At 42.3% G+C, this 110,373-nt stretch overlaps 2 protein-coding genes across 2 annotated transcripts; both read left to right on the top strand.

Annotated features, from left to right (window-relative positions):
* The first annotated feature begins 12,968 nt into the window (after positions 1 to 12,968).
* PKD2L1 (polycystin 2 like 1, transient receptor potential cation channel) lies at positions 12,969 to 95,781 on the top strand. The gene is made up of 15 exons (XM_060172264.1): positions 12,969 to 13,203; positions 13,728 to 13,841; positions 80,876 to 81,003; positions 82,683 to 82,936; positions 83,857 to 84,081; positions 84,242 to 84,470; positions 86,436 to 86,606; positions 86,785 to 86,966; positions 87,278 to 87,398; positions 89,898 to 89,996; positions 90,163 to 90,284; positions 93,985 to 94,111; positions 94,976 to 95,094; positions 95,330 to 95,453; positions 95,623 to 95,781. Exons 1-15 carry the CDS (start codon positions 12,969 to 12,971, stop codon positions 95,779 to 95,781), a joined length of 2,409 nt encoding a protein of 802 aa, XP_060028247.1.
* A 3,224-nt stretch (positions 95,782 to 99,005) lies between these two features.
* BLOC1S2 (biogenesis of lysosomal organelles complex 1 subunit 2) lies at positions 99,006 to 106,800 on the top strand. The gene is made up of 5 exons (XM_007530268.3): positions 99,006 to 99,142; positions 99,478 to 99,594; positions 102,878 to 102,997; positions 103,638 to 103,742; positions 105,505 to 106,800. The coding sequence occupies exons 1-5, from the start codon at positions 99,088 to 99,090 to the stop codon at positions 105,534 to 105,536; spliced, it is 429 nt and encodes a 142-aa protein (XP_007530330.1). The 5' UTR covers positions 99,006 to 99,087; the 3' UTR covers positions 105,537 to 106,800.
* Positions 106,801 to 110,373: the final 3,573 nt, after the last annotated feature.

Consider the following 110,373-nt stretch of genomic DNA (forward strand, 5'->3'; position numbering starts at 1 on the left):
GGAAGTCAGAGGCTTGAACTGGGATCCTTACTCCAATTTTTGTGCTTTGCACCACGTGTGCTCAACCTGCTGTGCTACCGCCGGACTCACAACTATTTTTTCATAAAGTGCAACTTTGATTTCATAACTCTGTTCAGAGGCTTTGTCTTCCTATTCTTTTTTTTTATTATTTATTTTCCCTTTTGTTGCCCTTGTTGTTTTTCATTGTTATTGTAGTTATTATTGTTGTTGATGTTGTCATTGTTAGATAGGACAGAGAGAACTGGAGAGAGGAGGGGAAGACAGAGAGGGGGAGAGAAAGATAGACACCTGCAGACCTGCTTCACCGCCTGTGAAGCAACTCCCCTGCAGGTAGGGAGCCGGGGGCTGGAACCGGGATCCTTATGGCGGTCCTTGCGCTTTGTGCCATGTGCAATTAACCCGCTGCGCTACCACCGGACTCCCTGTCTTCCTATTCTTAATGACCTTTAAGGCTTCCCACATCTATTCTCATCCCTCTTTGCAGCCAATGCTCTTTCCAAAGAATATAGATTGTTCGCACCTGCTTAACTTGGCATGTGCTGGTGCCCAGCACAGATGGAAGTCATTATTGCTGTAACCACAGGACAGAATCAGAAGGCCAAGTCCACCACAAGTTGTCTCTCTGATCCTCAATTTTTGCACTTTTAATTCTGCCAGATTGTACAAGAATTAACTGAGATAATATACTATAAAGTGTCTGACAAGGGGCCAGGTGATGGCGCACCTCACTAATTGCACACACTACAGTGCACAAAGACATGGGTTCAAGTCCCTAGTCTCCACCTGAAGGGAGAAAGCTTCACAAGTGGTGAAGCAGTGCTGCAGGTGTCTCTCTGTCTCTCTCCCTCTTTATCTCCCCAACCCCTCTCAGTTTCTTTCTGTTTCTATCCAAATTAAAAAAAAAAAGTCTGATGTGTAGGTGGCTAATAAATGGTAGTTGATACTTTATTTCTGTCTTTTAAAAATATTATATATTAGGGAGTGGGTGGGGGTGGTGCACCCAGTTGATCTGTCTCTGAGATCTTTATAACATTTGGGAAGATCTAAGTGGCACTGAAGAAGCTGGCTGGGAGGGTATGTTGTGCAAAGAGTGTGCTGGTGTCAGAAATGGGGCAATCCTCTTCCAAACATTTGCGCTAGAATAGCTTGCAACCAGAAAACTTTATCCCTGTGGGACCTATTCATCAAATGGGCTAAGAGGCACCATGATGAAAAACTGCTTTGGGCCATGTGTGAGCCACAGGGCTGGTCATGTGATTATCAAATTCTAAGAGGTGCTTTCATGCAAAGACTACTTTTGTAGTACTCTCCAACTGACATGCCTTCATTCTATCTATTGGTGTCCACTGAAATGAAATGTGCATTGACACAGTTTTGGAACCTGTGTCCCTCAGAGAGAGTGTCTCTCTCCTTCTCCGGCAGGGTATCCTCCAGGGTAAAGGTAACGGGCTGGTTCTTTCTCGCTCACAGGGGTGACACGAAGTAAAAGACACCAGGGGACTCTTAGCGTGAATCTAGAATCTGAGTCCTTGAGTCCCAGAATCCTAGAGTCCGTTTATTAGCAAAATTGACATGAGTTAAATAGAAAAGCAATGGAGGTAATTATTGTTGAAATATGACAGAAATTACAGGTTTCTTAACAGTCAGCATGCCCCTAAGGTAGGGGGCTGGTATGACGGGAATTGATGAGATACAAGACAGTTATTCTCCATAACACAAGCAACTTAATTATCCAAAGGTATTTGAGAGAAGCATAGGGGTTAAACCAGTAGGGTGAGACAGAGAGAAGATGGATATCAAAGAGCCATATAGTTGGGAATTTCTCTTGTCTGGGGTCTGAGGTATGTGATGAAGTGTGTGATAAGGTGTGTTCTTCTGTGATCAGAAGGTGACTTTGAATAAGTGAATCTGCAGCCATGTGGCCTGTGGTTAATGGAGGGAAGTACTGTGGTATCTGTGGGCCTGAGAGTCAAGAAGGAAAGAACCAAGTCTGAGTTTCCCCCCTTATGCTCACCTCGGTTGAGAGAGACTTACCAAGAGGTTATCTTCTCAGACCTCCATCCAAAGATGGGGGTGGTTCTCCCTAAGCTCTATCAGGCTTACACATGTTCCCAACATCATTCTAGCTAAAGATGTCTACTTTAGCCTTGAATCATGAGGAAAAGACACTTAAATTTATTTATTTATTTTTATCAGAGCATTGATCAGCTCTGGCTTATGGTGTAGGAAATTAAACCTTGTAATTTGGAGCCTCAGGCATGAGAGCTTTTTTAAAAAAATTTTTTAAACAATTATTTTACTTTAATTTTTTATTATCTTTATTTATTTTTTGGATAGAGAGACCCAGAAGTCAAGAGGGAGGGGGAGACAAAGAGGGAAAGAGACAGAGAGACACCTTCAGCACTGCTTTACCACTTGGAAAGCTTTCCTTCTGCAGATGGGGGACCAGGGGCTCAAACCCAGGTCCTTAAGCATTGTGTAACATGTGTGCTCAACCAAGTGCACCACCACCCGGCCCCAGCATGAGAGCTTTTTGCATAATCATTTTGCTGTCTACCCCTACCCCAATTAAATGTATTTTAAAAATTTATTTAAGAAAGGAGACATTAATAAAACTGTAGGATAGGAGGGGTACAACTCCACACAATTCCCACCACCCGATCTCCATATCCCCTGATAACTTTCCCATTCTCTATACCTCTGGGAGTATGGACCCAGGGTCATTGTGGGTTGCAGAAGGTGGAAGGTCTGGCTTCTGTAATTGCTTCCCTGCTGAACATGGGCGTTGATTGGTCAATCCATACTCCCAGTCTGCCTCTCTCTGGGTCTCTGGGGAAGCAGAGCTCCAGGACATATTGGTGGGGTTGTGAGTCTAGGGAAGTCTAGTCAGCATCATGCTGGCATCTGGAACCTGGTGGCTGAAAAGAGAGTTAACATACAAAGCCAAACAAATTGTTGAACAATGATGGACCTAAAGGCTGGAATAGTGCAGATGAAGTGTTGGGGGGTACTCTCTGCAGACTCTTGTGTAGTTCTGTTCTGGGGAATTATGCAGATGCAGTCTTTGCCCTCAGGGTTGGGTGAGAGCACAGTGGTTTGGGCCGGCCACGTGGAGCCAATGGCCGTCCCCCACTATGCACACTACCCTTTCATCACCGAGGTAAAAAAACAGGCAAGGGGGGGGGTGGAAGTAGGAGGGCTTTTTATAGGGCAACCGCCAGGAGTGATGTGTTGGGACAGGGTTGGTTGGGAAAGGCACTTGAGAATACCGTATTAAGTCTCATGGGAAGTGGCAGAGCCTGAGGGCAAAGACTGCATCTGCATAATTCCCCAGCGCTTCTGCTTTTAGGTATATATTTTCCCCTGGTTTATGGACACATGTGAACATATGCTCTGTCTCAGGGGACCTGGTCTATATCTAGGTTTGGGGACTTTATTGGGGAGTGAACCACCTGGAATGGAATTAGGGAATACTATGAAAGGAAAGGTCTCACCTGAGTGATGAAACTGAAGGGTTGTCATTCCACACCTGAAGTCTCTGGACACAGTCTGAAGTGAAGCATGCTGGGGCGGCACTCATTGCGTTGATTAGGTTGTGATCGGCGGATGCAATATTATTTGATATGGATTGAGAGAAGCTTGCAAGGAAGTGGGCCCCACCCTAAGTTTCCAGGACTGGGGGAAATATAGGCTCTGTTGTGGAGTTGTGAGGTTCCTGCTGTCTTAGTGTTCAAGAAGACAATAGGTAATTATTGTTATCATCACATTATTTGGTAATTGGGTTAACTTTGAAAAGTCCCTTTGTGGGGAGTCGGGCAGTAGCGCAGTGGGTTAAGCGCAGGTGGTGCAAAGCACAAGGACCGATGTAAGGATCCCCGTTCAAACCCCCGGCTCCCCACCTGCAGGGGAGTCGCTTCACAGGCAGTGAAGCAGGTTTGCAGGTGTCTGTCTTTCTCTCCCCCTCTCTGTCTTCCCCTCCTCTCTCCAGTTCTCTCTGTTCTATCCAACAACAATGACATCAACAACAACAATCACAAATACAACAATAAAAAGCAACAAGGGCAACAAAAGGGAATAAATAAATAATTTTTTTTTTTAAAAGTCCCTTTGTTAGGGTTTGCTGTATAATACCTAGCATCTTGTATATAGCTGTGCTACCAGTTGCTTCTGTTCTACCTGGTCTAGACTTTTGAGAGTCAACATATCAAAGACTCAGCCTATGTATTAAAAAGCCTCAGTCTGTGTTTTAAAAAGTTCGAGATATATCATCAATTTTTCCCCTCTCATATTAATTAAATAGTGGTTTATATGACTAAACTTTAATAGGAGTGTACACAAACACCATTCCCACCACCAAAAGACTGTGTCCCATTCCAACCAACCCCCTACCCACTGCCCCAGGAAGCTGAATGTCCACCCTCCCCCTCACCACAGGGTTTTTACTTTGGTGCCCTACTCTCAATTTAATCAGATCCTGCTTTTTAGTTTCCCTTTCTGTTCTTCTTTCTCAACTTCTGTTAATGAGTGGGATCATCCCATACTTATCTTTGTCTTTCTGACTTAGCTCACTTAACATAATTCCTTCTAGCTCTGTCCAAGATGGGTCAGATAAGATGGGTTCATTGTTCTTAATAGTCGCATAATATTCCATTGTGTATATATATCACAGCTTTCTTAGCCACTCATCTGTTGTTGGGCACCTGGGTTCCTTCCAAGTTTTAGCTATTATGAATTGTGCTGCTATGAACATAGGTGTACACATATCTTTTTGATTGGGCCTTATGGAATCCTTGGGGTATATATATCCCCAGGAGAGGAATTACTGGGTCATATGGAAGATCTATGTCTAGCACTGTGAGAGTTCTCCAGACTGCTTTCCACAGAGGCTGGACCAATTTACATTCCCACCAGCAGTGCAGAAGGGTTCCTCTCTCCCCACAGACTCTCCAACATTTATTGCTACTTAAATGTATTTTTTATTTGTAGTGCACAACTTGTAAAGATTTCTCTATATAACCTTTCAAAACCTGAAACAATCTCTAAAGAAAAGCAGGTTTCCTTACCAATCCACAGAGAGGTAAACACAGTTTCAAAAGTGATTTGCATAGAACCAGAGTGAATTGCTAAACCAAGAGTTAATTCTGAGGGTTTTGGTTTCAAGTTCAAGCCCCTTGAACTTTGCTGAGGTGGAAAGAGGTAGCCTGAGCCACAGGACTGCTCTTGGATTGGTTGCTTTTCTCAACCTGGTGAATCATCAGAAAAAGTCAAGTGTGGGGATAAGCTTGCTTAAAATTTCTGGACACAAAAGTATCAAGCATCTGACTTGATTACAAACATTGCAATTTCTTGAGTCCAACGTAACATCCTAAAAATGCAAAGTACCTTTTGAGACGTTTCTCAAACTGTGTTGCATAACTTGTGCTCCTAGGGACTTTATGGGTTGATCAACACACATGGTGAGTGTTCAGGACGGGAAGTGGGGTCAGGTGAAGGAGGGGGTCAATGTTGGCCAGGCAGGTGACCTTGAATAAAGCAGCTCTGCCCTTGAGCTTTCAGACATGTGGGGTCTGTCACATGGGGAAACTCCTTTTGTCCCTCCAAACCCCTGCTGAGATTACAGGCCTCCCTGAGAATACAGATCACCTACCCTCTCCCCACTTCTCCAGCTCTGCTTACCACCGCTGTCTCAGTGTTCTCTTTTGCAATCCAGAGTCCTTTTGAAATTGTTTAAAATGCTTGTGGGTGAGAGGCGGCAGCTTCTGTTCTTCCCTCACCAGTTGGTTTCACACAAAAATGGTATTTCCTGGTAGAAGTTCCTTATCCTTTTCAAAGAAAACAAACATCTTTTTTAAAAATTTTTTTATTTATAAAATGGAAATGCTGACAAGGGGGTACAATTCCACACAATTCCCACCACCAGAACTCTGTATCCCATTCCCTCCCCTGATAGTTTCCCTATTCTTTAACCCTCTGGGAGTATGGGCCCAGGGCCATTATAAGGTGCAGAAGTTGGAAAGACTGGCTTCTGTAATTACTTCTCTGCTTAACATGGGCGTTGACAGGTCAATCCATATTCTTAGAGCCTGTCTCTATCTTTGCCTAGTGCGGCAGAGTTCTGAGGAAGCGGGCTCCAGGACACATTAGTAGGGTTGTCTGCCCAGGGAAGTCCGGTTGGCATCATGGTAGCATCTGGAACCTGGTGGCTGAAAAAAAGAGTTAAAGTATAAAGCAGAACAAATTGTTGCCTAATCATGAACCTAAAGGCTGGAATAGTGCAGATGAAGATTTGGGGTCTCCATTTTGGAAATAGCTAGTAGGTCTATTTTAGATGTATTTCAGAGGGCCTATGACATTACTAGATTTTGCCCGAGCCTGACATCTGATAGGCAGGTGGACCCAAGTTATTATCTGGGGAGATGATGTCATGGCTGGAAAAAGGGCTAGAAAGCTGGATCAAGGAAGAAAATAGCTCCCTAATATGGGGGAAATGTATAAATATTGTTGACTGTAAACCCCATTGATTTGATGTGATCTGGGGCCCATATTCAATTTAGGAGCCTATGTGACCTCCGCATCCCTATAGATCTGAGCTCACATTCTGTGGTCATGAGTAGGAACATTCCAAGCTGCCCCAATTTCAGGACCCATCTTCCTCAGGTGGTAGATAGAGTATGTTGTCTAGCCTCCCTTCAGAGGATGGAACATTCTCTACCATTGTTGATCCACACTGAGGACAAGGTCCTATGGGGGCCCACAAAGGGGTCCATTGTGTTGTTCCTGATAGAGATGACTGGTAACAATAGAGAGAGGGATTTATTTGAGGTCTAGGCCCATTATATCGATTTGGGAATCTCAGGACTCTCTGACTAGGACCCCAGATGATGGGGTGGCCTGATAGAGACTAAAGAGTCATCATTAAAATATGCCAGTCTCTTGCCTTTATTCAGCTTTTGCAGTCCTTACTTTGATAAGGTTAGCTTTGGAGTGACTGAGGGAAGTGTAATAGGAAGTAGGTGAGGAAGGTATCTAAGTCTAAGTAGCCACTATTTCATTAGGAACTTTATGGTGTCTTTTTAGGTCTTTCTACTTGCTTGCTGCACATATTGACTCACTGCAAACTATTGTATACTTTTGCTTTCACGTATATATTTTGCCATAATTATGGATACATGTGTACATATGCCCTATATCATGGGACCTTGTCTATATCTAGGTTTTGGGACTTTGTTAGGAAGTGAACCACCCAAAATGGAATTAATGAGTCCTATGAGAAAGGAAAAGTCTCATCCAAGTAATGAGGCTGAAGGGCTGACATTCCACACCTGACATCTCTGGACAGTCTGAAGTGAAGCATGCCAAGGTAGTACTTGTTGCGTTGATTAGGTTGGGATCAGCAGATGGAATATCATTTGGTATGAATTGAGAGAAACATGCAGGAAAGTGAGCCCCTAGAGGTTCCAGGACTGGGGGAAATATAGGCTCTATAGAGGAAGGGGGAGGTTCCTGCTATCTTAGGGTTTAAGAAGGCAATAGGTAGTTATTGCTATAATCACATTATTTAGCAATTGGGTTAACTTTGAAAATCTCATTGTTAGGACTTGCTGTATCATATTACAACATCACCATAATTTATGTCATTTGACATTATTTGTATATAGCCATGTCTTATAGAGTAGCACCACCGGTTGCTTCTGTTCTCCCTGGTCTAAGCTTTTAGGAGAGTCAACATTTCAAAGACTCAGCCTATGGTCTGTACATTAAAAAGTTTGAGACAACAGGGACACAACCACAAAAGAAAACTACAGACCAATATCTCTGATGAACATAGATGTGAAAATATTGAACAAAATTCTAGCCAACCGGATACAGCAATATATCAAAAAGATTGTTCATCATGACCAAGTGGGGTTTATCCCAGGCATGCAAGGTTGGTTTGATATTTGTAAATCAATTAACGTGATCCACCACATCAACAAAAGCAAGACCAAAAACCACATGGTCATATCAATAGATGCAGAGAAAGCCTTTGACAAAAACCAACATCCCTTTATGATCAAAACACTACAAAAAATGGGAATAGATGGAAAATTCCTGAAGATAGTGGAGTCTATATATAGCAAACCTACAGCCAACATCATGCTCAATGGTGAAAAACTGGAAACATTTCCACTCAGATCAGGTACTAGACAGGGCTGCCCACTATCACCATTACTATTCAACATAGTGTTGGAAGTTCTTGCCATAGCAATCAGGCAGGAGCAAGGAATTAAAGGCATACAGATTGGAAGAGAAGAAGTCAAACTCTCCTTATTTGCAGATGACATGATAGTATACATAGAAAAACCTAAAGAATCCAGCAAAAAGCTTTTGGAAATCATCAGGCAATACAGTAAGGTGTCAGAAATTAACATTCAAAAGTCAGTGGCATTCCTCTATGCAAACACTAATTTAAAAGAAATTGAAATCCAGAAATCAATTCCTTTTACTATAGCAACAAAAACAATAAAATATCTAGGAGTAAACCTAACCAAAGAAGTGAAAGACTTGTATACTGAAAATTATGAGTCACTACTCAAAGAAATTGAAAAAGACACAAAGAAGTGGAAAGATATTCCATGTTCATGGGTTGGAAGAATTAACATCATCAAAATGAATATATTACCCAGAGCCATCTACAAATTTAATGCTATCCCCATCAAGATCCCAAGCACATTTTTTAGGAGAATAGAACAAATGCTACAAATGTTTATCTGGAACCAGAAAAGACCTAGAATTGCCAAAACAATCTTGAGAAAAAAGAACAGAACCAGAGGCATCACACTCCCAGATCTCAAACTGTATTATAGGGCCATTGTCATCAAAACTGCTTGGTACTGGAACATGAATAGACACACTGACCAGTGGAATAGAATTGAGAGCCCAGAAATGAGGCCCCACACCTATGGACATCTAATCTTTGACAAAGGGGCCCAGACTATTACATGGGGAAAGCAGAGTCTCTTCAACAAATGGTGTTGGAAACAATGAGTTGAAACATGCAGAAGAATGAAACTGAACCACTATATTACACCAAATACAAAAGTAAATTCCAAGTGGATCAAGGACTTGGATGTTAGGCCACAAACTAGCAAATACTTAGAGGAAAATATTGGCAGAACTCTTTTCTGCATAAATTTTAAAGACATTTTCAATGAAACGAATCCAATTACAAGGAAGACTAAGGCAAGTATAAACCTATGGGACTACATCAAATTAAAAAGCTTCTTCACAGCAAAAGAAACCACTACCCAAACCAAGAGACCCCTCACAGAATGGGAGAAGATCTTTACATGTCATACATCAGATAAGAGTTTAATAACCAACATATATAAAGAGCTTGCCAGACTCAACAACAAGACAACAAATAACCCCATCCAAAAATGGGGGGAGGACTTGGACAGACTATTCACCACAGAAGAGATCCAAAAGGCTGAGAAACATATGAAAAAATGTTCCAAGTCTCTGATTGTCAGATAGATGCAAATCAAGACAACAATGAGATATCACTTCACTCCTGTGAGAATGTCAGACAGCAGAAAAGGTAACAGCAGTAAATGCTGGAGAGGGTGTGGGGTCAAAGGAACCCTCCTGCACTGCTGGTGGGAATGTCAATTGGTCCAACCTCTGTGGAGAACAGTCTGGAGAACTCTCAGAAGGCTAGAAATGGACCTAACCTATGACCCTGCAATTCCTCTCCTGGGGATATATCCTAAGGAACCCAACACAGCCATCCAAAAAGATCTGTGTACACATATGTTCTTGGCAGCACAATTTGTAATAGCCAAAACCTGGAAGCAACCCAGGTGTCCAACAACAGATGAGTGGCTGAGCAAGTTGTGGTCTATATACACAATGGAATACTACTCAGCTGTAAAAAATGGTGACTTCACCGTTTTCAGCCGATCTTGGATGGACCTTGAAAAATTCATGTTAAAAAAAAAAGAAAAAAAGAAAAAAAAGAAAAAAAAGAAAAATTCATGTTAAGTGAAATAAGTCAGAAACAGAAGGATGAATATGGGATGATCTCACTCTCAGGAAGAAGTTGAAAAACAAGACCAGAAAAGAAAACACAAGTAGAACCTGAAATGGAATTGACATATTGCACCCAAGTAAAAGACTCTGGGGTGGGTGAGTGGGTGGGGAGAATACAGGTCCATGAAGGATGATAAATGACATAGTGGGGGTTGTATTATTAAATGGGAAACTGGGGAATGTTATGCATGTACAAACTATTGTATTTACTGTTGAATGTAAGACATTAATTCCCCAATAAAGAAATAAGTTAAAAAATAAAATAAAATAAAAAGTTTGAGACATTTAATAATTTTTCCCCTCTCATATTAATTAAATAGTTATTTTTATGACTACAAGTTAGTAGGAGTGTACATAAACATGATTCCCACCACCAAAAGACTGTGTCCTATCCCATCCTTCCCTCCCTCCCCCCCAGTGCAGAACATCTACCCTCATCCTCCACCCAGAGATTTTTACTTTGGTGCCCTACTCCAAACTCAGTCAAAGCCTATTCCTGTCTTTACCTAGTGGGGTAAAGCTCTGGAGAGGTGAGGTTGTGGGACACATTGGTGAAGTCATCTGCCTATAGAGTTAAGGATGGAATTATAATAGCATCTGCAACTTGGTCTGAAAAGCAGTAAGTTATGAGGCAGGACAAAATGCTTAATTGTTGGTATTCTTCATAATAGTTTGGTCCCCTTCCCCTCCCATCTCTAGTTGATTGTGGTTTAGTCCTGCTAGTTTCGCGGGCCTCTTGTCCCCACCCCAAGGAACCCCAAGAGAGTTCCAGAGTTCGAGAGTTTTTGGCACCGCCGCGGGGGAAGGAGGCAGGAGAGTTTTGTTTGGTAATTAGTTTGGGTTAGTTTATAAATCGTTGTTTCTGAATAAAGAAATACAGCTTCCCTGCCTAGCCGTGTGTCCTCGAGTCTCTGTCTACCGCCGTGACGCTAGCCTGGCCTGCTGGAGCTCCGAATTTTAACAACACTTAATAAATTGGAACCAGAAAGTAGGAATAGAGTAGGTGAAAAGAGGAATTTTAGGGTGGTAAGAAGTTAGGAAGTCAGGCTAGGTGGTAGGTGATGCACCTGGCTAAGCACCCATGTTATAATGCTCAAGGACCCAGGTTCAAGTCCCCTGTTCCCCCACCTGCAGGAGGAAAGCTTTGTGAGTGGTAAAGCAGCGCTGCAGGTCTCTTTCTTTCTCGCTCCCTCTCTCCCCTCTCCCCTCTCAATTTCTGGCTGTCTCTATCAAATAAATAAAGATTATAAAATTTTAAAAAGATTAAAAAATAGAAGCTAGGAAGTCTATTTTAGACGTCCTTGGAGCACCTAATTTTAGTGATTTTTGCCTGAGTTTGATATTAACATAGAGTTAGGCTAAAAATATTGTCTAGGGAGATGGTGTCAGAGCTGAGAATAGGCATAGAAAGCTGGATTAGGGCAGAAAGTAGCTCTTAAACTTGAAGAAAATATATAAATACAGTTAACTGTTCACCACATCAGTCTGATTGGAAAGAAAACAGGTAGCTCTTCATTTGTTTGATAGTCCTTATTTTAATATATATATATATTTAATATTTTATTTAATGCATAGAGACAGAGAGAAAGTGAGAGGTAAGGGGGAGATAATGAGGGAGAGAACAAGAGAGAAACCTGCAGCACTACTTTCCCAATGCAGGTGGAGACTGGGGGTTTGAATCCAGGGCTTTGCAAACTGTAGCAGATGCATTTAACCAGGTTGCCACCACCTGGCCTCAAAATGTATTTGTTTGTTAGAGAGAGAGAGAGAGGGAGAGAGAGAACCAGAGCAATACTCTGACACATGAGATGCTGGAACCAAACCCGAGACTTTAAGCTTCCACATGAGACTCTAATGACTGCACCACCTCCTGGGCCACTAGGAAGCTCTTTTATTTCCATTTCATGCTCATGCTTACAATTCCAGGTTCTTCCCAAAGCAGAACCCTCAGCTGAGCTGCATCTAGATATCCATTCTCCTGAAGGAGTCCCAAGTCATACTCTCCTTGTCCTTGGCACTCTGATCTTTCCTCTCAATTCCTTTGTCCCCCGCCTTTTTATTGGCTTAGGTCATCTGCAGGCACGATGAAAGACCTCAGGGAAAAGGGGCTACAGAAAGGGAGAGACATGGGCTGGCTCCCTGCAAACCTTTATCTACCTTCAGATGTCCTCTTCCTGACACACCTGAAGCAGGGGCTCCTCCTGTCTCTCCCCTTTTCCCCAACTATGGGGTGGAGTGAGGGAACAGAGTCCCTGTCCTTTCTCCCCACTGAGGGACAGCTCAAGGTGAGACATAAGAGAAGCTCCAGATGGCCCTGGCTGAGCCTGGTGCAGGGAGGCGGCGCTTTGTCTCCTCCCTGGCAGTGCTCCTCTCCCCGATCCATGGCGGCCCTTTCAGGAGCTTTTAGTGGAAATGAGCTCAGACCTGCAAAGGATAACCAGCCCCTCTCTGCTCCGAGCTCCTCCCTTGCTTTTATCACCTGTCTGACTCTTCACCGTCTCTCTACTGGGCCCATTTGCCTCTGCTGCCCACCCCCAGTCTCCATATGTTCCTTATATTCCCCTCTCTCCGACCCTCCAGCCCCCCTGCCTGTCAGTGCTGTCCTTCCTCCTTACTTCTTACCCCTGGGACTGGTAGCAGGAGGGGAGAGGGCCCCTGATGGATTGATGGTCACTCCCCACCCCTGCTGACTCCCTCCCCACTCTGGGCTCAGACCTCCCTGCTACAAAAGGCAGGAGGCAGAGGCTGCTGTGCCCAGCTGCTCTCTGACTCTCCCCCCTTTGCCATCTGCTGGCTAGACTGGGCCCTGCCTCTGGTTCTTCTTTCTCTAGGCAAGAGTGGGTACCTGGGTGTCAGGTCCCCTCGCTTCATTCCCCATGGAGGTTGTGGAAAGTTCCGAGGGGCAGGAGCTGCAAAAGCTGGGGAGAGGAGCCTGGGACAACCCAGCTTACAGTGGTTCCCCCTCCCCACATGGGCCACTGAGGATCTGCACCGTCTCTAGTGCTGTGCCCCCCCAGCCCCAGCCCCAGGAGCCTGAAGATGGACCCCCAGAGAAGGCAAGCTGGACCATGGTGTCCAGCTGCTGCCTCCAGATCCGACGTGGCATCAGAGGTACCTGGTGAATGGAGACAGGGTGGAGGGTTACTCAGAGATTGGAGTCTAGAAAAGGGGTTGGCAAATGTTTTTGTGGGGGGACATGACCTGAAGAAGACATAAACTCTGTGTCATGGGGTGGGGTGGGAGGGAGGGTTTGCTATGAATTGTATGTCAGAGCTGCTTGCTATGAACCCAGAGGCCACTCTGGTGGGATCTCAGTTTCACCTAGCATGGTCATCTCTTGGGGGGGGGGGTGGAGGGCATGTGGGAGCTAGTTTGAGGGAGGACATGGATGTGATGATAGATTCTCCCACCAAGAACAAGGACTTTCAAAACCTCCATTCTTCACTTCCCAGTGCTTTCATCCTTGCCACAGGGAGCTTGGTGGTAGAGAGCAGACATGGGTATCATCCCCAGCATCCATATTTGAGTCTGGGGAGGGCATGGAAATGCTGGTGAAGTCCAGGGACCAATGAATAGAGATAGTCAGGAGGAGCACTGCTGTTGGGGTTACTGGGCACCTCTCCAATACCCTTTAGGACTTTGGGGAACAACCCTGACTGAGAACACAGTAGAAAACCGGGAACTTTATGTCAAGACTACTCTGCGGGAGCTTTTGGTGTACATCGTGTTCCTGGTGGACATCTGCCTTCGTGAGTAACACCTGCCATTGTGCACATCTGTCTGTGAGAAGCGTCTGTGTGCCCAACATCTGTGTATTCACTTCTGTGAACAAGTTGGGTCCTGGGATCTTTACGTCACCAGTGAAATTCTATTGCCTCTTCAGCTTCAGATATTTTGCTGAAAAAGAACATTTGTCAGAGGAGAGACCTTGACTTCTCTGAGTTTCAGTTTTCTCATCTTTACTATCTGTATCCAATAATTTGGATGGGGGTAGATAGCATAATGGTTATGCAAAGAGGCTCTTATGTCTGAGGCTCAGAAGTCCCAGGTCCAATCCCCCACACCACTATAAGCCAGAACTAAGCAGTGCTCTGGTTAAAAAAAAATGTGGGGGTCAGGTGGTAGCTCAGCGTGTTAAGCGCACATGGGCAAAGCGCAAGGATAGACTTAAGGATCCCTGTTCAAACTCTCAGCTCCCTACCTGCAGTGGGGGAGTCACCTCACAAGCAGTAAAGCAGGTCTGCAGGTGTCTTTCTCTCCCCCCTCTGTCTCCCTTTCTATTTCAATGTCTCTCTGTCCTATCCAACAACCATATCAATGGCAACAATAACAATAATGACAATAACAAGGGCAACAAAATGGGAAAAAATGGCCTCCAGGAGCAGTGGATTCATGGTGCAGGCACCGAGCCCCAGAAATAACCCTGGTGGCGAGATATATATATATCGCCACCACCACCATATGTACCACCATATGTACCACCAGATGTACACCAGATATGTGACCATCACCCAGCCTCTATATTTGTTTATTGTATGCATTTGTTTTTATGTAAATCGTATTAGAAAGATATATTTTAAGAGGTACAAGGCAGGATCTGGCATATGAAATTTGGAGCATGATTCTTAGTTGAGATACCAACCAACCATCATTTCCAGAATCTGGGTTCTCAGGGCTGGTAGGAACAAAGCAAGGGGTAACACAGGGTGAATTTCTGTCTATTGCCGCAGATCCAGGGCCTCAGGTGGGAAGGAGGGGCTCAGGGGTGTTTGGAAATCTAGTGTCCGATGGTGAAGAAGGAGGATGGCTAGGTAGAGGATGAGATGCACTGACATCTATCATGGGGAAATGTGGAGCAACTCTGTACATCAACATTTCCTCAATAACATGATATTGAAGTGGGAAAAAAATTCAACAAAGTTAGACACAAAATTTGTTCCTCATTCACTTATAGTGGTCACCCATACTGACCACAATTCTTTCCCCTTATGTTTTATTCTAGCAACTGTGTGAATTTAGACATGAGGGTTATTTGGAATTTCATCTGGCTAAAATAGGTTTTTGTTTGTTTGTTTTTGTTTTGTGTTTTTACCAGGGCACTGTTCAGCACTGGCTTATGGTGATGGGGGGGGGCGGTTTAAACCTTGGACTTTAGAGACTCAGGTATCAGAGTCTCTTTGCATAACCATTATGCTATCTACCCTCTGCCTGTTTTTGTTTGTTTGATTGTTTGTTTTATTTTTCCTCCAGAGTTATTTCTGGGGCTCAGGCCTGTACTACGAATCCACTACTCCTGGAGACCTTTTTTTCCCATTTTGTTGCCCTTGTTGTTTATCATTGTTGTTGTTGTTATTATTGTCATTGTTATTGGATAGGACAGAGAGAAATGGAGAGAGGAGGGGAAGACAGAGAGGGGGAGAGAAAGATAGACACCTGCAGACCTACTTCACCTGTGAAGTGACCCCCCTGTAGGTGGGGAATGGGGGGCTCAAATTGGGATCCTTATGCTGGTCCTTGTACTCTGCACAGTGTGCACTTAACCCACTGTGCTACAGCCCAACCCTGCACCCCCCTTTTTTTTTTTTTGCCTCCAGGGTTATCACTGGGTAAGTCAGTGCCTGCACTATGAATCCACTGTTCCTGGAGACCATTTTCCCCATTTTGTTGCCCTTGTTGTAGTTGTTATAGGTATTGTTTTTATAGCTGTTGTTGTTGTTGGATAGTACAGACAGAAATTGAGAGAGGAGGGGAAGACAGAGAGGAGGAGAGAAAGACAGACACCTGCAGACCTGCTTGTGAAGCAAAAGCCCCCCCTGCAGGTGGGGAGTGGGGGGGGGCTTGCGTTTTGTGCCTTTTTTTTTAACCTATATTTTAAATGCAAGCAGTGGAGGTGAAGCATCAATCATCTCTTAATACCCATGTCAGTTATGTAGCCCTTCAAACCTTACAAAGACTTTTCACACCTATTATCTCACTTGACTCTGAGAGTAATCCTATAACAGATACATATTATTATCCCCATTCTCTAGATTAGGATGTGGATATTATTGCCCTGATGACTAGTTTAGGAATCATCACCAGTAATTCGGAAGGTTTCTGATGGGTGGAGTGAGTCCTATAATACGCTGGCAGAGAAAGTACTGGAGAACGATCTTCCTGCCTCCACCCTGCCCCTCCCATTATCATGGTATTTGTGAAAGGGTTTCCAGCTCTTTGTCTTCTTGGCAGGATGGCTATGCCTTTTGTTGATGGAGGGAACATTGAAGGTCTTTGTGTGGAAACAATATCTGTTTGTTTTAGGAGACAGAATTGTTATCTCTAAGGTGCACCTGGAACTGGTCTATATAGGAGCGGATCTGAGCCAGGACAAGGCTGGGTCTGGTCACCATGAAGTTGGGGAGAAGGCAGAGAGCCTTAGCCTTAGGTGACTGTGGTTACATGTCAGTTAATGCTAATTGAATGCTCTTGATCCATCTATCACTGGCTGTAAAGAAAAATCTCTCTATGTTCACTCTGCTTCCTTGCAGTGAATTTCAAAACTGTATCTGGAGATTGGTGGTTCTTGAATTATCGGGAGAGACTGAAGTAAATTTGAAGATTAGGAAGATGTTATTAATAATTGAGATATAATCAATGTACGATATTGTCTCAGTCTTATGAGTAAAGCATAATGACTTGGTACATGTATATACTGCAAAATGACTGCAATAAGTTTGGTTAACATCCATCACCCCACTTAGTTGTTACAAGTTTTTTTTTTCTTTGTGATAAGAGCTTTCTAGGATTGACTTTCTTAGTACCTTTCAAATTTGCAACATAGTATTGATAACTATAGCTAGTATACTGTTGGCTCCATCTCTAGGATTTATTTTTTTTAACTAATTAATCAATTCTTATTATTTTACCAGAGCACTGCTCAGCTCTGGGTTACGGTGGGGCAGGGGACTGAACCTGTGACTTCAGAGGGTTTATTTATTTTATGACTGAAAGTATATACCATTTGACCTCTCTTCCCCATCCTCATATACATATACTCTTCCTTTTCACATTCATCTATCAATAGGCATGTAGGTTGTTTCCATGCACTGGCTGTTGTAAACAGTGTTTCAGTGAACAAACATCTTTTCAAGATAGTGATTTCATATTATTTGGATAATTTTTTTTGTCTCCAGGCTTATCACCAAGGCTCGGTGCCTGCACTGCAAATCCACTGCTCCTGGTAGCCATCTTTTTCCCGTTGTTGTTGCTATTATTGCTGTTGTTGGATAGGACAGAAACCAATTGAGAGAGGAGGGGAAGACAGACATCTGCAGACCTACTTCACCACTTGCGAAGTCGAACCTCCCACCTCAGCCCCTACAGGTGGGGAGCTGGGAGCTGGAACCCGGATCCTTGAGCTTCACACCATGTGTGCTTAACCCAGTGTGCTATTGCCTGGGCCCCTGATAAATACTTTCTTTTTCTTTCTTTTTTTTTTGCCTCCAGGGTTATTGTTGGGGCTCAGTGCCTGCACCATGAATCCACTGCTCTTAGAGGCCATTTTTCCCCCTTTTGTTGCCCTTGTTGTTGTAGCCTTGTTGTGGTTATTATTGTTGATGTTGTTTGTTGTTGGATAGGACAGAGAGAAATCGAGAGAAGAGGGGAAGACAGAGGGGGAGAGAAAGATAGACACCTGCAGACCTGCTTCACTGCCTGTGAAGCGACTCCCCCGCAGGTGGGGAGCCAGAAGCTCAAACCCAGATCCTTACACCAGTCCTTGCGCTTTGCTTAACCCGCTGTGCTACCGCCCGACCTCTGATAAATACTTTTTTAAAATTTCTTTATTGGGGAGTTCATGTTTTACATTCAACAGTAAATACAATAGTTTGTACATGCATAATATTCCCCAGTTTGCCATATAACAATACAACCCCCACTAGGTCCTCTGTCATCCTTATATTCTCACCACCCATCCACCCTCACCCTAGAGTCTTTTACTTTGGTGCGATACGCCAATTCCATTTCAGGTTCTACTTGTTTTTTTTTTTTTTTTTTCTGATCTTGTTTTTCAACTTCTGCCTGAGAGTGAGATGATCCCATATTCATCCTTCTGTTTCTGACTTATTTCACTTAACATGAATTTTTCAAGGTCCATCCAAGATTAGCTGAAAACGGTGAAGTCACCATTTTTTACAGCTGAGTAGTATTCCATTGTGTATATAGACCACAACTTGCTCAGCCACTCATCTGTTGTTGGACACCTGGGTTGCTTCCAGGTTTTGGCTATTACAAATTGTGCTGCCAAGAACATATGTGTACACAGATCTTTTTGGATGGCTGTGTTGGGTTCCTTAGGATATATCCCCAGGAGAGGAATTGCAGGGTCATAGGTTAGGTCCATTTCTAGCCTTCTGAGAGTTCTCCAGACTGTTCTCCACAGAGGTTGGACCAATTGACATTCCCACCAGCAGTGCAGGAGGGTTCCTTTGACCCCACACCCTCTCCAGCATTTACTGCTGTTACCTTTTCTGATGTATGACATTCTCACAGGAGTGAAGTGATATCTCATTGTTGTCTTGATTTGCATCTCTCTGACAATCAGAAACTTGGAGCATTTTTTCATATGTTTCTCAGCCTTTTGGATCTCTTCTGTGGTGAATAGTCTGTCCATGTCCTCCCCCCATTTTTGGATGGGGTTATTTGTTGTCTTGTTGTTGAGTCTGGCAAGCTCTTTATATGTGTTGGTTATTAAACTCTTGTCTGATGTATGGCATGTAAAGATCTTCTCCCATTCTGTGAGGGGTCTCTTGGTTTGGGTAGTGGTTTCTTTTGCTGTGAAGAAGCTTTTTAATCTGATGTAGTCCCATAGGTTTATGCTTGCCTTAGTCTTCTTTGTAATTGGATTCATTTCATTGAAGATGTCTTTAAACTTTATGCAGAAAAGAGTTCTGCCAATATTTTCCTCTAAGTATTTGCTAGTTTGTGGTCTAACATCCAAGTCCTTGATCCACTTGGAATTTACTTTTGTATTTGGTGAAATACAGTGGTTCAGTTTCATTCTTCTGCATGTTTCAACCCATTGTTTCCAACACCATTTGTTGAAGAGACTCTGCTTTCCCCCCTTAATAGTCTGGGCCCCTTTGTCAAAGATTAGATGTCCATAGGTGTGGGGGCTGATAAATACTTTTTTTAAGGAGAGTTTGTCTACACAGCTTCCTTTCCTTATCTCTGATGACAGGGATTTCTCTCTATCTCTGTGAAGGAGGCATACCTTGCACATACAGATGTGTTTCTTGATTTGGGAGTAACAAAGAAACCCCTGAATTTACTTGTTATTTATTATTTCTCTTTTCTTTTTACCAGAGAACATTGCTCAGCTGTATTGGTGGTGCTGGGGATTTCACCTTGGACCTCTTGCATATAAGTCCTTTGTACAACTACTGTGCCATCTCCCTAGTGACTTTTTTTAGTTGGAAAACACCAGTATACTCTTTTCACACATCTTTGGTCAGCCTGATCTGAGACCTGAAAATATCAAATGATGATAATGTCTGCCTTTTTGAGATTGGCAGAAAGCAAATAAAGTACTTAATACAGTGCTTGGCACAATGCAGTGCCTGGACTTTCAGTACATATCAGTTGTTATTCCACATCAAGATGTAAATATAAAAATACTGAAATACTATGTATAACCCACTGAATGTCTGAGTTCTGTTCAAAAGCACCGGAATAATGCTTCTCAAGGATCAGAAAGACTAGATCTCTGGAAGCCATAGCTAGGGATTAAGAATGGCCATGGAGAAGCACCATGGACAGCATCCTTAGAGTTCATGGATGCTGGAACAGTGTTTTGGAACAGTGTTACTCTCTCTCTCTCTTTCTCTCTCTCTCTTTCTTTCTCTTCTTTCTGTTTCTTCCTATCTCCTCTGCTGCCATCTGTTTACCCCCTAGTATACAGAATTAAAAACTGGGCCAGTGAGACTGCTCAGCAGCAGTATCCATGCACAAGGCTCACAGTCCATTCCCTGGTGGCACATAAAAAAAATAAGATTGACCATGGAATGGTCCATGCTTCTCCTAACATGCACAGTTCCTTATGGCCCAAAGCTACAAAGTTCTTCTAGTACTAGAGTGAGGGAGCTCAACTAGTTCAGCCTTAACAATACAGAGTTGGGCTCCACTAGAAGGTTTTGGTTTATAGACATTGAGTCAGAATTTCCTCATATCCTAGAATTCCCAGTGTCTGGATCATGGTTGCAGCCCTGATGCTGCTAGACATACCCTGTTTTGCAAAAATCAAACGACAACCTGTCATTTAGTTTTCTCCTGTGTGGGACTATCACTGGTGTCTATTAATACAGTGGTATACTTAAATGCCAGTTCTTAGGAGAAAGTAAAGATTTTTTTTCCCCTCTCTTGCCCTCTCTTTCTCATTAGTAAATAAAATTTTTTAAAGAATTCAGTGTCCCAAGAGGTGATGTCTCATGCCTTCTGTGTGTGAAGTCCTGCTTACAATCCCAGCACTACATGGAGTTCCAGAGATAGATATGAGTGTAACTATTGATAGTGGAGTGGCCATTTGGACACCATCTCTCTTTCTTTCTTCCTCTCTCTGTCTTAGTTATAATCCCAGCACTAAATTGAAGAAGAAAAGAGGCTAGATGGGGGAGATTAAAAAAAGGGGGGGGGAGTCAGGCAGTAGCGCAGCGGGTTAAGCACACTTGGTGTAAAGCGCAAGGACCGGCATAAGGATCCCAGTTCAAGCCCCCAGCTCCTCACCTGCAAGAGAGTCGCTTCACAGGCGGTGAAGCAGGTCTGCAGGTGTCTATCTTTCTTTCCCCCTCTCTGTTTTACCCCCCCTCTCCATTTCGACGACATCAACATCAACAACAATAACTAAAACAACAAGGGTAACAAAAAGGGAAAATAAATACATATTTAAAAAAGGAGGAGGAAGAGAGGAGAGAGAGGAGAAAGGGTAAAGAAAGAAGAATGGGAGCAGGAGGAAATATATATATTTAAATAACCAAACAACACTTGAAACTAATAAAGAAAAGGAGAAAGCACTAGTTGATGGAATCTAGTTAGCCTAGAGTTTTGAGACTGGTAGAAGTGGCCAGAGAAATGACATGTACCTTGCCCCAGCCAGCAGGGCAGTGAACAGGGGCTAGGAACCCACGAAACCTGGAATGAAAGGGACAGGAGACACAAGAAATGACAGCAAGACAGGACTCTGATCAAGCTGCAAAATTTTATTGTGTTCATAGGCATTTTAAGGCTTTGGGGAAGGGGGAGCATAGGGGGAAGGGGATGGCAGAGATCGCGGTGGAGGGTCCCTTGCAACTATTTCTGTTAAACTATAACTATATGGTATGTCACTATAACTATATGGTATGTCACTTAGTTTCTGTCAAACATCTTTCCTATGGGAATTAGAAACTTATCTCAAGGGCTTCTGTTGATTCAAGGCTTAGCTTCTATCAAACAGAGAAATGGCTTCTGGTAGTACCTCATTTTTATAAGGCTTGACTCCCAAGTTCTTTTTTTTAAATTTATTTATTTATTCCCTTTTGTTGCCTTGTTGTTTTATTGTTGTAGTTGTTGGATAGGAGAGAGAGAAATTGAGAGAGGAGGGGAAGACAGAGAGGGGGAGAGAAAGACACCTGCAGACCTGCTTCACAGCTTATGAAGCGACTTCTCTGCAGGTGGGGAGCCGGGGGCTTGAACCGGGATCCTTAAACGGGTCCTTGCGGTTTGCGTCACTTGTGCTTAACCCGCTGCACTACCATCCGACTCCTATGACTCCAAGTTCTGACTTTGCTTCTTACTAGTTGAATGGGTGTTAGCAGATCATATAAACCCTGAACTTCATGATTCTTAGGGAACTGCACATCATTGTCTGACAAGTTAGAAGACATTACATGGGAATACTCTTTGAAAACTATGAATTATGGCACACAGATAAGGGCTTATGACTATATTGATCATAATCTGTGCTGCTGGGTTTCTGGGTAGGATGTTAAGTTCAGGCAGCATCTCAGAAGTGGGTTTAGTTTCAAGTTCCATAAATAAGGCTTAAGGCAGGACCCAGGAAATAGCTCTCCTTACAGAGAGCACACTTTACAATACACAGACGCTCAGGTTTGAGTCCCTGACAACACTTGGAAATTGTGTACAATAACCTGTGTTGTCTTGTTCTGTCGCTCTCCCTCTCTGTATCTCTTTCTTCTTCCTTTACATCTGATATATTGAAAGGCAAGTCAGTTAGATGCAAAATAAAAAAAGAAGACAGAGAAGGAGGGTGAGGAGAAGGAAGAAAAAAGGGGGGGGGGCGCAAAACAGAGGTATAAGGTAACTGGTTCTCAAAGGTGTGCTCCAGGGAAATCCTTCCAGTGGTTGTAACATCTGACTTTGTCCAACTACACATTTGCGAGTTCTCATGTTTTCTCCATACACTTCACTCTTAACAACATACAGTAGCAAACTGAGCATTTGATTGTTTTGAAGTAAACAATTTCATAAATATTTCAATTTTCTTTGCTTTGAACTCCAATGAAGTTTTTAAAAAATAGTTCTGTGCTGATGAATATAATTGAAACGAATGAAAGTATTTGGATTCCCTGAATAATCTTTAGGAGTAGTGGGGGGTGGGGAGTGGGAGTGGGGAGGGGATCTCCAGGAAAAAATGTTGGAGAGCCATTGGCTTAGAGAATGGATTTGAGGTGGTCCAGGAGGTGGCACAGTGGATAAAGCACTGGACTCAAGCTTGAGATGTTGAGTTCAATCCCTGGCAGCACATGTGTCAGAGTAATGTCTAGTCCTTTCTCTCTTTCTATCTTTCTCATTAATAAATAAATAAAATCTTAAAGAGAGAATGAATGAGTTTGAGGTGGTCAGAGTAGATTATTATTAATTTTTAATGCATTTATTTACTTATTTACGAGACACAGAGAGCAGAACACTGCTCAGCTCTGGGTTATGGTAGTGCTGGGGGTTGAACTCGGGACTTCATAGCCTCAGGCACAAAAGTCTTGTGCAGAACCATTATGTTGTCTCCCCAGCCCCCAGCTCAAATTATTTTAGTCTGGAGGAAAAGAACCTATGAGACTGTGAGAGTTTATTAGCAAAAGTGATCCTGTACATTCACATTTATTCATTACAGATTTACATCTTCCTGGATGTCAGATCCTAGACTTTGAAATATATGAGATGCATCCTCTGCCTTAAGGAGCAAAGGAGGCCAGAGAGCTGATCATTACTAAGTAGCATCTGGTGTGAATGCTGGGATGGAAGTGTGCTCTTGGGGCCATAGCAAGATGGTGGGTACAAAATGGCCAGAGACCCAGAAACTCCTGCAGATCCCAGAGACAAGCAACCATTCAGGTCTTAGGAGGCCCAAAGTCATCGCCAAGGAGGCCTTAAGTTATTGCCATTTTCTGACTTGCTTGCTTACTTGTTTGTTTTAATATTTGTTGGCTCTCAGCCTGCAGGAAGCGGGGGTTGAAGGAGGTAGCATGAGCCAACTAAGGCCTCAGGCTATGAATATGCAAGAGCTCTGCCTTAGTCAGAGTCTAGAAAAACAAGTGAGGGCAAAGGATAAGCCAGAATTTCTGTTCATTCCATTACACAAGAATTTTAACCCTTTCCCCCAAATCTTTTGGAATACCTTTATTAAAATTTGATTAATGTATAGGTATAGTCTATGATTTTAAAACAAAGTCAAATAAAAAGAAGTCAGTAAAGAATGTTGAAGGACACTGTTCTTAACTATCACTCAGGGTGATATATTGTATTTCACCCTTTTTCTAGGGATATACACATAAGATACAAAGTTTTTGTTTGGTTTATACTTGTGGGCTGTATGAACGCATGAGGTAATTGTGTGGAGGTGAAACATCTGTTGACGCTTATAAAGTCAATGTAGGAGACTCCTTCTTAAGATGGCCAATGACATAAAGTAAATGTAAGAGGATGCCCTGGTGCACTCTGTGGAAAGTTACTCACACATCAAAATAGCTACAGGAGCTGCCAACTTTTAGCTAAGGCTGGACCCTGGACCAGTACTTCTTGCTGGATGCTGGATACTTTTTATCTTGGACTGCCTTTCCTATGTGCTCCTTTCATCTCTATCCCCAAGCACAGGTGCCCTTTGCTTTCTTCTTTCCTTTCTTTCTTTTGTTGGGTCTGGTTATCCAAGGAAGACACCAAGAGGCCAGAGTGATGTAAAAAACAAAGCGTCTTTAAATTCTAGCCAGGCTCGGGCCGAAAAACTGAGGGGCTGACGCAGCAGCTCTCCCAGTATTCCACCCCCACTCTAAGTCCTGTTAAGGCTTATATAGGGGTCAGAATGAATAGTCTACGTGACAAAGCTCAGGTCTACAAAGTAACTACATGATAGTTTTACAATTGTGGTTATCTATCACCTGCATATGAGGGAAGTATAGTTTTTGTTTGTTTTTTTTTTCACAACCTTGTGATTATCTCTCTTCTTGACTTCAGGCTCAGGGAGGATTCTTTCTCACCATCTGGCCCTGTGGTTGTCTCTTTCTCCCCAGGCTCAGGGTCTGTCTTATAACTGCTTACTTAACCCTTGAGTTACTAGAGTCTAGGCTTACCTATCTTTTAATCACCATTTTACATTTATTTTTCAGCTCAACTTCTATACTTTCTTTTTTTAAAAAAAGATTTTTTTTTATTTATTAATGAGAAAGGAGAGAGAAAGAACCAGACATTACTCTGATACATGTGCTGCCGGGGATCGACCTCAGGACCTCGTGCTTGAGAGTCCAAAGCTTCATCACTGCATTACCTCCTGGACCACAATTGATTATGTTTTTTTCTTTTCTTTTCTTTTCTTTTTTTTTTTTTTTGCCTCCAAGGTTATCACTGGGACTCAGTGACTCCACTGCGAATCCACTGCTCCTGGAGGCTATTTTAGCAGGTGCATTGTTTAGGGGGAGGACTATTTTACTCTACATATGACAGAGCAGTCTGACCTAGTTCTGATCTAACTTGTTTTTATACATTCTACTTCTCTTTGTTTTCTACTTATCTATTTTTCTTTCTCTGTTTTCTATCTACTTGTAATCTGTGTTCTTGTCTATTTTTGGTTATGTCTCCACTAGATTCCCTCCTCTTCACTATCATAACTCCCTATGATTCAAAGGTCTTGTAGTAGAATCCTTTGATACTCTTGCTGTATAAGCTGAAGTTTTACTGCCTCTATTCTCTTGGTGATCAGGCAACTGATGACACAGGGCCCGAATATGAACGAGTGAACTAAAGCTGCCACAGGACCTAGTAAAGGATCTAGGCATTGCAATCAAGAGGTCATGTCTGACCATAATCTTCCATTAGTCTGTTCTTGTCTCTTCTGATTTTTTTTTTTCTTATCTTATTTGCTACATTTCTACCACTGTTCCCTCTTCTTCATTTACCTAGGAGATCTTTCTTGCTCTGCTGGCATATAGGGACCAGTTCCCATTCTCTCTGTACCAGCAGTAACTTAACTGTTTCTAGGCACCTTAGTTATCAATTTTTTTGCATTTATTTATTTATTTATTTACTTATTTTTTAAGAAAGGAGACATTAACAAAACCATAGGATAGGAGGAGTACAACTCCACACAATTCCCACCACTCAATCTCCATATCTCATCCTCTCCCCTGATAGCTTTCTCATTCTCTATCCCTCTGGGAGCATGGACCCAGGGTCGTTGTGGGTTGTAGAAGGTGGAAGGTCTGGCTTCTGTAACTGCTTCCCCACTGAACATGGGTGTTGACTGGTCAATCCATACTCCCAGTCTGCTTCTCTCTTTCCCTAGTAGGGTGGGTCTCTGGGGAAGAGTAGCTCCAGGAAACATTGGTGGGGTCGTCAATCCAGGGAAGTCTGGTCGGCATCATGCTGGCATCTGGAACCTGGTGGCTGAAAAGAGAGTTAACATACAAAGCCAAACAAATTGTTGAACAATCATGGATCTAAAGGCTGTAATAGTGCAGATGAAGTGTTGGGGGGGGTATTCACTGCAGACTCTTGTGTACTTCTGCTTTCAGGTATATATTTTCCCCTGGTTTATGGACACATGTGAACATATGCTCTATCTCAGGGGACCTGGACTATATCTAGGTTTGGGGACTTTATTGGGGAGTGGACCACCTGGAATGGAAATAGGGAATACTATGAAAGGAAAGGTCTCACCCGAGTGATGAAGCTGAAGGGTTGTCATTCCACACCTGAAGTCTCTGGACACAGTCTGAAGTGAAGCATGTTGAGGTGGCACTTGTTGCATTAATATAAATTTTATTAACATGTTAACAGGTGCACTTAGGCAGAGAGAGAAACCACACCCACAACAGCAGTTTATAAGCCTCTAAGCCTTGCCTTCATTTCTTTTCTAAGACACATGCACACCTGCAACCACTCTTTTGTGCAAAATTTCTTTCTCTACTAGTATGAGAAGGTGGCATGTCTGGGAAACATGTACTTGGGCATGTCACATTACTGTCTGTGCTCCCCATGTTCTGCCTGATCATTCCCTGAACTCAACATTTCCCCATCTAGGAGTATGGACCAGAATTCTTTTGTGGTGCTGAAGGAAGGAGTTCCGATCTTCTGTAACTGCTTCCTGCTGAGATATGGATGGCAGATTGTCGACCCATACTCCCAGACAGACTTGTTCTGTCCCTAATCTTTCTTAGTAGGGCAAGGCTCTGGAGAGATGAGGTTTCTAGATACTTGGTCATGTAGTCATCTTTCCGGGGAAGTCAGGAAGGCTGGTGTTGTGGTAGCATCTGGGACTTGATGGCTGAAAGATGGTAAAGTGTACAAATGTTTAATGAGTGGAGGGCCAAAGAATAGGACTAGACCCAATGAGAATAAGAATCCCAGAATGAGGGGGATTCGACTTCCGGAGGCGGAGCTACGAGCAGCAGATCGCTTTCTCTCCTCTCCTCTCCTCTCCCGGATCAACTAGGAATACCAAAGGAGACCACCGGGACCGAAACAAGACAGGACTAGAATGACCACAGGAACCCAGTAAATCACCCGTGAGTACAAACACACGTGGTTGGTGACAGAGAGGAGAGAGGGGCCTAAGGAGAGATTAAGTGACTGCTAACAGTTCAACAGTTTATCAGTGGAAACACCACCTCCAGTCTGCTCCACCAACAAGGGGACAGCTGAAGGGAGGAAAGGACTCCCCAGAGACTCATCAAGTGCAACTCTGAGTCTCCATTGCTACTACCCTCAGAATCTGGATCAGCGACAGGGAGGGACACCAGGGGACAGAGATCTAACCGGGAAACTCAGGAGAAGACCTATACCTCGGTGGCATAGCTGAGGGGCTGTGAAAGTCTCTTTGCATAACCACTGGATTATCTCTGCCACACCCTGCTTTATCTCTTGGTCAGGAGTCAGGGATTAAGCTAAGAAGACTATTGATAGTTTAGAAGCCCTCAGGCTCCGATAGCCTACAGGGAAGAAAAAAAAAAAGAGGCTTTTACACCACTGAGCTCCAACTCAGGGATTGAAAAAACTGTTAACTTCCACCACGGTAAACCCTTTAATTAAATTACTTAGACACAAGTCAATCCAGGCAATAGTGATCAATAATTTGAAAAGTACTGATAAAGGGAACTCATAACATAATATATAAAATGGTTAAAACAACAAGAAAAAATATTGGAGACTCAAACCAGGACAAGAGTCCAGCTAAAAGTCCTCCAGAGGGTGAAGCACAAAACAACGAGTTCAACATCCAAACATTAGCTAAGGAAATAATAACAGGAGTGAGTAAAGAATTTGAAAAAATTGTAATCAGAAATGCAGGAACTGTGGTCCGGGAGGTGGCGCAGTGGATAAGGCTTTGGACTCTCAGGCATGAGATCCCAAGTTCAATCCCCGGCAGCACATGTACCAGAGTGAAGTCTGGTTCTTTCTCTCTCCTATCACTTCTCATGAATAAATAAATAAAATTAAAAAAAAAAAAGAAATGCAGGAACAACAAATGAGAATATGGAAGAAAATTCTAATAATCTCATGGTTATTAAAGAGCTGAAAGCTGAAATCGCTGAGCTAAGAAGGCAACTAGCTGAACAAGCTAAAACGGTATCAGAGCAGGGCAACAAAATAGATGAACTCCAGAAAGCAGTAGAGGGCAGAGAGAATAGAATCAATGAGGCTGAAGACAGAATTAGCAAGATTGAGGATGAATTAGAGACAACTAAAAAAGAAGTAAGAGATCTCAAAAAGAGATTAAGAGATGCTGAAAACAACAACAGAGTCCTATGAAATGACTTCAAAAGAAACAATATACGCATTATTGGCTTACCAGAGGAAGAAAGAGAGGGAGAGGAAGAAAGCATTCTCCAGGCAATAATAGCTGAAAATTTCTCTAGTCTAGACAACACCAAAGACATAAAGATTCAAGAAGCACAGAGGGTCCCAAACAGAATTAACCCAGAACTAAAGACACCAAGACATGTCATACTTAGAATGGAAAGGAATAAGGATAAAGAAAGGATCCTCAAGGCTGCAAGAGAAAAACAAAGAGTCACCTACAAAGGAAAACCCATAAGATTAGCAGCAGACTTCTCCATACAAACACTACAGGCCAGAAGAGAATGGCAAGATATCTATCGAGTGCTCAATGAGAAAGGCTTTCAGCCAAGAATACTATATCCTGCTAGACTGTCATTCAGACTAGATGGAAGCATCAAAACCCTCTCAGACAAGCAACAGTTGAAGGAAGCAACCATCACCAAGCCTGCCCTGAAAGAAGTTCTGAAAGGTCTCCTATAAACAACCAGACCACCACAAATAGGACATATATCAAAACACTCTAAAACTCTTCAAGAATGGCGTTAAAATATCTTCAATCTTTGATATCAATAAATGTCAATGGCCTGAATTCACCTATTAAAAGACACAGAGTAGGAAGATGGATCAGAAAACACAACCCAACAATATGTTGTCTACAGGAAACTCACCTAACTCAACAAGACAAACACAGACTTAAAGTGAAAGGATGGAAAACTATCATACAAGCCAATGGCCCACAAAAAAGGGCAGGAACAGCTATTCTCATATCTGACATGATAGACTTTAAAATAGGTAAGATTAAAAAAGATAGGAATGGACATTACTTAATGCTCAGAGGATCAGTCAGTCAAGAGGACTTAACAATTATTAATATCTATGCACCCAATGAGAAGCCATCTAAATACATCAAACTTCTACTGAAAGAGCTACAGCAATATATTAACAGTAACACAATCATAGTAGGGGACTTCAACACCCCACTCTCTCAACTTGACAGATCATCCAGGAAGAAAATCAATAAAGATATAAGGGAGCTAAATGAAGAGATAGATAAACTAGAACTATTGGACATTTTCAGAGTCATTCATCCCAAGAAACTGGAATACACATTTTACTCAAATCCACATGGATCATTCTCAAGGATAGACCATATGTTAGGCCACAAAGACAGTATCAGCCAATTCAAGAGCACTGAAATCATCCCAAGCATCTTCTCAGACCACAGTGGAATTAAACTAACACTTAACAATCAACAAAAGATTAGTAACAGTCCCAAAATGTGGAAGCTCAACAGTACATTTCTTAACAACTTCTGGGTCAAAGAGGAAATCAAGGAAGAAATCAGAATGTTTCGAGACTTCAATGAAAATGAAGACACAAGCTATCAAAATATTTGGGACACAGCGAAAGCAGTCCTAAGAGGGAAGTTCATAGCTATACAAGCACACATTAGGAAACGAGAAAAGGCACAAATAAACAGCCTGATTGCACATCTTAAAGACCTAGAAGAAGAACAACAAAGGAATCCTAAAGCAACCAGAAGGACAGAAATCACTAAAGTTAGGGCAGAAATAAATAACATTGAGAATAGGAAAACCATACAAAAGATCAATGAAAGTAAATGTTGGTTCTTCGAAAGAGTAAACAAAATCGACAAGCCTTTAGCCAGACTCACAAAACAAAAAAGGGAGAAGACCCAAATAAATCGGATAGTAAATGAAAGAGGAGATATCACAACAGACACTGCAGAAATTCAACATATCATGCGAGGCTTCTATGAACGACTATATGCCACCAAGCTAGAGAACCTGGAAGAAACAGACGATTTCCTAGATACCTACCAACTTCCAAAACTAAGTAAAGAGGAAGTGGATAACATGAACAGGCCCATCACAGCTAATGAAATTGAAACAGTTATCAAAAATCTCCCCAAAAATAAAAGTCCTGGACCAGATGGTTTTACAAATGAATTCTACAAAACTTTCAAAGAAGAACTAATACCTCTACTTTTAAAAGTCTTCCAGAAGATTGAAGACACTGGAATACTCCCTGCCAGCTTCTATGAAGCCAACATCACCCTGATACCAAAAGCAGACAGAGACACAACCAAAAAAGAAAACTACAGAGCAATATCTCTGATGAACATAGATACAAAAATATTGAACAAAATTCTAGCCAACCGGATACAGCAGTATATCAAAAAGATTGTTCATCATGACCAAGTGGGGTTTATCCCAGGCATGCAAGGTTGGTTTAATATACGTAAATCAATCAATGTGATTCACCACATCAACAAAAGCAAGACCAAAAACCACATGGTCATATCAATAGATGCAGAGAAAGCCTTTGACAAAAACCAACATCCCTTTATGATCAAAACACTACAAAAAATGGGAATAGATGGAAAATTCCTGAAGATAGTGGAGTCTATATATAGCAAACCTACAGCCAACATCATACTCAATGGTGAAAAACTGGAAGCACTTCCCCTCAGATCAGGTACTAGACAGGGCTGCCCACTATCACCATTACTATTCAACATAGTGTTGGAAGTTCTTGCCATAGCAATCAGGCAGGAGCAAGGAATTAAAGGGATACAGATTGGAAGAGAAGAAGTCAAACTCTCCTTATTTGCAGATGACATGATAGTATACATGGAAAAACCTAAGGAATCCAGCAAGAAGCTTTTGGAAATCATCAGGCAATACAGTAAGGTGTCAGGCTATAAAATTAACATTCAAAAGTCAGTGGCATTCCTCTATGCAAACACTAAGTTAGAAGAAATTGAAATCCAGAAATCAGTTCCTTTTTCTATAGCAACAAAAACAATAAAATATCTAGGAGTAAACCTAACCAAAGAAGTGAAAGACTTGTATACTGAAAATTATGAGTCACTACTCAAAGAAATTGAAAAAGACACAAAGAAGTGGAAAGATATTCCATGTTCATGGGTTGTAAGAATTAACATCATCAAAATGAATATACTACCCAGAGCCATCTACAAATTTAATGCTATCCCCATCAAGATCCCAAGCACATTTTTTAGGAGAATAGAACAAATGCTACAAATGTTTATCTGGAACCAGAAAAGACCTAGAATTGCCAAAACAATCTTGAGAAAAAAGAACAGAACCGGAGGCATCACACTCCCAGATCTCAAACTGTATTATAGGGCCATTGTCATCAAAACTGCTTGGTACTGGAACATGAACAGACACACTGACCAGTGGAATAGAATTGAAAGCCCAGAAATGAGGCCCCACACGTATAGACATCTAATCTTTGACAAAGGGGCCCAGACTATTACATGGGGAAAGCAGAGTCTCTTCAACAAATGGTGTTGGAAACAATGGGTTGAAACATGCAGAAGAATGAAACTGAATCACTGTATTTCACCAAATACAAAAGTAAATTCCAAGTGGATCAAGGACTTGGATGTTAGACCAGAAACTATCAGATACTTAGAGGAAAATATTGGCAGAACTTTTTTCTGCATAAATTTTAAAGACATTTTCAATGAAACGAATCCAATTACAAGGAAGACTAAGGCAAGTATAAACCTATGGGACTACATCAAATTAAAAAGCTTCTTCACAGCAAAAGAAACCACTACCCAAACCAAGAGACCCCTCACAGAATGGGAGAAGATCTTTACATGCCATACATCAGATAAGAGTTTAATAACCAACATATATAAAGACCTTGCCAGACTCAACAACAAGACAACAAATAACCCCATCCAAAAATGGGGGGAGCACTTGGACAGAATATTCACCACAGAAGAGATCCAAAAATCCAAGAAACACATGAAAAAATGCTCCAAGTCTCTGATTGTCAGAGAAATGCAAATCAAGACAACAATGAGATATCACTTCACTCCTGTGAGAATGTCATACATCAGAAAAGGTAACAGCAGCAAATGCTGGAGAGGGTGTGGGGTCAAAGGAACCCTCCTGCACTGCTGGTGGGAATGTCAATTGGTCCAACCTCTGTGGAGAACAGTCTGGAGAACTCTCAGAAGGCTAGAAATGGACCTACCCTATGACCCTGCAATTCCCCTCCTGGGGATATATCCTAAGGAACCCAACACATCCATCCAAAAAGATCTGTGTACACATATGTTTTTGGCAGCACAATTTGTAATAGCCAAAACCTGGAAGCAACACAGGTGTCCAACAACAGATGAGTGGCTGAGCAAGTTGTGGTCTATATACACAATGGAATACTACTCAGCTGTAAAAAATGGTGACTTTACCGTTTTCAGCCGATCTTGGATGGACCTTGAAAAAATCATGTTGAGTGAAATAAGTCAGAAACAGAAGGATGAATATGGGATGATCTCACTCTCAGGCAGAAGTTGAAAAACAAGATCAGAAAAGAAAACACAAGTAGAACTTGAAATGGAATTGGCATATTGCACCCAAGTAAAAGACTCTGGGGTGGGTGGGTGGGTGGGGAGAATACAGGTCCATGAAGGATGATAAATGACATAGTGGGGGTTGTATTGTGAAATGGGAAACTGGGGAATGTTATGTATATACAAACTATTGTATTTACTGTTGAATGTAAAACATTAATTCCCCAATAAAGAAATAAATTAAAAAAAAAAAAGAATCCTAGAATGAGAGAAAGATAGGATGCCTATTTGGGTACAAACATTCCTAGGAAACTGGGCAGGGTTAAATAGCATAATGGCTATACAAACAGACTGTCATGCCTGAGGCTTTGAAGTCCCAGGTACAATCCCCTGCACCACCATAAACCTGAGCTGATCCGTGCTCTGGTGAAAAAAAAAAAAAAGTTCCTAGGAAACTAAGACTCTAACAATCTTTGAGCTGTCTAAGGCAGGCCTGAGACATATCTGGGAGGATGGCAGTAGAGTAGAGTGTGGGACTTGAGGGCTGGATGAGGGCAGAGAAATTGGCTCTTATATTTAAAGAAGGTGCATTTACACACTTATATAATTAACTGTGTGCCACATCAATCTGACCTGGGGCCCATATCTATTAATATTTAACAAGGAGCCTGTATGACCTCTGGATCCCTGTCAGTTTAAGCTCACACTATGGTCACAGCTGTGGCCATGTCCAGATGTTGCAGGACCAGCATTCTTCAAGTGGTGGAGTAGAATGAGAAAGAGTGGCCCAGCCTCCATTTGGACAGTGTTACTTTTCAGTGAGGACAAGGTCCTGAGAGGCCTGCAGTAGGGCAGATGGAAACATCGCTGATGGAAGTGACCTGTGATGGTAGACAGAGGGATCTCTTGAAGGTCTGGGCCCATAGTACAGGAGAACTTAAAGTTCCATGAGTAGGACCCCAGGTGATGAGGTGGACTGTCATTGGCCAAAACAACCACCACTAGGTAAGCTTGTCTTCTGTCACCATCTTATCTGTGTAGCCCATTCTCCATCCAATAAACTTGAGCTCTCTCTCAGTTGCTAAGGCCTTGATGGTCACGTGTTATACAATAACCAAATAGCCATTACATTAAATAGAGCAATTATCTATTTATAGTCTCTAAAGCTAATCTTTAATTTTTTTAAAGATTTATTTATTTATTTATTCCCTTTTGTTGCTCTTGTTGTTTTTTTATTGTTGTTGTTATTGATGTCATTGTTGTTGGATAGCACAGAGAGAAATGGAGAGAGGAGGGGAAGACAGAGAGGGGAAAGAAAGATAGACAGCTGCAGACCTGCTTCACCGCTTATGAAAGGACTCCCCTGCAGGTGGGGAGCTGGAGGCTCAAACTGGGATCCTCACGCCAGTACTTGTGCTTTGCGCCACATGCGCTTAACCCGCTGCTCTACCCCCCGACTCCCAATCTTTATTATTTTTTAAAGATTTATTTATTTATTTATTCCCTTTTGTTGGCCTTGTTTTATTGTTGTTATTATTAATGTTGTCATTGTTGACTAGGACAGAGAGAAATGGAGATAGTAGGGGAAGACAGAGAGGGGGAGAGAAAGATAGACACCTACAGACCTGCTTTACCACCTGTGAAGCGACTCCCCTGCAGGAAGGGAGCCGGGGCTCGAACCAGGTGCCTTATGCAGACCTTGCGCTTTGCGCCACTTGTGCTTAACCCTCTGCACTACCGCCCGACTCCCCCAATCTTTAATTTTTTTTTAGTAATTTTATTTATTTATTTTCCCTTTTGTTGCCCTTTTTGTCTTTTTATTGTCATTATAGTTATTATTGTTGTTGTTACTGATGTCGTCGTTGTTAGATAGGACAGAGAGAAATGGAAAGAGATGGGGAAGACAGAGAGGGGGAGAGAAAGACACCTGCAGACCCATGCAGGTGGGGAGCCAGGGGCTCGAACCAGGATCCTTACACCGGTCCTTGCACTTAGCTCCACGTGCGCTTAACCCGCTGCGCTACCGCCCGACTCCCAATCTTTAATTTTTTTTATCTTTATTTATTTATTGCATAGAGACAGCCAGAAATTCAGAGGAAGGGGATGATAGGAAGGGAGAAACAGAGAGAGACACCTGCAGCCCTGCTTCACCACTCACAAAGCTTTCCCCTTGCAGGTGGGAACAGGATCTGGAACCCCGGGGTCACTGAGCACTATAACATGTACACTCAACGAGGTGCACCACCACCTGCCCCCTAAGGCTAATCTAAGGCTAATACTTAGGTGAATCTATACTGTCATCATTAGGCTGTTTTTTCTTTGAAGCTGCTAAGCTTACCAGGTTTATCTAATTATAGAAAACTAAGCATTCTTTTTAAAAAAGATTTTTCTTTATTAATAGAAAGATAGGAGAGAAAGAACTAGACATCATTCTGTTACATGTGTTGCCCCGAATCAAACTCCGGACCTCATGCTTGAGATACAATGCTTTATTCACTGTGCCGCCTCCCAGACCACAAGACTTAAGCATTATTAAAGCATAGAATTTCCCATGATTTAGGGGCCGGGCAGTATAGCAGCAAGTTAAGTGCACATGGTGCAAAGCACATGGATCACATAAGGATCCCAGTTCGAGCTGCCCCCCCCACCTGCAGGGGGGGGTTGCTTCACAGGTGATGAAGTAGATCTGCAGGTGTCTTCCTCTATCCACTCTCTGTCCTCCACTCCTCTCTTGATTTCTCTCTGTCCTATCCAACAACAATAGCAATGGCAACAATAACAACAACAACCAGGGCAACAAAATGGGAAAAATGGCCTCTAGGAGCAACAGATTGGTAGTGCAGACACCAGCCCCAGCAATAACACTGGAAGCAAAAAAGAAAAAAAAAAAGAATTTTCCATAATTTATAAAAAGCAGTACTCATTCATAAAACATTATTTGAAAGAACACAAGCCAAAATTGGACCGGACATCATAGGGGCCCTTATGAAAGATCTCATTGGTTTTCAGTCCATCTTGGATGGAGCTTGAAGAAATCATGTTAAGTGAAATAAGTCAGAAACAGAAGGATGAATATGGGATGATCTCACTCTCAGGCAGAAGTTGAAAAACAAGATCAGAAGAGAAAACACAAGTAGAACCTGAACTGGAGTTGGTGTATTGCACCAAAGTAAAAGACTCTGGGGTGGGTGGTAGAGAGAGTACAGGCCCTAGAAAAGGATGACAGAGGACCTAGTGGGGCTTGTGTTGTTATGTGGAAAACTGAGAAATGTTATGCATGTGCAAACTATTGTATTTACTGTCGACTGTAAAACATTAATCCCCCAATAAAGAAATAAAAAAAAATAAGGAAGGAAGGAAGGAAGGAAGGAAGGAAGGAAGGAAGGAAGGAAAGGAAGGAAGGCCTCACTGGGCAAAAAGTGGGAGCCTGGTGTTCCAGGAAATGTTAACAGCAATGGCAGTTGCAGCATGGCTTGGCATGGCAGCACAGATAGCTTACTTCTATTTGATAACCTAATGAATAGAACTGATTTTAACATGTTCTGATACTTTATACAATTTTTAGAATATCTTCATCAATAAACAGGTATGTCAATATCTACACACTGACAGGATAAAATGATTACAATATCTTATGTATTGTAATTTTAACATGTTTAAACAATTTAAATCCAACATTTGAACTTAATAGGTATACATATTGAAATTTTCAAATATTTAGACTAAATAATTTATACTTTATTGATAGAATTTTCCCCTTTGTTTTATTGTTGTAGTTATTCTTGTTGTCATCATTGTTGGATAGGACAGAGAGAAATGGAGAGAGGAGGGGAAGACAAAGAGAGAGAGAGAAAGACACCTATAGACCTGCTTCACCGCCTGTGAAGTGACTCCCCTGCAGGTGAGGAGCTGGGGCTCGAACCCAGATCCTTATGCCAGGTCCTTGCACTTCACACCACATGAGCTTAACCCACTGCTCTACCAGGGGACTCCCAGTTTTATTTATTCTATTCACCCATTTACACTCTTTTTAGCCAGAAAACACATCCTATATTTTTTATAACATCAATGGAGTCATGATGACTAAATCAGAGCAGATAGTATTAGTATGTACATTTTATTTTATTATTGTTTTTAACATTTTAAATTTATTTATAAAATGGAAATATTGACAAGACCATAGGATAAGAGGGGTACAATTCCACACAGTTCCCACCACCAAAACTCCGTATCTCATCCCCTCCCTTGAAAGCTTTCCTATTCTTTATCCCTCTGGGAGTATGGACCCAGAATCATTATGGGGTGCAGAAAGTGGAAGGTCTGGCTTCTGTAATTGCTTCCCCACTGAACATGGGCGTTGACAGGTTGATCCATACTCCCAGCCTGCCTCTCTCTTTCCCTACAGGGGCAGAGCTCTGGGGAGGCAGGGTTCCAGGACATATTGGTGGGGTCGTCTGCCCAGGGAAGTCCGGTTGACATCATGGTAGCATTTGGAACCTGGTGGCTGAAAAAAGAGTTAAGGTATAAAGCAGAACAAGTTGTTGACTAATCATGAACCTAAAGGCAAGAATATTGCAGATGAAGATTTGGGGGTCTCCATTTTGGAAAGAGCTAATAGGTCTATTTCAGGTATATTCCAAGGGGCCCATGACTTTACTAATTTTTGCCTGAGTCTGACGGCTAACATGCAGGTAGACCCAAGGTATTACCTGGAAAGATGGTGTCTTAGTGGGAAAAAGGACTAGAAAGCTGCATCAGGGAAAAGAGTAGCTCCCAAATATGGTAAAAGTATATAAATATTGTTAAGTGTAAGCCCCAACACTTTGATCTATGCCCATATTCAGCAGAGGAGCCTATGTAATCTCTGCATCCCTGTAGGTCTAAGCTCACATTCCATGGTCACAGCTAGGAGCATTCCAGACTGCACTAATTTCAGGACCCATCTTCCTCAAGTGGTAGCATATGTTGCCCACTTGAGGAAGATGCCCCTACCATTGTTCATCCACATTGAGGGCCAGGTCCTGTAGGGGTCCCCAAAGGGGTCCATTATGTTGTTCCTGATGGAGATGACCAGTGACAGTGGAAAGAGGGATCTGTGAGAAGTCAAAGCCCATCATGCCTGTGTGGGAATCCTAGGACTCCATGACTAGGGCCCCTAGTAGTGGTGATGTAGTAGCCTGGTAGTGACCAGAGTCATCATTAAAGCATGCCAGTCTCTTGCCCTTATCCAGCTTTTGTAGTCCTTACTTTGTCTGGCAAGGTCAGCTTTGGAGTGATTGAGGGAAGTGAAATAGGAAGTAGGTGAGGAGGGTGTCTAGGTCTAAGTAGAAACTATTGGATTAGGTACTTTATGGTGTCTTTTTTACATCTTTCTACTTGCTTGCTGCATTTATTGACTCACTGCAAATTATTGTGTGCTATTGCTTTCTCTCTCTGTCTCTCTTTCTTTGCCTCCAGGGTTATTGCTAGGGCTCGGTGCCTGCTCTTGGAGGCTATTTTTTCCCATTTTCCCCATTTTTGTTGCCCTTGTTGTTGTTGTTATTGGATAAGACAGAGAAATTGAGAAAGGAGGGGAAGACATAGATGGGGAGAGAAAGACACCTGCAGAACGGTTTCACCACTTGTGAAGTGACTCCCCTGAAGGGGCTTGAACCAGGATCCTTGAGCCGGTCCTTGTGCTTTGCGCCATGTGTGCTTTACCTGATGTGCTACCACCCAGCCCCCAATGCACTATTGCTTTAAGGTATATATCCCCCCCCCCCCCAGTTGATGGGTAAATGTGTACATATACCCTATCTCATGGGCCCTGGTTCTGAAGCATTGTTAGAAAGTGAGCCACCTGGAATGGAATTAAGGAGTCCTATGAGCTAGGAAAGGTCTCACCAGAGTAATGAAGCTGGAGGATTGACATTCCATGCCTGACATCTCTGGACATGATCTGAAGTGAAATATGTTGAGGTGGTACTGGTTGCATTGAATAGGCTGGGATCAGCAGATGCAGTATCAATTGGTATGAATTCAAAGAAGCATGCAGGAAAGTGAGCTCCACTCCAGAGATTCCAGGACTGGGAGAAATATGGGTTTTGGGGGCCGGGAGGTAGCACAGCGGGTTAAGCACACGTGGTGCAAAGTGCAACGACCAGTGTAAGGATCCCGGGTTGAGCCCCCGGCTCCCTCCCTCTCTGTCTTCCCCTCCTCTCTCAATTTCTCTCTGTCCTATCCAACAACGAACAACATCATCAACAACAATAATAACCACAACAAGGCTACAATAACAAGGGCAACAAAAGGGGGGGGAGAAATATGGGTTTTGTAGAGAAAGGGGAAGGTTCCTGCTGTCTTAGGGTTTAAGAAAGCAATAGACAGTTACTGCTATAACCAAATTATTTGACAATTGGGTTAATTTTGAAAATCACTTTGTTAGGATTTGCTGTATCATATAAGACCTCACTATAATTTATGTCCTTTAATGTTATTTGCATATAACTGTAGCTTATAAAGTGACACCACCAGTTGCTTCTGTTCTCCCTGGTCTAAGCTTATCAGTAATTTAATATTTCTTTTTTTAAGGTAATTTAATATTTAAAAGAACAAGTCATTATTAGAGACATATTAACAATTTGAGCCCACTGTTAAAACTCAATCTGATTACAAATTTGAAGTCTTAAGTGCATAGATTGAAGGAATCTATACTCAAGAGTTATTTATGGTCTATGCATCAAAAAGTTTGAGACATTCAATCCATTTTCCCCCTCTCATATTAATTAGTGATTTGTGAGACTATGAGTTAATAGGAAATGTATATTAACATCAATCCCACCACCAAAGGTCTGTGTCTCTCCCCATTCTCCCCCACAGTGAAGTTGAACATCTGCCCTCATCCTCCCCCAGATATTTTTATTTTGGTGCCATAAATATGTACATTTTAAAACTATGATCTGGCAACTTAAGAGGCAAGAGTTTAAACTCACAGAAAGGTTTTAGAGTAAATCTCATATAGTTGTTTAAATGTTAAATATCCCTTTAATTTTATACCACTTTGAAATGCCTTTTCTTAGATTAAATAATTAACTTTACCCAGATGAGTGTTGAGCAAGTTGTGGTATATATATATAATGGAATACTACTCAGCTATAAAAAAAATGGTGACTTCACAGTCTTCAGCCGATCTTGGATGGACCTTGAAAAATTCATGTTAAGTGAAATAAGTCAGAAACAGACAGATGAATGTGGAATGATCTCATTCTCAGGTAGAAGTTGAAAAACAAGATAAGAAGAGAAAACACAAGTAGAACCTGAACTGGAATTGTCATGTTCTAGTTGGCAAGTAAAAGACTCTGGGAGGGGTGGGGAGTGGAGAATACAGGTCCAAAAAAGGATGACAGAGGACTTAGTGGGGGTTGTATTGTTATATGGAAATCTGAGAAATGTTACGCATATACAAACTATTGTATTTACTGTTGAATGTAAAACATTAACCCCCAATAAAGAAATTTAAAAAATAATAATTAACTTTACTCAATGAAAATGTGCCAAACATTAAATCTTCTGTCAGACCAGAAGTACATATACCATCAAAATTTATCAATAATAAAACAAAAACAAAGCACTTTGAGTTAGACACCAAAGATAATCAGATCACCTCTGTATAAAAACATGTCAACCTGTGGATGTGAACAGCAATTTTATAACATAAGAATGTTTAATCAAATTGATTTTAAAACAGCCTTTAACCTTAATGAAAGAGTCATGTTGAAGTAGAAAACTAGAGCACTGCTCAGCTCTTCCCTAAGGCAGTGCTGGAAATCAGTCCTGGACCTGCACAGCCTCTGGCATGAAATTCACCTGTAAAACCATTTTTTAAAAAATCTCCCCAAATTTAGTCTGGTTAATGACTAGGTCTGTCCTTAGCATTACAATAATATATATTCCCTCTAGGGTTATTGCTATGGCTCAGTGCCTGCACTACAAATCCACTGCTCCTGGAGGCTGTTTTTCCCCTTTTATTGCCCTTGTTGTTTATTGTTGTTGTTGTTGCTATTGTTGTTACAGGGGAAGACAGAGAGAGGGAGAGAAGGATAGACACCTGCAGACCTGCTTCGCTGACTGTGAAGTGACGCCCCTGCAGGTGGAGAGTCAGAGGCTCAAACCAGGATCCTTGAGCCAGTCCTTCTGCTTTGCGCCATGTGCGCTTACCCTCAATTTTAAAATATTTTAAAGGCTTGAATATCATCTTCTTATTGTCTTTAGCTGATCCACATGTTTAGATTTAAAAACCTTTGCTTAATAACCTTTTAAAAAATATTTCTATTTATTTATTATTGGGTAGAGAAAGAGAGAAATTGAGTGGAGGAGGTAGAGATAGAGAGGGAGAGAGATACCAGCAACACTGCTTTACCACTCGCAAGTCTTTCTTCCCCCTGCAGGTGGGGACCAGGGACTCGAACCTGGGTCCTTGTTCAATGGAACCCAGTGTACCACCGCCTGGCCTCCTTAATAATCTTTATGGTTTTAACTTCTACCCATATTTTAGTTTAGTAAGATTGAAACGCATGCTAGGTAGGAGGCTTTCAGTTAAAAGAAAACACATATTAAATATAGCTTATTTAATCTTGTGTAGCAACCTCCTATGCCAGGAACCCCAGACCAAATAGAATTAAACTATATTGATTTAAACTTAGTTTTTTCCTTTAAAGTTACTTTAGAGAGTTAAGATACATGTTTGTGACAATGCTTCTCAGAAGTTTCACAGTGTTAAACAAAGCCAAATTTGCTGTGGATAAATTTTCCTCAAAGAGTTTCAGAATAATCTAGGGCCATCAGATTAATTCTGTATTCTTTTAACTAATTAGACAAATGCACATATAAAATTTGATTTTGAAATTTGAAGGTGAATTTTGACATGAATTTTTTCATTTGAAGATGAAGGATTGTCATGAGGTAAATGTTTCAGAGAATTTGAAATTTATTTTAGACATTTTTTAAAATCTACATTCACAAATTTTTTACTTTTATATTGCCACAAAGGAACAGTGCTGTAAATTTTTTTCTATACACTGTTTTCATTGTAACTGGCAGAGGTTGCCATTCTCTCCTTTTAGAGAACAAGGGTAGGAGCAGTTTGCTAAAAGCTTATCTGGAGGAGTCCTCTTAGGAATAACAGACTTCTCCTCTCCTCTCCTGGATCAACTAGGAATACCAAAGGAGACCACCCGGGACTGAAACAAGACAGGACTAGAACGACTTTAGGAATCCACCAAATCACCTGTGAGTGCAAAGACTTGTGACTGTTGGAAGGGAGAGATTAAGTGGCTGGTAACAGTCCAGCAATTTATCAGTTGAGACACCACCTCCAGTCTGTTCCACCAACAAGGGGTCGGCTGAAGGGAGGAGAGGACTCCCCAGAGAGTCACCAAGTGCGACTCTGAGTCTCCATTGCTACTGCTCTCAGAATCTGGAGCAGCGACAGGGAGGGACACCAGGAGACAAGAGATCTAACCAGGAAACTTAGGAGAAGACCTATACCTCAGTGGCATAGCAGTGGGGCTGTGAAAGTCTCTTTGCATAACCACTGGATTATCTTTGCCACACCCTGCTTTATCTCTTGGTCAGGAGTCAGTGATTAAGCTAAGAGGCCTTCTCATAGTTTAAAAGCCCTCAGGCTCCCATTGCCTACAGGGAAGAAAAAGGACAAAAGAGGCTTTTAAGCCACTGATCTCCAAATCAGGGATTAAAATACTATTGAAACAACTGTTAACTTCCACCACTGTGAACCCTTTAATTACCTTACTTAGACACAAGTCAATCCAAGCAAGAGTGATCAGTAATTTGAAAAGTACTGAGAGATGGAACTCATAACATAATATATAAAATGGTTAAACCAACAAGAAGAACTACTGGAGAAATGAACCAGGACAAGAGTCCAGTTAAAAGCCCCTCAAAGGGTGAAGCACAAAATAATGAGGTCAACATCCAAACACTAGCTAAGGAAATAATCACAGGAGTAAATAAAGAGTTTCAAAGAATTGTTATCAGAAATGCAGGAGCAGCAAATGAGACTTTGGAAGAAAACACTAATTATCTCAAGGTTATTAGAGAGCTGAAAGGTGAAATAGCTGAGCTAAGAACACAACTAGCTGAACAAGCTAAAACAGTATTAGAACAGGGTAACAAAATAGATGAACTCCAGAAAGCAGTAGAGGGGAGAGAGAATAGACTCATAGAGGCTAAAGACAGAATTAGCAAGATCGAGGACGAACTAGAGACAACTAAAAAAGAAGTAAGAGATCTCAAAAACAGATTAAGAGATACTGAAAACAAAAGAGTCCTATGGGATGACTTCAAAAGAAACAATATACGCATTATTGGCTTACCAGAGGAAGAAAGAGAGGAGAGGAAGAAAGCATTCTTCAGAACATAATAGCTGAAAACTTCTCTAGTCTAGACAACATCAAAGACATAAAGGTTCAAGAAGCACAGAGGGTCCCAAACAGAATTAACCCGGACTTAAAGACACCAAGACACATCATATTTAGAATGGAAAGGAATAAGGATAAAGAAAGGATCCTCAAGGCTGCAAGAGAAAAACAGAGTCACCTACAAAGGAAAACCCATAAGATTAGCAGCAGACCATCAAGGGCAACAAAAGCGAATAATAAAAAAAAAATATATATATATATATAAAGATTAGCAGCAGACTTCTCCACACAAACACTACAGGCCAGAAGAGACTGGCAAGATATCTATCAAGTGCTCAATGAGAAAGGCTTTCAACCAAGAATACTGTATCCTGCTAGACTGTCATTCAGACTAGATGGAAGCATCAAAACCTTCTCAGACAAGCAACAGTTGAAACAATCAACTATCACCAAGCCTACTGAAAGAAGTTCTGAAAGGTCTCCTATAAACAGTCAGACCACCATAAATAGGCCATATATCAGAAGACTCTAAAGCTCTACAAGAATTGCATTAAAATATCTTCAGTCTTTGATATCAATAAATGTCAATGGCCTGAATTCACCTATTAAAAGACACAGAGTAGGAAGATGGATCAGAAAATACAACCCAACAATATGCTGTCTACAGGAAACCCACCTAACACAACAAGACAAACACAGACTTAAAGTTAAAGGATGGAAAGCTATCATACAAGCCAATGGTCCACAAAAAAGATCAGGAACAGCTATTCTCATACCTGACACGATAGACTTTAAAATAGATAAGATTAAAAAAGATAGGAATGGACACTACTTAATGCTCAGAGGATCAATCAATCAAGAGGACTTAACAATTATTAACATCTATGCACACAATGAGAAGCCATCTAAATACATCAAATGTCTACTGAAAGAGCTACAGCAATATATTAACAGCAACACATACATAGTAGGGGACTTCAACACCCCACTCTCAACTTAACAGATCATCCAGGCAGAAAATCAATGAAGACATAAGGGAGCTAAATGAGGAGATAGATAAACTAGAACTATTGGACATTTTCAGAGTCATTCATCCCAAGAAACTGGAATACACATTTTACTCAAGTCCACATGGGTCATTCTCAGGATAGACCATATGTTAGGCCACAAAGACAGCATCGGCAAATTCAAGAGCATTGAAATCATCCCAAGCATCTTCTCAGACCACAGTGGAATTAAACTAACACTTAACAATCAACAAAAGATTAGTAACAGTCCCAAAATGTGGAAGCTCAACAGTACATTTCTTAACAACTTCTGGGTCAAAGAGGAAATCAAGGAAGAAATCAAAATGTTTCGAGAGTTCAATGAAAATGAAGACACAAGCTATCAAAATGTTTGGGACACAGCTAAGGCAGTACTGAGAGGGAAGTTCATAGCCATACAAGCACACATTAGGAAACAAGAAAAGCACAAATAAACAGCCTGATTACACTAAAGACCCAGAAGAAGAACAAAGGAACCCTAAAGCAACCAAAAGGACAGAAATCACTAAAGTTAGGGCAGAAATCAATAACATTGAAAATAAGAACATACAAAAGATCAATGAAAGTAAATGTTGGTTCTTCAAAAGAGTGAACAAAATCAACAAACCTTTAGCCAGACTCACAAAACAAAAAAGGGAGAAGACCCAAATAAATCAGATACTAAATGAAAGAGGAGATATCACAACACACACCGCAGAAATTCAGCATATCATGAGAGACTTCTATGAACAACTATATGCCACCAAGCTAGAGAACCTGGAAGAAACAGATGATTTCCTAGATAGCTACAAACTTCCAAAACTAAGTAAAGAGGAAGTAGATAACTGAACAGGCCCATAACAGCTAATGAAATTGAAACAGTTATCAAAAATCCACCCAAAAATAAAAGTCCTGGACCAGATGGTTTTACAAATGAATTTTATAAAACCTTCAAAGAAAAACTAATACTTCTACTTTTAAAAGTCTTCCAGAAGATTGAAGACACTGGAATACTCCCTTCCAGCTTCTATGAAGCCAACATCACTCTGATACCAAAAGCAAAGACAGGGACACAACCAAAAAAGAAAACTACAGACCAATATCTCTGATGAACATAGATGTGAAAATATTGAACAAAATTCTAGCCAACCAGACACAGCAGTATATTAAAAAGATTGTTCATCATGACCAAGTGGGGTTTATTCCAGGCATGCAAGGTTGGTTTAATATACGTAAGTCAATCTATGTGATCCACCACATCAACAAAAGCAAGACCAAAAACCACATGGTCATATCAATAGATGCAGAGAAAGCCTTTGACAAAAACCAACATCCCTTTATGATCAAAACACTACAAAAAATGGGAATAGATGGAAAATTCCTGAAGATAGTGGAGTCTATATATAGCAAACCTATAGCCAACATCATACTCAATGGTGAAAAACTGGAAGCATTTCCACTCAGATCAGGTACTAGACAGGGCTGCTCACTATCACCATTACTATTCAACATAGTTGGAAGTTCTTGCCATAGCAATCAGGCAGGAGCAAGGAATTAAAGGGATACAGATTGGAAGAGAAGAAGTCAAACTCTCCTTATTTGCAGATGACATGATAGTATACGTAGAAAAACCTAAGGAATCCAGCAAGAAGCTTTTGGAAATCATCAGGCAATACAGTAAGGTGTCAGGCTACAAAATTAACATTCAAAAGTCAGTGGCATTCCTCTATGAAAACACTAATTTAAAAGAAATTGAAATCCAGAAATCAATTCCTTTTTCTATAGCAACAAAAACAATAAAATATCTAGGAGTAAATCTAACCAAAGAAGTGAAAGATTTGTGTACTGAAAATTATGAGTCACTACTCAAGGAAATTGAAAAAGACACAAAGAAGTGGAAAGATACTCCCATGTTCATGGGTTGGAAGAATTAACATCATCAAAATGAATATATTACCCATTGCCATCTACAAATTTAATGCTATCCCCATCAAGATCCCAAGCACATTTTTTAGGAGAATAGAACAAATGCTACAAATGTTTATCTGGAACCAGAAAAGACCCAGAATTGCCAAAAAAAAATCTTGAGAAGAAAGAACAGAACCGGAGGCATCACACTCCCAGGTCTCAAATTGTATTATAGGGCCATTGTCATCAAAACTGCTTGGTACTGCAACATGAAAAGACATATTGACCAGTGGAATAGAATTGAGAGCCCAGAAGTGAGTCCCCACACCTATGGACATCTAATCTTTAACAAAGGGGCTCAGACTATTAAATGGGGAAAGCAGAGTCTCTTCAACAAATGGTGTTGGAAACAATGGGTTGAAACATGCAGAAGAATGAAACTGAACCACTGTATTTCACCAAATACAAAAGTAAAATCCAAGTGGATCAAGGACTTGGATGTTAGACCACAAACTGTCAGATACTTAGAAGAAAATATTGGCAGAACTCTTTTCTGAATAAATTTTAAGGACATCTTCAATGAAATGAATCCAATTACAAAGAAAACTAAGACCAGCGTAAACCTATGGGACTACATCAAATTCAAAAGCCTCTGCACAGCTAAAGAAACTACTACCCAAACCAAGAGACCCCTCACAGAATGGGAGATCTTTACATGCCATAAATCAGACAAGAGGCTAATAACCAGAATATATAAAGAACTTGCATATCTCAACAACAAGACAACAAATAACCCCATCCAAAAATGGGGGGAGGAGTTGGACAGAATATTCACCACAGAAGAGATCCAAAAGGCTGAGAAATATATGAAAAAATGCTCCAAGTCTCTGATTGTCAGAGAGATGCAAATAAAGACAATGAGATACCACTTTACTCCTGTGAGAATGTCATACATCAGAAAAGGTAACAGCAGCAAATGCTGGAGAGGATGTGGGGTCAAAGGAACCCTCCTACACTGCTGGTGGGAATGTCAATTGGTTCAACCTTTATGGAGGATAGTCTGGAGAACTCTCAGAAGGCTAGAGATAGATCTACCCTATGATCCTGCATTTCCTCTCCTGGGGATATATCCTAAGGAACCCAACACACCCATCCAAAAAGATCTGTGTACACATATGTTCTTGGTAGCACAATTTGTAATAGGCAAAACCTGGAAGCAACCAGGTGTCCAACAACAGATGAGTGGCTGAGCAAGTTGTGGTCTATATACACAATGGAATACTACTCAGCTGTAAAAAATGGTGACTTCACTGTTTTCAGCCAATCTTGGATGGACCTTGAAAAATTCATGTTGAGTGAAATAAGTCAGAAACAGAAGGATGAATATGGGATGATCTCACTCTCAGGCCGAAGTTGAAAAACAAGATCAGAAAAGAAAACACAAGTAGATCCTGAACTGGAATTGGTTTATTGCACCAAATTAAAAGACTCTGGGGTGGGTGGGTGGAGAGAATACAGATTCAAGAAGGATGACAGAGGACCTAGTGGGGGTTGTATTGTTATATGGAAAACTGGGGAATGTTATGCACGCACAAAGTATTGTATTTACTGTTGAATGTAAAACATGAATTCCCCAATTAAAAAAAAAAAAAAGAATAACAGACAAGGGGAGTAGGGCGGTGGTGCAGCGGGTTAACCGCAGGTGGCGCAAAGCACAAGGACTGGAGTAAGAATTCCACTTGGAGTCCCAGGCTCCCCACCTGCAGGGAAGTCGCTTCACAAGTGGTGAAGCAGGTCTGCAGGTGTCTATCTTTCTCTCCCCCTCTCTGTCTTCACCTTCTCTCTCCATTTCTCTCTGACCTATCCAACAAGGACATCAATAATAACTACAACAATAAAACAATAAGGGCAACAAAAGGGCATAAATAAGTAAATAAATAAATAATTTAAAAAAAAGAATAACAGACAACAATTTTAAGTTGTGACTGACTAACACCATTACATTTAAAAGTGAAGCCTAGTCATATTTTATATAGTGTGTGTTAAGTCACCAGAACATTTCCCAAAATGGTTTAAACAATCTTGGCAGAAAACAAAAGGAAAAGTTGGATTTTTAAACAGTCTTCATTTACTCACAATCACTCACACACACCAGAAGTTAAAACATTTTCCTTTCAAATTTCTGGCACTGACTTTTTTATGTTAATATTGTAGCCTTACTATATTGCCTGATAATTTCCAAGAGCTTCCTGCTGGATTCTCTAGGTTTTTCTATGTCTAGTACCATATCATCTGCAAATACTGAGAGCTTGACTTCTTCTCTTCCAATCTGTATGCCTTCATAGTTTCGAACCTTCACAGTTGTTTCAAGGTTATCTCAGTTCCTGAGGTGAAGCACACTGGTAGAGCCTTCTTATGTGATGTTATTTACCTTTCCTGCAGGCTATGGAGAACCTGATGGCTTCTTAACTATAAGTAGATTTTTTAGCTTAATCACTCACTGGTGAACAAGAGATAATTAAAAGAGTGAGAGAGATAAAACAGGGTGGGGTATAAATAGCACAATGATTATGTAAAGAGACTCCCAAACTTCAAGGATCCAAAGTCCCAGTCCCAATCCCTGTCCCAACACCAGAGAGAGCTGAGAAGTGCTCTTTAACCCTGTGAGTTTCTGAATAAATCCTGTTATTTGGTGGGTTCTGAGAAAATTATTCACCATGTTTCCCAATTTATCAGGAGAGCAATGTAAATACTCCCACTGTATAGCCACACCTCCAGGCCACCAGGATTGTAGATCTCCTCCTCAGTCACCAGGCCAGTTCACTGCCCCCCCCCCCCGCCCCTGATGTCCAAACAGGGTTTCCCTACTATTGTTCCAGACTCTGAGCAGTAGTAGCAATGGAGACTCTAAGTTGTAAATTGGTGAGTTTTAGATGATTCTCTCCTCCCTCCCGTCAGCAGTCTTTTACTTGATAAAACTCAGACTGGAAGTAGTGCATCAACTGGCAAACTACCAACTGGCACCAGCTGCTCCCAAGTAGGTACAGGCTTTTAGCCCCAGGAATCTTTCCTTAAGCCCCACTCTGTCCATGACCCACATATGTTCACACTCACCTGTAATTTGGCGGGTTCCCAAAGTAATCCTAGTCTTGTTCCATCCTCATGTTCTGTTCTCATTCTCATCGCTATTCCTACTTGATCAGGAAGAGTGAAACGCAGTTGCTGCTACTCTGTAGCCATGCCTCCCCCAAAAGGATCTTAAGGGTGCCTTAGTTTAGGACCAAGTGTCTGAACCCCGATTTTGGTCCCCCTCCATGAACATGAGGTCTGGAATGAGAATGTCCGTTCATCTGAGACAGCTGCCCACAGAACTGCAGATTTGACCTCTTATAGTTTCAGTAGCCCGGAGGCCGAGGAACCAAAAGTCACTCACTCATATTTTCACACACAGGCATTCAGAGGTTATTACAATCCTCCTTTTTAAATTCCTGAACTGGCTGGTGGACGGTTCTCTTGACTACCATCAAAAGTGGAATATGTCCTTCTGAAACAGGAAGATGCAGAGTGTACTCGGCTACCATCAAGGGCAAATAGTGTTGTCTGAAACAGGTGGGACAGATTGTCCTAATTATGATGATCAGCCCTGAGCCAGCCTAACTGATTTCCCCGTGGCTCAGACTTACATGTCCAGATGGCCAGGAACTTGTTCTCAGTCTGCTTCCTTAGGAGCTGGCATGCCAAGGGGCCCGTGGCTCTCCCAGGCTTTCAGAAGGAGATCTTGGAAAATATCGAGGGTGTGCACTCCTTGGTTCTGAATTCTGAAAGCTGAGCCTGGGCCCTGAAAGGCCAGTGGCTCCTAGTCCAAGAAGGGGTCTTGGTGGCCCGTTTCATTGGGGGCATACAAATCTATTACAGCCAATAACGAGATGGAGATCAAGATGGGCAGCAGAGGAGAAGTTTACTACACTGATGGGCCAGAGCCTAGAATATTCCAGAGAAAGTGCTTGGCCCTCAACCTTGGTTTAAACTGCCTTGTATAGTCTATTCCAAGGCTATAAGCACACACAAGCAAGCAGGGAAGTACAGAAGCAAAATTCAAAGCAATTAGCACCTGCAGTTCCAATTACAGGGGATTTTGTAACCCACCACCATAAATAACCATGACATTTTCAATTAACAAGTACATTGTTTAGGGGAAGGACTATTTCACTCTACATATGACACAGCAGTCTGACCTAGTTCTGACCTAACTTGTTTTTATTACATTCTACTTCTCTTTGTTTTCTACTTACCTACTTTTTTAAAATCTGTTTTCTAATCTACTTTCAATCTGTTTTCCTGTCTAGTTTTGGTTACGTCTCCACCATAAGAGCAAGATGGAGGCTCTAATGCTTGAAAGCCTGTAGCTTCTTGAGAATTTCTTGCTTTTATTTTACTCTATTTTATTTGTTTGTTTGTTTGTTTGTTTTACCAGAGCACTGCTCAACTCTGATCTATCATGGTGCTGGCAATTAACTTGGAACTTTTTTTTTCTACTTTTTTATTATCTTTATTTATTGGATAGAGATAGCCAGAAATCAAGAGGGTAGGGGGAAATAGAGCTTTCCCCCTGCAGGTGGGAACTGGGGCCTTGAACCTGGGTCCTTGTGCATTGTAGCATGTGCACTCAACCAGGTGCACCACTTCCTGGCCCCTAACTTGGAACCTTAGATGCCTCAGGCATGAAACTTTTTTTTTTTTTTGCATAACAGTCAAGCTATCTTCCCAGCCTGAATATTTTTTTAAAGGACTCTCTCTGCAGGTAATGTTTTACTTTTGGTTCTTAAGCATCAGGAAAGGTCTGATAATGTGTTTCAAGGTGATAATGACATTTCAAATGAATAACAATATTGCTTCTATTTAAAATAGAAGCTTCGCGTCACCTGCGCTTAACCTGCTGCGCTACTGTCAGACTCCCTTAAACCTGTCTTCTTACATTCTCCCTGGACTGCCTTTACTTCGAAATATCTCATGAGGGAGTCGGTGGTAACATAAGCTCAAGGACCAGCATAAGCATCCGAGTTGGAGCCCCTGGCTCCCCACCTTCAGGGGAGTCGCTTCACAAGCGGTGAAGCAGATCTGCAGGTATCTTTCTCTCCCCCTCTCTGTCTTCCTCATCTCTCTCCATTTCTCTCTGTCCTATCCAACAACAATGAAATCAATAACAATAAAAAGCAACAAGGGCAACAAAAGGGAATAAGTATATAAATATATTTTTTTAAAAAAAGAAATATCTCATGAACCAATCAATCATTGATGTGGCTACCTTTAACAAACTCTCTCAGTAAATCAGTTCTTGACATTAGATAAGCATAAGGTTATACTGTGCTCATAGAATCATAATTTAATTTAGGTTACAAAATTATAGGTGAGGTCCAGGGTTTTCATATAGTGAAATCATTCATTGTCACCTTCCTCATACTGTTTGGTAAGACAGTGCACGATGTGGTGACATCATAAAGGAGTAACCCAGCAGGGGTAGATGGCATAATGATTATGCAAAGAGATTCTCATGCCTGAAGCTCCAAAGTTCCAAGTTCAATCTCCTGCAACACTACCAGCCAGAGTTTAAGAATAGTAATTTTTAAAAAGTAAAAAGGAGTCATATATATGGCTATAGGTTTGTCTCAATTATTTTTCCATTCTTTCTGGGCCCACATTTTCTTATTATCATTATTATTGTGTTTTTTGTTAGTTATTTAGTACTGATTTACAAAGTTTTTAAATAACAAGGGTATAATTCCACACTGTTCCCAACACCAGAGTTCTTTGTCCTCATTCCCTCTATTGGAAACTGCAGTAATTCTTCCAAAGTCACAGATCTGGGTTGACTATTATTTCTTTTTATTTTTTGCCTCCAGGGTTATTGCTGGGGCTTGGTGCCTGCACCACAAATCCACTGCTCCTGGAGGCTATTTTCCCCATTTTGTTGCCCTTGTTGTTGTGCTTTTTGTAGTTGTTACTGTCGTCATAGCTGTTGTTGTTGGATAAGACAGAGAAATGGAGAGAAGAGGGGAAGACAGAGAGGAGGAGAGAAAGATAGACACCTGCAGACCTGCCAGTGAAGCAACGTCCTTACAGGTGGGGAGCCAGGGACTCGAACTGGGATCCTTACACAGGCCCTTGAGCTTTGTGCCATGTGCGCTTAATGTGCTGCGCTGCCCGACTCCCGGATGACTATTATTTCTACAACTACCTATATTTTTATATATTTGCCAATTTTTTTTTGCCTCCGGGGTTATTGCTGGGGCTTGGTGCCTGTATTAAAAATCCACTGCTCCTGGAGGCTATTTTTCAAACCTTTCCTTTTGTTGCCCTTGTTTATTGTTGTTGTTATTATTGATATTGCTATCATTGTTGTTGGATAGGACAGAGAGAAATGGAGAGAGGAGGGGAAGACAGAGAGGGGGAGAGAAAGATAGACACCTGCAGACCTGCTTCACCACTTGTTTTTTGTTTTTGTTTTTTAATTTATTTCTTTATTGGGGAATTAATGTTTTGCATTCAACAGTAAATACAATAGTTTGTACATGCATAACATTCCCCAGTTTCCCATTTCACAATACAACCCCCACTATGTCATTTATCATCTTTCATGGACCTGTATTCTCCCCACCCACCCACCCCAGAGTCTTTTACTTGGGTGCAATATGCCAATTCCATTTCAGGTTCTACTTGTGTTTTCTTTTCTGATCTTGTTTTTCAACTTCTGCCTGAGAGTGAGATCATCCCATATTCATCCTTCTGTTTCTGACTTATTTCACTCAACATGATTTTTTCAAGGTCCATCCAAGATTGGCTGAAAACGGTGAAGTCACCTTTTTTTTTTTTACAGCTGAGTAGTATTCCATTGTGTATATATACCACAACTTGCTCAGCCACTCATCTGTTGTTGGACACCTGGGTTGCTTCCAGGTTTTGGCTACTACAAATTGTGCTGCCAAGAACATATGTGTACACAGATCTTTTGCTTCACCACTTGTGAAGTAACACCTCGGCAGGTGGGGAGCCAGGGGCTTGAACCAGGAACCTTGAGTGGGTCCTTGCGCTTTGCTTTGTGCCATGTGCCCTTAACCCGCTGCGCTACCGCCTGCCCCCACCCCAAGTTTTTTCTATGGTCTTGCCTTCTCTTCTTTCCTTTTTTTTTTTTTTAAGTTTTCTTTTTTTAATTTGCTTTTTTTTCTTCCCTTTTTGTTGCCCTTGTTTTATTATTGTTGTAGCTATTATTATTGTTGTTGCTAATGATGTCATCATTGTTGGACAGAACAGAAAGAAATGGAGAGAGATGGGGAAGACAGAGAGGAGAGAGAAAGATAGACACCTGCAGACCTGCTTCACTGCCTGTGAAGTGCCACATTTGCAGGTGGGGAGCCAGGGCTCGAACCAGGATCCTTATGCTGGTTCTTGTGCTTTGCGTCACCTGTGCTTAACCCACTGTGATACTGCCCGACACCCTACCACAGTTTTTTTATGAGGTGCAGAAGGTGGGAGTTCTGGCTGCTGTAACTGCTTCTCTGCTGGACATGGGTATTGGCAGGTCACTCCATAACCCCAGCCTGTTCCTATCGTTCCCTAGTGGTGTTGTAAGGTTAAAGAAAAGCACCGAATATTGAGAACAGCCGTTAACCCGAAACCAACTGCATAAATATTTCCACCTGTACCCACCCTGTGATAAAGGCTCTTGCTATTGCATGTGATTCTGGTCTTCTTTGCGTGAGATCAGGACTCGAACCTCTGGGCATAACAGAGTAGAGCTCTGGAGAGGTGAGGTCCTGGGACATATTGGTGAGCTTGTTTGCCCAGGAAAATCAGGATGGAGTCATGATAGTGTTTGCAACTGAGTGGCTGAGGCTGTGGTGCTTCTGTGGAGGTCTCAGCTGTAGTTGGTGAGTTTTGTTAAATTCAATTGTAGGTATTTGTTTTTTTAGGGGGAGATGGAGTTCTGTTCCCTGTTACTCCGTGGCCACACCTTCCAGACTACCTCTTAATAAACTCTTTAAGTAGTTCTTACAGCCATTTGGAAATGAGTTTGATATCCCTTATTTAACAGAAAGTAATCTGTGGATTTGGTATCTACCGTGTTTCACAAACCGTGAAACCCTCTTTCTGAGGAATTTTGGGTCAGAGTGAGGAGCTTTCCTGAGTGTTAGAAGCATCAAAGCCAAGTCAGAGTTTAACTGGCTGGATGTTGGGGGCTGGACCCATTGCCTGGGAAAGTCCAGGCCATAGTTTCCATGTGGTCTGAGTGGGTCTGACCCCCCCCCCCCACCTACCCACGGGTTGAGATATGGCAGGTCCCCCCTGACCTCTGGAAATTATGATGGCTGGACCCTCAGACATGGGCACCTTTCTACACATGCCACCTCCCCCTTTCCTTCTTTAATTAAAAGCCATGCATTACTGGTTAACTTGAAAACTGCCAGCGAATATCCTGATTTCTCAGCTGCTTCCCTCCTTCCCCCCTCCCACTTACCTAAAGTACCTGCAATCTACAATCTACCTCTGGGAAAATGTACATTGTAAAAGTTGTGACCAAACTTTGTGTGGTAACCTTTTACTTGTGATCAAATATCCTGTAGGTCAAAATGTGACTATGCATTGGCTTACTCTGTGTTTAGATTAATGGTTACCTCAACCTTCCCCCCCACTCCAGTTAGGGTTATATCTGCCTGCTTTTTCCTTCAATAAACGAGTCACCCACCTTTCCGAGGTCTCTCCCAGAGCTGAATGAGTCTGTGATTCTTGTCTCTCCGTGCACATTGCCCCTGACACAGAGTTACCTCAGGACTCCCCGAGTTACCCCAGGACTCCTAGGGGGCCAGTTTGACCCTGGCTGCCTGTGGCCATAGGGGCAGGGGACCCAGAGCATCATTTTTTTTTTTTTTTTTTAACACCAGAGCACTGCTCTCTGGCTTATGGTTGTGCGGGAGATTGAACCTGGGATTTAGGAGCCTCAGGCATGAGAGTCTCTTTGCATGACCATTATGCTATCTCCTCTGCCCTGGAGTTGCATTTCTAACCTCATTTAAAAAGATCATGGGGGAGTCGGGTGATAGCACAGTGGGTTAAGCGCACATGGTGCAACGCAATGGCAAAAGGAGCCCAGTTGGAGCGTTGGCTTCCCACCTGTAGGGGAGTCCCTTCACAGGCGGTGAAGCAGGTCTGCAGGTGTCTCTTTCTGTCCCCCTCATTGTCTTGCCCTTCTCTCTCCATTTCTCTCTGTCCTATACAATGACAACATCAATAACAACAATAATAACTACAACAATGAAAAAGAACAAGGGCAACAAAAGGGAAAATAAATTAATTTAAAAAAAAAGATCATGGGACAAGAAAACATGTACATGACTTTGGGGAATTGGCTGACTGAATACAACTAAGAGGAAACGGGGGGGGGGGGAAGGGGGGGTAGATAGCATAATGCTGCTTCTTCTTCTAGCGTTTTCCCTTCTTCCGTAGCCAGTCAACAGCGTCAGATTGAGCCTGATGTAAAGTTTTGAGACCTCCTTTGAATCTGGAGAAGTGGCAGTCGTTGACTATGTGGGTCATAGTCTGTCTGGAGCTGCAGGGGCAGTTCGGGTCGTCTCTGGCTCCCCAGCGATGGAACATAGCAGCGCACCGGCCATGGCCTGTTCGATAGCGATTGAGGAGGGCCCAATCATAACGTGCTAGGTCAAAGCCGGGTTGACGCTTGCAGGGGTCTGTGATGAGGTGTTTGTTCTTTACCTCAGCTGACTGCCAGCTCTGTTTCCAAGAGACTGGAACAGAGAAGTTCAGTGTAGGTGTAGGGGACCAGATTGGATGACGAGACGTCAAGTGTTGGACAGGGTGGGCGAAGATATCCGCATATATTGGCAGGTCTGGTCGAGCGTAGACGTGGGAAATGAACTTAGATGATGCCTCATCCCGACAAATACCTGGCGGGGCGATGTTGCTAAAAACTGGCAGCCATGGAACCGGGGTGGAACGGATGGTTCCAGAAATTATCCTCATGGAGGAACATAATTTGGAATCGACCAAGTGGACATGGGGGCTATGGAACCATACTGGGGCACAGTATTCTGCAGTGGAACAGCATAATGCCAGAGATGATGATCGTAGTGTGGAAGCGCTCGCGCCCCATGAGGAGCTGGCCAGTCTTGCAATGATGTTATTCCTCGCGCCCACCTTTGCTGCGGTTTTTATGAGATGTTTGTGAAATGACAGAGTGCGATCGAGAGTAACGCCAAGATAGACAGGCTGGGCTTCATGCCGGATTCTCGTATCGTCAAGCTGCACATTAAGCTCATGCGAGGCCGAGGCATGAGCAATCACCTTCAGCCTGATTGAATTCAATAGCAACCCAAAATTCCTGACCCTGAATCTGATTTCCCAAGAAGACATTGGCCAGGTAGAGTCACAGGATCTCCAGAACTTGACTTTTCTGAATTTCGGCACACATTAGTGTTCATAGACTTAATTACCATTAGAAAGGGAGTGGTTTAGCACTTTCAGTTGCAATCTCTGCAGACATACTGATGTAAAAAAGCATCCTGTGGGTAGAATAGCCAGTAAAAAAAAAAAAATAGCAACAGAAAAGTATTTCTTAATGACAGATATCCTAAGAAAAAAGTTATGAGCACTCAGAAAGTGGTTATGGTTTTAATCAAAAGGTCTGTGATTAAACTTGACTTTTTTCTTAGATTAGAAGTTCTATGCCTTCAGCTTATTGCCTTCAGCTCTGTCTTTTTCTTCTCTATGTTCATTCTTATTTTCTGGGAATTGTTCCTCTTATGAGCAGGGAAGACAGCATAATGGTTATTCAAAAGACATTTATGTCTGAGGCTCCAAGGTCCCAGGTTCAGTCCCCAGCAACCACCATAAGTCAGAACTGAGCAGTGATATGGCCTTTCTCTCTGAATCTTTCTTTTTGTATCTCTCATTGAAATAAAATAAATACATTTAAAAAGGAAATGTTCCTCTTACAAAGTGCCTTTTTAACATGAATTCCTATGAAATGCTTCACTTGAAATATTGATTTACATTTGATAATAGAGGTTTAGATTAGATACAAAGTTATTTCTCTCTCACATAACAATCTGAGATACAAGATGACCTGAGTTAACGCGGGGATCACAATAGCCTTGTCATTCTCATCACATGATTTCTGTCTCCTGCCCCAACTCCTGCTTTTCTATTTGTAGCCCAAATAGCAGGATGTAAGAGAGTAGAAAGGGGAGGCATGTTCCTTCCTTTTGAGAACATGGTTCAGAAACTGTTAAGTGGAAGCATATGATTCCATTCAGTCTTGCCAGGATGAAATTGAATGATCACACATAGCTGCAAGAGCCCACTAGAGGAAAAAATATTCATCACATTGGTACATAACAAGAAGAGGAACCATGGAAAACTTACTAATCTCTGGAGATGTGGAGGTAAGAATTATTTTCCATAATTGGGCTTGGAAGCAGGAGAAATCACGGTTCTTCTTGGTAAGCCGGGTGATGAGAAGCGCTGGGGAACATGCTGTCTGAGGAGCTGCAGGCTGGACTTATAAAGCTGGGATAGTTTGGAGAACTTCCAGCTCTTTACCAGTTGAAAGACTGGAGGATCAGTGGGAATTCTACCCACAGAATGACTGTCAGGCCAGGAACTGGACAGAGGAGAGAACCCCAGATTTCTAGATTAGCATTTCAATGTTTTTCCTCATAACTGTGCAATTTAGAAAGGAGCAATTACCATATGAGTGTGAGAAACTTGAAGGCACAGTTTCCAACAGGAGTAGTGTGGACACATAAAGGAGTTAGACTGGCAGGAGCACCCCAGTTCTTTTTTTTTTAATTTATTTCTTTATTGGGGAATTAATGTTTTACATTCAACAGTAAATACAATAGTTTGTACATGCATAACATTCCCCAGTTTCCCATTTCACAATACAACCCTCACTATGTCATTTATCATCCTTCATGGACCTGTATTCTCCCCACCCACCCACCCCAGAGTCTTTTACTTGGGGGCAATATGCCAATTGCCCCAGTTCTTTAAGGTCCTTAGCAATTAGTAGAGAAAGGATTTCATTCCTGACTAAGCTGAACATTATTAAAGAAAAAAAGACAGTGAAGGGGCTGAGATTGAAGGACCATGGGTGTGTGTGTGGGGGGGGGGGAGCTCCATGGGTAGTGGAGCAAAGTTAGGTCACTGGTCTCTCTTGCTCATTCTCAAAATAATGAATGACGCAATTGGCCTTAGGAAGCTACTCAGTGGTGATTATCATTAATGTGTGAACGTAAGGCTATGTTGCCATATTAAAAAAAGAAAGAGAAAAAGACAGTGAAATTTATAGGATGTGTGTGTGGGAAAATCAGTAGCAGATGAGGGCCTGTATGGTAGTCATCTGGGAAAGGAGAAATACAAAGCAACTGCTGACTTACTATTTCTGTGAGCTGGAAAGGTGTTCCAGCAGTTCAAAAGAGGCCAAGGACATTCAAGTTGTGTTATAAGCAAACAAATATATAGAATCTAGTTATTATCTGAACTCTTGATGATGATGACTAATACTAATTATTAGTCATACTTCTTTAAAAACAATATATTTATGCCCCACCTAAGTCTCAAAGGAATCTGAACCAGCTTACATTAAAAGGACAGATATAATAAAATATAGCAGCTTAGAACTGTATAAGGAGACTTTGTGAAAGAAGTAGGAAACGGGGTGGGGGGGAGATGACTTGTACGAGAAAACTTAAGATAAATAAATGTACTACAGTAAGAAATATGCCTGAGGTTCCTGGCAACCACTGCAAGGGCAAGGACAAAAACATATATTACATAGCTCTTATTGCTGAGTTAAAAAAAAAAAAAAAAGCTCAGTAAGAAGTAAGAAGATGCTAACTCCAGACAGGATTGGCTTTGTGAAGTGAATAGAAAGGACACAGAATATTATAATGGATAAAATCAATGTCAAAAATTAGAGCTGCTTTTCTTTTTAACTTTTTTTAAAAATTTTTTGTATCTACATCCCTTAAAATCCATGTTTTTGGGCGGGGGAGATAGTATAACGGTTATGCAAACAGACTCTCATGCCTGAGGCTCCTAAGTCCCAGGTTCAATCCCCCGCACCACCATAAGCCAGAGCTGAGCAGTGCTCTGGTGTTTCTCTCTCTTTCTCTCTCTCTCTCTCTCTCTCTGCATTTCTCCTAGAAATTAAAAAAAAAATCCATGTTTTGGGGGCCAGGTGGTGGCACACCTGGTTGAGTACACATGTTACAATGCACAAGACCCAGGTTTGAGCTCCCAGTCCCCACTTGCAGGGGAAAAGCTTTGCTAGTGGTGAAGCAGTGTTGCACGTGTCTCTCTGTCTCTCTCCTCTCTATCACCCCTTCCCTCTCAATTTCTGGTTATCTCTATTCAATAAATAAAGATAATTTAAGGGGGGGTATATAGCATAATGGATATGCAAAGAGATTCTCATGTCTGAAACTCCAGTAGTCCCAGGTTCAATCCCTGCATCACCATAAACCAGAACTGAGCAGTGCTCTGGTATAAATAAATAAATAAATAAATAAAATAAACAAATAAAGATAATTACAATTTTTTTCTAAAAATCCGTGTTTTTTTCTTCTATAAAGGCAGTTATTAGGAATATGGACATATCCATGTAAATGTGCATATACACATATATGAATGCTAAAGCCTATGTAATGCATATATGTATATATACCCCCTTGTGATATTTTGGAAGCCTGTCTTTAGCCAGAACTTGGAAAGTCTGATGAAGCAGAGTATATTCAAATTAATGGGGGGCCAGGTGGTGGTGCACTTAGTTTAGTACACATATTACAATGCAGAAGAACCCACACTCAAGACCCCAGCCCCCACCTGAAGGAGGAAAGTTTCCTAATTTTTTTTAAAAGATTTTATTTATTTATTAATGAGAAAGATAGGAGGAGAGAGAGAAAGAACCAGACATCACTCTGGTACATATGCTGCTGGGGATTGAACTCAGGATCTCATGCTTCAGAGTCCAGTGCTTTATCCACTGCGCCACCTCCTGGACCACAGGAGGAAAGTTTCACGAGTGGTGAAGCAATGTTTCAGGTGTCTCTCTCTCTCTCCCCCTCCCTATATTCCCCTTCCTCTCAATTGATGGCTGTCTCTATCCAATAAATAAAGATAACAAAAAAAATTTTTTAAGGGAAACGATTATGGTCCAGGAGGTGGTGCAGTGGATAGGACCTTGGACTCTCAAGCATGAAGTCCTGAGTCCAATCCCCCAGCAGCACATGTGCCAGAGTGATGTCTGGTTCTTTCTCTCTTCACAGAACGTCTTTCTCATAAATAAATAAAATCTATAAAAAGAAAAGAAATATATATATACCTATTTTTTAAAAAAGGAAAAATATTTTAAAAAGTTAAAAAAAAAAAGTTAATGGCAACTCTACCAGGCTCCTCCAGGCCACCCATAAATTCTAAACCTCTTCCTCCTGGTGTTTATAAAAGCCCTGGCAGATTTAAAGCCATCTTCTGATGTTTTTGTTGAAGTCCTGACAGCCTTGGACCTTTTTGACCTCTGCCCAGCTCTTAGTCCTAGTATGCATAATTGTGAATCATTTTTTGTCAACTTTTCTTTATCTATAAAGGGGAAATCTTACAGCACATTGGGGCCCAGACGCTTTTAAGTTTTGGTCAATTCTGAGTCTGGTGTGCCAAAAATAAAAACTCTATTTTCCAGTAACCCCTAGGTGTTGTGACTTTATTTATCTATTCCCAGTTTTACAATGAGGAATTAATAATAGATATGTTTCTAGAATGTCATCAGTTGGTTGATTTGGTCAACAGGGCCCCTTTAATATAGGGTAGTAATGTACTTAAAAGTCACCCATTGAATTCCAGAATGAAGAAACTGGAAGCTTTTTTTTTTTTTTTAGATAATAATCATCTGAGTTTACCAAGTTCTTTCATAATCCATCTTCTGACTCACATACTGAGCTCTTCAACTAGAGTTTTCTTATAAGTGCATCTTATGAATTTACACAATCCTAACATTTGGATTAAAATTTGGAAAGAATTCAAAGAAACCAAGTAGAAGGATTTAGAGTGGTAGAGTGATATAGTCATGTAAAAATGGTTGTTAAATTCATGGTCTTTGGAATAAGATTGATCCGAATTTAAATCCAAGTTCTGCTTACTTGCTATGATTTTTTTTTTTTTTTTTTTTTTACCAGAGCACTGCTCAGCTCTGGCTTATGGTGGTGTGGAGGATTGAACCTGGGACTTTGGAGCCTCAGGCATGAGAGTCTGTTTTGCATAACCATTATGCTATGTACCCTCTGCTATGATTTTTTACATTCTGGATTTATTTGCAGATAATTCCTACTTTATGAGGTGCCTCCCCCCCCCAATTATGAGAGGCAATGTATGTAAAACCAGGAAATCCTGTCAATATTGATGGTTACTGCTTTTATTCTGCAACTGTAAATTGGAACTGAGGTAAAGGAAAAAGATATTGTATTATGTGTGTAGATTATTTTATTTTTGTCCAAGAGAAAAAATTTTAAAGCTAGATCTTTACTTGGACAGTGAAGCCATCACCTGCTCTCTGTATCTCTTTCTTTACTTTGCCCAGTGTCTGAAAATTAATTGTCTGGAATGAGGCCCTCACTGTATCAAAATGGTAGTCTCATACTGACTACTGAGATTGGGTAAACTGACTCAAATTGCAGTTCCGCCTAGACCCCACCTACTTGTGGTCTAAAGTCACCCTTTGAAATACACAGCAATTTCAGTCCTTTACTGGGTGTCAAAACTAGAACTTCTTCTCCCCAAATGATCCTTAACCAGCAGTCCTTTGCTGAAACTCTTAGTGGTGAAATGGATGCTTGCCTAGTGGTCTGTTTCCTAACTGAAAGTACTAATGGCTGGGAAGGTTTGCCTTTTTTTTTTAATATTTATTTATTTATTTCCTTTTTGTTGCCCTTGTTTTTATTATTGTTGTAATTATTATTGTCGTTGTTATTGATGTTGTCATTGTTGGATAGGACAGAGAGAAATGGAGAGGGGCGGGGAAGACAGAGGGGGAGAGAAAGACAGACACCTGCAGACCTGCTTCACCGCCTGTGAAGCAACTGTCCTGCAGGTGGGGAGCCAGGGGCTCAAACCGGGATCCTTACACAGGTCCTTGTGCTTTGTGCCGCCTGCGCTTAACCAGCTGCGCCACCGCCTGACTCCCCTGAAGGTTTGCCTTTTATGGAACTTGAGTTTTCTCTCCTGTAACTCTACCTTCTGGACACAGTCTGTCCTTGGAGTTGAACCATATTAGTTTGCAGTGGAGGCAAACAGATTTGCATTTGAATTCTTGCTCCAATGGTTGTTTACACTGGGCAAGTTACAAGGAGTACAAGATTAGTGTAATAACAGCACCTAACTCATAGAGTTGTTGGAGTATTAAATGAAATTGGCATATCGAACATTTAGCCTGGGACATGTAATTGGTGTTTGAGGAAACAAATCACTACTTTGGCAGTTCTTTCTCCTGATATGGAGGAAGGGATATGAAGAGTCCCTGTCAGGTTCAGAAATCTCTGAACCAGATGTCCCAGTTAGACAAGATGGTTCTTTGTGGTAAAGTGCAGTGATGGGCAGTAGTGCAAAGCACAAGGACTTACATAAGGATCCTGGTTTCTCTCCTCCTCTCTGACTTTCCGTTCTCTATTTCTCTCTGTCCTATCCAACAACAACAATAGCTACAACAACTATAACAACCACAACTAGGACAACAACAAGGGCAGCAACAAGGGTAACAAAATGGGGAAAATAGCCTCCAGGAACAGTGAGTTCATAATGCTGGCAGCGAGCCCCAGCGATAACCCTGAAGGAAAAAAAAAAAGTGCAGTGATGATCCTTCTTGCCTGAATAGAAGTTAATGGGGTAGAATGGAGATGGGAAGTTGTTTTCAGTCTTATTTCACCATATCACCCCTAAGGGATATGATATAGGTGGCTCACCTGGACATGGAGTCAGTGACTCCCTCCTGCCCCCAGGCTATGATGTGGTATGCTAAGAGGTCTGTGTACTTTGTAAAAATTCTCCCAGCCCCAGTTCCTCAGGAGAGAACTTATTCCTCCCCCCTCCAACCCAACCCCCAGTCATGAGAATCACTTGAAAACCTTCCTCCTCCTTGGCAACTCTGCCAAAGACAACTGGTACGATACCCTAAAAGGTTTATATTCTGTATTAAGTACCGCGCACTAACCGACTGCGCAACTGGAGCTCCTAAAGGTTTATATTCTAAGGCTGGTGCCAGGACCAGTTACAACAGCCTTACAAGGGAATTGATTAGAAATGCAAATTATTGTAGTCCGGGAGGTGGTGCAGTGAATAAGGCATCGGACTCTCAAGCATGAGGTCCTGAGTTCAATCCCCGGCAGCATATGTACCAGAGTGATGTCTGGTTCTTTCACTCTCTCCTCCTATCTTTCTCATGAATAAATAACTAAGTAAAATTTTTTTTAAAGAAATGCAAATTATTGGACTGAGGAGCTAGCATAATGGACATATGCAAAAGACATTCATCCTTGAAGCTACAAGGCCCCAGGTTCAATCCCTTGCACTTCCTTAAACCAGAACAGTGCTCTGGGGGAGGAAGAAAAAGGAAGAGGAGGAGAGGGAGGGAAAGAAGGGGGAAGGGGAATAAGGAAAAGGAGAAGAGGGAGAAGAGGAAAGGAAAGAAGGAGATGGAGGAAGAGGAGGAAGAGGAGGAGGAGGAAGGGCTGGGCAGTTAAGCACACATGTTAACATGTGCAAAGACCTTAGTTCAAGTGTCCGTGTTCTCCACCTGAGGGGGAGGAGTTCACAAGAAAAGAATAAAGACAAAAAGGAAGAAAGAGTGAGCCATGGGGCATGTAGGCACAAAGCCCCAATGATAACCCTGTGGCAAAAGAAAGAGAGAGAGAGAGGAGAGGGGAGGAGAGGGGAGGAGAGGGGAGGAGAGGAGAGGAGAGGAGAGGAGAGGAGAGAAAGAGAGAGAGAGAGAGAGAGAGAGAGAGAGAGAAAGTGAGAAAGAAAGGAAAAGAAAGTGAGAAAGAGAGAAAAAAGAAAGAGAAAGGGAAAGAGAGAGAAAGGAAGGGGCCAGGTGATGGTACACGTGGTCGAATGCACATGTTACAGGGCACAAGGACCCATGTTCAAGTCCCTGGTTCCCACCTGCAGGGGCAAATCTTCATGAGTGTGGAAGCAGGGCTGCAGGTGTGTCTCCCTGTCTATCTGTTTATCTGTCTGTCTGTCTATCTATCTATCTATCTATCTCTCCCTCCCCTCTCAATTCCTGGCTGTCTCTATCCAATAAATAAATAAAGATAATAAAATGTTTTTTAGAGATTTTATTTATTTATTAATGAGAAACATAGGAGGAGAGAGAAAGAGCCAGACATCACTCTGGTACATGTGCTGCTGGGGATTGAACTCAGGACCTCATGCTTGAGAGTCTGATGCTTTATCCACTGTGCCACCTCCCCGACCACTAAAAATTTTTTAAAAGGAACAAATGCAAGTTATTGAGACCCATCTAGACCTACAGCAGACTGTGTGTTAACATGCTTCCGAGCTGCCCTATACTGACTGACGCATGCTCAAGTTTGCAGATTATAAACTTTTATTTGCTTATAAAGCAGAGTATGGGGAGAAATACAGAAACTGGAATCACTACCCTTCTAGCAATCCCAGGCTTTCTTTCTTTGCTCGGTTTTTGATCAGACTGCTGTTATCTGAAGTTCTGGATGGATGATCTGTGAGGGAGAGTTTGTGAGCCTCGTGTCCACTCCTACACTATGGCAGGGTTAACTGGCTGACTGTGCTTGTGCCTTAGGTCAGGCAAGGACTAACTTCACTTCTCTTACCCAAGACTTATATGAAGTTCTTGTTTTCTGGACTAAGGAGTGTTCCAGTTGCTTTCCAACATCTACTAAATAGAAGTTGTCCTTGGTTATTTTAATGACATTTCTACTGTGAGTCAAATAGTCATATTTAAAAATTATTCACTTATTTCATTCTACCCACAATTATATTTTCAGAATTTTTCCACTTTCAGTACAGCCCAACAAACACCTGAGAGTCTAATAAATGCCAGACATTGTGCTAAGTCAGTAAAACATAGTCCTTGTCCCCTGAGAAGCATATAACTAGAACTAACTGTTCAATGGTTATTTGAAAGATAACAGCTTTAATTTTTGCAATATTGCAAGAAAGATTATATTTCTCCGTCTATCAGAAGAGAAGTCTGAGACTCAGACTCCCAAGTCCATAATGTATGTGACAAAGGTGAGATCTGAACCTTGATCAATTTGGCTTCATGCTCATTCTACCACACTGAGTGCATTCTGGGATATGTCTTCAATAGAAAGAGGGAAAAATCTTTGGTGCTGTGGTCTCTGTGTTTATGTCATTTTCTCTTTCTTTCTGTCATATAAAGCCAGTCCATAGTGGTAAAGCCCTCATCAACTCATGATCATTCATGTCACCTAGCAAGGTGGTTTCAGAATATAGTCATTTTTTTCCCTTTCATTGTTTCTGAAAAACTGACTTTTTCAGAAACAGAGAGAAACAGGGAAGTGGTTTGGGGTGGGGGGAGGCACACCACAGCTTCTTTTAGTGCAGTGTAGGTCAGGAGAACATGACTATTTTACTACAGTAAAATATTCGTATAATGGTTGTTTATAAAACTTGGTAACTATGTTATGCATGTACAAACTACTGTATTTACTGTTGAATGTAAAACATTAATTCCCCAATAAAGAATTTTTTTTAAAAACTTGATAACTCAGAAGGCAGTGCAGTGGGTAAGGCATTAGATTCTCTACTTCAATCCTTGATATTGTATGTTCCAGAATGATACTCTGGCTCCCCTCCCCTCCTTTCCCCTCCCCTCCCCTCCTCTCCCTTCCTCTCCCCTCCCTTCCCCTCCCTTCCCCTCCCCTCCCCTCAGGAGGAGCTGTCTCCTGAAAAAAGTTTCTTTTTCCCTTTTTAAATTTCTTTATTGGAAGATTAATGGTTTACAGTCCACAGTAAAATACAATAGTTTGTATATGTCTAACTTTTCCCTGTTTTCCACATAACAATTCAATCCCCCCACTAGGTCCTCTGTCATCATGTTCCAGGACCTGAACCCTCCCCTGCCCCCCCAAACCTTAATACACCAAAGTAAGATTTCTAAATTTTTTTTTTTTTTTTTTAGTTACCAGAGCACTAATCAGCTTGGCTTATGGTGGTGGCGGGGGGGGGGGGGGGGGGGGGGGGATTGAACCTGGGACTTTGGAGCCTCAGGTAAGACAGTTGCTTTGCACAACCATTATGCTATCTACCCCCTCCCTCTTAAACTTTTTTTTAAAACATGTTTTCTTTTAAAAGTTAGAAAGAAGAGTGACTAATTTTCTGAAAATAGAAGGGTGTTTGATCAGACGAAGCAATTCCTCACATAGTTTATAATATGTACTGTCTTGAACAATAATCGGAGACAGTGTGCTTCCTTAAAGGTTTGACAACTGGTTCAGAGCAATGTAAATTCTGGGCAGTAATTTAAAGACAAAGAGGAAAAAAAGTGTAGCAGTGAGCACCTCCTAGTGGCCATTCTGAAAGTGTAGCAATTTAGTCCCCGGTTAGGAAAAGTTAGCTGATTTCACGGTCTGCTTTGTGTGAATTGCTTTCGGCGATTAGAAGCTTTATTTCGAGTCCATTTCTTTTTCTTTTTTTTTTTAATATATATTTTAATTTTAATTATATTCTATTTATTCATTATTGAATAGAAACAGAAAGAAACTGATAGGAGAGGAGGAAGTAGAAAGGGAAAGAGACAGAGACACCTGAAGCACTGCTTCACCACTCGTGAAGCATTCCCCCTGCAGGTGGGGACCGGGGTAAAACCTGGGTCCCTGCACACTATAATGTGTGCGCTTAACCAGGTGCGCCACCACCTGGCACCTTTTACAAATTATATTTTGGGACAGCCGGGTGGTGGAGCAGCGGGTTAAGTGCACATGGCGTTAAGTGCAAGGACCAGTGTAAGGATCCCGGTTCAAGCGGCCTGCTCTCCACCTGCAAGGCATCGCCTCACAGGCGGTGAAGCAAGTCTGCAGGTGTCTGTCTTTCTCTCCCCTCCTCTGTCTTCCCCTCCTCTCTCAAGTCTCTTTGTCCTACCCAACAACAACAGCAATAGCAACAATAACAATAATAACAAGGGCAGCAAAAATGGCGGGGCGGGGTGGGAGGGCTGGCCTCCAGAAGCGGTGGATTCGTGGTGCAGGCACCAAGCCCCAACAATAACCCTGGAGGCAAAAAATATATATATAGATTAGATAGATATAGATATAAATACAGATATTTTGGGGCCAAGCAGTGGTGCACCTGGTTAAGTGCACAAGGACTCAGGTTCAAGCCCCTAGTCCCCACCTGTAGGGAGACACTTCACGAGTAGTGAAGCAGGGCTACAGGCGTCTCTCTGTCTCTTTCTTTCTCTATTTCCCCTTCCCCCTCTCAATTTCTCTGCCTCTATCCAATAATAAACAAATACAAATTTTAAAAAATAAATAAAATTATATTTTCATTGATTTATTATTGGATACAGACAGAGAAACTGGGAGGAGAGGAGGAGGTAGAGCGGGAACCAGCCCATTTTCTAAATCCAAAAAATTTGAGGGTGCGCAAGATAACTCACTTCGGAAGGCATCTATCTTGTTATGCACGTGCTCCTGGGTTGGAGCCCCTAGCACACCAGAGGAGCAGGAGGAGCTTTGGTGCTGTGGTCTCTCTCTGCCTTTTTTTCTGAAGAAGTCATCCCAGAGCATTAACACCCTGACATCAACAAAACTCACACACAAAGGGAAAATTGAGGGAGTCAGGCGGTGGCGCAGCAGGTTAAGTGCACGTGGCGCAAGGACTGGTGTAATGATCAGGTTCAAACCCCCGGCTCCCCGTCTGCAGGGGAGGTGAAGCAGATCAGCAGGTGTCTAGCTTTTTCCCCCCTCTCTGTCTTCCCCTCCTCTCTCCATTTCTCTCTGTCCTATCCAACAACAACGTCATCAATAACCACAACAATGTTAAACAACAAGGGCAGCAAAATGGAAAATAAATATTTTTTTAAAAATTTAAAAAGGGAAAATTGATTTTGAGCCCTCCAGATACTAAGGAGAGTTAGAAGTAAAGTTATTCTGTGGACTTAATAGGTTGGAATGTAGTGAACGTGAAATGTTTCCATGTGTTCCTCTGAGCATGATGCTGCTTGTAAACTGACTTGGGACACTGGAGGGTCTCTCTTTCCTCCAAGACGTGGAGAAGCCTAAGTCAATCCTTTTTCAGACGAGGTGCTGGGAGAAAATATGGTACAAGATTTGAAAAGATTTTTTTTTTCAAGGAAATTGTTCATAAGAGGCTGACAAATCCTACTTAATCTCTTTAATGTAATGATAGACTTAAAGAAAAGTTTGAGGATAATACAAAGTATATATATATATATATTTCTTCACATTCTCTAAATTAAAAAAATTTTTTTTGATCTTTAGTTATTTGATAGAGACAGCCAGAAATTGAGAGGAAGGGGGAGACAGAGAGAGAAGGAGATAGACACCTGCAGCCCTGCTTCACCACTTGTGAAGCTTTCCTCCTGCAGGGGGCTCAAACCCAGGTCCTTGTGCACTGTAACATGTGCGCTCAGCCAGGTGCACCACCACCCAGCCCGCACATTCTCTAAATTTTACTATGCTTACTTTTATCATTTTGTCTCTTTCCCTTCCTCTCACACTCCCTACACATACACACACACACACACACACACACACACACACACACACACACACACTAATTTGAGATTAACTTGCATAGTGTTTCGTTACTACTAAATACTTTAGCAGACATTTTCTCTTTTAATTTGTCTTTGTTATTAACAGTTTTTATGAGATTGTATATCCAGTGTGTAGTCCCACACCACACCCCCCACCAAAGTCCTGCATCCCCACCCTCCCACCTCCCAAAGACAAACACCGCACTTCTCACAGTCTTACAACTTGCTTGCTTCTGCTTTATTTGGATTTTTTTTTTTTTTGGCAAGTTCATGTAAATCAGATCTCTAGATTCCACATATGAGTGAAACCATCTGGTAGTTGTCTTTCATCTCTACTTCACTAATCATAATCGCCTCCAGTTCCATGCATTGTCCCAAAGGACACAATATCGTCCTTTTATATTGCAAAGTAGTATTCCATAGAGTATATATCCCATAACTTCTTTTTTAAATAAAGATTTTATTTATTTACTAATGAGAAAGATAAGAGGAGAGAGAGGGGGAAGAAAACATCACTCTGGTACATGTGCTGTCAGGGACTGAACTTGTGACCTCATGCTTGAGAGTACAGTGCTTTATCCACTACTCTACTTCTCAGACCACTATCCTATAACTTCTCTAACAATTCATCTTCTAATGGGTATTTTGGCTACTTCTACTCTTTGGCCATCGTGAACAATGCAACTAAAGAAGTTATGTGATATATATTCCATGGAATACAACTTTGCAATAAGAAAATATGATATTGTGGGCCAGGCGATGGTGCACCTGGTTGAACACACACATTACAGTGCGCACAGATGCAGGTTCAAGCCCCTGGTCCCCACCTGCAGGGGGAAAGCTTCTCTGTCTCCCAATCTCTCCCTCCCCCTCAATTTCTCTATGTATCTAATAAATAAAATTAAAACATAATTTAAAAAGACAATATATCATTTGGAATAAAATGGATGGAACTAGAGATGATTATACTTAGCGAAATAAGTAAAGAGATGAAAGACAACTACGGAATGGTCTCATCATATGTGGAATCTAGAGAACTGATACCTATGAACTTGAAGAAAGAAAAGACAGAAGCAAGCAAAGTATTTTTAATACTTATAAGAAATATGATGGTTACCTTTGGAGATGGGAGGGTGGGGACACAGAACTTTGGTGGTGGGCGTGTTGTGGAACTAGACCCTGTCATCTTGCAACCTTGTAAACCACTATTAATCACAAATAAAAAATAAACAAATAATTTTGTCAATTATTTCACTGAAAACCTTTGTAAAAATAAATAAATAAAGGGCAGATAGCATAACAGTTATGCAAAAAGACTATCCTGCCTGAGGCTCCAAAGTCCTAGGTTCAATTATTCCTCTACCACCATAAGCCAGCAGTGCTCTGGTAAAAATAAATATGAAAAAGAAAGAGTCCAGTATCCAATCCTAACTAGCTGCACATGCTACACTTAGTTTTTCTTTCTTTTCTTTTGCCTCCAGGGTTAGTGCTGGGGCTCAGTACCTGCATTATGAATCCACTGCTCCTGGAGGTTATTTTTTTCCCTTTTGTTGCCCTGGTTGTTTTTATCATTGTTGTGGTTATTATTATTGCTGTTATTGATGTCATTGCTGTTGGATAGGACAGAGAGAAATGGAGAGAGGAGGGTAAAACAGAAAGGAGAGAGAAAGATAGACACCTGCAGACCTGCTTTACCGCCTGTGAAGCGACTCCCCTGCAGGTTGGAAGCCGGGTGCTGGAACTGGGATCCTTATGCCACTCCTTGAGCTTCGCGCCAAGTTAGCTTAACCTGATGCGCTACCGCCTGCCCCCTAATTTTTGTTTCTTTTGGGGCAAAATAACTTACTTGGAGTCCAGAAGAGATAGAATAAGGCCTATGCAAATGATTTTATGCCTCAGGCTCCAAGGTTCCAGGTTCAATCCAGGGCACCACCATAAACCAGAGCTGAGCAGTACACTGGTAGAAAACAGCACCAACAATCTCATTGATTTATTAATGAGAGAGAAAGGGAGAGACACACAGAGGAAGCCAGAGCACCATTTTGGCATACACAATGACAGGGATCAAACCTGGAAATGCAGACTTCATTGCTGTAGTCATTGCGTCACCACCTGGGCCACATACTTATGTTTCTTTAGTTTTTTTTTTGTTTGTTTTTTTTCTTTTTTGTGAATTCCATGTGGAAACTGATGTCCAGTTATATTTAATTTCTTTCTTTCTTTTTTTGATTCTTTTTTTTGTACTATTTTTTTTATTAGGGAATTAATGTTTTACATTCAACAGTAAATACAATAGTTTGTACATGCATAATATTCCGCAGTTTCCCATATAACAATACAACCCCCACTAGGTCCTCTATCATCCTTCATGGACCTGTATTCTCCCCACCCACCCACCCCAGAGTCTTTTACTTTGGTGCAATACGCCAATTCCATTTCAGGTTCTACTTGTGTTTTCTTTTCTGATCTTGTTTTTCAACTTCTGCCTGAGAATGAGATCATCCCATATTCATCCTTCTTTTTTTGACTTATTTCACTCAACATGATTTTTCAAGGTCTGTTGGTATGCATGAGACCCCTTCTGTTTCATTTGGTTTAAATCCCCCCTGCTTAACACTATTCTATTTACATAACCACTTCATTCTATTTACATAACCACTGTTAACAAGCACCACCCTCCCCCCAGGGTATTGGTGGTTCAGTGATAGGATTCTCGCCTGCTCTGCCCACTCCTTGTCACACTCTGATTTTCACCAGTCACTTTTCTCTCCACCCTCTCTATGTCACATCCTGTTTCCACCCTACTTGGCAAGTATATATAAAGACAGCATTGTGAGTTTTAGGGTACTTGAGTTTAGCTTAGCTCATCTTAGATTGTGCTGCGTCCTGCATGAATAAAGAGATACTGCCTACAGCTCAACCATGAGTCCCTGGTCGTCTGTTACCCGCCCATGAAGCCAGCCCGGCAAAAACAACCTAGCCCGGCAAAAACAACAAAGGTCCATCCAAGATCGGCTGAAAATGGTGAAGTCACCATTTTTAATAGCTGAGTAGTATTCCATTGTGTATATAGACCACAACTTGCTCAGCCACTCATCTGTTGTTGGACACCTGGGTTGCTTCCAGGTTTTGGCTATTACAAATTGTGCTGCCAAGAACATATGTGTACACAGATCTTTTTGGATGGATGTGTTGGGTTCCTTAGGATATATCCCCAGGAGAGGAATTGCAGGGTCATAGGGTAGGTCCATTTCTAGCCTTCTAAGAGTTCTCCAGACTGTTCTCCACAGAGGTTGGACCAATTGACATTCCCACCAGCAGTGTAGGAGGGTTCCTTTGACCCCACACCCTCTTCAGCATTTGCTGTTGTTCCCTTTTCTGATGTATGACATTCTCACAGGAGTGAAGTGGTATCTCATTGTTGTCTTGATTTGCATTTCTCTGACAATCAGAGACTTGGAGCATTTTTTCATGTGTTTCTCGGCCTTTTGGATCTCTTCTGTGGTGAATATTCTGTCCAAGTCCTCCCCCCATTTTTGGATGGGGTTATTTGTTGTCTTGTTGTTGAGTTTGGCAAGCTCTTTGTATATGTTGGTTATTAAACTCTTATCTGATGTATGGCATGTAAAGATCTTCTCCCATTCTGTGAGGGGTCTCTTGGTTTGGATAGTGGTTTCTTTTGCTGTGAAGAAGCTTTTTAATTTGATGTAGTCTCATAAGTTTATACTTGCCTTAGTCTTCTTTGTAATTGCATTCATTTCATTGAAGATGTCTTTAAAATGTATGCAGAAAAGAGTTGTGCCCATATTTGCCTCTAAGTATCTGATAGTTTCTGGTCTAACATCCAAGTCTTTGATCCACTTGGAATTTACTTTTATATTTGGTGAAATACAGTGATTCAGTTTTATTCTTCTGCATGTTTCAACCCATTGTTTCCAACACCATTTGCTGAAGAGACTCTGCTTTCCCCATTTAATAGTCTGGGCACCTTTGTCAAAGATAAGATGTCTATAGGTGTGGGGCCTCACTTCTGGGCTTTCAATTCTATTCCACTGGTCAGTGTGTCTATTCATGTTCCAATACCAAGCAGTTTTGATGACAGTGGCCTCATAATACTATTTGAGATCTGGGAGTGTGATGCCTCCGGTTCTATTCTTTTTTCTCAAGATTGTTTTGGCAATTCTAGGTCTTTTCTGGTTCCAGATAAACATTTGTAGCATTTGTTCTATTCTCCTAAAAAATGTGCTTGGGATCTTGATGGGGATAGCATTAAATTTGTAGATGGCTCTGGGTAGTATATTCATTTTGATGATGTTAATTCTTCCAACCCATGAACATGGAATATCTTTCCACTTCTTTGTGTCTTTTTCAATTTCTTTGAGTAGTGACTCATAATTTTCAGTATACAAGTCTTTCACTTCTTTGGTTAGGTTTACTCCTAGATATTTTATTGTTTTTGTTGCTATAGAAAAAGGAATTGATTTCTGGATTTCAATTTCTTCTAACTTAGTGTTTGCATAGAGGAATGCCACTGACTTTCGAATGTTAATTTTATAGCCTTACTGTATTTTATACCTTACTCTATTGCCTGATGATTTCCAAAAGCTTCTTGCTGGATTCCTTAGGTTTTTCCATGTATACTATCATGTCATCTGCAAATAAGGAGAGTCTGACTTCTTCTTTTCCAATCTGTATCCCTTTAATTCCTTGCTCCTGCCTGATTGCTATGGCAGGAGCTTCCAACACTATGTTGAATAGTAATGGCGATAGTGGACATCCCTGTCTAGTACCTGATCTGAGTGGAAATGCTTCCAGTTTTTCACCATTGAGTATGATGTTGGCTGTAGGTTTGCTATATATAGGCTCCACTATCTTCAGGAATTTTCCATCTATTCCCATTTTTTGTAGTGTTTTGATCATAAAGGGATGTTGTATTTTGTCAAAGGCTTTCTCTGCATCTATTGATATGACCATGTGGTTTTTGGTCTTGCTTTTGTTGATGTGGTGGATCACATTGATTGATTTATGTATATTAAACCAACCTTGCATGCCTGGGATAAACCCCACTTGGTCATGATGAACAATCTTTTTGATATATTGCTGTATCCGGTTGGCTAGAATTTTGTTCAATATTTTCACATCTATGTTCATCAGAGATATTGGTCTGTAGTTTTCTTTTTTGGTTGTGTCCCTGTCTGCTTTTGGTATCAGAGTGATGTTAGCTTTATAGAAGCTGGCAGGGAGTATTCCAGTGTCTTCAATCTTCTGGAAGACATTTAAAAGTAGAGGTATTAGTTCTTCTTTGAAGGTTTTATAGAATTCATTTGTAAAACCATCTGGTCCAGGACTTTTATTTTTGGGAAGATTTTTGATAACTGTTTCAATTTCATTAGCTGTGATGGGCCTCTTCATGTTATCTACTTCCTCTTTACTTAGTTTTGGAAGTTGGTAGGTATCTAGGAAATCGTCTGTTTCTTCCAGGTTCTCTAGCTTGGTGGCATATAGTTGTTCATAGAAGCCTCGCATGATATGTTGAATTTCTGCAGTGTCTGTTGTGATATCTCCTCTTTCATTTACTATCTGATTTATTTGGGTCTTCTCCCTTTTTTGTTTTGTGAGTCTGGCTAAAGGTTTGTCGATTGTTTTTTTTTTGTTTGTTTGTTTGTTTTTTAAAGCTGGAACAATTCTTTGTCTATGGTTTTCATGTCCTAGCTAAAAATTTTAGTAATAAAATAATTTATAATACTGACATATTATACCCAACAGAAAAATAATTCATGTATTTATGCTGACATACAAAGTTGATACATTAATGAGGAAACATGGAAAGTTCTTCCTGTAAAGAATTTCTACTAGTTAATGTAGAAGAAAGGATGAAAAGTGAAAAGTCACTATTGAAAGCCATAATAGTAAACATTAGGGGGGATAAAAGTCATCAATGGATGCTGGAGCTAGTCGGTGAAAGACTGATGCGTAACAGGATAGTTATGTGGTTCCAAAATATCTCACCCCAAATAAGGAAGAATTACAGGGGGGAAAGTAACTTTAAACTGAAGATACCAACTGAACAAAGCATCACCAGTAATGATACAGTTAGACTATATGCCTCCTGATGTGCTGAACTCAGAAGACACGTGACTTTTTTTTTTTTGCCTCCAGGTTTATTGCTGGGGCTCAGTGCCAGCACTATGAATCCACCACTCCTGGTGGCCAATTTTTTTTTTCTTTCTATTTTATCTGACAGGACAGAGAGAAATTGAGAGGGGAGTAGGAAACAGAGGGGGGGGGCAGGGGTAGATAACATAATGGTTATGCAAAGAGACTCTCATGCCTGATGCTCCAAAGCCCCAGGTTCAATTCCCTGCACCACCATAAACAAGAGCTCATCAGTGCTCTGGCAAAAAAAAAAAAAAAAAGGAACAGAGAGGGAGAGAGAAAGATAGACATCTGTAGAACTGCTTCATAACTCATGAAATGTCCCGCCTGCAGGTGGGGTGTGGGGGCTCAAGCCCAGGTCCTTATACTTGGTGATGTGTGTGCTCAACCACGTGCACCACCACTCAGCCCCCCGTAAATATTGTTTTGTTAGTGATTTAGTAATAGTTTACAAACATATAATTACAGCATATAATTCTACGTGCACCCACTGCCAAATTTCTGTGTTCCCACCCCCGCCACCACCACATGCAGTGATAAGCACCAGAGTTTTCACAAAGAGTTAGAAATAAGATGACTTCTTCTGTCCTTCATTTAGCTCTCTTTAATTTTATTGCTTTCTGTATCTTTTTAAAATTTTTATTTATTTTATTACTTATTATTGGATAGAGACAGAGAAATTGGGGGGAAGGTAGAGAGGGAAAGAGACAGAGAGACACCTGCATCCCTACTTCACCACATGTGAAGCTTTCTCCCTGAAGGTAGGGACCAGGGGCTTGAACCTGGATCCTCGTGCACTTTAATGTATGTGCTTAGCCAAGTGCACCATCGCCTGGCCCTTCCCTTCTTTTTCTCTACATCTTTGCCAACATGTGAGTTCCTGTTTTGTTGACATAGGCCATTCTCACAGGTATGAGGTAAAATCTCAATGTGTTTGTTGTTTGTTTTTGTCTTGCCAGAGCGCTAGTTTACTCAGCTCTGGTTTATAGTGGTGCAAGGAACTAAATCTGGGACCTTGGAGCCTCAGGTATGGGAGTCTTTTTGCATAAAAATTATGGCATTTCCCCCCATGTGGTTTTAATTTGAATTTTGCTAATGGTAAGTGAAGTGGAGAATTTTTTCATATATCTGTGGCCTATATGCATATCCTCATTTAAAAAAAGATTGTATTTATTTACTAATGAGAAAGTAAGAGAGAGTGGTCCAGGAGGTGGCACAGTAGATGAAGCATTGGACTTTTAAGCATAAGGTCCTGAGTTCAACCCTCGGCAGCACATGTATCAGAGTGATGTCTGTTTTTTCTCTCTCTCCTCCTATCTTTCTCATGAATAAATAAATAAAATACTAAAATAAATTTTTAAAAAGACTATAAAAAAAAAAAGAAAGAGTTACTGGCTTGCCTGTGTATCCTTGTGGGATTTTTCTTTGAGGACATGCTACTTTGTTAGTTTTCCATGCCAAGATGCATAATGGATTTAAAATGAAAGAACATCAGACAAATCTAAATTGAGGGGCAGTCTACAAAGTAAAAGTCCTCTTCAAATCCTGACTTTAAAGAGATTGATGGGGGTGAGGGACTGGGTGGTGACTTATCTGGTAGGGTGCACACTAACATACAAGAGGATGTGAGTTCAAACCTCCAGTCCCCACCTGCAGGGGAAGCAGTGCTGTAGGCCTCACTCTCTCTCTCTTCCTCTCCCTCTCCTTCTCTCTCCTTCCCATGCTATCTCTCTACTTTTCATTCTCTATCAAAAAGAAAGGAAGGGGAGTCGGGCGGTAGCACAGCGGGTTAAGCACAGGTGGCGCAAAGCACAAGGACCGGCATAAGGATCCCGGTTCGAACCCCGGCTCCCCACCTGCAGGGGAGTCGCTTCACAGGCGGTGAAGCAGGTCTGCAGGTGTCTATCTTTCTCTCCTCCTCTCTGTCTTCTCCTCCTCTCTCCATTTCTCTCTGTCCTATCCAACAACGACAACAACAATAATAACTACAACAATAAAACAACAAGGGCAACAAAAGGGAATAAATAAATAAAATAAATATTTTTTAAAAAAAAAGAAAGAAAGGAAAATTAAAAAATAGCTGCTGGGAATGATGGAACCCCAGAAGTCATTGAACTCCATAACAAGATAACCCTTGTGGCAAAAAAAAAAAAAAAATTATTCATTATCTTTAAAAATGATTTGTTTGTGGATTGACAAAATAGCTTACCTTCTTTGCCATGCATGCACAAAACTCAGTTTCAGGTCTGGCTTCCACTATACTAAGAGAAGTCTTAGTGCTGAGGTATCTTTCCCTCTATCTCTCTTTCTATCTGAAAAAGTTGACTCAGATTGGTGAAGCCCATGAAATCAAATAAAAATGCAAAGATGTGGGAGTCAGGCAGTAGCGCAGTGGGTTAAGGGTATGTGGCATGAAGTGCAAGGACCGGCGTAAGAATCCCCGTTCTAGCCCCGGGCTCCTCACCTGCAGGGAGGTTGCTTCACAAGCGGTAAAGCAGGTCTGCAGGTGTCTTTCTCTCTCTGTCTTCCCCTCCTCTCTCCATTTCTCTCTGCCCCATCTAACAACGATGACATCAATAACAACAGCAATAATAACTACAACAATAATAAAAAAGGCAACAAAAGGGAAAATAAATAACAAAAAACCTATTTAAAAATGCAAAGATGTATTGATGTATTAAGAGAGAGAGAATGAGAGAGGAGAAACAAAAGGTCAGAGCACTGCTCAGCTCTGGCATAAGTGGGTGTTGGGAATTGAACTTACAGCCTCTAGAACCTCAGGCATTCAAATTGTTTTCTAATACACTGAACAGTCTCTCCAGCCCAATTTCTGCCTTAAAATATTTATTTTTATGAAAGCGAGCAAATAAGCTCAACACAATGCTCAGATCTGGCACATGGTTGTGGTTTGGGTTGAACCTGGAGCCTCAGGTTTGTAAATTCTGTGTTCTAATAGTGCGTTACCTCCTTGGCCCCTCAAATTCTGCCTTTTATCTAGAAAAAAATTTTATAACTCCCTTGACTCTCCTACTTTAGAGTAGGTGTGTGTGTGTGTGTATGGCTCATGGTAGTAGGTGATTCAGTTCTTTAGGGAAAAGCAAAATTTTCCAACCTAGGGATGTTCTGATCCCGCTCAGGAGTCAGCTGTGTCCAAAAGCACACACCAAAGCCAGAGATGTCATTTCTTCTGCCTATCCCCAGGCTGCAGATTCACTGATTTCAGGGTCCAGGAGAGCACTTCTCCATTGTCAACTGTTTGTCCAGGGCCTCAGGGTCCTCTACAATTTGGAGACATTTCTCTAGGTGCATAAATATAGGCACAAATAAAGGAAGGCATGACCTGATGTGGAGGTGGAATTTTCTCAATTCTGAGGTGTAAGAACTAGGCAGTTAAAAAAAAGGGGGGTGGGGGAGTCGGGCAGTAGTGCAGTGGGATAAGTGCAGGTGGTGCAAAGCGCAAGGACTATCTTAAGGATCCCAGTTCAAGCCCCCAGCTTTCCACCTCCAGGGGAGTCACTTCACAAGCAGTGAAGCAGATCTGCAGATGTCTATCTTTCTCTCCCCCCTCTCTGTCTTCCCTTCCTCTTTCCATTTCTCTCTGTCCTATCCAACAACAACAACATCAATAAAAACAATAAAAAATAACAAGGGCAACAAAAGGTAATAAATAAATAAATATTTTAAAATTAACTAAATAAAAAAAAAGAACTAGAAAGTTAAGCTGGTTCAGAAAGAGAAAAGTAGGGGCCTTGCAGTGGTGCACTAAGTAGAGCACACACGTTACTATGTGCAAGGACCCAGCTCAGGTCCCCAACCTCCACTTGCAGGGAGAAGCTTCTTAAGTGGTGAAATGCCAGGCTAGCATGGGGGTGCCTCTTCCCAGGCGCTTACTCTCTGGGTTGGAGAAAACTTGACCGGAGCCAGCCTGGGCTGCTACTCATTCAGCGACACATGACTCAGGAACCAAACATGTGGCGATGAGGCAATGCAAATCTTTATTGATCAGGGAGCCAAGGCTTTTAAAGGGCAGACCAGGAAGTGGCAAGTCGGAAACAGAAATGGCTAGGAAAGGGGCAGAGAAAGGCCAAAGGGGGCTGGGAAGGTAGAAACTTCCTTAGCAACTGTTGCAAGGATTTTAACTGGTAGGATTAATACTATCCTGCAGGCAGGGAGGGTCTTGAGGGTAGAAAGAAGATAGATCAGGGAGTGAGGCAGTAGCTCAGCGGGTTAAGCACACATAGCACAAAGCTCAAGGACCAACAAAAGGATCCCAGTTTCAGCCCCCAGCTCCCCACCTGCAGGGGAGTCGATTCACAGGTGGTGAAGGCGGGTCTGCAGGTGTTTATCTTTCTCTCCCCCTCTCTATCTTTCCCTCCTCTCTCCATTTCTCTCTGTCCTATCCAACAACAACAACATCAATAACAGCAACAATAATAACTGCAACAACAAGGGCAACAAAAGGGAATAAATAAATATTTTTTTAAAAAAGAAGATAGATCAAGGGAATGGAATGGGTGGGGATCTTTCAGACAAAACAATGATTATGTAGATAGGCCATAGTATCAGGAATGCAAGATGCTTTGTGAGCTCTGCCGACCTCAACCACATCCTCACAATTTCCCGACAGTGAAACAGTGTTTCAGGTATCTCTCTCTCTCTCTTCAACCAGACCACTGTTCAGCTCTGGCTTATGGTGGTGTGGGATTGAACCTGGGATTTTGGAACCTCAGAAATAAGAGTTTGTTTGTATAACCATTATATTATCTACCCTCCACCTCTCTCTCCCCCCCCCAATCTTCCACTTCCCCTCCCAATTTCTCTCTGTTTATGTCAAGAATAAAGAAGGAAAGAAAGAGAGAAAAGAAGGAAAGGAAAGCAAAAAAATGTTTTAGTTGCATTTAGGTTTGGGGAATGTATTGAATTTTATTATTTTTATTATTATTTATTTTACCAGAGCATTGATCAGATCTAGCTTATGGTGGTGAAGGGGATTGAACCTGGGACTTCAGAACCTCAGGCACAAGTCTTTTTCATAATCATTATGCTATCTACCCCCACCCTTTATTTTTATTATATTTATTTATTAGATAGAGACAGAAATTGAGACAGAAAGGGGTGATAAAGAGGAAGAGAGACAGAGAGACATTTGCAACACTGCTTCACCACTTGAAAAGCTTTCCCCCTGCAGATGGGGACCAGGGGCTTGAACCCTGGTCCTTATGAATTGTAACGTGTGTTCTACCAGGTGTGCCACCACCCAGCCCCAGAAAGAAAAAAATTTAAAGGACAGGGGCCAGGCGGTGGCGCACCTGGTTAAGCGCACACATTACAGTGCACAAGGACCCAGGTTTGAAACCCTGGTCCCCACCTGCAGGGGGCAAGCTTTACAAGTGGTGAAGCAGGTCTGCAGGTGTATCTCTTCTCTTTCCCTCTCTAACTCCCCCACCCCTCTCGATCTTTGGCTATCTCTATCCAATAAATAAAGATAATAAAAAAATTTAAAAAGAGTTCAATGTTAAAAAAAAATTTTAAGGACAATGCCAAGAGGTAATGAATGAATTAATTCATTCTGATGTGATTTAGGGGCCATCCACTCTTGGATGTATCCTCTTATTTCCCCAATGCATGATCACTCATTATAACCAACTCTAGGTGTGGGGGTGGGCTGGGGCTCTGACAGAGTCCATCTAGGCAGCATCTCTGGCTCCACAGCAATGGGTTTTCCTGGCATGTAGATTGGAACAGAGAGTAAGACACAGCATTTTGGGTTGGTTTCTAGTGACCTACGGAATGACAAGCTCCAGTGCCTATTACTACACCAAAGTAATGTCTGAGCTCTTCTTACATACCCCATCAGACACTGGAGTCTCCTTCCAGGCCATCAGCAACATGGCAGACTTCTGGGCTGTGAGTATGAGATCTCCTCTTACCCCCGCTCCCCATCCCAAGCCCCTGAAGCTACTGGCCTGGGTTCAGGAATGTCAGGCTGTAGATCCAACCCTACCCAGAGGTCAGATCAGCCCAGAATCAGGGAGATAAAAGTGTCAGGTGAGAAATAATAGGTCATTCTAGAGTTCAGTAAGTAAAGGATGAGGACTTTAAAAAAAAATTTTATTGGAGGCCAGGCAGTAGCACAGCAGGTTAAGGGCACATGGCACAAAGCACAAGGATATGCATAAGGATCCTGGTTCATGCCCCTGGCTCCCCACCTGCAGAGGGGGGGGTCGCTTCACAAGCAGTGAAGCAGGTGTGCAGGTGTCTATCTTTCTCTTTCCCTCTCTGTCTTCCTCTCCTTTCGTGACTTCTCTCTGTCCTATACAACAACAGCAATAACAACAATAACAATAACCACAAGGACAACAAAATGGGAAAAATGGCCTCCAGGAGTAGTGGATTCATAGTGCAGGCACATAGCCACAGAAATAACCCTAGAGGCAAAAAAAAATTATTGGAGGGGCAAGCAGTGGTACATGCAGTTAAGTGTACATATCACCATGCACAAGGACCTGTGTTTGAGCCCCTGCTCCCCATGTGCAGGAGGAATGCTTCATGAGAAGTGGGAATGATTCATGAGCAGTGAAGCAGGTCTGAAGGTGTCTATCTATTTCTCCCCCTCTCTATTTCCCCTCTCCTCTCAATTTCTCTCTGTCCTGTCAAATAAAAATGAAGAAAGAAAGAAAGAAAGAAAGAAAGAAAGAAAGAAAGAAAGAAAGAAAGAAAGAAAGAAAAATTGCCGATGATCTCACTCTTAGGCAGAAGTTGAAAAGCAAGATCAGAAGAAAAAACACAAGTAGAATCTGGACTGGAGTCAGTGTTTTTGCACCAAAGTAAAAGACACAGGAGTGTGTGTGGGGGGAGAGAATACAGGTCCTAGAAAAGGATGACAGAGGACCTAGTGGGGGTTGTATTGTTATGTGGAAAACTGAGAAATCTTATGCATGTACGAACTTTGTATTTACTGTTGACTGTAAAACATTAATCCTCCAATAAAGAAAAAGAAAGAAAGAAAGAAAGAAAGAAAGAAAGAAAGAAAGAAAGAAAGAAAAATGGCCATTGGGAGTGATGGATTCATAGGGCAGGCACCAAGCTTCAGTGATAACCCTGGGGGCAGCAATAAATAAATAAATAAATTAGTAAAACAAAATCAAAGTTTATTCAGTTATTTTGGATGTAAACAATGAAATTGAATGGAGATAGAGAAGGAAAGAGAGAAAGACACCTGAAACAGTTTCACTGCTCCTGAAGTTTTCTCCCATAGATGGGGGCCTAGGGCTTAAATCTGAGTTCTTGTGAACTGTAATATATGCACTTAGCCAGGTGTGTCACTGTTCGACCCTGGGATGAGGATCAGCCATTAGTTAGACCGGTATTGGTAGTCAGAAGGAAGACCAAATTCATCTTAAATAAAGAGGAAGATTACATCACGTCAAGATCTGGTCAAAGTTTATTGGGGAACTGAGAATTTTACAGAATCAAACTGAAGACAAACTGGGGTGAGGGGACATCTAGGAGTGAAGGCAAAAGTCACTCAAAAAAGTAGGGATCATGATAAGGCTGGAGCAACCCCAACCTATCTTGTGGTCTAGTTTGCCCAGGGTCCACTTCTGCACAGTCTGTACTGGACCAAATGGTACAACAACCAGAGCCTGGGCCAGGGTTCCCACTCCTTCATCTACTATGAGAACCTGCTGCTGGGGGTTCCGAGACTGAGACAGCTGAGGGTCCGCAATGATTCCTGCGTGGTGCATGAGGACTTCCGGGAGGACATCTTGAGTTGCTATGACATCTACTCTCCAGACAAGGAAGAGCAACTCCCCTTTGGGGCCCTCAATGGCACAGCGTGAGTCTCCCCACCAGTGCTTCAGGGCTCACTCCCCTGAGTAACACCATCCCAAGGCTTAGGCATCACTTTCATTGAACTTTAAAGAATCCTGGAGGTACTGAGGGACAACAGGGCAGAGGAGTCTCTCTGAGTCTCAACTGTGGCTGACCTAGATCACTGAGAAATGGAGAAGGGACCTTAGTGTACAGAGCCTGCCTTTGTATTTGTTGTGGATATGTCTCAGTCACATTTGCCTGACTCTGGAAACTTCCTGCCAGAGAAGGCCTTCTCTCTAGCCCGGAAGTCCCTTAGGAGGATGGAGGGTGAAGAAACATTGTTGCTACCACATAAGTCTAGATTGAAACAGTCAAAGAAGCAAGGGGTCAAAGATGGATGAATAATCAGGGAAGAAAGGGGAAAGGGTTAAGAGGCCTGAAAGAAGAGGAAGGAAATAAGAGTCCAGGGAGAAAACTCTGTGGACAGAGCAGAGAACCAAGAGATTACACAGCCAGACGCACAGTCACAAGAGCAGAACCGATATTTTCTAGATTGTAGAGGCCAGGTGCTTCCCCTATAGGGACTGCTTGGGTTGGGGTCAAAGGTGGGGCTTGAGTTTGCCATCCATTATCTTTGATGACTGTGAAAAGTTAAGAGATTCACATTTATGTTCCAGTCCTGCCACTAACTAGCCAGATTATTTCACACATCCCTGAGTCTTAGCTTTCTTATCTGAAAAAATGTGGATAATATTTACCCTTTTCTCTCTAACAGTTGTTTTTATCAAATAAGATGACATGTGAAACATCCATGTGAAGTGTCTAGGTAATGTGTGCATAGCAGTAAAGCCCAGGCAATCATAAACTGTTACCACTGTGTTGGAATATCAGTTTTTGGACTGGTTCAGATAGTCTCTGATCAAAGGGGCTCTTGCACGACAGGTGGACATACCACTCACAGGATGAACTGGGGGGCTCCTCTCACTGGGGCCAGCTCACAAGCTATAGTGGAGGTGGATACTACCTGGATCTTCCAGAAACCCGACAGGCCAGCGCAGAGGCACTTCGGGCCCTTCAGAAGGGTCTGTGGCTTGACAGAGGAACCCGGGTAGTCTTCATTGACTTCTCTGTCTACAATGCCAACATCAATCTTTTCTGTGTTCTGAGGTGAGTTCCCTTTCCTCCATCCACCATTCCTGGTTTCCTTCTCTTCTGCTTTGTAGCTCTCCTGAATCTGTGTCCTAACTAGGGGTGGTTAGGGGAGGAGGTGGGAGGAACTGTGCCAGCTCAGGTCTACCAGACATTTCATTTCCCCTTCCGCCCACAGGCTGGTGGTGGAGTTTCCAGCCACAGAAGGTGCCATCCCATCCTGGCAAATCCGAACAGTGAAGCTAATCCGTTATGTCAGCAGCTGGGACCTCTTCATTGTGGGCTGTGAGATCCTCTTCTGCATCTTCATCTTCTACTACGTGGTCGAAGAGATCTTGGAGCTCCACATCCACCGGCTTCACTACCTTAGCAGCATCTGGAACATTCTGGATCTGGTGGTCATCTTGGTGAGGGACAGATGATTTGGACCTGGAACATATTGGGAGGGATGGAGGATCCACCCTGGTAGGAACTGCCAGTTCTTCCTTTTGGTTTTCCACATCCTCCTTTAGATTTCTGGTCAGGTCACTGTATAGTAGCTCCCTAAGCAATGTTATATGGTAAGCATCAGAGATCAGTTCAGCCAAATTTGAGAGTCTTTATTCAGCCGGCTGGTGACTACATTCACAGCTGAAGTGCTGCTCATAGTGCAGTCTTGATCTCTAATTCAAGCAAGGTGTTTGTTTTGTTTTTTTTTTTTAAAGATTTTATTTATTGATTTATGAGAAAGGTAGGAGAGAGAGAAAGAACCAGACGTCACTCTGGTACATGTGCTGCCGGGGATCGAACTCAAGACCTCATGCTTGAGAGCCCAGTGCTTTATCCATTGTGCCACCTCCTGGACCACTCAAGCAAGTTTTTATAAGAAAAAAACTGTATCCTTGTGGTCCAGGAAGTGGCGTAGTGATAAAGCTTTGGACTCTCAAGCATGAGGTCCCGAGTTCAATCCCCGGCAGCACATGTGCCAGATGTCTGGTTCTTTCTCTCCCCTCCTATCTTTCTCAAAAATAAATAAAACCTTAAAAAAACTATCCTTACTGGCAAAACTAGCACACAGATGCAGGAAGCAAGCATGATTATAGAAGGTAAAAATGCAGTTAGGACAGCCCATTACACTGTGGTCAAAGCAACCTGTTACAAGAACAAGTGAAGAATGAAATTTACATCTTGTTTGGCAAGTCTAGAGGGTCGGGCAGGGGGAGGTATGGCACTTGGCAGTAAAGTGTTTGAGCAAGTTTTAAAATTTTTCTACAGCTTGGGACTTTCACAGATTTGGATTTAGGTCAAGATAGAGCTAGTTATGCTAAGAGTGGCGACCCTGTCACAAGCAGGAGACTTATGTTCCCCCATGACTCAACCTTGGGGAAAAAACAAGTCTCCCATATCTCTTTTCTCTAAGCTGTGATCCAGGTCCTGCTGTCTTTTTAATGCTTAGTATTGTGTCTCTTGCCTTGTGACTTGTCTTCTTGAAACTTCTGCCTTTGGGGACTGGGCATTGGCATACCTGGTTGAGTGCAAGCATCGCCATGTATAAACATCCCAGTTCAAGCTCCAGACCCCAACTGCAGGGTGGAAGCTTCACAAATAGTGAAACAGCACTGTAGGTGTCTCTCTTTCTCTCTCCTCATCTCCTCTTGCCTTCTCAATCTCTCTGTCCTATCAAATAAAAAAAGGAAACTCCTAGGGGGCCAGGCGGTAGCACAGTGGGTTAAGAGCGAAGATGGTACAAAGCACAAGGACTGGCATAAGTATCCTGGTTTGAGCTCCCAGCTCCCCACCTGTAGGTGGGTCGCTTCACAGGCAGTGAAGCAGGTCTGCAGGTGTCTGTCTTTCTCTTTCGCTGTCTCTGTCTTCCCCTCCTCTCTCCATTTCTCTCTGTGCTATCCAATAACAATTGCAATAACAACAACAAGGGCAACAAAAATGGCCTCCAGGAGCAGTGGATTCATAGTGCAGGCACCGAGCTCCAGTGATAACCCTGGAGGCAAGAAAAAATAAAGAAAGAAAGAAAGAAAGAAAGAAAGAAAGAAAGAAAGAAAGAAAGAAAGAAAAAAAGGAAATTCCTGACTTTTCTCTCTTCTATTTTTGTTTCTATCTCCTTCCTATCAAGCTGACATTCTGATTGCCTGAGCAAGGCTGGGAAGTTGAGGGAGAATAAAATCATTCGTTCCAGTTCTCTACGGTCCTTTATAAGTTCTGCACTGGCCACTGTTCCACAAGCCTCTCTTGGGCTTTACAACATTCTCCAATCATCCTGACTGAGTGGTGACTCAGCAGGGAGGGATTATTTCCCTACCTCTTGCCCTTAGGATGTCACCGTTGAAATTCCCGAGTAGCTTTATTGCTCTGACACCCCACCCCTGTGATGACAGCTGTCCATTGTGGCTGTGGGCTTCCACATATTCCGAACCCTGGAGGTGAATCGTCTGATGGGGAAGCTCTTGCAGCAGCCAAATATGTACGCTGACTTTGAGTTCCTGGCCTTCTGGCAGACACAGTACAACAACATGAATGCTATCAACCTCTTCTTTGCCTGGATCAAGGTACCTGGAACTCCTTACCCCACACTGCCTCAGAGCACTCTGTCTCTTCCTCAAAACTAGACTCGTTTTCCTTGTTTTGTCTGGCAACTCCCGTGGCCTTTATAGGCCTCTGAAGTTGACAATTTTATTTTTTTTCTCTTTTCTTCCTTCACTGCTTGGTTCCACATGGCCCTCCCAGGTATTCAAGTACATCAGCTTCAACAAAATCATGACCCAGCTCTCCTCCACACTGGCCCGCTGTGCCAAGGACATCTTGGGTTTCGCTGTCATGTTCTTCATCGTTTTTTTTGCCTATGCACAACTCAGCTACCTGCTTTTTGGGACTCAAGTGGAAAACTTTAGTACTTTCATCAAGTGCATGTGTGTGTCCTATTCCTATCACTCCTCTGTGGTCCCTCATCCTCCAGTTCCATGGGTGTGTGCATCCTTGGAAATGTTAGACATATGGGGGGTGGTTTTGTGCTTAAAGCACCGAGGTATCCCCAGAAACACTGGTGCATGTGCTTGAGTATCCAGTCACTTCACCTTCTCTATCAGACTAGGATGGAGGTACAGTGGAATGTCTTGTCCATTTGTGGAGGAGCAATAGTTAGGAAAGTGGGGTGGGAGGTGTGGGATGGGGTTAAAGTTATGATCAGGCTCTGGATGAAGCCTAGACCTTGGTCTCTCAGTTTCACTCAGTTCCGGATCATCCTTGGGGACTTTGACTACAATGCAATCGACAATGCCAACCGCGTCCTGGGACCTGTTTACTTTGTCACCTATGTCTTCTTTGTCTTCTTCGTGCTCCTGGTGAGGGTCTTTTTGAGAGTGGGGACGTGGGAACATGAGGGCTAGAGACGCAGAAGATCTGGAGGGTGGGGTTCTGAACTCAGGGTTTCTGTGTTCAGGATTATGGATGTGTTTCTCAAGTCAAGGATGGAGAGTGGGGTGGGCATCTCCTCAGAGTTAGCTAATGTGGTCAATATGGTCAGCACAGTTGGGCAACTTGCAGAGGAATATGGAGGCTCCCTCATTAAAATCAAATTTCTATCCTCAAACCCAGGAAATAGATCAATGTTAGAACACAAGGTATGGATGTCCGAGGCCCCACAGGCCCCAAGTTCAATCCCTGGCACCATCATATACCAGAATTAAGTAGTTCTCTGATCTTTCTCTCCACGCTCTCTCTCACACAAGAATAAAGAAATCTAAACAAACAAACAAAAAGCAAGGGGCTAGTTGGTGGTACACCTGGTTGAGCACACACATTACAGTTTGCTAGGAACTGGGTTCAAGCACCCAACCCCACTTGCAGGGGTAAAGCTTCATGAGTCATGAAGCAGTGCTGCAGCTCTCTATTTCCCCTACCCCTCTCAATTCTGTCTCTATCCAAAATAAATTTTAAAAAAGATTTTTTTAAGTCTAAAAAACAAAACAAAAAAAGAAACCTATCCTCCAAGAATGGAAAGAGATTCATGGAGAAAAGTGGTTGCACCTGAAACTTCTGTCCTTATTCTCCAAGACTCTGCCTTGTCTGGAGCTCTGGCTATTTTTACAGCCACTGCTTTCTATTTGTTTTCTCATCTTCCAGAACATTTGAATTTGATTTTTTTTAAAGATTTTAATTATCTATGATAAAGACAGGAGGAGAGATAAAGAACCAGACATCATCTGGCACATGTGCTACCAGGGATCGAACTTGGGACCTCATGTTTGAGAGTCCAAAGCTTTATCACTGTGCCACCTCCCGGACCATATGCATTTGATTTTTTTTTTAACATTTATTTTATTTATTTATCCCCTTTTGTTGCCCTTGTTGTTTTATTGTTGTAGTTATTATTGTTGTTGTCATTGTTGGATAGGACAGAGAGAAATGGAGAGAGGAGGGGAAGACAGAGAGGAGGAGAGAAAGATAGACACCTGCAGACCTGCTTCACCGCCTATGAAGCGACTCCCCTGCAGGTGGGGAGCCAGGGTTGGAACCGGGATCCTTATGCCGGTCCTTGTGCTTTGCGCCACCTGTGCTTAACCCGCTGCGCTACAGCCCGACTCCCTGCATTTGATTTTTATGATGAAAGAAACAGGTTTTCTAATTTTTTAATTTTTATATTTATTTATTTTCCCTTTTGTTGCCCCTTTTTTATTGTTGCTGTAGTTATTATTGTTGTTATTGATGTTGTCATTGTTGGATAGGACAGAGAAAAATGAAGAGAGGAGGGAAAGACAGAGGGGGGGAGAGAAAGATAGATACTTGCAGACTTCCTTCACCACCTGTGAAGTGACTCCCCTGCAAGTGGGGAGCCGGAGGCTCAAACCGAGATCCTTACACCGGTCCTTGCGCTTTGCACCATGTGCGCTTAACCTGCTGTGCTACCGCCCGACTCCCAGGTTTTCTTATTTTTTTATTTATTTTTATTTTTTTAACCAGAGCACTGTTCAGCTCTGGCTTATGGTGGTGTGGGAGATTGAACCTGGGACTTTGGAGCCTCAGGCATGAGAGTCTGTTTGCATAACCATTATGCTATCTACCCCCTGAGGTTTTCTTATTTTTTAATTTCTTTTTTTTCTTAAAAATTTTATTATCTTTATTTATTGCGTAGAGGTAGCTAGCTAGAAGTCAAGAGGGTAAGGGGAGATAGGGAGAGAGACAGAGAGACACCTGCAGCATTGCTTCATGGTTTGCAAAGCTTTCCCTCTGTAGGTGGGGACCAGGAGCTTGGACCCAGGTCCTTGTACATTATAACATGTGCACTCAACTAGATGCACCACCACCTGGCCCCTTATTTTCTGAGAGAGAGGGAGAGAGAGAGAGAGACTCCAAGACCTCAGAGCATTGATCAGCTCTTATTGTAGTGCTAAGGATTGAAGCTGGGAGCTCAGAGCCTCAGGTGTGAAAGCATATGCTGTCTCCCAAGTCCTGCAAACAGGTTTCTTTATGTTGCAGTGAATGGGAGCTATAAAGGGTAAATACAGGCACAATTATAGCCTCTTTGAAAGTATCTGACTTGGCGACTAGTGAACTGTTCATGGCAGGGACCAATGGCCTGTGTTGGATTATCTGTGGCCAAGTTTTTATAGCAATTGAGTGAGGAAATTAGGTAGATGAGGGAATGTGATCTCTCCTTAATAAGATGTCCCAAAAGGCTGGGCTCTAAGGACCTTGAGAGGTGGGGGTTAGTGGATCTATAGACTTGGGGTTGGAAACATTGGCCCCTTCAGAACATTTGTCTGGGAGTGTAAAAGGACTAGTAAGCTCAATGCTGCTAGTGGGTCTGGGGGTAAGGACCATGTTCCCACTTTTTTCTCCAGAACATGTTTCTGGCCATCATCAATGACACGTACTCTGAGGTCAAGGAGGAGCTGGCTGGACAGAAGGATGAGTTGCAGCTTTCAGACCTCCTGAAGCAGGTGACAGTCTAGTCTCCTTGAATCACACCTCTACATCAGGGCCAGGTCCACTGCTTATGGCCTGCTGTGTCTTTGACTTATCCTTTGAAACCTGGCATTCTGTGGGTGGAGGCAAAAGTTCAAAAGGAAGCTGTAAGAACTGGTGCCTGTTTCTTTCCCCTTTCAGGGTTACAACAAGACCCTGCTGCGGCTACGGCTGAGAAAGGAGCAGGTTTCAAATGTTCAAAAAGTCCTGCAGGGTGGAGAACAGGAGATCCAGTTTGAGGATTTCACCAACACCTTGAGGGAGTAAGAAATCCAAGATCCAACCTTCCCTGACTTTAGTCCAAAAGCCCTTAATTCTCAATCATACACCTTCTCCTTTTAGGATTCTGATTTTAGTCTGTGGGTCTCTGACCTTGGTTTACATATGTCTGATTCTGATCTTCAGAACTGTGCCCTTGGTTTAAAGATTTCAGACCTTTCTCTATAACATTTTGGATCCTGTTAAGAAAATTTTAGGATTAACAATATTTCCTAAGCATTGTATACATTCCTCCTATCAAACTCTGATGGTGCTTCTGTGTTCTCCCATAAACAGTGGTCTATTCCCTTGGCCATGTTCTCCTGCTTCCCAGTTAAACAAATTAACATTGAACAGACATAGTGTGAGCCCTGGCTATGGGCCAGGTACTGACAAGGGCACATGGTTTAATAAGACCAAGTCTTTGTCCTCTAGGGGTTGATAGACATGGAAGCAAATAAAGTGAAACTCAGAAAAAAGTGACTCAAATAGAGAGCTCTGGGCAACAAGAGTAATCAATACAATCTTTGAACTTAAAGGAAGACCTGGAAGAGATGATGTTTGAGCAGGGTTTTTGAAGGATGAATAGCTTGCATATGGACAAGCAAAGGAAGGCCATTTCAAGAGGTGGAAGCATATATAATGGGTTAGAGATCTGCCCCGACCAGCAGGGCGGTGAACAGGGGCTAGGAACCTAAAATACCTGGAATGACAGGGACAAGAGACACAAAAGAACGACAGCAAGACAAGTTTCTGATCAAGCTGCAAAATTTTATTGTGTTCACAGGCATTTTAAGGCTTTGGGGAAGGGGGAGCATAGGGGGAAGGGGGAGGCAGAGATCGCGGTGGAGGGTCCCTTGCAACTATTTCTGTTAAACTATAACTACATATATGGTATGTCACTATAACTGTATGGTATGTCACTTAGTTTCTGGCAAACATCCTTCCTACGGGAATTAGAAACTTATCTCAAGGGCTTCTGTTGTTTCAAGGATTAGCTTCTATCAAGCAGAGAAATGGCTCCTGGCAGAGATCTTAAATCAAGCAACACAGGCAAGAATCATAAATGGTTGAGCATTGCTAACATTGCAAATAAAAAGTGGGGTATAGGAGAGAAGCCAGAGAAATAAGCAAGGTCAGGGCCAGGTGGTGGCACACTTGGTTGATTGCACATATTACAATGTGCAAGGATCTGGGTTTGAGCCTTTGAGCCCCAGTCCCAACCTGCAGAGGGAAGGCTTTTTTTTTTTTTTTTAGTATATTTATGTATTTATTTATTATTTATTGGATAAAGACAGCCAGAAATTGAGAGGGAAGGGCAGATAGAGAACTAGAGAGACAGAGGGATACCTGCAGTTTTACTTTACCACTTGTGAAGCTTCCTGCCTGCAAGTGGGGACCAGGGGCTCAAACCCAAGATGTTATGCACTATAATGTGCTCACTTAACCAGGTGCGCCACCACGTGGCCCTGGCTTTTTTTTTTTTTTTGGATACTTTTAAAATTTAATTTACTTATAAAATAGAAAATATTGGCAAAACCATAGGGGTAAAATTCCACACATTTCCCACGACCAGAGTTCCATATCCCATCGCCTCCATTGGAAGCTTTCCTATTCTTTATCTCTCTGGAAACATGGACCCAGGATCATTATGGGGTGCAAAAGATGGAAGGTCTGGCTTCTGTAATTGCTTCTCCACTGAACATGGGCGCAGGCAGGTCGATCCGTACTTCCAGCTTGTTTCTATCTTTCCCTAGTGGGGCAGGGCTCTGGAGAGATGGGTTTCCAGGGTACATTGGTAAAGTCATCTGCCTGGGGAAGTCAGGTTGACATCTGCAACTTGGTCTCTGAAAAAGCATTAAAGATAAAGAAGAGCACATTGTTTAATAATATGGAACCTAAAGGCAAGAATATAGCAGATAAGATTTAGGGTTTCTGGGAGTCGGGCTGTAGTACAGCGGGCTAAGCGCAGGTGGCACAAAGCACAAAGACCAGCATAAGGATCCCGGTTCGAGCCCAGGCTCCCCACCTGCAGGGGAGTCGCTTCACAGGTGGTGAAGCAGGGTCTGCAGGTGTCTATCTTTCTCTCCTCCTCTCTGTCTTCCCCTCCCTCTCTCCATTTCTCTCTGTCCTATCCAACAACAACAATAACAATAATAACTACAACAATAAAAAAAAACAAGGGCAACAAAAGGGAATAAATAAATAAAATAAAAATTAAAAAAAAAAGATTTAGGGTTTCTGTTTTGGAAAAATTTAGTAAATATATTTTAGGTCTATTCCAAGGGGCCCATGACTTTACTAATTTTTGCATGAGTCCAATAGCTAACATGGAGGTGGGCCAAAGTTATTATATGGGGAGGTGGAATCAGTGTTGGAAATAGAACTAGAAAGCTGGATCAGGGAAGAGGGTAACTCCAAAATCTGGGAAAAGTATATAAACATTGTTAACTGTAAACCCCATCGCTTTGATCTGGGGCCTATATTCAGTTCAGGAGCCTGTGTAACCTCTGCATCCTTGTAGGTCTGAGATTGCATTCTGTGGTCATAGCTAGCAATGTTCTAGGCTGCATTCCTTGCTGGACCCATCTTCCTTGAGTAGTAGAGTATGTTGGCCCAACCTCCCTTCTGAGAATGGAACAGTCCCTACCATTGTTGATCCACATTGAGGGCCAGGTCATACAGGAGCCCACAAAGGGATCCATTATGTTATTCCTGATGGAGATGACCAGTGACAGTAGAGAGAGGAATCTATTAGAGGTTTAGGCCCATCATGTCTGTGTGGGAATCCCAGGATTCCCTGACTAGGGCCCTGGAAGGGGAAGGCTTTGAGAGTGGTGAAGCAGTGCTCTCTCTCTCTCTCCTTCTCTGTCTCCCCCTAGCATCTTGATTTCGGACAGTCTCCATCAAATAAAGAAATTAAGAAAATTAAAAATGGAAGAAGAAGGATAAGGAAGAAAGAAAGAAATAAAGAAAGAAAGAAAGAAAGAAAGAAAGAAAGAAAGAAAGAAAGGAAAAAGAAAGAAAGATAGGCAAGGTCCACACTGAGAAAGGCTTTGAACACCATCACTCTATTTAAAGAATAGGTGGCCAGGAGACATTTTAATCAGTTAAGGGATATTCTCATACCTGCACAGTATAAAGATTAATTCATCCAGATAAATGCATCTGATTGCATTATGGAGATGGGTTGTCAGGGGTAAGGAGTGGAGGGGAAGCTGAGAGTGGAGTTGGGCAAAGGTCAGATTATTTAGAGCAAAGAGATTTTTGTAGTAAACTCTTTAGGAGACAAAGAAAGTCTGAACCTAATCAACAGGGATCAAGGGAGGAGGAAATAGACCCCAGTGATTTTAACTTAATTAGTTAAATTTTATTAATTTTAATTTTATTAATTCATGAAGAAGATAAGCAGAGAGAAAGAACCAGACGTCATCCTGGTACATGTGCTGCCAGGGATTGAGCTTGGACCTCATGCTTGAGAGTCCAGTGCTTTATCCACTACACCACCTCCCGGACCACAATCCCAGTGAATGATTTTTTAGGAGCAAAACTGCTTAATCTTGCAGATCCTGGTTTTCCCATGTAGTTTCTTTTTTCCAGAGAGCATGATTCTTGCCAGAGTTTGGTGAAAGAGCAGGAAATCCATAATAGAGAGATAACAGCTGTGGCAAGTCAGAAGCCATTTTATCATTCTCTTCTCCTCAGCTCAGGGCATGCAGACCATGAGATCACCAAGCTCACAGCTGCTTTCACCAGATTTGACCAAGATGGGAATCACATTCTGGATGAGAAGGAACAGAATCAAATGAGGCAGGACCTGGAGGAGGAGAGGGTGAGCCCAGCTGGTTTGTATAGAGGCAATGTGAGGATGCCCTTCACCTTCCTCTTCCTGCCAGCCAAACCCAAATTGAAAGTCCTCATACAGGGAGGAAGGAAAACTCTTTAGAACAATGATTCTCAAACTGCTCCTATTAGAAGACCCTGGGGAGCTTTTAAAAATCCTAAACCTTGATTAGAATCTCTGGGTGGGGGTCCCAGACACTCTTAATACTAAAAAAAAAAAAAAAAAAAAAAACCCAGGTGATATCAATGTATACTCAAGCTTGAGAACCATTGTTCCCAAATTTAGAGGGAAAAGATCAGGAATTTCTGACAGTTTCTTGTGAGGACTTGCCTTTTCCTTGGGGTTTTCAGGCTCTGATCCTCAGCTGCCCCTGCAACTCCTGCTTCATCCCAACCTAGTGTAGACCACAAAGTCAAGGGCAGCATGAGACAGAGTACTAGGCAGTCCGGTACTGTCTCTTCTCTCCCAAACTGAGTTGGCATCTGGTGAACAAGCGCCTCAGAAATCAAGACTTCAAGGAGCTTGTGCTTTGTTCCAGTGGAACATGGTTCCCTCCAAGAAGTTCGGTCAGTCTTGTGTCTTGTACCACCACTCTGATCCTACTGTCCCCAGAGCTCCAGAGTTTGAAAGGTTAACCGAAAGCCCCAAGTCTGATCCTAGGATCAGGTGATGGAGAATGGGGAGAGGGAGAATGGGAGGTGGTTCAACTGGTAGAGTGCATGCCTCACCATGTGGAAGGTTCTGGTTTCATTTCCAGGTAGCACATTTAAAAACAAAAAAAAAGGATAATGGAACAGGACCCGATGGCTTCCCAGTCATCTTCCCTTTTCTGACATTTGATTTCCTGACTAGGTGGCCCTCAGTGCTGAGACTGAGAACCTTGGCCAGTCCACTGTGAGTAACCCACCAGGAGAATTGGGTCCAGAGGCTGCCAGAGCAGGTGGCTGGGTTTCAGGAGAAGAATTCCACACGTATGTGCAACCAGAGGCCCTGAACCAATTGTGTTTATGATAGCCCTTCCTGAGCTCCTTTCTAATACCTTCCAATCCCCTGTTAGTCCACAGAGAACCTTTGCCTCCCTTTAACTCTCCCCATAGAACTGGGTCTCACCCACCCTGCTCCCATCCAGACACTCACTGTTCTGGGGATACCCAGCCCTCGTAGACACACATCTCTGCTCCTCAGTCCCTCTCAATTCCTGTACAGGCTGACTAAGAGAGTTCTGCAGCTGGAGACTGTTCTGGAAGGAGTGGTGTCCCAGGTTGACGCTGTAGGCTCAAAACTGAAGATCCTAGAGGAAAAGAGGCAGCTGGCCCCCTCCCTGGGCATGGTGAGTGGCTCTCCACTTCACTTCATGAGGACTTGCCTTTGCCTTGGGGTTTTCAAACTCTGAGACTCTCAGCTACACTCTGCTGCTTCTCCACTTAGCTTGAAATCCAAATGCCAATAAAAGGGGGAAACTCCTACTTCAAGTGACCTGTCCCCTTTTCTTTCAACAGGGAGATCATCTACCACCTGTCCCAGCTATGACTCCAGCCTCCTGGGGATTCCAGGGTGGACCAGAGAGTGATGGGGGAGGAGCCCTACATTCTCACCCTCCCAGTTCTTCTCTCACTGTCTCTACAGACATGCCCTCTGCACATGTCCTTCCCTTCTAGAGTGGCTGGCTCCTCCAGTGTTGCTGCTGAGTCCCATCCTGAGTCGGCCTTTTGAGCTAACATTTCTTTGTATAGCTGGGCACCCTGCTTGGGCTTGTAACTAACTCAGTGTATCTGTGTATAATCACCTAGCTCTGTAAACTAGCAATTTCCCCTGGACATCTCATCCCCTGTGTGACAATGAAAGGGAAAGCCAATGACAAACAGAACAAAGGAAGGGAGGACAGTGACTCCCTAAGGACTCAGGATAGCCATGATTTATGAAAGGAAAGAAGGAAAGGGGGGGAAGAATAAATAAGGAGGAATCAAGCAAGTTGTCATAGCCAGATGTCTCCCAACCTGCCGGCAAATCTTATTCTCTATGCATCTAGAGATTTCACTGCTAGCACCTGCAGCACTCTTGTCTTCCCCATGGAGTCTTCCTGAGTGAGCAGGGGAAGTCTCAGAGGAGAGGAGACTTTCTCCCATGAGGAGGGTACACTGCTGCAGAAGAGCTGGAGTGATGTCCACCCAGGACAAAGACCAGAGACACTAAGTGGAGGACCTGTCTCTTGACAGTCCACTGAATGTTGGCAACTGAGGAGGCCATAAACCAGGAGAGGAAAATGGAGCCTGCAGAGAGCAGAGAAAGAGATCTTTAGACTAAAACTGGGGGGATTCTGACTCTATTCTCCGATAGGATAAACATAGATTTTTCCCTGGTGTGTATCAATAAAACCTTTAGGAAAACCAAGACTCTGCACTTGTTATAGGATTGTAGAACAGAGGCTAGAATGATGAGTCCTTGTACTGAGGCTGGGGGAAGCTCACCCCTGCTGGGAGCTGAGAATGGGAGCAGTGACAAGGTGAGGGGGCTAGGCTGCCACAGGAGTCCTGAGATGAACAATGTCTTGAGGGGGTCCAGCGGTAGTGCAGCAGGTTAAGCGCACATAGCGCAAAGCTCAATGATTGGTGTAAGGATCCCAGTTCGAACCCCTGGCTTCCTGCAGGGGGGTCACTTCACAACAACAACATCAATAACAACACTTAATAGTCTGGGCACCTTTGTCAAAGATTAGATGTCCATAGGTGTGGAGACTTAATTCTGGGCTCTCAATTCCATCCCCCTGGTCAGTGTGTCTGTTCATGTTCCAGTACCAAGCAATTTTGATGACAATGGCCTTATAATACAATTTGACATCTGGGAGTGTGATGCCTCTAGTTCTGTTCTTTCTTCTCAAGATTGTTTTGGTAATTCTAGGTCTTTTCTGGTTCCACACAAACATTTGTAGCATTTGTTCTATTCTCCTAAAAAATGTGGTTGGGATCTTGATAAGGATAGCATAAAATTTGTAGATGGCTCTGGGTAGTATATTCATTTTGAAGATGTTAATTCTTCCAACCCATGAACATGGAATATATTTCCACTTCTTTGTGTCTGTTTCTATTTCCTTGGATAGTGACTCATAATTTTCAGTATACAAGTCTTTCATTTCTTTGGTTAGGTTTATTCCTAGATATTTTATTGTTTTTGTTGCTATAGTAAAAGTAATTGATTTGGGGGTCAGGCGGTAGTGCAGTGGGTTAAGCACACATGGTGCCAACCACCAGCGTAAGGATCCCGGTTTGAGTCCTCCAACCACCAGTGTAAGGATCCCGGTTTGAGTCCTCCGTTCCCCACCTGCAGGGTAGTCGCTTCCCGGGGGGTTGAAGTCAGTCTGCAGGTGTCTTATTTTTCTCTCCCCCTCTCTGTCTTCCCCTCCTCTCTCCATTTCTCTCTGCCCTATCCAACAACAACAACATCAGTAACGACAACAACAATAACTACAACAACAATAAAACAACAAGGGCAACAAAAGGGGAAAAATAATTTTAAAAAAGGAATTGATTTCTGGATTTCTTCTTCTTCTAATTTAGTGTTTGCATAAAGGAATGTCACTGACTTTTGTATGTTAATTTTGTAGCCTGACACCTTACTGTATTGCCTGATAATTTCCAAAAGTTTCTTGCTAGATTCTTTAGATTTTTCTTTGTATACTATCATGTCATCTGCAAATAGGGAGACCAAAATACTATTTCAAGATACTATCAAAGAAGGTTAGGGAGATAACATAGGGGTTATGCAAAAACACTTTCATACCTGAGGCACAAAAGGTCTCAGGTTCAATCACTAGCAGCACCAGAAGCCAGTGCTGAGTAGCACTCTGGTAAAATAAATGACATTATAAAAGAGAATGAAGTAGGTCGCAGTCAGTAGAGAATTAAGAGAATGGTATGGGAGGTGGACAGAGTGTTGGACTTGTAAGCATGATGTCCAAAGTTTGATCCTTGGCAGCCCGACTCTTTATTAAAAGATAAATATTTATTTTTTTTTTTAGAGATGCAGATAGAGACACAGAAACACCAGAGCATTGCTCAGTTCTGGTTTATGGTGGTGTGTGGGACTGAACCTGGGACTTTTGAGCCTCAAGCACTAGAGTCTCTGCATAACCATTATACTATCTACCTCGCCCAAGATAAATCTCTAAAAAAGAAAGGGAGGGGGAGTCGGGAGTTAGCGCAGCGGGTTAAGCGCACGTGGTGCAAAGCGAAAGGACCAGCGGAAGGATCCAGGTTTGAGCCCCCGGCTCTCCACCTGTAGGGGAGTCGCTTCACAAGCGATGAAGCAGGTCTGCAGGTGTCTATCTTTCTCACCCCCTCTCTGTCTTCCCCTCCTCTCTCCATTTCTCTCTGTCCTATCCAACAACGATGACAACAATAACTACAACAGTAAAACAACAAGGGCAACAAAAGGGAATAAGTAAACAAACATTAAAAAAATAAAAGAGGGAGGGAGGGAGAAAAAGAGGGAGGGGAAGGGGAAAAGGACGTGTGCGTGCGTGTGCGTGTGTAAAAAAAAGAAAAGCTAAGGAAGGAACTGAAAGAGTGTTTTGGCTTAGGGGTCTCCGAAAACCTGAATAAGACCAACCCCCTCCAAAAAAAAAATGGATCCTTTGATGTGACTGTATTCGAAGTCTCTGGGCCAAGGGTAACCTATCTCTTATAACTAGTCAGCTGGCCACAGTGGACTAATCCCTGACATCTTGGGTCTACACTAAGCAGCGGTCCCTCGGAGGGGCCGTCGCGGCTCTGGCCGGCTCAGCCCCTCTGGACAGCCTGGCTCGGGATTATTTCGGCTCCGCGTGCACGCGCGACCCCATCAGCCGGGGGACTGAGCGGCTGGCGGCTAACCTGGGGCGCGGAGGGCGGGGCCTCGCGGAGGGCGGGGCTTCCCCTCCCGGCGCGCAAGCGCACATTTCCAGAACCGGAAGCAGTGCGGGGTCGGGCATGGCGGCGGCCGCGGAGGGTGTCCCGGCGACCCTACGAGAGGAGCCAGTCCGAGGTACTCGGAGTGAATGGGGAGCAAGTCACGCGCAGGAGGCCTGGGGTTCGGAGTAGGGTGTCGGGAAGCCGGGTCTCCCTCGGGAGCGGCGGGCGGGCGGGCGGGTGTGCGCCGGCGTTGTCCTGTCAGGGCGGCTGAGGGTTTGGCGGGCGAGCCGGGGAGCGGAGCCGGCGCGTCAGCGGGTCGGGAACCGACGAGGACTCGGCGCTGTGGCGCTTAGAGGATGGAGCCCACTTGATCGGATGAGGGCAGGTGGGAGCCTGTGAGAAGAAGCCGCGGCGACTGACTTGGGGCGGGCCGGAGGCGGGGCACTGACTCCATCTCCCTTGACCCAGACGATGCAGCCGTGGAGACAGCCGAGGAGGCCAAGGAGCCGGCGGAGGCGGACATCACCGAGCTCTGCCGGGACATGTTCTCCAAAATGGCCACTTACCTGACTGGGGAGCTGACGGGTAAGGCGGGCTCTGCTTTGACCCGGGCTGGGTTTGGCCTCAGGACGCCTGTCATCCACCTGCTTTAGTAGCCTCTGTGGCATCAGTCAGAGCTCCCTCCCTGCCCCTACAGGCCCTGAAGCCTTCTTTTTTTAAAAAAAAAAAATTTATTTATTGGAAAGACAGAGAAATTGGGACAGGAGAGAGAGACAGAGAGACACCTGCAGCCCTGCTTCACCACTCGTGAAGCTTTCCCCCTGCAAGTGGGTACAGGGGCTTGAACGGGGTCTTTGTGCACTGTAATGTGTGTGCTCAACCAGGTGTGCCGCCACCTGCCCCCTCCAGGACTTCCTGTTGGGAATTTGGGGAGGTCACAAATGGGATGGGAAAAGGCCCATTCCTCCCCTAGAGAAATTCAGCAGCTAGAAAATAGATGCAAGAACATTATGGAAATGGAGTTTACAGAACTTGCCGAAATGGAAATTGAGGGGGTAGGTGCAGCCTGAGATATTTTTGACACTTTAAGCCTCTTAGTACTTTAAGTCAAAATAGGGAAGTTGGAAAAGAGAACTGTGGTTAGTGTGAAAATAGGATTTTCAGTTTCGGTTTGACTGACTGTAGATATTGCCAAGCTGCTCTAGTGATTTTTTTTTTTAAGAGTATCCAGGTGAGCCTAAAGCACAAGGATTGCTCAGAGCAGGGGAAACACATTTGGGAATCACCCACATAGACGTGTGAGTTGAAATACGCAAATGGGAGCGTTCTGGAATGCAAATCCGATAAGAGAGTCTAGGCTAAAATCTTGAGGGACCTTGGCATTTCACTTGTTTTTAGTAACAGTAATTAAGGTACCTAGGCTTCCAGTTGATTTATTAGAAAATTAATTTTAAATGGGTGTTGATTTCCCAGTGATTGTCATTCTTACTTGCACAGGTGCTTTGAGTCCATCTGAAAAGAAAATTGTATGATCTTGGGAGTGTACCACCTTTGTTAAGCTGAGTCATGTGTCACAGCAAAGGAAAAAATGGAGAATAGTTAAAGGGGTTGAGTGGGACAGGATTTGGTGTGGAAACCTAGAAAGAGATGAGAAAGTTGGATGTTACGCTGCCATTACAATTAAGAGAAGTGAACATTTCATGAGAGAAGGAACTAGTCAGTATCTGATACTGGAAAGGGGCTTAGGAGTAATAATAATAATTGGGAGAATGTCATGGCTTTCTTTGGTGGTCAGAAGAGCAGTGATGACTTTGGAGCATCTAGTTAGTGTCTCTGGATGATGGAGGCGGAGAATAGGCTGCCGATGTTTGTATGAGAGTGAATGTTGAGAAGAAAGGAAGCAATGAATGTCGGCTACTCTTTCAATGAGAAAGTGCCTTCGCTTTCCTGAACAAATAATATAGATGTTGCTGAAGAGGGGGAGTATTTTTTTTGGCTGGAGAAAACCAAAATAAGGTGTTTTTTTTGTTTGTTTGTTTGTTTGCCTCCAGGGTTATGACGGGCTCGGTGCCTGCATCACAAATCCATTGCTCCTGGAGGCTATTTTTTCCCCTTTTGTTGTCCTTGTTGTTGTTTTTTATTGTTGTTGTGTTTTTTATTGTTATTGTTATTATTGTTATTGCTGTCATTGTTGTTGGATAGGACAGAAAGAAATTGAGAGAGGAGGGGAAGACAAAGAGGGGGTGAGAAAGACACCTGCAAACCTGCTTCACCACCTGTGAAGCAACTCCCCTGCAGGTGGGGAGCCGGGGGCTCGAACTGGGGTCCTTACACCAGTCCTTGCACTTTGCACCATGTGTGCTTAACCCGCTGTGCTACCACCTGACTTCCCAAAATAAGTTTTTAAATAGAGAGGAAGATGCCAGAATGACATAGAACTTGGAAATTCAAGAGAAAGATGATACAACAGAGAGGCACTGAAGAGGGAGGAAGGTTTAGATCCAGAGTCTAGGAGGAGGCATTTTCTTGGCAAAAACAGGAACACTTCTGCCTGCTGGTAAATACTAGAGGACAGAGACAATTAGAAGTGAGACAGAGAGTCAGCAAGATAGCTCACCTGGGATGGGGCCATGCTCGTGACCCAGATTCGAGATCCCACCCCCCACTGTGCTGGAAGCTCTGTTGCTGTGGCATGTGTCTCTGTCTCTTTCCATCTGAATAAAAAAAAAAATCAACCTAGAACAGTGAAACCCCAGTGACAACAAAGAAAAAAGTAAGACAACATGGGGAAAATTATATAAATGGGCTTGGTTTTGAGGAAAACTAGCGTAGAAGCCATTTACTTTGAGTTGAAATGGGAAAGAAAATTAAGGATATGAGAAACAGTCGAATGGTTTGGAAAGATCAGTGTATAACATGCAACATAGACTCACACAGTAATAAATGAATTACTAAGAAATTATGAGGTCCTGGTTGATTTTACATATGTGTTTATGATGCCGTCCTCCAAGTTAAATGTTTTCATGTTGTAGAGGTCGCAAAATTTTATTTCACAATCTTTTTCTTGGCACATAAGTTTATCTTCTTTTTTTTGTTAAATGTGTTCACTGTTCTAAACATTTTAAAAATATTTTTTAATATTTTTCCTTTACAATATTTAATATTTATTGTTGCTCTTGTTTTTTTTTTTCATTGTTGTAGGTATTGTTATTGATGTAGTCATTGTTGGCTAGGACAGGAGAAATGGAGAGACGAGGGGAAGACAGAGAGGGAGAGAGAAAGATAGACACCTGCAGACCTGCTTCACCGTCACCGCCTGTGAAGCGACTCCCCTGCAGGTGGGGAGCCAGGGGCTCCAACCGGGATCCTTACGCCAGTCCTTGAGCTTTGCGCCACGTTCTCTTAACCTACTGCACTACCACCCAACTCCCCTGTGTCTAGATCTTAACTTGGTTTAGTTTGCTGAAGGGCCAGGTTGTAGGACACTTGGTTGAACACTCTTGTTACCATGCACAAGAACCTATATTCAAGTCCCTGCCCCCACTAGCAGTGAAGCAGTGCTTGCAGGTGTCTCTCTTTCTTTCCCCCTCTTTAACTCCTCTTTCCTCTCAATTTCTCTGTCCTATCAAATAAATAGATTTAAAAAAGAACTTGAAAAGATTTTTAAAAAAATAAATAAATGTTGATTGTTGCCTAGTTTTGTGAACATCATAGTACACAGCCTGAGTATAATGTCATAAATCAAAAAATGACCTGTTCCTGTACCATTCCCTGGGTCCTGCCTTAAACTAATATTTGGCCTATGATTCCACATTCAGTGATCTAAGGCATATTTTAAAGACATCACATTTTATGTTTTATTTTAAAGCCACCAGTGAAGACTATAAGCTCCTGGAAAATATGAATAAACTAACCAGCCTGAAGTATCTTGAAATGAAAGATATTGCTATAAACATTAGTAGAAATTTAAAGGACTTAAACCAGAAGTGTAAGTAATAAACTTTATGATATTTTTATTTAATGTATTTTTGTGTTGAGGCTGTGGAGAAGAGAAAGGGGTGGCTGAAATGGCCCCTATCTTCAGGGAGCTCATCTTCTAAGTGTGAATTATAAAGATAAGGCTAATTTCTCCCACTCTGGGCATCTGCATGCTTTGGTGGAGTGGTTATTTCTGCTTCTGAATCTTGATTTGATCAATTTATTCCTGGAAAGACAGGGGCCAGTGAAGGGTGACCAGATGCTAGTGAAGAAATTTAACAATAGAACTTATAAAGGACTGTTTTATAAACAGAGAACCAGCATATAAATTGGAAATGAATGGCAAAAGTTTTCCATTGTTTTATATTTGTGTTCCTTGTTTGAATAGCACTGTTCCTCGGCATGATAGTAGCCAAGAAACTGAATCAATAATGAAAATTGGCTTGAGAAAAAGGAATTTAGAGGAGAGAGAAATTAACAGATAAGAGACACATACTTTGTCTAGGTCACGTATGGTCAGCTAACTAACTACTCTTTTCTAAAAATCTGCTTTGCTAGGGATCAAAACTATGTCACCCCACTTTGTCTTATGCGATGCTGGAGACACTAGTATTGATGTATAAACATGTGATCCGTCTCTGTTTTTAAAGATGCAGGACTGCAACCTTATCTGGATCAAATCAATGTAATCGAGGAGCAGGTAGCAGCTCTTGAACAGGCAGCCTACAAGTTGGATGCATATTCAAAAAAACTGGGTAATTGTTTTCTTTTCTTTTTTTGAAGTTTTTATTTATAAAATGGGAACACTGACAAGACCATAGGATAAGAGGGTACAATTCCACACATTTCCCACCCCCGGAACTCCATATACCATTCCCTCCCCTGATAGCTTTTCTATTCTTTATCCCTCTGGGAGCATGGACCCAGGGTCATTATGGGATGCAAAAGGTGGAAAGTCTGGCTTCTGTAATTGCTTCCCTGCTGAACATACTCCCAGACTGTCTCTCTCTTTCCCTAGTGGGGCAGGGCTCTGGGAAAGCGGGGCTCCAGGACACATTAGTGGGGTCATCTGCCCTGGGAAGTCCTGTTGGCATCATGGTAGCATCTGGTTAAAAAAAAAAAAGGTTAAAATAGAAAAAGGTTAAAATAGAAAGCAGAGCAAATCATCAACCTAAAGGCTGAAATATTGTGGATGAAGATTTGGGGTCTCTTTTGGAAAAAGCAAGTAGGTCTATTTTAGGTATATTCCAAGGGGCCCATGACTTTACTAGTTTTTGCCTGAGCCTGACATCTAATATGCAGGTGACCTAAGCTATTGTCTGGGGGCATGGTGTCACAGTTGGATAAAGGACCAGAAAGCTGGATCAGGGAAGAGAGTAGTTCCCAAATATGGGAAAAGTGTATAAAAATTGTTAACTGTAATCCTATCTATTAAACAGGGGCCCATAGTCAGCCCAGGAGCATATGTAACCTCTGCATCCCTGTAGGTCTGAGCTCACATTTCGTGGTCAATTGTTTTCATTTCTAGTTTGACTTAATGATAGAATCCATCTGCCATGACCTTAGTTAATATGATAGGTAACATTTCTGCTGATGTGCCTTCAGTGATATGTTTTAATTTTTACAAAAACCTAAGGACAATAACTTTGTATTAGTAGTAAGAACAATGTGGTCCGGGAGGTGGCGCAGTGGCTAAGGCACTAGACTCTTAAGCATGAGGTCCTGAGTTCGATCCCCGGCAGCACATGTACCAGAGTGATGGCTGGTTCTTTCTCTCCTCCTATCTTTCTCATGAATAAATAAATAAATTCTAAAAAAAAAAAAAAAAAAAAGAACAGCAACATTTCCTGAGTACTTAATGGTATATTAGGCACTATTCTTAGTATTTTACATGCATTGCATGTTCACCCTCCTAGTAGTCTACCAACAAGTACATTATTTTCATTCCTAATCTATAGAGAAGGAAACTGGCTCAAGGACCTTGGAATCTCTTGAAAATCTCTTTGCATAATCATTATGCATGATCCTGACCTGGATTGCTAATGAAAAAGTGTCTTTGTACAATCTACTTTTTAAAAATATAGCTGCTTAGGCCAGGGAGATAGCTTAGCAGTAAAGCTCTGAACTTGCAGGCATGAGGTCCTATGTCAGTCTCCACCACTGCATATACCAGAGTGCTGCCTGAGCCTACCTTGCATGCTCTTTCTCTCATGAAGTAAATAAGGTGCATTTTAAAGTTTGAAAAATGACATAATTATGGGGCCAGGAGGTGGTACACCTGGTTAAGCACAAGCATTACACAAGGACCCAGGTTCAAGCCCCTGGTTACCAGCCGCAAGGGGAAAGGTTCATGAGTGGTGACGCAGGGCTGTAGGTTATCTCTCTGTCTCGTTCCCTCTCTCTATCTCCCCCATGCCTCTCAATTTCTCTCTGTCTCTATCGAATAATAAATAAGATCTTTAAAAATTTTTTTAAAAGCATAATTACCTTTCCCTGTTACTACTACTCCCCTTGCAGAAGCCAAGTACAAGAAGCTGGAGAAGCGATGAAAGCTTATTCTTATGGAACAAAGTCTTTTTTACTGTGGAAGATTGTTTTATAAGACCTGAATCTGGAGGCTGATGAATTGTTAAAATTCCTCAAGAGGGAAGTATGCTGGTCACCCCCAGAAACATCCCATCACTGGAGTAAACTGGAGGACAGTGGCTACTTCTGAATTTCTACTGAGGCATTATCCCTCAGAAATTCATACTTACAACTCCTTAACTTTTACTTGAATGTTTCATCAACCAGTCAGTACAAGGAGTCCCTCAGAATTAAGGGTAAACCTGGGCTTGTCAGCAGGAAATGAGAGAACCTGCTTTCTCTGGTAGTGGTTGATGGCTACTTTATTTTCTCAAGTGGCTGGTTTTTGAGTTTGTAAATGATTGTTTTCTATTAAGGATGCTAATGTATTGCTAACAAGATTCTAAATTAAAAAAGGAAAACAAGCTTATTCTCTACTGTGTACTATTTCTCAAATGTTAGTAATTTATTTTTCCAGAGCATTGTAAATAATAGAAAATCTTAAACTAAGTCTAGACTGAGCAGAAACAGTGGAAGAAGTATTGTGACAATTTGGTGTGATAGACCCCCTCCTCTCCCTTTTCTGTGTCTGATATGGAAATGGACATCTTGACATGTGCTCCCTTTGGGAAATGTGATAGAAAGAGAGATAGTGTTTATGTATGTATATTTGTAAGGTGGGATGGTGGGGCTGCCACTCATAAGATAAAATATTTTACTTTTTTTTTTTTTTAGATTTTTATTTATTTATTAGAAAGATTAGAGGAGAGAGAAAAAGAACCAGACATGTGCTGCCAGGGATTGAACTCAGGACCTTACGCTTGAGAGTCCAGTGCTTTATCCACTGCGCCACCTCCCAGACCACACTAAAATATTTTATTATTCAATAAACATCCCCCTTATTCACATCTGTAGAGTCATGGGGGTTCTGGGGACCTGATCGTCTTCCTTTTAAACTGGAAACATCAGTGAATGGAGGATACTGAACTCTCTAGTTTGGAAGACAGCAACCTCATCCGTAGTTAGTTGTTAGCAGCCAGGAAGGGATGTGAGGTCTCAAATTCTATCTTGAAAGTAGTTCTTTTTTTTTTTTAATTACTTATTTATTAATTGAATATAGAGAGAAAGTGAGAGGGAAATGGGAGGCAAAGTGGAGGAGAGAAAAACACTGGTGAAGCTTTACCCCTTGCAGGTGGAGACTGGGGGCTTGAACCAGGATCCTTGCACACTGTAATGTGTGCACTTTTTTTTTTTAAAAAAACTTTTTTACAATTTTATTTATTTTCCCCTTTGTTGCCCTTTTTTTTTATTGTTGTCACTGTTAGGGCAGAGAGAAATGGAGAGAGGAGGTGAAGACGGGACAAAGAAAGATAGACACCTGCAGACTTAGTTCACCAGGCGGCTCCCCTGCAGGTGGGGAGCTGGGAGCTCTGTTGTGGTCTGCTTGGCCCCCATCTAGGCCCAGCAGACATTCTGTAAGCCTGGCTCGAGTTTCGCTGATGGTCACTAACTGCCTCAGGGTGACAGCATTTCCTGTAGGCCATACCTAAATTCACCTCTGCCCTCCAGCTGATGATGCGTTAAGAGCATAAGCCCCACTGATGGTGACGCCACCTCACACCACCTCTAACATCATCTCACCCTACCTTTCCATCCCTGCCTCTACTCCCTGCCTATAAAAAATGGTCTTTTTCTCAATAAAGCGAGTCACTGCCTTGACAGAACTCCCGACTTGGTGTAGTGTCTTTTCTCAAGTCGTCGACACTCTCCCTCCTGCTCAGCCCCAGAAGGGGGGTCCGGCTGGTCCAGGTCTCCCCTCCTCATGACTACCTGTCGGGGAGAACCCCGACAGAGCTCGAACCTGGATCCTTACTTCCGTCCTTGCGCTTCGTGCCATGTACACTTAACCTGCTGGGCTACCGCCCAACTCCCTGCGCTACCGCCCAACTCCTATAATGTGTGCTCTTAACCAGGTGTACTACCACCCAATTCTGCAAAAGTAATTCTTAATTTTATATTTGTCTTTTCTAATTATCTCTGCTCCAGACCACCACTGTTTGTCCTCTGCTCCTTTAGACAGTTGCTGCCGTCTCTTGCCTTAACTGTCTTCCAATCTGCCCTCAACACAACTTTTTTTATTTATTTATTTTCCCTTTTGTTGCCCTTGTTGTTTAACATTGTTGTGGTTATTGTTGTTATTGATGTCGTTGTTGGATAGGACAGAGAGAAATGGAAAGAGGAGAGGAAGACTGTCCTAGAGGGGGTGAGAAAGACAGACACCAGCAGACCTGCTTCACCGCTTGTGAAGCGACTCCCCTGCAGGTGGGGAGCCAGGGGCTCAAACTGGGATCCTTCCCCGTCCTTGCGCTTTGCTCCATGTGCACTTAACCTGCTGCACCACCACTCAACTCCCACAGCCTCCAGAAATATCCTTCTAAAATGTAAACTGGCTGTTACTCTTCCTGATTAGAACCCTTCAGTGAATTCTCATGGACTCTTTGGGGAAAAACATTTTGACTTTTTTTCATGTTGAAACTCAAATTGTATTTAATGTCTTAAATATTTTGTATTTATTTGTTGTGTGTGTTTGTGGGAGAGAAAGATCAGAGCACTACTCTGGCATGTGCAGTGATGAGGATCAATCCCAGTGTCTCATGCATGCCCCTCAATCTATTCCCTATTGGCCGCGTCACCTCCCCAGATGTGAAATTAAATTAATTAATTTTACCAGAGCACTGCTGAGTTCTTTTGGTGGGAGTGGGGATTGAACCTAGGAACTCACAGTCTTAGGCATAAAAGTCTTTTGCATAACAATTATACTGTTTTCCCATCCCTAAAACTAAAAATTTTTCAATTATCTTTACTTATTGGCTAGAGACAGCCAGAAATCAAGAGGGAGGGGGTGATAGAGGAGAGAAACACCTGCAGCAGTGCTTCACCACCCACCAAGCTTTCCCCCTGCAAGTGGAGATCAGGGGCTCAAACCCAGGTTATTGCGCATTGTAAGCTGTGCTCAACCAGGTACCCCACCGCCCAGCCCCTAAAGCTAAAAATTCAATAACTTATTTCAATCCACTTTATGTTTTTCAGGATAAGGCAGTCTAATATTCCCTTGGCTCTTTACTAAACTTCATTTTTTAAAGATTTATTTCTTATGAGATAAAGTTTCACTAGAGAGAGAGATAGCCCTGTACATGTGCCAAGGATTGAACCAGGAGCCTCCATCATGGGTGTCCCACATGCTGTCAGCTGAGCTATTTTCCCTGGTCCTGTTAAACGTTCTGAGACATTTTCATTCATACAATCTGAGACTTTTTCATTCATAAAAAGTTTAAAACAATTGGGTAGATACCATCCTTACAATAAACTAGCATTTTAAAATTGGTATATACAATGGACAACTTCTCCAGTTACATTTAGGGTACAAGATTTTCCCAAGACAGCTAGAGATACCTTAGTTTTTGTTCTATGTGTTGGGAAATAGTACTTAGGCACTACCCTTCCTCAGCTTTATTGAGATAAAGTTGACATATAAATTATGTATGTTTAAGGTATACAATGTGATGGTTTGATATACAAATATGTTTATGAAATGATTGCCAAATAAAGTTAAGTAATACACACACCTACCACCTCACATGATTATCTTTTGCAACTATTGTGTGCACATTTAAGATTCACTATTAACAACTTTCAAATATTTAATGTAATATTAACTAGTTGCTATGCTATACATTAGAACCCCAGAATTTATATCTTTTTTTTTTCTTTAAAAAAATTATTTGATAAGAGGAACTGAAACACCTGCAGCATTGCTTCATTGTTAGTGAAGATTTCCTCCTGCTGCTGGGGCCTGGGGGCTTGAACCTGGGTCCTTGCACATGGTAATGTGTGCACTTAACCAGGTGTGCCACCATCAAGAAGAAGAGGAAGAGTAGAGAAGACGAGAGAAAGAAACACCTGCAGCAATGCTTCATTGTTAGCGAATATTTCCTTCTGCTGCTGGGGCCTGGGGGCTTGAACCCCGGTCCTTGCACATGGTAATGTGTGCATTTAACCAGGTGTGCCACCATCAAGCCCCTTCTTTCTTTTTTTTCAATGCAGGGGAGGTTAACTTCACCTTTTCATATAACAGCTATTTGTATGTCTTTTTTTTTTTTTTTTGGCCTCCAGGGTTATTGCTGAAGCTCAGTGCTGGCAGCATAAATCTACTGTTCCTGGAGGCCACTTTTTCCATTTTTTTAATTGGATAGGGCAGATAGAAATTGAGAGAGGATGGGGAACACAGAGAGAGGGAGAGGAAGACACCTGCAGACCTGCTTCACTGCTTGTGAAGCGACCCCTCAGCAGGTGGGGAGCCAGAAGCTGGAACCAGGACCCTTAAATGGGTCCCCTGCGCTACCTACTATGTGCTACCGTCTGGCCCCCTATTAGTAAATCTTATGGAAAAATGTCTATCCAGATTCTTAACCTTTTTTTTGCTATAAATTATATTCCTTATAAATTTTGAATATTAACCCCTTTGTTCCATCTCTTCCCCACTCCACATGCCCTATGGCTTATCGTAGTATGGGGGTTTGAACCTGGGACCTCAGAGCCTCAGGCATGAAGAATCCATTTGCATAGCCATTATGCTCTCTCCCCCACCCTCCTCCCACTTTTTTATATATACTTCCACTACTTGGCCTAGACTCTGGAAAAGTCAATATAACGAAAACAACCTCTCCCCAAATGTAGGTGAACTACTGTAGATTAAAACAGAATAGAGATAAAACCACAAGCAAATGTGACATCTGATTGGATCATCCTAAATGAAAACAA

Source organism: Erinaceus europaeus, chromosome 14 (assembly GCF_950295315.1).
Source record: "Erinaceus europaeus chromosome 14, mEriEur2.1, whole genome shotgun sequence".
In the NCBI taxonomy this organism is placed as follows: domain Eukaryota; kingdom Metazoa; phylum Chordata; class Mammalia; order Eulipotyphla; family Erinaceidae; genus Erinaceus; species Erinaceus europaeus.

Excerpts from the sequence above, each read along its gene's own strand:
- PKD2L1 (XM_060172264.1), top strand. The coding sequence starts at position 12,969 with ATGGAGGTTGTGGAAAGTTCCGAGGGGCAGGAGCTGCAAAAGCTGGGG. Across the intron at positions 13,204-13,727 it reads GATCCGACGTGGCATCAGAG|GACTTTGGGGAACAACCCTG; the intron begins GTACCTGGTGAA and ends AATACCCTTTAG. Across the intron at positions 95,454-95,622 it reads TGGCCCCCTCCCTGGGCATG|GGAGATCATCTACCACCTGT; the intron begins GTGAGTGGCTCT and ends TTCTTTCAACAG.
- BLOC1S2 (XM_007530268.3), top strand. The coding sequence starts at position 99,088 with ATGGCGGCGGCCGCGGAGGGTGTCCCGGCGACCCTACGAGAGGAGCCA. Across the intron at positions 99,143-99,477 it reads ACGAGAGGAGCCAGTCCGAG|ACGATGCAGCCGTGGAGACA; the intron begins GTACTCGGAGTG and ends CCCTTGACCCAG. Across the intron at positions 103,743-105,504 it reads TGCATATTCAAAAAAACTGG|AAGCCAAGTACAAGAAGCTG; the intron begins GTAATTGTTTTC and ends CTCCCCTTGCAG.